Source organism: Salmo salar, chromosome 12, assembly GCF_965601325.2.
Source record: "Salmo salar chromosome 12, fSalSal1, whole genome shotgun sequence".
NCBI lineage: Eukaryota > Metazoa > Chordata > Actinopteri > Salmoniformes > Salmonidae > Salmo > Salmo salar.
In genome coordinates, this window is record NC_138302.1 from 92,156,066 (window position 1) to 92,296,348 (window position 140,283).

Sequence of the window (140,283 nt, forward strand, 5' to 3'; positions counted from 1 at the left end):
AAGGAGAAAGCCAACATGGCATTTGGACATTGGGACAGACAAGAAGACTTGGTATAATATTAAAGATTTCAGATGAAAATAAGCCTGATAGAACAGGAAGACTTGACATCTGAAAACTACCCACTGGGCACACGTCAATTCAACTTCTACTCACTTAGAACCCTTTGGAACATTTTTTTCTTTGGCTGTCCCCATAGGAGAACTCTTTTTGGTTCCAGGTAGAACCATTCTGGGTTCCATGTAGAACCCTCTGTGAAAAGGGTTCTACCTTGAACCAAAAGAGTTCTACCTGGAAACAAAAAGGGTTCTCCAAAGGGTTCTCCTCTGGAGACAGACGAATAACCCTTTTAAGTTCTAGATAGTGTCGTTGTGATTTACATTTGGTTGAGTTGTCAACTAATGTGAATTCAATGTGAAATCAACCAAAAATGTCACCCTGTCATTGGATTTAGTTTAAAGGTTGGTTGAAAAAAAGACAAAATTCATAGTTTTCCACATTGATTTGGTCGAAATGAGGTGGAAACAACGTTGATTCAACCAGTTTTTGCCAAGTGGGTACTTCTGACTACAAGATTTACTTTAATCAGTCATGACTAGGTGTTCAGATTAAGTAAGGAACTGAACATTCATTGGCTTTGAGCCTATTGCTGAGGAACACTGAACAATTTGTTCCATTTATTGTTTAATTGCCACTAGTCTTATAGTGTTTCAATTTGTTGAATGTCATGTTGCCTTGGTGCTCCCAGTCAGGCTGTGATAGCTCTACATGGTCTACATACACCATTCAAGCATCATGTAGACAAAGTAGGCACAAGTCAATACAGGATTTACAACACTGTTTACCAAAAAAGGCTCTGACTTTTCAGTTTCTACGTGGGCTGGCACCTGTGTCTTACTGGGACATGGCTCCAGCGGCAGTGTGGTGAAGGTTAGGTTTCAAATCAGATTTTATGACTTTGTGGGTGTACCAGCTAGTGACCACTCTGCAGAGCTTCCTCCAGAACAAGATTCATTATGAAAACCTGCTAAATTTGAGTCTATACCAGACTTCATAACATATCACAGTTCGTAGAACTTTATAAACTGAACGCTATAATTTTATCTCAACTCAGTAGGCCTACTAATCTTAGGCCAAAACGTATTGCACACGCTCAATAAACAGCTGAAGAAGCTGTTCGCTCCTGCACACATGGGCACGTTTTTTCAAGCAAGCGCAAGCACAATTTTTTTAAATGGGTTTTATAGTAAGTAATTTCAACCAAAATAAATAAATGTGATTACACTGAATCAACATGGAAAACTGATTGGATTTGCAAAAACTCTTCAACGTAAGGGAATTTCACCCAACTTTGAACCTAAATCCAATGTCATGGTGAAATGTTTTGTTGATTTCATGACAACTCAACCAAATGTAAATCAAAAATAGATGTTGAACTAACGTCTGTGGCTAGTGGGACATTGTATGTAAAAATGTATGACCTTTTAATGTGGCTGTGGCATGAACACAACCAGTCATGATGTTTTCATCTGATTGTCAAACAAATCCCCTTCAAAAAGTAGGTTACCTTCGCACATTCATCCAAAATAATTCCAGCATCCGATGTACAGTAGTGCAGGCCAGGCCCCCTAAAGCCATAATGCCGGCCCCACATGACGTATAGGAACATGTAGATCTGAAAGAATTGGATGTGTAAGCTTATGGTTGCATCTCCACTTTGCCCTCTAAAAGGTTTGGTGGAATTTTCAACTTAATGAAGACCCTATACTTAAGATCCTATTCCTAGGTCAGAATAACATTTACGGGCCTCCTGAGTGGCGCAACGGTCTAAGGCACTGCATCACAGTGCTAGAGGCATCACTACAGACCTGGGTTCGATCCCAGCCTGTGATCACAGGCTGGGATCGGATGTCCCATAGGGCGGTGCACAATTGGCCCAGCATCGTCCGGGTTAGGGGAGTGTTTGGCTCATCGTGCTCTAGCGACTCCTTGTAAAGGGCCGGGCACCTGTAGGCTGACCTTGGTCATCAATTGAATGGTCCTATTGCAGAGCCTATTGCAGCGTTGAGACAAGATTGACATTCTGGAGAAAAAGGGGGTATATAAAAAAAGAACATTGACAATTGAGTCATTTAGCAGACACTCTTACCTAGGAGTTGGGTTTGGAGTTGTTTCTGGACCGGGTCAATCGGACTTCACCACTTCGTTTTCTATTGTGCTAACCAGTGAGATTGCTACATACTGCAGTACAGGATGTGACTGCTAAAAACAAAAAGCTTATTATGAGGTTATTACAGGTTAACCCCTCACCCCACACATTACTGTGTGGAAGTTTGTAGTTACGGCGGGTGCCTATTATATAAATATTTTTTAAGTAGCCTTTCCCCCTTACCATCTCTGACTTTGCTGATATCTACTTATTTGAGGAAAAATTTACTTACTATGACTGTGATATGTGGTTGTCCCACCTAGCTATCTTAAGATGAATGCACTAACTGTAAGTTGCTCTGGATAAGAACGTCTGCTAAATGACTAAAATGTAATTGCAAATGTATTTATGTATGTCAACCTGATAATGGGCCTGGAGACTCCTGCTTTCACTCGGTCAGAGATGGGAGATAATGGTCCAGTAGGATCAAGGTGGATTAGAATGCCTGTATAAAGACCATCAGGCAGCATTATCAGGCCTGCAGGTGCCCAGCTCTACCAGGTGAGTGAGCAGAGCTGATCTGACAGGAACACTGGTTCAGCTTCTTTTGTCCAGCTATTGGTGCAGCCTTGCTGAAGGACCGACTTTTGTTTTATTTACATGGCTTATCATATGTACAAACATCCATTTTTTGGATAGATTTACTAACTACTATATATATATATATAGTTTCTGCTACTCAAGGGTAAGCAGGCTACAAGCTGAACCTGACATTCTAAGTTTTCAACAAGAAAAAATCTGTAAATTCACTCAGTTTAAAACGTTTATCCTCCCACAAAAACATGCTTTGTTTTCCCTTTATTTGATCAGCATAGTCTCATTGAGATTAAGCATATTCTTTTACAAGACAGACCTGGCCATAATTGCAGGACACTAGTAGTTACAGACAAGGTCAATTATACAACATACCATGTGTGAATTATATCCTGTCACATGTTGTGCATTGGAGAAGAGATTGTAAAATATATGTATTGAAACTTGAACTATGTAAAATTCCACTTGGCAGGCTGACCGTGAGGCATATTTGACCTACATCGCATGCATTTAATGTATATATGTTTAGCATGTGTCTGTGTGTGATAATCAGGACAGTAATATGAAGGAGCTGGCTGGACCACGATTCCTGGTCCAGAGAGGCTGTACCTATGACCAGGTGGAGTACCATACAGTGATACTGCCTGGTTCCCGCTCCATGCCAACCCTCTCTTCACCTACCCCGTAGCCCTCAGCTGCCACTGTGGCAGTTGCAACACAGACAGTGATGAGTGTGCCCACAAGGCCAGCAGTGGTGACAGCCCCAGGTCTACCAAACTACTCAGACACATCTACCCATAGCCTGGCCTGAACAACTACATCCACCCCAACTAAATTATCTCCCTTCCGTGGACTGATGTAGGATCTTAATTTGAGCCAGTTTTCTACAACAGGAAAATAATCCTTTAGCAACAGGAAATGCTCATTATTATATGGATTATAGTTCATGGTCATTTTTTGGAGGGTTGATACATTTTTCGTTAGGGTAAATCATGCCTGACATTTTAAAGTGGAAATTACAAACTTTAGAAGCCTTTTTGCTGAGCAGGAAAATTCTCAGCAACAAAGAGTGATCAAATTAAGACCCTGCATCTGTAGGATGGCTTTAATGACCATACTACCAACAGGGGAGGTAATGAGAATGATCAGTTCAAATAAAGTTTATGGTCAATAGCAAACTCATTATCAAAATAGAACATTGTGCTTAGCAATTGATACTCATTATCAAAATAGAACATCATTGTGCTTAGCGTTGTGTTTATGTGTTTGTGGTGGATACATACCTGTAGCTACAGGGTGGTGGACCCCATGTATTGTGACATGTATAGTGTCTGTTTTGTTTGGTATCTGGATATGCTTTTTAGTTTACTGCTATACTTACAATGGAGGCTGACCCTGGTATTTTTGTCTGCTTCCTGGGTTTGTCCTTCTCTGTCTGTCCTGCCCATTGACTCACTGAGCTATTTTGTTTACGTTGAACCAATACCATGAATGCAACTAGATTAAAGCTGAAGTCTGTAAATAGTTGTCAGTAATCTTAATTAATCACATCCTGTGTAGGAGCACAGCTTGCTGTCACACTCAAAACACAACACAAACACACTGACAGCAACAACATAGTGATTAACAAGACCTTGGCAATGACTCCCTGACTTTCCCTCCGTTGGCTTGATAATCTGATTGTAAATTATTTCTGTGTGAAATAATCACAGAGATATTAGCCTGTGCACTATTAAATAAAAAAACATTCTAAATTCTAAAAAGATTTAGTAGTAGTTTTGTCAAAAAATGAATACAAAATAGTATAATGAATTACTGTTTAATTTCACCAAGTGCACTCGATGAACAGACATTACTAATACACATCATTGAATGGGATTTCATACATTATCCTATCCTATCCATTCCTATCCAAAGTGCATCTGGTTATAACTTTAGTCTCATGGGAGTGTATCACAAGGGGCATGTGTGGTCAGAAATAAACAAAGGACGTTTGGGGAGACAGCTGGTGGTCTATATATACAAGTCACCAGCTCAGAGGGGGACATGTTATGCGCCTGTCATTTGGACTCCCTTCTACCCCAATCAATGCTTAATCTGATATTATGAATTTTCCATACATTATGTTGTAATCCAGTCTGTGTCAATGTGACAAGGGTCACGACATGATGATGACTCAAAGAGTGAAACCACAGGGCAGGGAGAGGTAAGGAGGCTTAGATGGAAATGCTGAGCGATTCGTGCTTTTGAGGTTGGTTCGGATTGATTATCAAAAAATGTATTGAGGTCTTCGATTTCTGTTTCGATAAAACATTTTTTACATTAAATGCATTGTGCATTATGTGGGTTGAATGCTAACACAGAATAAAACAATTACCGTAATTTCCAGACTATAAGCCGCAACTTTTTTCCCACGCTTTGAACCTCGCGGCTTAAACAATGACGCGGCTAATATATATTCAGGTATGTTTATCCTATGTTTTATTCCGTTTGCTTCCGTTTAAAAAAAAATGTTCAACAGAATTTTATTTTTGTTACAAGCCGTGTTTCGTTAGCCTGTGTAAAGTTCATTTGTTTCAATGTACCGGTAGGCACCTGCGGCTTATAGACATGTGCGGCTTATTTATGTTAAAAATAATAAATTCAGTGGGTGCGGCTTATATTCAGGTGCGCTCAATAGTCCGGAAATTACGATAATATAAATCCCATGATTTATTCACATTAGTACTTTAGTTGTGCATATTACATTTGTTTTATTTGATTACTTTACTATTTCATTCAGAGTCATCATCTCATCTCTATAGAGCTGCTGCCTATGCTGTCTGACAAAATCCCTATTTTGTAGTTCTTCAAAGTAAATAAGGAATACTTTTATGACTAGAGGTCGACCGGTTAATCGGAATGGCCGATTAATTAGGGCAGATTTCAAGTTTTCATAACAATCGTAATCGGCATCCACGAGGAGACTGCGTTCTGACCTGTAAAGGTGTTATTTGTTAGTGTTTAGTTTGGTCAGGACGTGGCAAGGGGTATTTGTTTTGTGGTTCAGGGTGGTTGTGTGTATGTGTCCATGTAGAGAGGGGTATTTGATTTATTAGTCCAGGGTTTTGGTTATTGTTCTATGTTAGTTTATTTCTATGTTCTGTCCCGTCATTTGTATTTCTGTTTAGTTAATTGGTGTTGGGGCCTTCAGTTGGAGGCAGCTGTCTATCGTTGCCTCTGATTGAAGGTCCTATAATTAGGGGTGTGTTTGTATTGTGGGTATTCTGTTGTGTGTTGTTCACCTGACAGAACTGTTAGTGTTGTTTTCGTAATTGTATACGTGGTTCATTTTGTTTCACCTTCTTCAATATTAAAAAGATGAGTATACACTTCCCTGTTGCGTCTTGGTCCTCCACACACAACACGCGTTACACAGGCTGACCACCTGTTACGTGAGTGCAGGCAGCAAGGAGCCATGGTAAGTTGCTAGCTAGCATTAAACTTATATTATAAAAAACTATTAATCTTAACATAATTACTAGTTAACTACACATGGTTGATATTACTAGTTTAACTAGCTTGTCCTGTGTTGCATATAATCAATGCGGTGCCTGAAATTGTCATTTCTCTTGCGTTTAGTGTAAGCAGAGTCAGGGTATATGCAGCAGTTTGGGTCGCCTGGCTCGTTGAGAACTGTGTGAAGAACATTTCTTCCTAACAAAGACCGTAATTAATTTGCCAGAATTGTACATAATTATGACATAACATTGAAGGTTGTGCAATGTAACAGCAATATTTAGACTTAGGGTTGCCACTGGTTTGATAAAATAGGGAACGGTTCCGTATTTCACTGAAAGAATAAATGTTTTGTTCTTGAAATGATAGTTTCCGGATTTGACCATATTAATGAGCTAAGGCTCATATTTATGTGTGTTTATTATAATATAATAAAGTCTATGATTTGATAGCGCAGTCTGACTGAGCGGTGGTAGGCAGCAGCATGCTCGTAAGCATTCATTCAAACCTCACTTTCCTCCATTTGCCAGCAGCTTTTCACAATGCTTGAAGCACAGCGCTGTTTATGACTTCCAGCCTATCAACTCCCGAGATTAGGCTGGCAATACTATAGTGCCTATAAGAACATCCAATAGTCAAAGGTCTAATACAAATGGTATAGAGAGAAATAGTCCTGTAATAACTACAACTTAAAACTTAACTGGGAATATTGAAGACTCATGTTAAAAGGAACCACCAGCTTTCATATGTTCTCATGTTCTGAGCAAGGAATTTAAAACGTTAGCTTTTTTACATGGCACATATTGCACTTTTACTTTCTTCTCCAACACTGTGTTTTTGCATTATTTAAACCAAATTGAACCTGTTTCATTATTTATTTGAGACTAAATTGATTTTATTGATGTATTATATTAAGTTAAAATCATTGTTCATTCAGTATTGTTGTAACTGTCGTTATTATAAATATATTTTTAAAAAGGCTGATTAATTGGTATCGCTTTTTTTGGTCCTCCAATAATCAGTATCGGTGTTGAAAAACCATAATCGGTCGACCTCTTAAGACTGCTGAATACCCAATATCAATAACTTAGATCATGTAATTTCAGGTAGAGAGATACATTGCAAAGCAACAGCTGGTCTCCATTTCAGGGCTTCTTACATTTTTTTAGCCTGGGACCCAAATTAGAAATGTTGTGTTTTAATGGGACCCAAGCTTATAAAAACATGCAACTATATGTAAATATGGTAAATATATGTACATTACATTGTCCTAATGCCTAAAACAAAGGCAATATAGACAAAAACAAATAATTAAATGAAATAACCATAAATAGCTATCCATGTGTATTGTTCCCCATTAAAAACACTATTACATATCTGTCTAGGTTGGAACTGTTGCTGTTAAAATACAATACATCACTTTCATTCTGAACTGTAATAAACAACAATAATTTATACAGTAAGATGTACAGTAGACTTGATTATTTTTCATCTGTACTGTTACTTAGGGTTGCAGTAGCTAGCTAGCTTGCTTTTCCTAACGTTTACGTTAGCTAGCTAGCTATTAGCTGTGTACGTTTGCTTTTTTTAAGAGAAACTCACATCGACTACTATGAGAGATAGTAATCCCTTATTTCTGCTTACAGTGTCATCATCAACTGTTATAAAATGACAATAATGCCTTGCAAGCAGATTTACTCTTCCACTGTCGAAGCACTGTTTCCTGAAGCATTCTGCCCTGTTCTGAAAAAAGTCCCTGGGTTTACCGTCATGCTGTGGATGTTTGGTCAGGACGTGTCGTTCTTTTGTTCGTTTTGAGACTCATTACTGAGCACTTCCTATCGCAAAACACATTGTGGGCGCTCCTCGTTATTTCTCAAAGTTTGCATGAAACCAAGAGAGAACTCATTGCTGTATTTGCATTTCATGACGATTGAGTTCAGTCAGAATTTGTGGCTAGCTTGAGTCAATTCGATAACAGCGGTGAGTGACGGCGAGTTGGAATAACAAGTCAGTGACTGACAGCGCTTCATCTGCTGCTAAAGGACAGTGCCGCAGCGTGTGTGTCGCGGAGTGACCTTCAAGAAAACTACCGGAAAAGATCAGGTATACCACGAGGCACACGCACGTCTTCCTCCCACTCGCGCATCTGCCAAGCTGAGCAGAGGCAACGCTGCTAAGCAGAGAGCGTACTGAACAGCGAGCGCAGTTGCACTTGGCCAAATCAATTCTAGTAATTCATGAAATAATGATATGATACATTTACTCTGACACGTCGCGACCCCACCATTAACTGGTCTGCGAAATGGAAAAAACGAAATGAAATTCAAATAATTGAACCGACGTCGACCAATTAGTTGTTTAAAAACCAAAAATAACCGAAATGATGGTTAATCGCCCAGTACTAATAGATGGAAAATTACCATAGATATTCAATGTCAGATAGCATTCATCAGAAATGATTTCAACATCACAAAATTGCGTATCGAGCACTCGGCACCCTAATATACATTATTGTTATATTGTCCCCCCACCTTGAAACTTCCTTGTCAACACTACATAACTAGAATTGACCTCATGAAAGAGTCATTGATTTAATCAGATTGGACAGTGATTATAAGTGTGTTTCTTTTCCATTTGTATTAAATGCAATTGGTTTAAAATTAATAAAATACTGTTGGCCTGAATTTACTCTGAAACAATCAGACTAATCACATGACAATGGTGTGAATTGTCCAGCTGACATACCACATCAAGCTGTGTTTTGAAGAGAAAAGCCCTGATACTCTGATGAATAAAGCAATCATCCAAACAGAATTTGACTCCTCAGCATTCTTTTAGACAGAATTGAATTAGCTACTGTATGTAGGGCACATGCCATTCACAGTTCCATTCAAACAAATCTGTGTAGTTTTGTTTTTGTTGTGTTCCCCTTTTTCGAGTGGTAGGAAACCAATCACAACAGAGGATTACTTGTCTGAACATGAGGGGCCATATCACCAACATTAAGTTCAATGAATGTGGTGGAAATTATTTTTCCAACTAACCATTTGTGCAACGAACCATGGCAGAGTTAGTGCCTACAAAAGGACACCATTACTATTTCTCTCTATTGGGCTCCTTGATAAAAATGGAGCAATGTTTGAATGCTCCAGGATATCTGAACATCATTGCCAATCAGGTGCATCCCTTCATGGCAACAAATCAAATCACATTTTATTGGTCACATACACATGGTTAGAAGATGTTATTGCGAGTGTAGCGAAATGCTTGTGCTTCTAGTTCAGACAGTGCAGTAATATCTAATAAGTATTCTAACAATTCCACAACAACTACCTGATGATACACACTCATCTAAGTAAGGGGATGGAATAAGAATATATACATATAAATATATGGATGAGCAATGACAGAGCGGCATAGGCAAGATGCAACAGATGGTATAAAATACAGTTTATACATATGAGATGAGTAATGCAAGATATGTAAACATTATTAAAGTGGCATTATTAAAGTGACTAGTGATCCATTTATTAACTTGGCCAATGATGTCAAGTCTGTAAGTAGGCAGCAGCCTCTGTGTTAGTGATGGCTGTTTAAGAGTCTGATGGCCTTGAGATAGAAGCTATTTTTCAGTCTCTCGGTCCCAGCTTTCCTGAGGTTGAAGCGGTGCTATTGCGCCTTCTTCACCACACTGTCTGTGTGGGTGGACCATTTCAGTTTGTCCGTGATGTGTATGCCGAGGAACTTTAAACTTTCCACCTTCTTCACTGCTGTCCCGTCGATGTGGATAGGGGGATGCTCCCTCTGCTGTTTCCTGAAGTCCACGATCATCTCCTTTGTTTTGTCGACGTTCAGTGAGAGGTTGTTTTCCTGACACCACACTCCGAGTGTCCTCACCTCCTCCCTATAGGCTGTCTTGTTGTTGTTGGAAATCAAGCCTACTACTGTTGTGTCGTCTGCAAACTTGATGATTGAGTTGGAGGCGTGTGTGGCTACGCAGTCATGGGTGAACAGGGAGTACAGGAGGGGGTTGAGCACGCACCCTTGTGGGACACCCAGTGTTGAGGATCAGCAAAGTGGAGATGTTGTTTCCTATCTTCACTACCTGGGGGCGGCCCATCAGGAAGTCCAGGACCCAATTGCACAGGGCAGGGTTGAGACCCAGTACCTCAAACTTTATGATGAGCTTGGAGGGTACTATGGTGTTGAATGCTGAGCTGTAGTCAATGAACAGCATTCTTACATAGGTATTGCTTTTGTCTAGGTGGCAGTGTGATGGCGATCACATCATCTGTGCGCCTATTGGGGCGGTACGCAAATTGAAGTGCGTCTAGGATGACAGGTAAAGCACTTCAGGATGGCAGAAGTGAGTGCTGCGATAGTCATTTAGTTCAGTTACCTTTGCCTTCTTGGGTACAGGAACAATGGTGGCCATCTTGAAGCATGTGGGGATAGCAGACTGGGACAGGGAGAGATTTAATATGTCCGTAAACACACCAGCCAGCTGGTCTGCGCATGCTCTGAGGATGCGGCTAGGGATGTCGTTTGGGCTGGCAGCCTTGCGAGGATTAACACGTTTAAATGTCTGACTCACGTCGGCCACGGAGAAGGAGAGCCCACAGTCCTTGGTAGCGGGCCACGTCGGTGGCACTGTATTATCCTCAAAGCAGGCAAAGAATGTGTTTAGTTTGTCTGGAAGCAAGACATTGCTGTCCGTGACGTGGCTGGTTTTCTTTTTGTAGTCCGTGATTGTCTGGAGAACCTGACACACATGTCTCATGTCTGAGCCGTTGAATTGTGACTCCAATATCTCTCTATACTGACATTTTGCTTGTTTGATTGCCTTGCAGAGGGAATAACTACACTGTTTGTATTCGGCCATATTGCCAGTCAACTGTTCATGGTTAAATGCAGTGGTTCACGCTTTCAGTTTTGCGCAAATGCTGCCATCTATCCACGGTTTCTGGTTAGGGTAGGTTTTAATAGTCACAGTGGGTACAACATCTCCTTCACACTTCCTTATAAACTCACTCATCGAATCAGCGTATAAATCAATATTATTCTCTGAGGCTACCCGGAACATATCCCAGTCCGCGTGTTCAAAACAATCTTGAAGTGTGGATTCCGATTGGTCAGACCAGAGTTGAATAGTCCTTGTCACGGGTACGTCCTGATTGAGTTCATGCCTATAGGAAGGGAGGAGCAAAATGGAGTCGTGGTCAGATTTTCCGAAGGGAGGGTGGGGGAGGGCCTTGTAAGCATCCCGGAAGTTAGAGTAGCAGTGTTCCAGTTTTGCCAGCATGAGTGCTACAATTAATATGCTGATAGAATTTAGGTAGCCTTCTTCTCAAATTTGCTTTGTTAAAATCTCCAGCTACAATAAATGCAGCCTCAGGATATACAGTGGGGAGAACAAGTATTTGATACACTGCCGATTTTGCAGGTTTTCCTACTTACAAAGCATGTAGAGGTCTGTAATTTTTAGCATTGGTACACTTCAACTGTGAGAGACGGAATCTAAAACAAAAATCCAGAAAATCACATTGTATGATCTTTAAGTAATTAATTTGCATTTTATTGCATGACATAAGTATTTGATCACCTACCAACCAGTAAGAATTCCGGCTCTCACAGACCTGTTAGTTTTTCTTTAAGGAGCCCTCCTGTTCTCCACTCATTACCTGTATTAACTGCACCTGTTTGAACTCGTTACCTGTATAAAAGACACCTGTCCACACACTCAATCAAACAGACTCCAACCTCTCCACAATGGCCAAGACCAGAGAGCTGTGTAAGGACATCAGGGATAAAAATGTAGACCTGCATAAGGCTGGGATGGGCTACAGGACAGTAGGCAAGCAGCTTGGTGAGAAGGCAACAACTGTTGGCGCAATTATTAGAAAATGGAAGAAGTTCAAGATGACGGTCAATCACCCTCAGTCTGGGGCTCCATGCAAGATCTCACCTTGTGGGCATTTAAATTATTATTATTTTTTTTACATTTTAGTCATTTTTAGCAGACACTCTTATCCAGAGCAACTGCATACATTTCATACATTTTTTTTTTTTTTTTCATAATGGTCCCCCGTGGGAATCAAACCCACAACCCTGGCATTGCAAACACCATGCTCTGCCAACTGAGCCACACATCAATGATCTTGAGGAAGGCGAGGGATCAGCCCAGAACTACACGGCAGGACCTGGTCAATGACCTGAAGAGAGCTGGGACCACAGTCTCAAAGAAAACCATTAGTAACACACTATGCCGTCATGGATTAAAATCCTGCAGCGCACGCAAGGTCCCCCTGCTCAAGCCAGCGCATGTCAAGGCCCGTCTGAAGTTTGCCAATGCCCATCTGGATGATCCAGAGAAGGAATGGGAGAAGGTCATGTGGTCTGATGAAACAAAAATAGAGCTTTTTGGTCTAAACTCCACTCGCCGTGTTTGGAGGAAGAAGAAGGATGAGTACAACCCCAAGAACACCATCCCAACCGTGAAGCATGGAGGTGGAAACATCATTCTTTGGGGATGCTTTTCTGCAAAGGGGACAGGACGACTGCACCGTATTGAGGGGAGGATGGATGGGGCCATGTATCGCGAAATCTTGGCCAACAACCTCCTTCCCTCAGTAAGAGCATTGAAGATGGGTCATGGCTGGGTCTTCCAGCATGACAACGACCCGAAACACACAGCCAGGGCAACTAAGGAGTGGCTCCGTAAGAAGAATCTCAAGGTCCTGGAGTGGCCTAGCCAGTCTCCAGACCTGAACCCAATAGAAAATCTTTGGAGGGAGCTGAAAGTCCGTATTGCCCAGTGACAGCCCACGAAACCTGAAGGATCTGGAGGTCTGTATGGAGGAGTGGGCCAAAATCCCTGCTGCAGTGTGTGCAAACCTGGTTAAGAACTACAGGAAACGTATGATCTCTGTAATTGCAAACAAAGGTTTCTGTACCAAATTTTAAGTTCTGCTTTTCTGATGTATCAAATACTTATGTCATGCAATAAAATGCAAATTAATTACTTAAAAATCATACAAAGTGATTTTCTGGATTTTTGTTTTAGATTCCGTCTCTCACAGATGAAGTGTACCTATGATAAAAATTACAGACCTCTACATGCTTTGTAAGTAGGAAAACCTACAAAATCGGCAGTGTATCAAATACTTGTTCTCCCCACTGTATGGTTTCCAGTTTACATAAAGTCCAGTGAAGTTCCTTGAGGGCCGTCGTGGTATCGGCTTGACGGGGGATATACACGGCTGTGACAATAACCAACGAGAATTCTCTTGGGAGATAATACGGTTGGCATTTGATTGTGAGGAATTCTACGTAAGGTGAACAAAAGGACTTGAGTTACTGTATGTTATTACAATTACACCATGAGTCGTTAATCATGAAACATACACCCCAGCCCTTCTTCTTCCCAGAGAGATGTTTATTTCTGTCGGCGCAATGCACAAAGAATCCTCTGTATCCATCTGCAAATTGATTTTTTTTTCAGCAGGATAATGCTCCATGCTACAAGGCTAGGATTGTCCAGGAATGGTTTCACAAACATGACAGTGATTTCAGCTTACTGCAGTGGCCTGCCCAGTCATTAGATCTTAATCCAATTGAGCATCTTTGGGATGAGATGGAACGAGTTATTTGGAGTAGAGATCCACCACCAGCCAACTTGACAACTGTGGGAAGCACTGGAGTGAACATGGGCCAGCAGCCCTGTGGAGCGCTTTCGACACCATGTAGAGTCCATGCCCAGACGAAGTGAGGCTGTTCTGAGGGCAAAAATAAGTACAACTCAATATTAGGACGGTGTTCTTAATGTTTTGTACACTCAGTGTATACGCCATTTAGCAGCCATGTTTGTCCAAAGCGAGTCATGACTTACAGTAGTGTGTGAATTCATATGACATAACATCATGTTTTTATTGTGGCGAAAGAAACAATAAATCATTTTCAAACTTGTTTGACATCTCTTTGGTTTAAAGCAACATATTTTATTTACCTTTATTTAACTAGGCATGTCAGTTAAGAACAAATTGTTATTTACAATGACGGCCTACCCCGGCCAAACCCTAACCAGGACGACACTGTGTCAATTGTGCGCCGCCCTATGGGACTCCCAATCACAGCCGGTTGTGATACCGCCCAGGATTGAACCAGGGTCTGTAATGACAGCTCTGGCACTGAGATGCAGTGCCTTAGACTGCTGCGCCACTCTGAGCCTCCAAATATGGCTGAAACTCATGACTGATTGTTTAGATATGATAATAATGTAGACACCTGTAACCTTGATGGGATGTTCTTGTGACTTGCCTGAGATTCATTCCATATATGGATTTCAGAGAACATGCAATGAATCTCACTTACAGCAGTGATGCTAAATAAAAGATTTGATTCCATATTTATGTTTTAAAGATTGTGATGTTGTTTTATGACTTAAGGACTGTGCTATGACTTGTTTTAAAAAGATCATTAGTAATTGAACAACACCTATCTATTATAACAGCCCTTACGTACCCAGCTCATCTTTGACCCTTGACCCTTGACCCTGTGTGTTGGCTCCTGTATTGTGGTGGATAATGATTGGAATATAAATTAATGAACAGTTAAGCATGATTGTCTGTGTTTGCTTTCCCATGTTAAGGATTATACATTGACATTATGTTTGGGATTATAGCACTGCAAACATCCAACTCTTTGTAATTGTTTTATTTGACACAAGGACTTTTGGATAATTCAAGTCTCATTCACTCTCATTCACTCAGTTATGGTTAGCATTATTTTGGATAGCTTGATTACCATTTTATGTAATCCCCCTTTCATGCTTTTGTAAAAAAAAAAAAATCCCCACATGCAGTGCAGTTCAATTTCAATGATCCTGTCCTAGTTTGTGTGTAGGCCTATTGAAAAGCAGTTGAAGAGTCTACCCATAGTAATGAATAAGATAAGGATCTCTGTGATCCTACCCATCTGATATATTTGACTCCTCATGCCATGTAGGATTTGGTCAGATGGCCTTTGTCTATACTAATAACACTACTATACCAATAACACACTAAGTTTAAAGTTGTATTAGTCCTATCTTATGTGGAGAAAGTTTGTGCTATGTCCAATCATAGGCCTATACCCAGTGGTGTAAAGTACTTAAGTAAAAATACTCAGTATTTTGAGGGGTATCTGTACTTTACTATTTATATTTTCGACAACTTTTACATTTACTCCTCTACATTCCTCAAGAAAATAATGTCGTTTTTACTCCATACATTTTCCCTGACACCAATAAGTATTATTTACATTTTGAATGCTTAGCATGACAGGAAAATGGCCCAATTCATACATTTACAAGAGAATATCCCTGGTCATCCCTACTCCCTCACAGACTCACGAAACATACACGCTTCATTTGTAAATTATGTCTGAGTGTTGGAGTGTGCCTCTGGTTATCGCTGAATAAAAAAATAAAAAAAAAAAAGGTATCTTTTGGTTTGCTTAATTTGAAATAATTAATACTTTTACTTTTGATACTTAAGTATATTTTAGCAATTACATTTACTTTTGATACATAATTTATATATGAAACCAAATACCTTTAGACTTTTACTCAAGTAGTTTTCTTTCTGGGTGACTTTCACTTTTACTTGAGTCCTTTTCTATTAAGGTATCTTTACATTTACTCAAGTATGACAATTGGGTAGTTTTTTCACCACTATACCAAAGATACTTATAGCTAACCCTCTGTGTATATTCTCACTGGCTCTGGGAAGATGTAAGTAGGAACTGATCTTGGATGAAGAATCTTGTTGATGTTACCATCCGCAAATCTTCACGAAAATTCCAAACTGACCTTAGATCAGCACCCAGGGGCCACTTCAGCCTTTAATCCCCGCCAATACAATTTCAATTTAAGGGGATTTATTGGAATGGTAAACATATGTTTACATTGCCAAAGCAAGTGCAATAGATAATAAACAAAAGTGAAATAAACAATAACAAATGTACAGTAAACATTACACTCACAAAAGTTCCAGAAGAATAAAGACATTTCAAAAGTCATATTAGGTCGATATAAAGTGTTGTAACGATGTTCAAATAGTTAAAGTACAAAATGGAAGATAAATAAACATAGGTTGTATTTATAGCTAACGAAATAAAAGGACAAATGAACCGTCAATATGTACATTTGAAAACCACGATTGGATAAATTTGAACTCTCGTTTCGAATAGTTGGCCCCGCCTTCATATTTAATGAAGTAGTGGAATTTTCCACTATGTCATTCAGTAGGTTTCACAACTAATGACAAGACAGACGATACTTTTACGTACTAGAACGACATTTCTCATCTGACATTTATTTCAGGTGAGTGTCTTTCGCGTTATCAAATATAACTATTAGCTAATGTATCACTGGATTGACACTTTCTATGTCATCGTTGCTCAATTTCTTATAATGCATTATTGAAAGAGGAACTGCCGCAGCTAGCTAGTTAAAGTTAGGTAGCAAGTTAACACTAGCTTACTCTGAGTGCAATTCAACTACATATTCGAATTTTAAGTATAATTTTTTTTATATATAGAGGAACTTGATTAATAATCTTACAGCAACGTTATATATCTACGGAAGATACTGAATTAACGTTAGTTAGCTAACGCCATTTCCGGATAAATAACAGCTAACTAGCTAGCGTTGGTAACTTATTTAGCTGAGTAAATAAGGCGCAATCGTAATGAAACATATTGTTGCTATTATTGAATAAGATTACTTAGGGAAAAATTATAATATAATAGTAGCTAGTTAGTTAAGTTAATGGATGGGGCTGGCAAAAATGTAGCTAACTAACGTTAATCACTAATTTTACATTTTATGCATTTAGCAGACACTCTTATCCAGAGCTATTTACAGTAGTGAGCTATTTCACTTTAATTTAAAGCTAGAATCCTTATTTGCTACATACATTTTTGGATACATACATGCATATATATACTATATATGTGTGTGTCAAAAAATTTATGCAGCAAATAAGGATTCTAGCTTTAAATTAAAGTGAAATAGCTAACTAACGTTAATTATTAAACTGGTTTGGGGTGTAGTAAAGTTACAAGTTAGACTCAAGTTGAATCTTGTTCACGTCCTGACCTGGAATGTCTTTTACCCTAGCAACTGCCAAAGATACTGGAGTTGATGCCTCAGGGCCATGCAAACTGATGCCCAAATATAGACTTCCTGTTACTGAGCGTGTATTGAGATTCACTTTTCACTTCCAGTAGGAGGCAGGTTGTAAACCCTCGTGATCCTTTGAGGTGTGAGTGGGTGGAGATTATCCAAGGGGCATGTTGCTGTATGTGTGTGGGATAGGCTTTGTGTGTATTAGGTTTAATTTTGCATGTGTGTACTCACGCTCAGGACTCTGACAGGCTTGTCTATATATAAATAATCTCCCTGGCTCTTCCTCTCCAGAACTCTAGCAGCAGCTCATCAGCACTTGATCTACTGACCGCTTAGATCGACTTACGACTGACTAGCTAAGATATCACAGCTCCGTTCTACATCCGCTACCTATCTGAAAGTTACCATGTCTCACCAGCAGCAGATCAGGTACTGTAACTGTGGCTTTCTCTCATCTGTATTGAGCGTCTTTCACTTTTTTTTACTCAATATGTGCAATATCTAGAGAGTTGCTTTGTTTTTTCCCGTGTTAGTAACCCAGGAAAATGTTTTCATAAAGGTATCCTTCCTTTATGTTTTATCTATTTCAAGTGCCTTGAAGGTGTGTGTAATGCCAATCTGAACCTAATCTCAAATGGTTTTATTTTATCCAGCCTTCCTGCTAAACTGATCAATGGTGGTATTGCTGGCATTGTTGGGGTCACCTGTGTGTTTCCCATCGACCTTGTAAAGACCAGGTTACAGAACCAGAGGCAAGGTCAGCAGATCTACAAGAACATGTGAGTCCGTCCTCCCTTTTCATGTCATGCTGTGTGGCTGCATAGCTAAATCTTGATAGGTCAATTTATTTGACCGTTTTTAAAAACACCACAAAGGACATGGAATAACACTAATATAGGATGGGATATCTTGAGGTGTACTTCAGATAATGCGGCTGCTGTTGTGAGAGCATAGACTTGTTCCCGGCTTTGAGTCCCATGTCTGTGACGACCGACTGCCGTCATTGGCTCATTCTTCCTGTTGAGTAATCCTGAGGAATGTGTGAGGGGAGTGGAAATTTCCCTTTGCTCTGTGCACCCATTCAGTTTGCATCTCCACCCTAAACCCCTTGATGTTACTTAGTTCTGACTGTCTGTTTTACCTATAGGTAGGCCTGGTGCAGTAATAGTATAATTGTGTAACTGCCGATTATGGATTGTCCATCATGAAAAATAGTTGACAATTTACCTGATAGCAGCAAATGGAAGTAAGCCTGGTTTACATCAAACAGCTTATATAAGCAGAGACGAGGGGAGGCAAAACTAGCCAGTTCTAGAATTTTGTGGAACAGACATCTGACTGAAGATGGGACAGCTAGGCATTAAAAAAGATTGACACTTGCGGTCGAGTCCGCTTCCGCCATAACATGGACTCTTTACAACGTGATGAGACTTGTTGCTATTGTAACGGTTCTAAACGGTTTACTGCAGTCATTTGGCTGACAAATAACCTTACCAAAAATTCCACTACCGTCACAGCCCGACCAACACGAGTAGGTAGGGCTGCTCCTTCGGGAGCCCAAAGGAAGAAGTTGTGGTAAATTTCCCTCATCCTGACATGTTGTGTTTTCTCTTAGGCTGGACTGCCTCATTAAGACTGTTCGATCAGAAGGATACTTTGGCATGTATAGAGGTAAGAGTCATTACATTTTTTGTCCTAGTTTTATAGTACTGGTTCTATATCTAGTCAACAAGGGGGTTATTAGTGAAATTGTGACCAATTGCAAGAAAATTATTTTAAGCTATAACTGATCTGTATTTAATTATTTGCTTAAAGTGAAAGCAGTCAAGTTGCTGTTCAATCACAATCAATGCAGTAGTTTCTCATTATTGATAGAAGTAATTATGTTCGGATGTGATCTCAAAAGTTGATTGATTGTCACTGCATTGTACTTATGTAGTGATGTTTAAATGCATCATTAGAAATTGGCTTGTTTCTTTGTACTTATTTATTTAGATTTGAATGAATGACAAATGGTAGAATATTCTCCAATCCTTTTAAAAGCGAATGGCCTAATTTTCAATTGATGACATGATTGATGCAATGTTCACAGTGAAATGCATTACTTTAGCTGTACTGAAACTAAATACTGTATGAAACACATTGACACGTTTGTGATGGGCAACATCATGTACATAGCCTAGTGTCTTTTATGGAGATAAGGTTGGAGTTAATTTTATGGGACTGAGGAATACTTGCTTTTTTTTTGCATCTGTTTTTTTTCCCATGTTACAGACCTGGGTCCCCCTGGGATATTGAACGGCTAGCCGATATGGCACAGCCACACTGAAGGCAAATCATTTAATGGTTCTTACAATAATGCTTTATTTCAACTAGGCAACCATTTCCCATTTGTTCAATATTTTTCTCCTTACTGTCTTCATATCAGTGAACCTGTTCTTTCTGCTTTTGACTCCTTTCGCTTACTGACTTTTCACCAACACTTGTAACCATTGCCAAACAATGCTCTTGTGAAAATGTATGTGGTAGTAGTGGCTAAGGTGACTTTCATTCTCGTCTATCCATTTCCCACTGGCATGTAGGCTAGCCTATGTCTTAATGTAAAGTCTTCTTCCCACATTTGTTTTCTAAAGAAAAGTTGGTCTTCCAGTAGATTAGCCTAAGCATTTTTCATTTTCTCCTGGAATTTACTGTCTTTTCTGCATCCCCTTCTCTAGTGTTGTCTGATCTCTGTTCGCATTCCTGTTCCGCTTGCTTCTCATCATGTTTCTCATGTTTAAATGTAACTCATTAGGTTGACTTATGCTTGAAATAATCTCCCTCTGTGATCATGCCAGAGCAGCCATCCTCTGCGCTTCTTGTCTATTTCATTTAGAAACGTGTGTATTAGATTGATAGCTAGTACCGTACAGTCAGTGGCATTGCATACTTAAATGGACCGATGGTGGTGGGGAATGTTTTTGTTTGTAACATTTCCTTGTAAACACATTTTGATGTATGATTTTTAAGGTTTGACTAATGTTCAATTGTTTTGTCTTCAGGTGCTGCTGTGAATCTGACCTTGGTCACTCCTGAGAAGGCCATCAAACTAGCCGCAAATGACTTCTTCCGCCAGCATCTTAGCAAAAATGGGTAAATTACTGTTTACATTTCGGCCAGTGAAGACGGTAGATTAAGAGTACAGATGGGTGTTGATAATAGATATATAATGGGGTGTCCAACTAGTCATTGAAGAGACCAATCCTATCCCATGCATGCTTTCTGACCTCTCTGACTCCTTGTTGCAGGAAAGGCTTGACTGTGTTTAAGGAGATGTTGGCAGGTTGTGGTGCAGGCATATGCCAGGTTGTCATTACTACTCCTATGGAAATGCTTAAGATTCAACTTCAGGACGCAGGGAGGCTAGGTAAGCAAGTACACCGTATTGATTGATGGAAGTTATATTACATGTGATTCCTACAGCGGCAAATACATCTTGTGCAAGTATATTAATGTATTTTTGTTCCTCCCAGCGGCTCAGCAGAGAATGCCAGCCATGATGTCTCCCACTAAGCTGGCTGCCACTAACACAGTGCTGAGCAGGTCCTACAACGTGGGGCCCAGTCCTGCAGCCAGGGCAGTGTCTGCTACCCAGATCGCCCGGGATCTTCTGCACACACAAGGCATCCAGGGCCTCTACAAAGGCCTCGGGGCCACCCTCATGAGGTAAGGGCTTCTTATACATTCATGTAAAGTCAAAGGCCGGAAGTAATTGTTATTGGGGCTGCTAGGCTAGAAAAACTGGAATAGCTTTAGAAAACAGATTTACAAACCAGTAAAATACTTGTCTTCTATTTCAGAGATGTTCCCTTCTCCATGGTCTACTTCCCACTGTTCGCCCACCTTAACCGGCTGGGCCAGCCCTCTCGAGATGAATCAGCACCCTTCTACTGGGCATTTTTGTCTGGCTGTCTGGCTGGCTCCACTGCAGCTGTGGCAGTCAATCCTTGTGATGGTGAGTCTGGAATCTGTCTCCATTTGTGACCCACTTTTATTAAGCTAGCAGATTTTTTTGATTATTTTTTTTTTTGATTATTTTTTTTAAATTATTATATATATTTTTTTTTACTTCTATACTTCCTGGTCTAACAAGTTCCCACTCTTTATTTCAGTTGTAAAAACGAGATTGCAGTCTCTGAGCAAAGGGGCCAACGAGGAGAGCTACAATGGTGTGGTTGACTGCGTCAGGTAGACAGTCACTCTTTAATCATGCAATTTCCTGACTTTGAACTCGTTGCAACTTTACAACCAGTGTGCTCTATAAAAATTGATTTACACACATTCCTGAAATACAAGCAGTGATTTATTTCCTCTCTCTCTCCCTGCAGTAAGATCATGCGTAAGGAGGGTCCCTTTGCCTTTCTGAAGGGAGCAGGATGCAGGGCGCTGGTCATCGCTCCTCTCTTCGGCATTGCACAGGTCATGTATTTTATTGGCATCGGAGAGTTCATCCTGGACCAGTCACCTTTCAACTACTTGTCTGCATGAGACAAGACCAACACTACCTGGCTGTGCATGGGACTTTCTCACACGTCGCATGAAGAAGTATCTCAGCAAAATACTGGCAGCTATATTCCATCAGTATTTGGTACAGAAAAAATAAACTACGTAAGACTGAGGTGTCTGTCAGAGCTTTGGAGCCTAGAAAAGAGAGAAAATAAAAAAACATTCTATAGTTCTTGACTTCCTGTATGGTCTAACAGCTGTACTGCACTTCCTCCAAATATTTTCCTGGCTAATTTAATGGGCTGTGAACAACGATTGCACTTGAAGGTGTCTGTTTGTTGAACTGCAGACCGTGAAGTGCAGCAGTGGCACTGGTTGGGGAGTCTCCCTGGTTCCTCTCCCTCTGTGAGGGGCCATTTCAACACAACCAACAACTGAAAGCTTTTTCATTGTTTTTTGTTTTCTTTATCCATTGTTTATCTAAAAAATATTTGATGATTTATGATTCTACTTTTGTGCTGTTGGTTGAATGCCATAGTGTGGTGTAAAGATTTGTATAGATCACAGGAGGTTGGTGGCACCTTAATTGGGGAGGACGGGCTCGTGGTAATGGCTGGAGTGGAATAGGTGTAATGGTATCAAATACACACATGGTTTCCATGTGTTTAATGCCATTCCATTTGTTCCATTCCAGACATTATGAGCCATCCTCCCCTCAGCCTCCATTTGTGAAGGTATTTCATAGCGTCTGTCATGTTTTGCAGTCATGTGATTTCAAGCTATCAATTAATCTGATTTACACATTTGAATTAATTTAACTGTGGTCGATTGAGAAGGCTAAAGAAACACGTTAGAATGACCTTTTTACATTTTTTTTTTTCAACAGATACCTCTTCAACTCACATTTCACTGAGGTTTAGTTTGAGACAGAGGGACCAAGCACCTAGGGGTTATTCCAAAGCTACACCTCATGGTTCGCTGCCACAGACACTCACATCTTAGTTTATTTTTTACATTCTAAATACTTGATTAATTCATATTATGCATATTTATACATATATATACACAGTAAGGTTGTGAAGTGTTCTGTTATGGTCTATGTTACTTCAGGGCTATAGACTTTTAGTTTATGGCCATCATTTTGTTTATTTTATTCATGACATGCCCCTAAATGTAATGCATATGGTTTTGTATTTGCCTTCGCTGAGTGGATTGGCATTTTTCACTATAAGGAAGTTATACTGTATCGAGACTGAATGAGCCTGCCAAATAGCATCACCGACGCTATCTGCACCAGGTCATCTAACAAAGGAAATGACTGTTACATCACTTTATGTTGTATGTCTAATTTTGTTTTGTATGTATTTAAGTGATGCCCGGGTTGACTCATAACCTGCAGTCCTGACTGTTATATCCACGGGACGGGCAGGTTTAGGTTCATGCAATGTGTGGATGAAGGGCGGGTTGAATAAAGTATTTATTTAAAAAAAAAAAATCCATACATGTATACTTCTTGTGCAGGTCATGTAGTTTACATTGAGGTTTATCGCACTTGACTTAGCACGCGGCGCCATAACGTTATGACACTATCATAACCATGTCATAATATACATATGCACAAATGTATGTGGACACCCCTTCAAATTAGTGGATTTGGCTATTTTGGCCACAGCTGTTGCTGACCGGTGTATAAAATCGAGCACACAGCCATGCAATCTCCATAGACAAACATTGGCAGTAGAATGGCCTCACTGAAGAGCTCAGTGACTTTCATCGTGGCACCGTCATAGGATGCCTCCTTTCCAACAAGTCAGTTGGTCAAATGTCTGCCCTGCTAGAGCTGCACCGGTCAACTGTAAGTGCTGTTAGTGTGAAGTGGAAATGCCTAGGAGCAACAACGGCTCAGCCGTGAAGTGGTAAGCCACACACGCGCACAGAACAGGACCGCAGAGGGCTGAAGCACAAAAATGTATCTGTCCTCAGTTGCGACACTCACTACCAAGTTCCAAACCGCCTCCGGAGCAACGTCAGCACAAGAACTGTTCGTTGGGAGCTTCATGAAATGGGTTTCCATGGCCGAGCAGCCACACACATGCCTAAGATCACCATGCGCTATGCCAAGCATCGGCTGGAGTGGTGTAAAGCTTGCCACCATTGGACTCTGGAGCAGTGGAAATCCGTTCTCTGGATTGATGAGTCACACTTCACCATCTGGCAGTCCGACGGACTAATCTGGGTTTGGCGGATGCCAGGAGAATGCTACCTGCCCCCATGCAGTGCCAACTGTAAAGTTTGGTGTAGGAGGAATAATGGTCTGGGGCTGTTTTTCATAGTTCGGGCTGGGCCCCTTATTTCCAGTGAAGGGAAACCTTAATGCTACTGCATACAATTACATTCTAGACGATTCTCTGCTTCCAACTTTGTGGCAACATTTTGGGGAAGGCCCTTTCCTGTTTCAGCATGACAAGGCCCCGTGCACAATGCAAGATCCATACAGAAATGGTTTGTCGAGATCGGTGTGGAAGAACTTGACTGGCCTGCACAGAGCCCTGACCTCAACCCCATCGAACACCATTGGGATGAATTGGAACGCCGACTGCAAGCCAGGCCTAATCTCCCAACATCAGTGCCCGACCACACTAATGCTCTTGTTACTGAATGGAAGCAAGTCCCTGCAGCAATGTTCCAACATCTAGTGGAAAGCCTTCCCAGAAGAGTGGAGGCTGTTATAGCAGCAAAGGGGGACCAACTCCATATTAATGCCCATGATTTTGGAATGAGATGTTCGACGAGCAGGTGTCCACATACTTTTGGTTTTGGTCATGTAGTTTATGTCATAACAGCTGACATAATATGGTCATAACACCTGTTGTGACATATATTGTATTATTTTATGGCTGTTTATGACACCTACATAAGTGTCAAAACCCATATTTATTCAAATGTGTTTTTTTCCCTGCCAAGAAGTTTCCTTTTGTTTGAAAGTTTGTTTCTTAAGTCCTTTGTGGTTGTAATTAATTATTTACAGTCATGTTTTTTTTCATCATATTTTAACTAACTTGTAAAAAAGATACTTAATGACAATGTCAAGAAGCATTATGACCATCATAATCAGATAAGCCAGATAGGCCTGTCATGTGCATGCCCTTATGTCAGTCATCAGTCAAAAAGAGGGTGTCTTGTCCTGCTCCTGAAATCTGTTCCTGCATTCATCCCAGTCATCAGAAAGAGGGCATTGGGGTAGGTGCAAGTCTGACAGCAATGTGTGCCCAATTACAACAATATTTTAATATGGTCAATTTCAGAAAATATGATATAACATAAACATGCTGTTGACGAGTAGGCTATGGTGTAATGGAATGTTTTGCATTGCGTGGTAGGTTTTGTGGGTTTTGTAGGTGTCATAACCAACCATAAAATAACTACCGTTGTAGGTTTTGACACTCTTATGTAGGTGTCATAACCAGCCATAAAATAACTACCGTGGTAGGTTTTGACACTCTTATGTAGGTGTCATAACCAGCCATAAAATAACTACCGTGGTAGGTTTTGACACTCTTATGTAGGTGTCATAACCAGCCATAAAATAAGTACCGTTGTAGGTTTTGACACTCTTATGTAGGTGTCATAACCAGCCATAAAATAACTACCGTGGTAGGTTTTGACACTCTTATGTAGGTGTCATAACCAACCATAAAATAACTACCGTGGTAGGTTTTGACACTCTTATGTAGGTGTCATAACCAACCATAAAATAACTACCGTTGTAGGTTGTGACACTCCTATGTAGGTGTCATAACCAGCCATTAAACTAACTACCGTGGTAGGTTTTGACACTTATGTAGGTGTCATAACCAACCATAAAATAACTACCGTGGTAGGTTTTGACACTCTTATGTAGGTGTCATAACCAGCCATAAAATAACTACCGTGGTAGGTTTTGACACTCTTATGTAGGTGTCATAACCAGCCATAAAATAACTACCGTTGTAGGTTTTGACACTCTTATGTAGGTGTCATAACCAGCCATAAAATAACTACTGTGGTAGGTTTTGACACTCTTATGTAGGTGTCATAACCAGCCATAAAATAACGTAATATATGTCACAACATGTTCAAATATATGTGTCATGACAAGTTATGTCAGCTGTTATGACATATTATGACATGGTTATTGTGACTGTTTCATAATGTGTTATGATGCTGGGTGTCAGGTAGTGTTACCGGTTTTTCATTATTTTTATCTGGCATTAATGCGTAAACCTAAGCTTTAGGGCTTACCTGTATGTTAAAACTTAATTTTTCAATAAATAAATGTTCAAGCGAAAAATGGGAACTGTACAGCGCATTGTCTATATTTGCTGGTTAGGGTCAGGCATCATATTTTACCATTATCACATATAGTCAGGTGGTTGCGGATAGGTTATTATCAATTGCGGGTGAACAAACAACTGACCCCAGATCCCTAATGTTTGTCAAATACAACTAAAAGCTTTCTGCCATTAACAAGGTTACATAGTCTAATTTCTTTTAGCTTTCTCACGGGAGATCCAAAAACATTTAAATAGGATAGAAACAGAACTCATTTTACCAAATGGACATGCTGATAAAATAAAAGCATTCAATGTCTTCTTTTTGTTTGACATTATTAGCATACATAACCTGGATCTACAACAGTGTGGGCCAACAATATTAACACCCACTAGAATTCATTCAAAATATACACCAACTCACTGGAACAGTTCACACGTGTTCTGAGACCTCACACAGGACAATGCAAAAAAGCTTGAACATCCAGACTTGAGGTTGGACATTAAAAGAATGACAGTACAGTGCTTCATAAAATGTAGCTGCCTCCTGACAGAATATTAATGACAAAAGTTCTTCAGAATGTTGGTCAAGTTGAAATCAGGTCTTTTCCAACAAAAGGTGCAGGGTATGCTTGTAGCAGAGCAACACTATGCTGATGGGCCAAGTAAAGGAACACAACATACAGTTTGCTAAAGTAGAATATCCAGCTGTGGTAGGAATAGGTTGCTTGGGCTTGTCTATACAAAGATACACATTTGAGACATTTAGTGAGTAATGAAATGTATGATGCATACAGTAGGTGCAAGTCCCAACAACAGTTATGTAAAACTCAATGACTGAAGTTACGATTACTGACCTAAATACAACTTTACAAGCAGATAACGTACGACTACAGTAGCTCTGTACACAAAATTAACCCTTAAACTGAGGTTACAAGACATTGAATAAATAATGTTAAAAACAGCACACATAGGAGTTTGTATACAGCAATGCTCCTCAGCCATCACAGTCCTGCTTCAAAGAGGAAGATGTTACATGGACATGGAACGCTAGCAGTGTTAGAGGATGTGAAAAATGGGGAATGTCTCAAAGTAGTGCCAAATGCTGAGCCACGTTGTGCTTGGAGAGGAGGAGTGCAGTGAGAGGCCAGTTATTCAGGTCACAGAGATGCCAGAGGAGAGAGAGGGGGTCTGGTCTAACTGCCTCTGTCCAGGGGATGGGGAAATCCCTGTGAACATTTGAGTGTGTGATATCACACCCGCACCACTAAATTGACCCCTGGACTTGAATGTTTGTGTTATAAAAGGCTCCCCTGTCCTCCATCCCAGATGTGATGTACCCTCCTTGTTCAGGCATTGTGATTATGAAGAGCTGGTGAGTCGGTATAAAGCCTACAGGGTGGGAGGGGTAAGGCTGGAGCTACTGGGTCTCTCTAGATCACCTCCCTGTTGTTCCGAATTGCACAGCAGAGGACCATACTGAAGATCATACCAATGACCTGAGGAGAGAACAGAAAACTATATTAGTAGACTATAAGCTTGTAATACAGTTTTATGCAGATTTCCTGTAATATTTTGTAAATAATTATATAACGAGTTACCATATGTAACATAATGTAATTTGTGCCCGAGTGTCAGTAAGAGTCTTACCATTACTCCTGCAACACCAATCCCCACATATCCGATAATGTAGAGCTTTTCATTGAAAAAGTCCATTATTGCATTCAGACAGTTCTGGAAACACACATAGCATAATGTCACTTACAATACCTTTATTCACTTTTTCTTAATAAGAGAACATTAGGGTATATATATATATATATATATATATATATATATATATATATATAGAGCACACATTATCTCTGAAACCCATGATCTAAGCACAGCTATAGGTACTACTGTACTATAACTAGACTATACACCTAGATATTAATAATCTAATTTGAAATTAGGTAAAATAGATAACAGCGGCTTAAAGTAATGGCTATCAGACAGTACAGGAGACAAGAAGTGGAACTACGGTAAAACAATGTTGTTTTCAAAGATGTTATACTGCCACCTAGAGGAATGTATGATACTGCAGCAGGAGAGCAAAGAGTTGTTTTTACCTTTAGGTCTTCATCCCCATGAAGACACAGAGACGGGTTAGTCACGGAGTCACCACAGCAATTCAGCTACAAATGATAATAAAACAGAATATAACAAATAAATATAGCATATCAAAACGTAGAAATGGACAACATTGACAATGTGACATGATCAAGAAGTACTTAATGAGAGCATAAAGAAAACTGTAGTTTAACTCACAACAGTGTGGTAAATTGCTGCTATTGCCGTCCGGTTGGAATTTTCAGAACCTTCTGAAATAGATTCACTGTATAACTTTTGAACATCTTCAATGATCTAAAACATAGATTAAGGATGAATTAAAATTAGTCAGAGATTGCAGTATCAATAATTTGTCTTTCATTCAAGTTTAATATCAGAACATTGATTGGAGTGGATATACCTTGTCTTTGCTCATGAATCCAAACACACCTGCAGCAACCTCTGCACCGACGATTACAATAAGGCAGGCAAAGAACTGCAAAACAGAGAGGGCAGTGACATATTAAACCAATAAGGCCTGAGGGGGTGTGGTATATCACCAATATACCACGACTAAGGGCTGTTCTAACGCACAATGCAACGCGGAGTGCCTGGATACAGCCCTTAGCCGTGGTATATTGGCCATATACCACAAACCCCAGAGGTGCCTTATTGCCATTATAAACTGGTTACCAACATAACTAAAGCAGTAGAAAGAAATGTTGTCATACCATCTGATATTTTTATTTTACCTTTATTTAACTAGGCAAGTCAGTTAAGAACAAATTCAAATTTTCAATGACGGCCTAGGAACAGTGGGTTAACTGCCTTGTTCAGGGGCAGAACGACAGATTTGTACCTTGTCAGCTCGGGGATTTGAACTTGCAACCTTTCGGTTATGGGCCCAACGCTCTAATATATCACGGCTGTCAGCCAATCAGCATTCAGGGCTCGAACCACTCAGTTCATTTTTAAGTATAGCCTACCATACAGTATCCTGTACACATGGCCAGGAGTTTTCCCAGATCAGGACATACGGTTAGTAAAAACTCTGGGCCTGCTGACAGTATACTCATAAGAGAAGCCCACTGGGCACACACTGGTGGAATCAATGTTGTTTTCACGTCAGTTCAATGCAATTATGTTGAACCAACGTGGAATAGACATTGAATTGACGTCTGTGCCCAGTGGGAGGCTTGTGTTGACTCAAAATGCTTGGGTAGAGCTACGTTAAAATTGCATTCCACTAAACAGAGACAGGTGCCTAAGGTAAAACTCCCACCAATTACCCACCGACGCAAGGAGACACTGTGACTCCTTCACAGCTCCACAGCAACCAAAGAATCCCACCAGCGTCATGCCCCCACCTGCACCAATCAGTATGTACACGGCTGAGGAGAGATAGACACAGAGTGAGCTGGGGGTTCAGTGAATCAACAGATGGTGACAGCATTAAGAAAGATTGTTGCACATGGACCAAATCATGCAGCAACACAATCTAGATAACTGCAAACTGAAGTGTAGGAATATCCCATATATAATACAGCTAACATGTTAACATTCTGAAGTGTCAGATGTGGAAAATACAGGAGCTGAAAGGAGATGCAAAACCCTGACAGTTGTGAAAAGTGTCATTAAAACAAGGTACTTTTCTACTTCAAAGTGCCTCTCGGTTGATTTGAATATATTTTGCATACCCTGAATATCTTGGTGTACTAAGGTAATCCAACACACATCTTTGCTGAACTTGCAGCAGTACATTTCTCTACAATGTCTCTCATCAACACAACACTCATTTTCAGAGGCATGTGGATGTCGTTAGCTGCTCCACCCCTGCTTGAGCAACATTATCCCTCTCAACACAAGGAGTAGGAAAGATAATCATCTCCCCTCACTACCAGCCCTGTGATGCCCCCCTCCCTCACTACCAGCCCTGTGATGCCCCCCATACCCCTCACTATCAGCCCTGTGTTACCCTCCTACACCTCTCACTACCAGCCCTTTGATAGGGTAGTAATGGTAAACCAGGGCAGTCCCCATGCTTCGTGTTCAGGGCTTAATCAACGACACAGGCAGGACCTGCTATGGCTGCCTAATTAAATCACATTGGGGCCGTTGTGCACCAAGGTTGTTTTCGTTGCTTAAGAACAATAGACAGGAGGTGTGGCGAAGCGGTCCGCTGTGGCTGCGCTGTGGTTGGGGGAGGAAACTGGGAACAAGAGGGCTGACTGAGCTCAAAGCTGATCTCCTGCTTAGCAATGGAAAACACCATAAGACAAGACAGGTGCCTTGCTTTACACAAACAAAGCTAGCGACGTTGATAGGAGAGACCTTCCCAACACATGTACAGCACTCATCCTTATCAATATCTGCCATATCTAAGCATTTGCACTTTGTGTTGGCCCAGCATTGGTGGAGGTTAGCAATGGGCAATGCAAATCTTTGAGAGTTCAGTGTGCAAATCCACTGTGGCTGCTCCCCATAGGCTTGTCTCAGCTTAGACAGACACAGAAGTGACAGAATGGAAAGTGAATCATCCGTAGAGAATGCTGCCATCTTGCCACTCTATGGTATCTCTGTCTGTTCAGTCTGGTCCTGTCTCGTCGGGACAGCTGCAATAAGGCCTTTCGCTCTCCTATGGTTCTTATGCAGCCCAAGATAATATGCGTCTTGTGTTGCCAAGGCAATATGATAAAAGCATGATCAATCGTAGTGATTTTTTGTTGTTGTTGCAACGTCTCCACATTAAATGTGAAATTAAATGGATAAGAACACAAGGTTATGCATGTATTGTTGGCTACAACCAATACACTCTTAGAATAAAATAAAGTGCTATCTAGAACCTAAAAGGGTTCTTCGGCTGTCTCCCTAAGAAAACTGTTTTTTTTTGTTGGTTCCAGGTAGAAGCCAAAAGGGTTCTGTTCTACCTGGAACCAAAAAGGGTGTTCCTATGGGGATAGCTAAGAACCCTTTTGGAATCCTTTTTTCTAAGAGTGTATTACCAAACTCAGAAGTCACTATGTTGGGTAAGAAGGTCTCTTTGTGCCACATGGTTTGGATGCCCAGGCAAGCGCTGGTATGACATTTGCATTGAAAGCCAAAATGAACTTGATAGTGTTATCATAAGCAGATACACTGCATACATCATCCCAAAGCTTGGGCATCTATCCAGATCTTCTTTTACTGCATTTAACTGGGATTGAATCAAGAAGCTGACACCAGATGTCAATATCACAATGTGCAATGAATGACGCAATGTTTGATGATATCATGACTTTCTGGCTGATGGGAGTGGCGGTCGCTAGGAGACTGTAGCTTCAGAGCACCCTGAGGGCAGCAGCCAACTGGGCGAAGGCATGGTGAAGAGCTGATGAAGTGAAGTCACCATTTTAGGTCATGCTCTAAATGGGAGTAACAAGAATAGACTGCATTCTACTCATTTCCATGGTGGAGACCCATTGAGAGAGATGCTATTGTATGGAACACTGAACTGAAGTGTACTTAATACTGAATGTTGAGAGGCATGGTGTGAATGTTATTGTTATCGTTTTCATATAATTGGACGCTCAGGAAAATGCCCCTCCAAGCACTTTCTCTTCAAAGAGCTCATGTGGGAAATATGTTTGTTGTTGCAAGAATAAACCTGTGATTATGCCTTAAAAGGGGATGATGACCCACAGGCAATTGAGTGCTGACTCTCTAATAGAATAAGCCATCAAAAAGGTAAGGTTCCTGTCATAGCATATACGCTGAGTGACATAGACTGACCAGGTGAATCCAGTCACTTGTTAAATCCACTTCAATCAGTGTAGATGAAGGGGAGAAGACAGGTTAAAGAAGGATTTTTAAACATTGAGAAAATTGAAACATGGATTGTGTACACTAACGTTCAAAAGTTTGGAGTCACTTAGAAATGTCCTTGTTTTTTAAAGAAAAGCTAATTTTTTGTCCTTTAAAATAACATCACATTGATCAGAAATACAGTGTAGACATTGTTAATGTTGTAAATGACTATCGTAGCTGGAAGTGGGATGCTGGCCTTCTAGGCAGAGTTCCTCTGTCCAGTGTCTGTGTTCTTTTGCCCATCTTAATCTTTTATTTTTATTGGCCAGTCTGAGATATGACCTTTTCTTTGTAACTCTGCCTAGAAGGCAAGCATCCCGGAGTTGCCTCTTCACTGTTGACTTTGAGACTGGTGTTTTGAGCCTGTAATCGAACCCACAAATGTTGACGCTCCAGATACTCAACTAGTCTAAAGAAGGCCCGTTTTATTGCTTCTTTAATCAGCAAAACAGTTTTCAGCTGTGCTAATGTAATTGCAAAAGGGTTTTCTAATGATCAATTAGCCTTTTAAAATTATAAACTTAGATTAGCTAACACAACGTGCCATTGGAACACAGGAGTGATGGTTGCTGATTATGGGCCTCTGTACGCCTATGTAGATATTCCATACATAATCTGCCGTTTCCAACTACAATAGTCATTTACAACATGAACAATGTCTACACTGTATTTCTGATCAATTTTATGTTATTTTAATGGACAAAAATTTATTTTCTTTAAAAACAAGGACATTTCTAAGTGACCCCAAACTTTTGAACGGTAGTATGTGTGCCATTCAGAGGGTGAATGGGCAAGACAAACGATTTAAGTGCCTTTGAACAGGGTACGTTAGTAGCTGCCAGGCGTACTGATTTGAGTGTGTCAAGAATCACAACACTGCTGGATTTTTCACACAACAGTTTCCCATGTGTATCAAGAATGGTCCACCACCCAAAGGACATCCAGCCAACTTGACAACTGTGGGAAGCATTGGAGTCAACATGGGCCAGCATCCCTGTGAAACACTTTCGACACCTTGTAGAGTCCATGCCCGACGAACTGAGGCTGTTCTGAGGGCAAAAGGGGGTGCAACTTTATAACAGGAAGGTGTTCTTAATGTTTTGTACACTCTGTGCATGTTCCTATGAGAGGAACAGGTTGATGGGAAATGCTTCAACAAACACAAAGATAGCCACCCATTAAATACTGTACTTCAAACATATTCCTACCCTAGTGAACATTGTAGGTAGCTGGGCTGTGTTCCGTACAAGGAAACGTGAGGACATGTTCTGAAAACCTTTTTTGAAACAGAGGAGATGTTAGCATTTTGCTATGGTTATGTTGTGCCATACTAAACACGAGACTGGTAACTAATTCCAATAGAACAGTTTGGAGGGTGTTCAGCTGGTCTGGGCTCCTGGTCTCACTGGGAACTGGACTCACCTATGAAGAAGGTCTTAGGGGCTTCCTCTACAGTCAGGAGCTGGACTGTCTCTGGGTCAAATCTCAGCCATAACCCCACTGCCAACACAAATGAGCCACACAGCTGGGGTGCAGAAAAGGAGAGGTCAAGCATAAACATACCCCAATATTCACTGTATAACATTAATGGAAATAAATAAATACATGTATTCATTAATCATCAACATTGTTATACAGAGATTCACTGTCTAACAGTGCAACACATTGACAATCAATTAACCCATTCTGCACAATATTGTATACATTCTTTGTTTTTATCCTTAACCCTTATTAAAGCATGATGTTGCATACTATAGATGAGATACAGACTGGCTGGTGTCTATTAATAATAACATTGTCTAGAGTTGACCTTGAGAACAGATCAGGACACTGCACAGCACTGATCCCCATGACAGCCTTACCAGATACAAGGTGCTATTCCATCCATGTGCTGCCTGGCCTTACATAGAGGCTGAGCAGATACTCTTGAGCAGACTCTTCAATAAAACATTTTACTCAGAAAAAAAACGACTTTCAAAATGGCGAAAATGTACAAAAATAATTGACTTCACAACCAAACATAGCCCTTGTGTGTCCTCTGTGTCCTATTAAAAATCCATACACCATAAACAGTTGTTTTCAACCATTACTGCACATAGTAGAAATCTAATGGTATTATGTTGTAATAAAAAAAGTAACACATGCTAACTAGTCCGCTTTTAACCTCTGGGGCCTTTGGCCTTCCGAGCACCATGTAGAGGGGCAGCCAAAGTAGACACGGCCCCAAGACGCTGACCTAAGGTCAGTGTTACATTTTAAACCCCTAATGTGGATGGATAAGCAGAGAGATAGGCAGAGGGTAAACTAATCCTAAATCTGTGCCTACAGCTAAAACCTAGACAGGGCAGAGCAGCCAGTGGTGTCTCAGCCTCAAGCACTACCACCCTGCCCTCTTTGGCTTTCTCCTCACTACTACGACCCTGCCCTCATTGGCTCAGCTCACAACGCTGCTGCTTTTGTCTCATAACTGGGCACAAAGGGCTGCTGTCGGACGAAGTGACACCACTCTGGGGACGACCAATTGTCTTAGAGTGCAGAGAGCTCTAGATCGCAAAGTCGGGAACAGAGATACTCTAATATCCATTATATTACGTATACCATCAAGAACAATGTATTTGTATTTCAGTTTCAGAAATGTGACACATTGGTCAAAAAAGGTACTTTTAGAAAACAATATGAAAACAGGTTAAAAACTTCATATATGAAGATATCTCTTAGCAATGTGACAATTGTTAGATAATATCTGACAGCATTGTTCCCTTATTCTTCGGGTAAAAGGCCTAAAAGTCTATTAGCAAATTGGCCTGGAAACCCGACGTTTCGGGCAGAAATTAGCATTTGAATCAGGCAAGTTTCCTCTCATAACCTCTACAAGCCAGAATGTTGAATAAAATAATATTTTAACGTACTTTACAGGTTGTCGATACAGTTGGTCCTTTTGGCCAGTAAGAATGTGAGACAATATATCCTACGTTTTTTAAAGCGCTGGCAATGCGTTCAGATTTCTATCACCTGCAGCATGCACAGAACCATGTAAACGCGTGCATGAGCTCGTCAAGTATGCATGCGTCTTGTTCATGTATTTGTATCTTGTGTGCCCACTTCAGGTGGTATAAATCTGAACACACTATCAGCGCTTTGAAATGTCAATGTAATTATACTTTCCTGTGGATATACTCTCACATTCCCACCGCCAAAAGGACCAACCGCACGGACAACCAGTAAAGTATGTTAAAATATAATTGTATTCAACATTCTGTCTTGTAGAGGTTGTGAGAGAACATTTGCCTGATTCAAACCCTAATTTCTTCCCTAGAATTCAATGCAATTCAACGTCGGGTTTCCAGGCAATAAGCAAATGTAAACTTGATATTCCAAGAATGAGCAGAATCTATTCTAAAATAACAACAACCTTCTTTAAGATGTGACCAAAACAGACAAGACCCCCCCCCCCAGACAAAACTCATCACAATGCCACATTTTTCATGGGAGGGGGATCGGAAATGTGGTGAGGCATCATAGCCATAGAATTAGGAATTAGAAAACTAGAATGGAGATTAACCTTCTTATGATGGCCTAAATGTCAGACATTTTAGTCAGGGAGTTGGTCAACCATGGTTTGCCAGTGTTGAGATAAAAGAATGTAAAATTTGATTTTAGATTTTTCTGTTATATTATTGACTGTATGTTTGTTTATGTGTAACAACTCTGTGTTGTTGTTTTTGTCACACTGCTTTACTTTATCTTGGCCAGGTTGCAGTTGTAAATGAGAACTTGTTCTCAACTACCCGTTTAAATAAAGATGAAATAAAAAATATACAAAATAATGCATTTTAAGAATTTATCTGCACTGTGTGTTTGATAGCTAGCTAGCCAGCTTTAAAGGAATGATTCAATAAATGTTTCAAATTCACTGCTAATAGTCTGATTCGATATTCACCCACGCACACAAATTGAGGAAAACAAACATTTTTTTGCCATTGACCCCCAGTGTAAAAGAGCCAACTTCGTAGCTAATTTTGTGTTATACAGAAATAGCAAAATGTGCCGAAAAGCTGCTGTTCAACCAGGTCCAAAATCCCAACCTGCGGTTCACAATACCCCTACATAGGGAAATAGGGCCTGCAAGAAGAACCCTGTGGCTTCAGGCTATTCAGAGTGGGATAGTGGGAAATGTGGTGACCTGGTGTCCAAGTAGGATACACGTAGCTATGAGTGTGGGAAACATTTCATCACAGGTAAGACATTTAACTTGTTTAGTATTGTCCATTTGTAAATCCACTCACTACTTGTAGCTGAATAGTCCATTTGCTTGTGTTGATGGTCTTGGCTAGCTTAATGATCTGGTCGGTAGCTGGCTAACACTCACTCACGTGGCTGCTAGCACCGTCATGAAAGGGGGCATGAGGGAAGCCCTATCATATTACGTTTAAGTAGTGAGAATACCTGAAAGCAGGCAATGTTGAAAAGTTATCTTTAGACATGTTGGACTTTTCTTGAATGTAGTTTTGTAATTTACTAAAACAAGCAGACAACAAGAAAATTGTGTATGAAAAAGGTCATGTTTTTGGTGTGAGCCAATGGGGTAACCTAGGTAAGCGCTGGTTGTTTCCCCACTGGCGGGTAGGGCCGCGACGTTCTATCTAATACCGACTGGGAGTACAGTGGTTGTTCCTTTAAAAGTTGCGTCGTACTGCAGCACAGCTTGCCGGCTGCCGCAGAATTCTATGGCACGTTATTTTAGTGTCAGCCATTGTTGCCATTAATGCTAGTTTGACCACCAGAGGGCATCTTTGAGAAGCATTAGACTTTTTTAATATTGCTGAACTAGAGAATTTAAAACCTTTTTTTTGTAAGAACATAGTATATGGGATTGATTAAGAAGTTTATGCCAACATTCCATTCAATCAATGCAGTCCATCCACAGCCAGACACTGGAGGAAATCAGTTGATGATAGGACTTAGACAAGTTGTAAATGCAACAAGTACTGATATTGTATTATATAATAGCACTCACAGCTTTCCAATGAAACAAAACATGGAGACATGTATGGTCTGTTTACATATTTTAGGCTATTTATCTGAAAATTGGTACAAAACCCGTGGAAACTATATTTTAATTAATATTTTAGGTTGACAATAATTTATTACACAATTTCTGATATCACATGCCTTACTTTATTTTCCTACATAAAAAAAAAAATCAAGATTATGCATCTTCTGCCATTCATTCCAATTAGACAGGTTTTGATGTCACCCTGACCAACATGGATGCCATTTCCACCCCATTCTGGAACGGTTAGGTTTTATGACATACCCCATCTAGTTATTTAATAGGATCTCTTATCATAGACAGCTATGTTGGAAATGTAGAAACAAACTGCAGTTCTGCAACAAATTCATAGGCCTATGCTATGTTTGACTCACATCAGGGAATAACAGTGTCTACAGCAACATAGTGAGACTGTATAAAGCCTCGTTATTGTTGTCATTTTCTTGTCACTTTTTGAGATTAAAAAAAATAAAAAATAAATATATATATATATATATAAATAACTTTAGTTTATTTACAAAATATTTTCTCAACTCCATTTCTTGAACTTCATTGTTGGTTAATGGCTTGTTAAGTAAACATTTCACGGTAAAGTCTACACCTGTTGTATTCGGCGCATGTGACAAATACGATTTGATTTGAACACTTAATTTGAACATACTTTTTGCAGACATATAATAGTTGTTAACATAGTTAATTCACGCATTTTGTTGACATTATACATGAAATTCAGATGGTACAATGTGCCACATCATGGTTAAAGAAGGATAAGACTCCTATTAGTAACAACATACGTGGAAAAAAAGAAACGAGTTATATTGATAACTCTGATAAAAATCAGATAACATTGCAGAGACAGACCTAAAACGAAATGAAGTTTCCCTCCAGACCTACATAAGAATAGAACTGAATCGTCTTCAACCAGCGCGAGCGATTCACTTGTTGCAAAATGCATCCGCAATTTATAAGGAGTCACTATACATCACGATCAATTATGCACACATGCAACTTAAGTTATGATTGAATAACTGTATATTAAATTGACCGATAGTAGGACCAACACTTACCCATAATATGAAGTTGAAAACGAAAAGGAGATATTTCACGCATTTCATCCCACCTTGCACTTTACTCATGATTCCAGAGTTGGAAAAAAAATCCTAGATCCTAATAAAAGATCAAGAAAACAGTGAGACTTTGTTCAAAATGTGGGTTGGAAATAACTGGACATCAACCATACAACCCGCGCTGCAATCTCAAAATGATTGCAGGAGCCAAAGATTTTTAAGGAAACGAAGATAGGATATCGCTAGCGTGGTCTATTGGCGCGTTCTGGTTTACACCTGCATATTTCCGTTAGGGAACGCCTACTCGGGGAAGTGCGCGTGTGCATTAACTCAATTCGCCCTTGCACTCCTAAACAGCGCGATTTTTACAAAACTTTTGCAAAGGGTGAAGTCTACAAAACTTAGTCCGTTCCGTTCATAACAGATTCTAGTTTTGGGAACAGTAATTGTATTGAGATCAAATGTTTAATTGATGAGAAGATTTACAAAATGTCGTCCAAAATCCATGTCGTTCCATCTTCTCCCACAGCCCGCCAGTGGGCTTCCCCTCACTACCGTAGTGATGGAACTGCACACCGGATGCTTCACATTTATACATCCAGTGAAATATCTGTCTCATTGTTACAGCTGTAGAGGAATTTTACACTAGTTGTCGGACCGCCCATTTTCTGTCATTGGCTCGTGAGTGTAGAGATTAATCAAGTAGCTGGGTTAGCTGACAACGTCACGAAAACGATATGAACACTTTAATGGGGTAAAAATCTCTTGTGATTATAGATGACCAGATAGCTAGCTGTCAACAATGACACGAAACTGCCATGTGGGGAATCGTAAGTGACTCGTCTCAGCTAGTTTCATCTTGTTCTTTATACAATGTCTTGTTTTGAGGTGTTTTGACTGATTTTATGTCAATGCTAATATGGCAAAAATTCTGTAGCTAGCTACCAACAACTGCAAGCTGTATTTGAGCGACAACAAGTGCTTATTGTGTAAATGTATATATGTTTTCAATTAACATTGGAGAAAAAATATAGTTTATATTTTGTCAACAATCTAAACCGGTTTTGTTGCTAAACAACCAATCCCACTACTTCACCACAGTGGACGTGTCATAATACCCATAAAACCTAGCGGCAAACACAGAAATGGTTCCAATCGTTTTTTTTTTCACCATTCATTTTTTCAATTAGGGATTTTAGAACCACTTCAAACAAGGCATGTGTTTCATGTAGGCTTTCCCTGGCGTAACGTTTTGATAGCCAGGTAAATCTCTCTTGGACAAGGTGACTTTTATCAATATATTCGGCTCTATTTACTCTGATTCGAAAATGCTAATTAGCATAAATGTAGACATGCAAGGTCCCTGCATGCTTCTTTCTGCACGTCATAGCTAGCTGCCACCTTTGTTTTACCAGATCCTCTTCTCCTTCAGCCGGTGGAGGTCTATATTTAATCCCTTAGAATTTCTGCCAACTATATGAACAAGGTGAAATATATTTCAATTCATGGTGTCAGAATGCACTGCTTTATTAAAGAAATTCAGAACTAACTTGTTGACATGTTCTGTTGCAGATTCAAAGCCAGATTAACTCATTGCAGAATGTATCCATAATCATGCATTAATAAGCATACTTATCTGACAAGAATGCACCTAGTCACCCATCAATCACGTCAAACACTTGAACTCCAACAATTACATTGTTTTAAAGAAATCACAACAGTAAACAATGCATACATACTGTCTCTCTTTTATACATAAAATATAAACATCTAATTTGAAGTAAACAATAAATGATTTATTCATCAATGCCACAAACATGGGACATTGAAGAGCACCATATTAACTATTATTACTATCTGAGAGCGCAGAGATTTGTCTACTTTTCCTTTTTAGGAATTAGACAGGCAGAAATGACACAAAATGTAAATCAGCATATTGTGATTTTTGGTGGGTGAGATACAAATGGAGAAAATACTGGATGCGTAAAGTAGATTTAATATAAAATGCTAGGTCAACTCCTGCTGAATGAGAAACACACTTAACAGACTCAAAACAAGGAAGCCATGCCTAAACACAGCTATATCAACACCCTTCTGGTCAATGTAACAGGTCCATGTAGCCATGCCTAAACACAGCTATATCAACAGCCTTCTGGTCAATGTAACAGGTCCATGTAGCCATGCCTAAACACAGCTATATCAACAGCCTTCTGGTCAATGTAACAGGTCCATGTAGCCATGCCTAAACGTAGCTATATCAACAGCCTTCTGGTCAATGTAACAGGTCCATGTAGCCATGCCTAAACACAGCTATATCAACACCCTTCTGGTCAATGTAACAGGTCCATGTAGCCATGCCTAAACACAGCTATATCAACAGCCTTCTGGTCAATGTAACAGGTCCATGTAGCCATGCCTAAACACAGCTATATCAACAGCCTTCTGGTCAATGTAACAGGTCCATGTAGCCATGTCTAAACACAGCTATATCAACAGCCTTCTGGTCAATGTAACAGGTCCATGTAGCCATGCCTAAACACAGCTATATCAACAGCCTTCTGGTCAATGTAACAGGTCCATGTAGCCATGCCTAAACGTAGCTATATCAACAGCCTTCTGGTCAATGTAACAGGTCCATGTAGCCATGCCTAAACACAGCTATATCAACACCCTTCTGGTCAATGTAACAGGTCCATGTAGCCATGCCTAAACACAGCTATATCAACAGCCTTCTGGTCAATGTAACAGGTCCATGTAGCCATGCCTAAACACAGCTATATCAACAGCCTTCTGGTCAATGTAACAGGTCCATGTAGCCATGCCTAAACACAGCTATATCAACACCCTTCTGGTCAATGTAACAGGTCCATGTAGCCATGCCTAAACATAGCTATATCAACAGCCTTCTGGTCAATGTAACAGGTCCATGTAGCCATGCCTAAACACAGCTATATCAACACCCTTCTGGTCAATGTAACAGGTCCATGTAGCCATGCCTAAACATAGCTATATCAACAGCCTTCTGGTCAATGTAACAGGTCCATGTAGCTTTGCCTAAACATAGCTATATCAACAGCCTTCTGGTCAATGTAACAGGTCCATGTAGCCATGCCTAAACACAGCTATATCAACAGCCTTCTGGTCAATGTAACAGGTCCATGTAGCCATGTCTAAACACAGCTATATCAACAGCCTTCTGGTCAATGTAACAGGTCCATGTAGCCATGCCTAAACACAGCTATATCAACAGCCTTCTGGTCAATGTAACAGGTCCATGTAGCCATGCCTAAACACAGCTATATCAACACCCTTCTGGTCAATGTAACAGGTCCATGTAGCCATGCCTAAACACAGCTATATCAACAGCCTTCTGGTCAATGTAACAGGTCCATGTTGCTGATGTCAATTGTGAGCAGTGCCTTTACCACTGCATTCAGTCTGAACCCCAGAATAAGAGGAGTACAGCATTACACAGGTGAAAAGAAGGTAGCAAAAACAGTACACCACAACACTTTTAAACGTGTTACTAGATGTTATCATATCAGGAGAAGAACAAGGAAGCTGGATTTGGAAAATGGGTGAAGGTAGGGTAGGTTTATAGCAAGAAGATGGAGTTCCAAAGTGTCAAGTTGAGGGTCCATGGAGCATAAAAGGCAAAGTGTGGAATAAGGGGTAACTAGAGGGATGGTTGGCCATGGAATGAACATTAAAAGGTGTGCTGGTGTGCTTCTGCATCCCTTTTTAGGTCATTACAAATACCCTAGCCCATGTCCAGTCATACTCAGGGTCTCAGCGTGTGTCCCTCGATGTCATTCCATCTCGGTTGCAGCGTTGAAATTGTGGTCATCATGTGTCTGTGAATCACAACATTAGAAGGAGGACAGCTCATTGTTAGTAATGGCGGTCGGAAGGCAGGGTGGTGCGGCAGGTGCCGCTTCTCATACGAATGCTGTTATTTTATCTAAAACATCAGGTGTACGCCGACCCCAGCTCAGTAACTCATGCAAAGAGTTAAAGCGCAATTATGTGTTTTATCTCCAGTACTTTGCCATGATTGTCAGTTATGTAGCTGCTCTACTGATAATCTCAGTGCGTCCTTGCTGGGATGACACAATCAATCTACTGCCGGAGAATATCAACACCAAACACATTGGTTCACCGTTCCACGGGAGCGGACAGTACACAGCATACCATAATGTTCTGAATAATGGTCAAGTCTACCTCGCTCCCTATTCCACTGAACCGCTTAGGCGTAACGAACACAAGTCCAACATTTATCGGAAACTGTTAACCTACCTGTTCACTACCCTCCTGCTCTCTGGGGATGTGCAACCCATCCTGGGCCTAACATCACGAGCCAGCAATACTCACCGGACTGGAAGCAGTGGATGGCCTCGTCCACTGATCGTCGCCGCTGTGGAAGTGGGTGAGTGCTATGGTCCCATGGTTTCTCTCGACTCACCTCGCTCCAGGATAGATGTTGACTCTTCAAACATACCCAAGCCGCTATATGCGATCCCTGACTTTGCTTCTGGTATGCAAGCTGTTTTAATTAGTTCTCCGTATCCAGTGCAAGCGGGAGGGATTGTTAATTGCGCTACCGAACTGCCCCTAAACAAAACAAAACGGCCTAAACCCAGCCATCAGAAAACACAGAAAATTTTACTTTTTTCAATGTGTCAATCACTCTCGAGTCATCTGGGACCCACAAGCTAAGCCCAAGGGACTACTAGGGGGGCACTTGAACATTCGTCGTGTCATTCCAAAAAGTGATCAAATTCAACATCTACTCACAGACTCCAACCTTGACTTCCTCTGCCTCTCAGAGACATGGCTCCATAAAAACTCTCCATGTGCTGCTTTGATTGTGCCTGGCTACAATGTTTTCAGGAGAGACAGGATTGAAGGAAGAGGAGGGGGTCTGATGATTTACATTAAAGAACATATCCTATGTAAACAAACTGAGTGGTCATGTGATAATGAACTAGAATGTATTGGCCTGAACGTTATACTTTCTCCCCAAATGTATTTTACCCTTATTGGAATGTATAGACCACCTTCCACCAAAAGTGTGTTTTTTGATCAGTTTAACATGCTTAGGGAATGTGATTTTGGGAAAGAGGTCATCTTAATGGGAGATTTTAATATTATTTATGAAGACAAGTCTTGTAGGAAAACCCTCAAACGGATCACTAATACCTCTGACCTTACACAGCTAGTTAAAGGGCCAACCATGGTGACTTGTTGCTCTAAAACACAGATTGATTTGGTGTTCAGTAATTAACCAGAGAGAGTGACTAAATCATTCAATATGGTTACTGAGCTATCTGATCATAATCTGACACGTATAGCCAGAAAGCGGTCTAAGAGCAGGTTTAACCTCTCTACTGTTAGAAAGCCGGATCAACTAAGAATACCTAAGAGTGAATTAAACTATTTTGAAAACGCAATTAATGGAATTAACTGGAATGATCTTTTGTCCTATACAGACGTGGAAGCTGATAGAAAAACCTGACTATCTACAATCTAGACTACAATAAATGGTTTCCTAAAGAAAATCAAATCCAAACCTAGCCAAAAGAGCACTCTTCCTTGGCTAAATGGAGAAATCTGGAAATTGATGAAAGAACGAGATTATGCTCTAAAAACAGCCCTAAAATCCAAATTAGAGCATGACAGACGTAGGTTTACCATGTTGAGAAATAAGGTGATGAAAGAAATCAGACAGGCCAAGGCAAACTTTTTAATTAACGTAATTGGTGAGGCAAAGGGAAATTCTAAATTGATCTGGGAGAATCTAAAACAGTTAACAGGGAAAGACCATAGTAACACTGCAAAAAGACTAGAAATCATGGTGAATAACAATCTAACACAGGATGCAGTCAAAATAGCAATAGCCTTCAATTCCTACTTTATTGACTCTGTCGGGGTACTGACACAGAACCCCTCCACTTGTTTCTTGGGCTCAGTGCTAGTGAATGACGCTCAACCTGTCTTCATCATAAGGGAGATTTCTGAGTCAAAGGTGAACAAGGTGATTAGTTCACTAAAGAACTCTAAATCCAAAGATGTGTTTGGGCTGGACTCTACCTTTCTTAAAAACTACCAAGAGTCACTCATTGGCCCCATTACTAAGGCCACCAACATATCTATTGGTCTGGGGGTGTTTCCAAGGGTATGGAAGTCAGCCATAATAACGGTCATCTTTAAATCGGGCGACCCTGCTGACGTGAGTAACTACAGGCCCATTAGTATACTACCTGTGGTGTTGAAGGTTGTTGAAAAGTGTGTAGCAGAACAACTAATTGCCCACCTCAACAACAGCCCCTTCACATTACACTCCATGCAGTTTGGCTTCAGAGCGAAATACTCCACAGTAACGGCCAACTGCTTTCTTCTGGAAAATGTGAAGTCCAAGATTGACAAAGGGGGCATTGTTGGGCTCCTCCTGTTCAGCCTGTACATTAATGATCTGCCCTCTGTCTGTTCTGGGTCTGAAGTTCAAATGTATGCAGATGTTACAGTGATATGTGTGCATGCAAAGAGCAAACAACAAGCTGCACAAGAACTCACTACTGTAATGGTCCAGGTTACAAAGTGGCTGAGTGACTCGTGTTTGCATCTCAATGTGAAAAAAACAGTTTGCATGTTCTTCACAAAGAGGGCAACAGATGCTACTGAGCCAGATGTCTATGTGTCAGGGGAGAAGCTCCAGGTGGTATCTGATTTTAAGTACCTTGGCATCATACTTGATTCTGACCTCTCTTTTAAAAAGCATGTGAAAAAGGTAATTCAAATAACCAAATTCAACCTAGCTAATTTCCGATTTATACGAAATTGTTTGACTACAGAGGTAGCAAAACTGTACTTCAAATCTATGATACTCCCCCACTTAACATACTGCTTGACTAGTTGGGCCCAAGCTTGCTGTACAACATTAAAACCTATTCAGTCTGTCTACAAACAGGCTTTCAAAGTGCTTGATAGGAAGCCCAATAGCCATCATCACTGTTACATCTTCAGAAAGCATGAGCTCCTGAGTTGGGAAAATCTTGTGCAATACACTGTCTTGTATTCAAGATCCTAAATGGCCTGGCTACCCCACCACACAGTATTTTTGTTATACATAAAACCCAAACATATGGCAGCAGATCCACAAGGTCTGCCATGAGAGGTGACTATAGTTCATTAAGGAAAAGCACCTTTAGTAGATCCGCTTTCTCTGTGAGAGCTTTCCATGTCTGGAATACACTGCCATCAGACACGCATAACTACACCACATATCACACTTTCACAAAATGCTTGAAGACATGGCTAAAGGTCAATCAGATTTGTGAACATAATCCCTAGCTGTGTATTGCCGCTTTCCATGTTGTCTGTTGTCTTGCTTGTGAGGTGTGGAAACACTTTGTTGCTTTTATGGATTTTGTCTTGTTGCTTTTTGTCCTATGTTGCTCTGTTTGTATGCTGCTCTGTTTGTATGCTATGTCTTGCTTGTCCTATGTCGCTCTGCGTGTGCTCACTGCTCAATGATTGTCTATATTGTAATTGTTTTTAATAACCTGCCCAGGGACTGCGGTTGAAAATTAGCCGGCTGGCTAAAACCGGCACAACTGAAACGTTGATTAATGTGCACTGTCCCTGTAAAAATAAACTCAAACTCAAAGATGACTGATCACAGTATTTCCACAAATTGAGCCATAGACAATACAACTTAAGCAATGAGGACAGCATTTGGTTGACAACATGGTGGTTTAAACTGTGTCTAATGTGTTTGAATGATGGAAGAATCTTACCCCAGCTGTAGGTCCATTTGAGTGTGTGTGGTCACTTAGGCCTGCACATAAACAAGTACTGGGACAATTGGAGACTTGGTTTGTCTTCGGGTCTGCATCTGTAAAGGTCAAGTACAAAATGGAGGAAGTTAACAATCTATGGCTTAGATTGAATTCAAAGTTGACACAAATGCTAAACTAAGCAATACAATGCAACAAACCACAACACATATGAACCACACAGGCCAAAACAATAGCCTACAGTACCAGTCAAAAGTTTGAACACACCTACTCATTCAAGGTTTTTTGGAATGGAATAATTCTGTAACCAAAAAAGTGTTAAATCCAAATATATTTTATATTTGAGATTCTTCAAAGTAGCCACCCTTTGCCTTGATGACAGATTTGCACACTCTTGGCATTCTCTCAACCAGCTTCATGAGGTAGTTACCTGGAATGCATTTCATTTAACCTGTCAAGGTATAGGGGGCAGTATTTTCGATTTTGGATGAAAAGCGTGCCCAAAGTAAATGGCCTAATACTCGAGCCCAGAGTCAAATATTTGCAAATTATTAGTAGATTTGGATAGAAAACACTAAAGTTTCCAAAACTGTTTGAATGACGTCTGTGAGTTTGGCAGAACTCATTTGGCTGTCAAAAACCTGAGAAAAATACAAGCAGGAAATGAAAATCTGGTTCCTGTAGTTCTTTCAAGTCCCTGCCTATCGAACACACAGTGAGTTAGGGTTCATTTTGCACTTCCTGGGGCTTCCACTAGATGTCAACAGTCTTTAGAAAGTTGTTTGAGGCTTCTATGGTGAACAGAGCGCCAACAAAGGAAGTTGGAAGTTGGTGACCCAGGGAAGGGGCATCAGTTAATTTGTGCGCATTCACGCGAGAGTTAGCTGTGTTCCAAAACGTTTTTCAAGACACTGGAATTGTGCGGTTGGAATATTACTGAAGTTCTGATTGAAAAAGGCCCTAAAGATTGATGCTATACAATGTTTGAACGAACGTAAATCTAACTTTTTGACTTTTCGTCGTGACATTTTCCTCACGCGTCCTACATTTTGAGTAGCTTACTGAACGTGCAAACAACATGGAGTTATTTGGACATATATTATGAACTTTATCGAACAAAACAACATTTATTGTGGACCTGGGATTCCTGAAAGTGCCTTCTGATGAAGATTATTAATGGTAAGTGAATATTTATAATGCTATTTATGCATTTAGAAGATTCCAAAATGGCGGCTACCTGTAATTGCCTGATGTATTTTTTTGAGCGCAGTACTCAGATTATTGCAAAGTGTTCTTTCCCAGTAAAGTTATTTTGAAATCTGTCAATGCGGTTGCATTCAGATGTTAATCTATAATTCTTTGAATAACAGTTTAATATTTTATCAACGTTTATGACGGGTATTTTTTGGATATAAATATGAACTTGATAGAACAAAAAATGCATGTATTGTCTAACATAATGTCCTAGGAGTGTCATCTGATGGAGATTGTCAAAGGTTAGTGCATAATTTTAGCTGGTTTTCTGCTTTTGGTGACGCTTGTCCTTGCATTGAAAATGGCTGTGTGTAATGTTTTTTGTCTATGTACTGTCCTAACATAATCTAACTTTATGCTTTCGCCGTAAAGCCTTTTTGAAATTGGACAACGTGGTTGGATTAAGGAGATGTTTATCTATAAAATGGTGTAAAATAGTTGTATGTTTGAGAAATTTGAATTATGACATTTTGTTGTTTTCGAATTTGGCGCTCTGATTTTTCACTGGCTGCACGGTGGGTGGGACGCAAGCGTCCCACTAGCCTCAAAAAGTTAACAGGTCTTGTAAAGGGGTGCGTAACTGGTGGCAGTGAAGTCAGACGCAGGAGAGCAGAACTAGGTAATAGCCAGAGCAGTTTAATTTCAAAACCAACGGCATAAAGAAATAACCAACATGGGTACAAAACCCGAAGCGCACCAGTAAACATGTGCACAAGCACTTACAACAAACAATTCCACACAAAGACATGGGGGAGAACACTGGGTTAAATATACAACACTTAATGAGGGAAATGAGAACCAGGTGTGTTGGAAAACAAGACAAAACAAATGGAAAATGAAAAGTGGAGCAACGATGGCTAGAAGACCGGTGACACCGACTGCCGAACACCGCCCGAACAAGGAGAGGAACCGACCTTGGTGGAAGTCGTGACAGTACCCCCCCCCCTTGACGCGTGGCTCCAGCAGCACGCCGACACCGGCCTCGAGGACGACCCGGAGGGCGAGGTGCAGGGCGATCCGGACGGAGACGGTGGAACTCCCGCAGCATTGAAGGGTCCAACATGTCCTCCACCGGAACCCAGCATCTCTCCTCTGGACCATACCCCTCCCAGTCCACGAGGTACTGAAGGCGCCCTCGCCCGACGCCTCGAATCCAGTATGGATCCAAAGGAGTACGCCGGGGCCCCCTCGATGTCCAGAGGGGGCGGAGGAACCTCCCACACCTCAGACTCCTGGAGCGGGCCAGCCACCACCGGCCTGAGGAGAGACCCATGGAACGAGGGGTTAATACGGTAATCGGGGGGAAGCTGTAACCTGTAACTCACCTCGTTCAGTCTCCTCAGACTTTAAATGGCCCCACAAACCACGGACCCAGCTTCTGGCAGGGCAGATGGAGGGGCAGGTTTTGGATCGAGAGCCATACCCAGTCCCCCGGTGCGAACACCGGGGCCTCACTGCGGTGACGGTCTGCGCTGGCTTTCTGGCGCAGCACGTCGCACTGAAGGTGAACATGAGCGGCGTCCCATGTCTCCTCCATGTGCCGGAACCAGTCGTCCACCGCAGGAGCCTCGGTCTGACTCTGATGCCAAGGAGCCAGAACCGGCTGATACCCCAGTACGCACTGGAAGGGGGAGAGGTTTGTGGAGGAGTGGCGGAGTGAGTTCTGGGCCATCACTGCCCAGGGCACAAACGCCGCCCACTCCCCCGGCCGGTCCTGGCAATAAGACCTCAGAAACCTACCCACATCCTGGTTAACCTGTTGGGGATAGGGGGCAGTATTTGCACGGCCGGATAAAAAACGTACCCGATTTAATCTGGTTACTACTCCTGCCCAGTAACTAGAATATGCATATAATTAGTAGATTTGGATAGAAAACACTCTAAAGTTTCTAAAACTGTTTGAATGGTGTCTGTGAGTATAACAGAACTCATATGGCAGTCAAAACCCTGAGACAAATCCTAACAGGAAATGGAAATCTGATGTGTGGAATCACTTCAAACCTTTGCCATTGAAACACACAGGGACTTATTAATCATTTAGCACTTCCTAAGGCTTCCACTAGATGTCAACATTCTTTACAAAGTGGTTTGAGTCTTCTATGGTAGAAACTGACCCAAAGAGAGGCTTGGGAAGTTGGTCACAGGAGGAGGGCCATTACTACTATGATGCGGGCGCCCATGGGAACCCTTTTGTTCCGAAACGTTTAGTAAGACAATGCAATCGTCCGCCTTGAATATTATTGAAGCTCTGGTTGAAAAAGGCCCTAAAGATTTATGTTATACAACGTTTGACATGTTTGAACGAACGTAAATATATATTTTTTTGCACATTCGTGACGACAAGTCCCGCGCGCTTCAGTACATTATGAGTAGCCTTCGGAACGCGCTAACAAGAAGGAACTATTGGGACATAAATTATTAACTTTTTCGAACAAAACAACATTTGTTGTGGACCTGGGATTCCTGGAAGTGCCTTCTGATGAAGATAATCAAAGGGAAGGGAATATTTACAATAGTATATTTGATTTTAGATGGTTCCAAGATGGCGCTAACATGTATCGCCTAGCCTATTTTTCTGAGCATACCACGTCGTTTGTTGCAAAGTGTGATTTCCCAGTAAAGTTATTTTTAAATCTGGCAATGCGGTTGCATTCACGAGATGTTAATCTATAATTCTTTGAATGACAATATTACATTTTAACAATGTTTTCGAATAGTAATTTTGTAAGTTGTAGCGCTGATCACCGGAAGCATTTGAGGGAAAATATTTTCTGAACGTCACGCGCCGATGTAAAATGCTGTTTTTATATATAAATATGAACTTAATATGAACTTTATCGAACAAAAAATGCATGTATTGTGTAACATAATGTCCTAGGAGTGTCATCTGATGAAGATTGTCAAAGGTTAGTGCTGCATTTAGCTGTGTTTTGGGTATTTGTGATGCATACTAGTTGCTTTGAAAATGGCAGTGTGATTTTTTTTTTTGGCAGGGTACTCTCCTAACATAATCTAATGTTTTGCTTTTGCTGTAAAGTCTTTTTGAAATCGGACAACGTGGTTCGATTCAGGAGAGGTGTATCTATAAAATGGTGTAAAATAGTCATATGTTTGAGAAATTGAAGTTATAGCATTTATAAGGTTTTGTATTTTGCGCGACGCGATTCCACTGGCTGTTGACTAGGGTCCCACGTTCCCAGACAGGTTAACTCTCTCCACCTGCCCATTACTCTCGGGATGAAAACCTGAGGTAAGGCTGATCGAGACCCCCAGACGTTCCATGAACGCCCTCCAGACCCTCGAGGTGAACTGGGGACCCCGATCAGACACTAAATCCTCAGGCACCCCATAGTGCCGGAAGACATGCGTAAACAAGGCCTCCACAGTCTGTAGGGTCGTAGGGATACCGGGCAGAGGAAGGAGACGGAAGGACTTAGAGAAATGATCTACAACAACCAGGATCGTGGTGTTTCCCTGTGATGGGGGGAGATCGGTCAGGAAATAGATCGACAGGTGCAACCATGGCCGTTGTGGAACGGGTAAGAGGTGTAACTTACCTCTGGGCAGGTGCCTAGGAGCCTTACACTGAGCGCACACCGAGCAAGAGGAAACATAAACCCTCACGTCCTTGGCCAAAGTGGGCCACTAGTACTACCCATTCAGACAGCGCACCGTCCGACTGATGCCTGGATGACCAGAGGAAGGTGACGTGTGGTCCCAATAGATCAGCCGATCACGGACAGCAGACGGAACGTACAGACGCCTAGCGGGACACTGGAGGGGAGCGTGCTCTGCACGTAACGCCTGCTCAATGTCCGCGTCCAGCTCCCACACTACTGGTGCCACCAGGCAGGAGGCCGGGAGTATGGGAGTGGGATCCATGGGCCGCTCCTCTGTGTCATACAGCCGGGACAGTGCGTCTGCCTTCACGTTCTGGGAACCTGGTCTGTATGAAAGGGTGAAAACAAAACGGGTGAAAAACATGGCCCACCTTGCCTGGCGAGGGTTCAGTCTCCTCGCTGCCCGGATGTACTCCAGATTGCGGTGGTCAGTCCAGATGAGAAAAGGGTGTTTAGCCCCCTCAAGCCAATGTCTCCACGCCTTCAGAGCCTTGATGACAGCCAACAGGGTGAATGTTCCATTAGCGGGAAAACACCATTATCCAAAGTGACTGCAAATGCGATTATGCATGTAATGCTTTTTATTATAAAGGTGAATTTATTTTTGTGAAAATTGTCTTTCCCAAACTCTGCCTCTAACCAGAATAGAAATAGTGGGAGGCCCTGGTGCACAACTGAGCAAGAGGACAAGCACATTTACTGTCTAGTCTGAGGAACAGATGCCTCACAAGTCCTTGACTGACAACTTCGGGATGCTGGCCTTCTAGGCAGAGTTGCAAAGAAAAAGCCATATCTCAGACTGGCCAATAAAAAGAAAAGATTAAGATGGGCAAAAGGACACTGGACAGAGGAACTCCATAATACTTTTTTCCAATCTTCCTTTGTCCTGTGTCTATGTTCTTTTGCCCGTCTTAAACTTTTATTTTTAATGGCCAGTCTGAGATATGGCTTTTTCTTTGCAACTCTGCCTAGAAGGCCAGCATCCCAGAGTCGCCTCTTCACTGTTGACGTTGAGACTAGTGTTTTGCAGGTTTTGAGCCTGTAATCGAACCCACAAATGTTGACGCTCCAGATACTCAACTAGTCTAAATGTAATGTAATGTAATGTAGTCTAAAGAAGGACAGTTTTATTGCTTCTTTAATCAGAACAGTTTTCAGCTGTGCTAACATAATTGCAAAAGGGTTTTCTAATGATCATTTAGCCTTTTTAAAATGATAAACTTGGATTAGCTAACACAATGTGCCATTGGGACACAGGAGTGATGGTTGCTGATAATGGGCCTCTGTACGGCTATGTAGATATTCAATGCAAAATCTGCCGTTTCCAGCTACAACTGTCATTTACAACATTAACAATGTCTACACAGTATTTCCGATCAATTTGTTGTTATTTTAATGGACAAAAAATTTGCATTTTCTTTCAAAAACAAGGACATTTCTAAGTGACCCCAAACTTTTGAACGGTACTGTAAGCTGAGCACTTGTTGGCTATATATAATAATATGTTTATTATGGAAATAGTCCTGTGGGATCTTTGTTTTGCCCAAAACACCATCATGACCACGCCTTGTAAGTCACTCAGGATTCCACTATGACGTTGCTCATCAATCATTTCATGAAAAAAATAGTTGTACACAAGTCTGTTGAAAAAGTTCTGATACATCAGATAGCATTATATTGGTGGTTTTGAATTTCCAGCAAATATATGGTTGTGAAATACAGTATGCTAGCACATACTGATTCAGAATATCATTGTTTCATTGAGCCAAATGAAAGGAATATTATTATGATTCATTTTTACAGTTATCTTTGGTTTTCTTTTCATTGTTAGAGTAGCAGAGCACCTTTTTTTAAACTCGTATTACTCTTGTCCATTGGCAGGGAAGGAGGTAGGGCATTAGTTGTGGCAGTGAAGGTCACAGCGATCTTTGCTCATTTTGTTTTGACTCAATGGGGCGGCAGGGTAGCCTAGTGGTTAGAGCGTTGGACTAGTAATCGAAAGGTTGCAAGTTCAAATCCCAGAGCTGACAAGGTACAATTCTGTCGTTCTGAACATGCAGTTAACCTACTGTTCCTAGGCCGTCATTGAAAATAAGAATTTGTTCTTAACTGACTTGCCTAGTTAAATAAAGATTAATAAAATTGGCTGTTTTTTGGCTGAGGAGAGAAACAACGACCTCTCGGTCTGAATGGCTTATCTATCCAAATACATCCTGTGGATCAAACAACTTAAGCATTTTATTTCTCTCTGGTTAAGGATATGACCAATAACTGAAGCATTTATATTGGGTCATCAGCCTACATCTGGGTAAAATCACTGTTTTACCAAGTGTTTTTGTTTTGTTTTCCAACTAGGAATAGTAAATCACTGGCAAGGAACTCATGGCATAGATTGTTGGTTTAACATTACTACTCTGAGAGGAGTTTGTTGTTGTCTTTTACATGTACTTTCTCCATGACCAGAATGGTACCGCTGTTTAAGTATAGGCACTGTACCCCAAATGGACTGTTTTCTCCTGTCCTCTACCACCCGCCCTCTTTGGCTTGTCTCACAACACCACTGCTTTTTGTCTCTTAACTAGGCACAAAGGGCTGCTGTCTGACAAAGTGACACCACTCTGGGGATGACCAATTGTCTTAGAGGGCAGAGAGAGAGAGTTCTACACTCGGGAACAGAGCTGAAGTACTGTAATACCCATCATATTTATATATATATTTTTGTTGTTTTATTTTATAATCAAGAACAATGTGTTTCAGAAATGTTAAAAATTGTTAGAAAACAATATGAAAACAGGTAAAATAACATTTCATATGAACACATTTCTTAGCAATGTGACAACAATTGTTAGTTAACCGCTGACAGCCTTGTGCCCTTATTCTTGTGTAAAAGGCCTAAATGTGTGCTGAGTCTGACAACATGTCTATAAGCAAAAACCTTGATATAAGCAAAAAAGCAAAAAAAGCAAAAAAAATAAGCAAAAAGCAAAAACCTTGATATTCCCGAGAATGAGCAGAGCCTGTTCCCATCCTTTCTAAAACAACAATAAACAGCTTTAAGATGTGGCCAAAACAGATCCCCCCCCCCCCCCCCCCGACAAAACTCAAGACACATTTCCAGAAAAAAAGTCACATCGCATCACAATTCCAAATAGTTTGAGGGAGGGAAATGTAGTGGGACATCATAGCTACAGTACATGACCAAAAGTATGTGGACTGCTAGTCGAACATCTCATTCCAAAATCATGGGCATTTAATATTGAGTTGGTCCCCCCACCCTTTATGCTATAACAGCCTCCACTCTTCTGCTAATGCTTTCCACTAGATGTTGGAACGTTGCTTTGTCACTTGCTTCCATTTAGCCACGAGCATTAGTGAGGTCGGGCACTGAGGTTTGGCGTTTAGGCCTGGCTTACAGTCGGCTTTCCAATTCATCCCAATAGGGGTTCGATGGGGTTGATGTCAGGGCTCTGTGCAGGCCAGTCCAAGTTCTTCCACACCGATCTCGCAAACCATTTCTGTATGGACCTGTATGCACAGGGGCATTGTCATGCTGAAACAGGAAAGGGCCTTTCCCAAACTGTTGCCACAAAGTTGGAAGCACAGAATTGTTTAGAATGTCATTGTATGCTGTAGCGTTAAGATTTCCCTTCACTGGAACTAAGGGGCCCAGGCCGAACCATGAAAAACCGCCCCAGACCATTATTCCTCCTTCACCAAACTTTAGAGTTGGCACTATGCATTGGGGCAGGTAGCATTGTCCTGGCATCCGCCAAACCCAGATTAGTCCGTCAGACTGCCAGATGGTGAAGCGTGATTCATCACTCCAGAGAACGTGTTTCCACTGCTCCAGAATCCAATGGCGGTGAGCTTTACACCACTCCAGCTGACGCTTGGTATGTTGATCTTAGGCTTGTGTGTGGCTGCTCGCCCATGGAATAATCTGTTTATTATGGAAATAGTCCTGTGGGATCTTTGTTATGACCAAAACACCATCATAACCACGCCTTGTAAGTCACTCAGGATTCCACTATGTTGTACACAAGTTTGTTGAACAAGTTCTGATACATCGGACAGCATTATATTGGTGGTATTGAATTTCCACTAAATATATGATTTTAAAATACAGTAGCCTATGCTAGCACTTGATTTAGAGAAAATAAGTCAAAATGCCATATTGTTTCACTCATCCAAATGAAGGTATTAACTTATTTTATTTATTTTTTTACCTTTGATTTTCATTTCATTGTTAGAATTGCAGAGGACCTTTTTAATCTCGTATTACTCTTGTCCATTGGCAGGGAAAGAGGTAGGGCATTAGTTGTGGCAGCGAAGGTCACAGCGATCTCTACTAATTTTTTATTTTATTGGCTGAGGAAAGGTAACAGCGACCTCTGCTGTCTCTCTTTCAGAATGGCTTTTCTATCCAAATACAGCCTGTGGATCAAACAACTTCAACATTGTATTTCTCTCTGGTTAAGGACATGACCAAGAACTGAAGCATTTATATTGGGTCATCAGTCTACATCAGGGTAAAATCACAGATTTACATATGATTTTGTTTTCCAGCTTGGAATAGTAAATGGTTATCAAGTGTAACTAGCTGGCAAAGAAATCATGGCATAGAGATTGTTGGTTTAACATTACTACTCTGAGAGGAGTTTAGAGTTGTCTTTACCTGTCCTTTCTCCATGACCTGAATGGTACCCTGTCTATGGCAGTATGAATGTGATTGGCGATGGTCAATGTAGTGATGTCTTTGAGCTGTAGAGAGATTGTTGATCATCATGAAGAACACTAGAGGGCAGTATTGATCTGTGGTTTACGCTCCACTATTGAATGTTGGCAAACCTTGTTTCAGGGGTTGACTCTTCTTCAGCTTTAAAACATCCCTTAAAAGATCAGCCTTCTAAATATCAGAGTGAAATGGAAATGCATTTGAGTGTGTATTTGAAATTAACCACTGTAAATCTGAATTTACACAAAGTGGATTGAATAGAGCCCAATTTGTCTGTATTCTTCACCAGCATGTCACTTATGTTAGGTCAACAAAAACGCCACCTATATTTCCTCTGGAAATAACAGAACAAGCGCTCACTGAAAATGACAGAGAAACTGTTGTGTAACGGTAATGGGACAAAAATGCTGGCCTGCTCTTACATTTCTGCCTTTAGGACTGAAAGTATTCTGTTTAATGTTACTGTGACTTCTGTAAACTCTCAGACTGTAGATCAGCGTTATTCTGTCCTGGTCCCAGAGACCCACATGGTATGCATGTGTTTGTTTCAGCCAAGAATTACACTTGATTCAACGAATCAAGGGCTTCATTATAAGTTGAATACATTGAACCAGTTGTTCTAGCACATGGGCTGGAACAAAAGTGCAATTTCAAGTTTAATTTTCCAACAGGAAGATTTGAAAATACATACAGATGTAGGATCTTAATCTGATCAGTCTTTTGTTGCTGAGAATTTTCCTGCACAGCAGGAAATGCAAACTTGTAGTTTATTTGAGGGTTAAAAAGGCTTCTAACATTTGGAATTTCCACTTGATTTGCCCTAATGAAAAATGTATCAACACCTGCAAAAATGTTCATTGTTTATAATCCACATAACAATTCACATTTCCTGTTGCTGCAGGATTATTTTCCGTCTGTAGCAAACTTGCTCAAATTAAGATCCTACATCTGTATACACGCTGAAGTATCTATTTTAAACTTTAATTTATAATACATACATTACAAGTCACACCATGTGGGTCTTTTTAGGTTTAGGGTTGAAGACAAGTGGTGTAGCTCCACAGATGTGACCTCATTACCCTGTGGTTAACCTGACCTGCTCATCCCTGGGGTCATAGCCAGGAGGTGGATGCATTGCTGGCCGTCCAGCTCAGTGTTTGGGTTGTGGAGATGATCCATGCAGCCAGGAGGATATTCCAATCCCTTGATTTATCCCAGATGTAGCCAGGACTGCTGGGCCACGTTAAAGGTGTCTGAGGGACAGTAGAGTTGTTTGGGTTGAGTTTCCCGAACGCATCGGTCTGTTTCAGTTATGGGTGAAATAAGATAAATAGATTGTCATGGCCATGGGAGAAATAAAAGTGCTATGGAGCTTTCGAGAAACCTTTCAATGATCATGAACATGGCACATCTTCTAAAATGAAATAGACCAAAAAGTGGAAAAACTGTGTTCTGGAGTAAATTCCCAGAAAGCCTCGTAGCCAACATGGCACTTTAGGTATTCTCTTCAAGTTATTTCTCTCCATGACGCAAACGGACTGAGGCTTTCGGGAAAGTCAGCCCATGGAGAGAAATAAAGCATCACGTTAGCTACGAAGCTTTCGGGAAACCTACCCTAGGACACATTTTTTCCACAGGGACTTTTTATTTTAGATATGCCTGGGTCATCCAAGTTGAAATGGAGATTCTTTAGGAAAAAATAGATTTTTTTTTTCTTCCTGAAATAACAAAGTGAAATCTCAGAGGCATGAGCCAAAGGCTGACCAAAGCACATCAAAATAATGCCATATGTTTCTATTCATCCACATTCTCATGGAACAGGATTTTGTGTCGTTTAGAAAACCTCTAAGTATAGTGACTTGTTTTGACATTACAGTACTGTCTCCTAGCCTACCTGTTATTTGTCCTTCTGTCAGTCTGACTGTTGTTCATTAGTCCCTGTGACGGACACCAGACCCATCACCCAGACAATAACGCCACACAAGATGCAGTGCATGTACTGAGGTGTTTAATAAATAACAACAACAACAACAACAACTAATAAACAAACGGTTGGTTTATATACATGCAGTCCTCAATCAATAATTAACTGTGAGCTGAGGGCTGGGGTGGGGCAGAGAGTGTCTGAGTACTCCAGTTGGGTGGGGGGGTGGAACTGCAGTACTCCAGTGAGGTGGGGGGTGGTACTGCAGTACTCCAGTGGGGTGGGGGTGTGGAACTGCAGTACTCCAGTGGGGTGGGGGTGTGGAACTGCAGTACTCCAGTGGGGTGGGGGGGTGGAACTGCAGTACTCCAGTGGGGTGGGGGGGTGGAACTGCAGTACTCCAGTGGGGTGGGGGGTGGAACTGCAGTACTCCAGTGGGGTGGGGGGTGGAACTGCAGTACTCCAGTGGGGTGGGGGGGGTGGAACTGCAGTACTCCAGTGGGGTGGGGGGGTGGAACTGCAGACTCCAGTGGGGGGGGGGGGGGGGGGTGGAACTGCAGTACTCCAGTGGGGTGGGGGTGTGGAACTGCAGTACTCCAGTGGGGTGGGGGGGTGGAACTGCAGTACTCCAGTGGGGTGGGGGGGTGGAACTGCAGTACTCCAGTGGGGTGGGGGGTGGAACTGCACTACTCCAGTGGGGTGGGGGGTGGAACTGCAGTACTCCAGTGGGGTGGGGGGTGGAACTGCAGTACTCCAGTGGGGTGGGGGGGGTGGAACTGCAGTACTCCAGTGGGGGGGGGGGTGGAACTGCAGTACTCCAGTGGGGTGGGGGTGTGGAACTGCAGTACTCCAGTGGGGTGGGGGTGTGGAACTGCAGTACTCCAGTGGGGTGGGGGTGTGGAACTGCAGTACTCCAGTGGGGTGGGGGGTGGAACTGCAGTACTCCAGTGGGGGGGGGGTGGAACTGCAGTACTCCAGTGGGGTGGGGGGGTGGAACTGCAGTACTCCAGTGGGGTGGGACTGCAGTACTCCAGTGGGGTGGGGGGGTGGAACTGCAGTACTCCAGTGGGGTGGGGGGGGGGGGGGGGTGGAACTGCAGTACTCCAGTGGGGTGGGGGGGTGGAACTGCAGTACTCCAGTGGGGTGGGGGGGGGTGGAACTGCAGTACTCCAGTGGGGTGGGGGGGTGGAACTGCAGTACTCCAGTGGGGTGGAACTGCAGTACTCCAGTGGGGTGGGGGTGGGGGGGTGGAACTGCAGTACTCCAGTGACTTCATAACAGTACCATGTGGTCCTGTCGGCCAGTACTGCAGCGACTACAGGACCAGTGATTACAGTACGGTCACTGTCGCCAAGACTTTCGGCTGAGCACACACACACAGGCCACATCGATGCGGATCAGTCTCCAGGCCACCAGGTCCTTAAAGGAAGTCAACGCCCGCACGAAGGTGTGCGAGTTGGTGCAGTAGGAGTTCCAGTGTCGCCCGTCGATGCCCAGGCAGCCAGAGCTACCCGCCCGGGCGCCACGGCACGTGGTCTCAAAGAAGTACTGCTTTTTCTTGACGTTGTTAATGTTGACGTCCGGGAGCACCTCCACCTCATTGCCAGATATATCTGTGGCCTTGGTCTTGTTGCCTACCCAGTTGCTGACACTCTCACACACAGAGTACACCCCTCGGTGCTGTGGCTGACCTACCATGCGCCTCGCCCTGCTGGCCCCTGACCCCTGACGTCCTGTGGGCTCCGTGTCGGGTGGCTGCGCACTGAAGAGAACGCGGGGCGAGCGGTACCGTCGCTTGGTGAAGAGTTTGGGGTCCACGGTGGGGGCAGAGTTAGGGGTCCTGTTAGGGGCAGGGCCCTGCTGCTGAGTGGAGGCCGGGGGGCAGAAGTCCCCTCCCATGGTGCACACGGCCTGGGCACTGACCACGAGGATCAAGACCAACATGGACGACCTCATGGACACACACACCTGGCGGGATCAAACACACACACCAACATTAGGGATCAAACACACACACCAACATCAAGGATCTCACACACACACACACACACACACACACACACACACACACACACACACACACACACACACACACACATGCACAGATGTCAACATTAGGGATCAAAAACACACACACACACACACACACACACACACACACACACACACATGCACAGATGTCAACATTAGGGATCAAAACACACACACACACACACACACACACACACACACACACACACACACACACACACACACACACACACACATAGATGTCAACATTAGGGATAAAAAACACACACACATACACACACACACAGAGAGACGCACACGGACACAGACATTAACCTGTTAGGGCTAGGGGGCAGTATTGACACGGCTGGATAAAAAACATACCCGATTTAATCTGGTTACCACTCCTACCCAGTAACTAGAATATGCATATACTTATTACATATGGATAGAAAACACCCTAAAGTTTCTAAAACTGTTTGAATGGTGTCTGTGAGTATAACAGAACTCAAATGGCAGGTCAAAACCTGAGAGATTCCTTTACAGGAAGTGGCCTGTCTGACCATTTCTTGAACTTCTTTTCCATCTCTATCATTTACTAAGGATCTCTGCTCTAACGTGACACTTCCCACGTCTTCCATAGGCTCTCAGAGCCCGGGAAAAAACAGAATGTCGTCATTCCAGCCCCAGGCTGAAACACATTATCGCCTTTCTCAAGTGGCCGATCAAGGGACTCTGGGCTTATGCGCGTGACCCGACCGCCCCCGCCTTTGTGATTTTTTCCTCTGTTTGCCGAAAAGGAGATTCCCTGTCGGAATATTATCGCTTTTCTACGAGAAAAATGGCGTAAAAATTGATTTTAAATAGCGGTTGACATGCTTCGAAGTACGGTAATGGAATATTTAGAATTTTATTGTCACGAATTGCGCCATGCGCGCGACACTTCTTTACCATTTCGGATAGTGTCTGGAACGCACGAACAAAACGCCGCTATTCGGATATAACGATGGATTATTTTGGACCAAACCAACATTTGTTATTGAAGTAGACGTCCTGGGAGTGCATTCTGACGAAGACAACAAAAGGTAATCAAACTTTTATAATAGTAAATATGATTATGGTGAGTGCTAAACTTGCCGGGTGTCTAAATAGCGAGCCCGTGATGCCTGGGCTATGTACTTAGAATATTGCAAAATGTGCTTTCACCAAAAAGCTATTTTAAAATCGGACATATCGAGTGCATAGAGGAGGTCTGTATCTATAATTCTTAAAATAATTGTTATGCTTTTTGTGAATGTTTATCGTGAGTAATTTAGTAAAATGTTAGCGAATTCCCCGGAAGTTTGCGGGGGGTATGCTAGTTCTGAACGTCACATGCTAATGTAAAAAGCTGGTTTTTGATATAAATATGAACTTGATTGAACAAAACATGCATGTATTGTATAACATAATGTCCTAGGGTTGTCATCTGATGAAGATCATCAAAGGTGAATGCTGCATTTAGCTGTCTTCTGGGTTTTGGTGACATTATATGCTGGCTTGAAAAATGGGTGTCTGATTATTTCTGGCTTGGTACTCTGCTGACATAATCTAATGTTTTGCTTTCGTTGTAAAGCCTTTTTGAAATCGTACAGTGTGGTTAGATTAACGAGAGTCTTGTCTTTAAATAGCTGTAAAATAGTCATATGTTTGAGAAATTGAAGTAATAGGATTTTTAAGGTTTTGAAAATCGCGCCACAGGCTGCAAGTGGCTGTTACGTAGGTGGGACGAATTCGTCCCGCCTAGCCCAGAGAGGTGGATCAAATACACACATACACACACACACACATACGTCAACATTAGGGATCAAATGCATGCACACACACACAGACAGACGTCAACATTAGTGATCAAATACACACACAGAGACGTCAACATTATGGATCACACGCACAAACATTAGGGATCACACACACACACACAGCCGTCAACATTATGGATCACACGCACAAACATTAGGGATCACACACACACACACGTCAACATGAGGGATCAAATATGCACACACACACACACACACACACACACCCAGACGTCAACAATATGGATCAAGTACGCACACACACACACAAGTCAACATGAGGGATCAAATATACACACACACACAGACGTCAACATTAGAGATCAAATACACACACAAACACCACAGACACACACACACAGACGTCAACATTAAGGATCAAATACACACACATACACACACAGACGTCAGCATTAGCGATCAAATTCACACACATGCACACACACAAACGCACAGCCATCAACATTAGGGATCAAAAACGCACACACACATACACAGAGACTTCAACATTATGGATCACACACACACACACACACACGACAACATGAGGAATCAAGTATGCACACACACACACACACAGACGTCAACATTAGGGATCACACACACATACATATACACACGCACACACACATCAACGTTAGGGATCAAATACGCACACACACACACACAAGGAGACGTCATCATAATGATCACATACACACACACACACACACACACACACACACACACACACACAGAGACGTCAACATTAGTGACCAAATTCTCAGACACACACACACACGTCAACAATATGGATCAAATTCACACACACACACACAAACGTCAACATTAGGGATCAAATTCACACACACACACGTCAACAATATGGATCAAATACACACACACACACACGCCAACATAAGGGATCAAATACACACACACGTCAACATGAGGGATCAAATACACACACACGTCAACATGAGGGATCAAATACACACACACGCCAACATAAGGGATCAAATATGCACACACGCCAACATAAGGGATCAAATATGCACACACACACACGCCAACATAAGGGATCAAATATGCACACACACACACACACACGCCAACATAAGGGATCAAATACACACACACGTCAACATGAGGGATCAAATATGCACACACACACACACACTCGTCAACATTAGGTATCAAATACACACACGTCAACATGAGGGATCAAATATGCACACACACACACACACGTCAACATTAGGGATCAAATACACACACACACACACACACGTCAACATTAGGGATCAAACACACACACACAAACACACACACGTCAACATGAGGGATCAAATACACACACACACTTCAACATGAGGGATCAAATATGCACAAACACACACACACACACACACACATTGACATTAGTGACCTAATTCTCACACACACACACACACACACACACACACACACACACACACAGGTCAACATTAGGGAACAAACACACACACACAACAACATTAGGTATCAAATACACACCCACACGTCAACATGAGGGATCAAATATTCACACACACACACAGACGTCAACAATATCGATCAAGTACGTACACACACACACCAACATTAGGGATCAAATACACACACACACACACACACACACACACACAGAGAGACGTCAACATTAGGGATCAAATACACACCCACACACACACACACACACACACACAGACAGAGACGTCAACATTAGGGATCAAATACACACCCACACACACACACACACACACACACACAGACAGAGACGTCAACATTAGGGATCAAATACACACCCACACACACACACAGACATCAACATTAGAGATCAAACACACACACAGATGTCAACATTAGAGATCAAAAACAAACACACACACAACATTAGGTATCAAATACACACACGTCAACATTAGGGATCAAATACACACACACACACACACGTCAACATTAGGGATCAAATACACACACACACACACACACACGTCAACATTAGGGATCAAATACACACACACACACGTCAACATTAGGGATCAAATACACACACACACACACACACACGTCAACATTAGGGATCAAATACACACACACACACACACACACACACGTCAACATTAGGGATCAAATACACACACACAGACGTCAACATTAGGGATCAAACACACAACCACACACACACAACAACATTAGGTATCAAATACACACACGTCAACATGAGGGATCAAATATTCACACACACACACACACACACACGTCAACATTAGGGATCAAATACACACACACACACACACACACACACACACACACACACACACACACACGTCAACATTAGGGATCAAACACACACACACAAATCAACTTGAGGGATCAAATATGCACACACACACTCACACGCACACACATAGGTCAACATTAGGGAACAAATACACACATGCACACACACGCACACACAGAGCCGTCAACATTATGGCTCTCACACACACACACACACACACACACACACACACACACACACAGGTCAACATTAGGGAACAAATACACACACACACACACACACACACACACACACGACGACATTAGGGATCAAATACACCTACACACACATCAACATGAGGGATCAAATATGCATGCACACACACACACACACATACATAAACACACACAAATGTCAACAATATGGATCAACTACACACACACACACACACACACACACACACACACACACCAACATTAGGGATCAAATACACACACACACACAAACACACACACACAAACATACACACACAGACGTCAACATTAAGGATCAGATACACACACATACACACACGTCAACATTAGAGATCAAATACACTCACACAGACACACACACACACACACAGACAGACAGACGTCAACATTTGTTGTCAAATACACACACACACACAGACGTCAACATTAGGTATCAAACACACACACTCACACACACAGAGACGTCAACATGAGGGATCAAATATGCACACACACACACACACACACAGAGAGACGTCAACATTAGTGACCAAATTCACACACACGTCAACAATATGGATGAAGTTGGATCAATATGGATCAAGTTCACACATCCCAGGTATTCCTTAAAGAGGTGGGGTTTCAGGTGTCTCCGGAAGGTGGTGATTGACTCCGCTGTCCTGGCGTCGTGAGGGAGCTTGTTCCACCATCGGGGTGCCAGAGCAGCGAACAGTTTTGACTGGGCTGAGAGGTGGATGAACGCAGTGCCCTTCTTTGGGTGTAGGGACTGATCAGAGCCTGAAGGTACGGAGGTGCCGTTCCCCTCACAGCTCCGTAGGCAAGCACCATGGTCTTGTAGCAGATGCGAGCTTCAACTGGAAGCCAGTGGAGTGTGCGGAGGAGCGGGGTGACGTGAGAGAACTTGGGAAGGTTGAACACCAGACGGGCTGTGGCGTTCTGGATGAGTTGTAGGGGTTTAATGGCACAGGCAGGGAGCCCCGCAACAGGGAGTTGCAGTAATCCAGACGGGAGATGACAAGTGCCTGGATTAGGACCTGCGCCGCTTCCTGTGTGAGGCAGGGTCGTACTCTGCGAATGTTGTAGAGCATGAACCTACAGGATCGGGTCACCGCCTTGATGTTAGCGGAGAACGACAGGGTGTTGTCCAGAGTCACGCCACGGCTCTTAGCACACACATTAGGGATCAAATTCACACACACACAGCGACGTAAACATTAGGGATCACACACACACACACACACACACACACACAAACGTCAGCATTATTGATCAAATAAACACACAAACACACACAAGGAGACGTCAACCTCAAATTCACACACACATTCACAGACACACACACACACACACACACACAGATGTCAACATTAGGGATCACACACACACACACGACAACATTAAGTATCAAACACACACACACAATTCAACATGAGGGATCAAATATGCACACACACACACACACACACACACGTCGACATTAGTGACCAAATTCTCACACACACACACACACACACACACACACACACACACACACACACACACACACACACAGGTCAACATTAGGGAACAGATACACACACACTGTCACGGCCCCTCCTCTGCAGTGCAGGGGCGGTTCCTCCTGCAGGCAGAGGAGGGTCGTTCTTGATTGGAGCCACCTGGGCTCAGGGTATTTAAACTGCTTCACTAACCTCTCTCTCTCTCTCCCTGCTCCTCCAGGTATGATCCTGTTTTGTTTGTTCCTTTGTAGTTTTACGTAGTTTCCACTCAGTCATTTTCACACACACAGATTCATGCATCCCAGCACTTTACATACACCCTACATTATGACATTTCCACACCTCATTCCTTTTTCTTTGTTTACAGTTAATAGTTTTTGGTTTATAATAAAGAACATTTTTGATTGGCCTATACCTGTTGTTCGTGTCCCCTCATTTTTGCCACAGGCTATGAGCCGGCCTGTGACACACACACACACACACAGAGCCGTCAACATTACGGATCACACACACGACAACATTAGGTATCAAATACACCTACACACACGTCAACGTTAGGGAACAAATACGCACACACATTCACAGACACACACACACGCCAACATTAAGGATGAAATACACACACACAAACCAACATTAGGGTTCAAATACACACACAAACACACACACACACACACACACACACACACAGACAGACGTCAACATTAGTGATCAAATACACACAAACACACACACACACGTCAACATGAGGGATCAAATACACACACACACAGACGTCAACATTAGGGAACAAATACACACACACACACACACACACACACAGACGTCAACATTAGGGAACAAATACACACACACACACACACACACACACACACACACAGAGACGTCAACATTAGGGATCAAATATACACACACACACACACACAGGTCAACATTAGGGAACAAATACACAAACACAGACACACACACAAACGTCAGCATTATTGATCAAATAAACACACACACACACAGACATCAACATCAGCGATCAAATACGCACACACATTCACAGACACACACACACACAGCCGTCAACATTATGGATCAAATGCAAACACCCACAGACGTCAACAATATGAATCAAATACACACACACACACACACACACACACACAGACACAGACGTCAAATTTAGGTATCAAATACACACACATACACACACACACATACACACACACTCACACACACACAGATGTCAACATTAGGGATCAAACACACACACACACACATCAACATTAGGGATCAAATACACATACACACACACACACGCACACATGTCAACATTAGGGACCAAATACACACACACACACACACGTCATCATTAGGGATCAAATGCACACACACACACACACGTCATCATTAGGGATCAAATGCACACACACACAGACGTCAACATTATGGATCAAATACACACACACACACACACACACACACACACACACACACACACACACACAAGGGATCAAACACAAACATGTCAACATTTGGGATCAAACACACACACACACACACACACACACACACACACACACACACACACACACACACACACACACACACACACACACACAGACATTAGGGATCAAATTCACACACACACACACACACATATCCAGATGTCAACATTAGGGATCAAATACGCACACACACAAACACACACGTCAACATTTGGGATCAAATCCTGTTGAAGTCCTCTTGATACTGACTGACATCTGAGAAACTAAAGGCTGGAAACTTGGATTCTACTTCCTTTTAGCTTAGAATATAACAGACTTGTTTCAAAATAGGTGAGAAACTCTGTCCTATTCATCCATGGAGAAAGGTAGCTTGAGGAATATAATGTGGGCTCAGTGTGATGGCTCTGTGTGATGGCTCAGTGTGATGGCTGAGTGTGATGGCTGTATCATACAGTGATTCAAAGATACGACAGCTGTGAGGTTGTCTGCTTACTGGTAATCACAGCTCACTCCCTGTGTTTTCCACATGCTGTGCAGATAGAAAACATATTTACTCTTGCGGCGGCATTGAACGTGTTATTAGTGTGTTGTACTTTATCTCTAACTCTACACCAAGAGGTTTTATAGTGACCACCTGACCAGGGAAAATACTCTGACCCGGGAAAATACTCTGACCAGGGAAAATACTCTGACCCGGGAAAATACTCTGACCAGGGAAAATACTCTGACCCGGGAAAATACTCTGACCCGGGAAAATACTCTGACCCGGGAAAATACTCTGACCAGGGAAAATACTCTGACCAGGGAAAATACTCTGACCCGGGAACATACTCTGACCAGGGAAAATACTCTGACCCGGGAAAATACTCTGACCAGGGAAAATACTCTGACCAGGGAAAATACTCTGATCAGGGAAAATACTCTGACCAGGGAAAATACTCTGACCGGGGAACATACTCTGATCGGGGAAAATACTCTGATCAGGGAAAATACTCTGACCAGGTTAACCTTTTTTGAGATTGTGACTCGCACAGAGATCTTAATTGAGTTTGCATGTCACTTCTCTCATGAGACGTTTTATGAAAATAAAGTTATTCAAATTTGAATTGGTTTGAAGATATGAGAACACCCCTCTTGCTCTGCTCACCTGTGCCGTGTTTCTTCCCCGTGAATTGTGGCCCCAGGCGGGGCGGGCTCCTAGAGCACGTGTTCAGAGCGGACTGCCTTCCAGGCTCCTGCCATCAGGCCTGTCTTTCTGGCTCTCTGTGGCCCCCAGCTCGGCCCTGGCCCCTGCCGAGGGAGAGAGAAGGCATGCGACCAAAGCACATTGCTTTTTAATAATAGCACATCATTTGACAAGCTCACTTCGATAATCTGACCAAAACTTGGTGAATTTTAGTTTTAATCTTCAGCTTGATCTTTCACTGTTCATGCACCTTGGTTGGAAAGCGAGGTAGCGATTTAGTAGTATTTTCCTTCTGCACTGTGGTGTCATACACAGGGTTTGTAAAGCATTCCAGCAAGCCACTCTAAACACAGGAAGGGCCAGTGTGTTATACTCACACCGTTACATACATACACCTGATACACAGGATAGGCTAAGTGTTGGGTTTTATTGTACAGTGTTGGACCTGTGGGTTTTATTGTACAGAACACACATACTCATCCCTTTAGAACACAGAACACACATACTCATCCCTATAGAACACAGAACACACATACGCATCCCTATAGAACACAGAACACACATACTCATCCCTTTAGAACACAGAACACACATACTCATCCCTTTAGAACACAGAACACACATACTCATCCCTATAGAACACAGAACACACATACTCATCCCTTTAGAACACAGAACACACATACTCATCCCTATAGAACACAGAACACACATACTCATCCCTATAGAACACAGAACACACACACTCATCCCTATAGAACACAGAACACACATACTCATCCCTTTAGAACACAGAACACACATACTCATCCCTATAGAACACAGAACACACATACTCATCCCTTTAGAACACAACACACACATACTCATCCCTATAGAACACAGAACACACATACTCATCCCTTTAGAACACAGAACACACATACTCATCCCTATAGAACACAGAACACACATACTCATCCCTATAGAACACAGAACACACATACTCATCCCTTTAGAACACAGAACACACATACTCATCCCTTTAGAACACAGAACACACATACTCATCCCTATAGAACACAGAACACACATACTCATCCCTATAGAACACAGAACACACATACTCATCCCTATAGAACACAGAACACACATACTCATCCCTTTAGAACACAGAACACACATACTCATCCCTATAGAACACAGAACACACATACTCATCCCTATAGAACACAGAACACACATACTCATCCCTATAGAACACAGAACACACAGGCACACAACAGCTATAGTAGATACACCACACCAGACAGTAGTTCTCCTGAGGTTAGACAAATGTACTGTATGTATGGATGAAGAGGCAAAGAATTTAGCAGAGCTGGTTGTAATATCTTCCCAGAGAATATCTACAGAATACAGCTTTGTGCTGCAAGTTCTTCAGCATAGTCATGGTCAGAAAGGAGACATAAGTAATGCAGATTGTCAGTGCAGCATCAGCTCAAATGCCTTGAACCTTGAACGATTTCTATCCTACTTTACTGTATACACTGAGTGGACAAAACATTAAGAACACCTTCCTGATATAAAGTTGCACCACCTTTTGCCCTCAGAACAGCCTCAGTTTGTCGGGGTCTTTGTTGACTCCAATGCCTCCCACAGTTGTCAAGTTGGCTGGATGTCCTTTGGGTGATGGACCATTCTTGATACACATGGGAAACTGTTGAGCCTGAAAAACCCAGCAGCGTTGTGATTCTTTCCACTAACCGGTGCGCATGGCAGCTACTAACATACCCCGTTCAAAGGCACTTAAATATGTTGTCTTACCCATTTACCCTCTGAATGGCACACATACACAATCCTTTCTCAATTGTCTTGAGGCTTAAAAATCCTTCTTTATCCTGTCTTCTCCCCTTCATCTACATTATTTGAAGTGAATTTAACAAGTGACATCAATAAGGAATCATAGCTTTCACCTGGATTCACCTGGTCAGTCTGTCATGGAAAGAGCAGCTGTTCTTAATGTTTTGTACACTCAGTGTATAATAGCCATGTTTGTCTTTCTCACAGGGAAAGACACATTTTGCCAAACAAATATGGAAATCGTAATGAAAGATTCTGCTACACCCTTCTTGTTTTCAGTTGCATAACATTCCCTGAATCTTTGAGACCATGTAGTAAAGTTGCACCATGACCAGAATACTGTTTAAGACTCTGTGGAAGGCACCATGGTTTTTAATCTGTATGCTGAATATGCATGCATGCATAGATAAACATACCTTTTTTGCTGTGTCACTGTAGAGGAATTACACCCAGTCATTGATGTGGTCTGTTAGTTCAGAATAGCGCGGCCCACCCACAACCACTGACCTACCAGTCATTAGCTCTAATGGAGTCAGTCCATTTAATGAATTCTGTCTGGCATGACTGACAACCAGATCCTGGCGACAAAGACAATCCACCATCTGCAGCTCGGGAAACAACCCCCCCCTCCCCCTTCCCTGAAAACGTTTGCTTCATTCATATGGTAAAAGTCACACAGTGCCTCTGGTAACCTGAGCCTGTCTGCCTGGCTCCCATTCAAAGCCGTCGGGAGTAGAGTGAGCTGTGGCCCCGATGTCTTTATCTGAGGGCCACCTCTGGGCTTTGAATGATGTGCTGCTCAGTGCGTTGCTGTGGGCATTCTTGCGGAACTGCTCACAGCAGGTATGAAGCATCGCATTGTGCTGGCCTAGAGCCTGACATACGTACACTCTTAGAAAAAAGGTAATATCTAGAATCTAAAAGGGTTCTTCGTCTGTCCCCATAGGAGAATCCTTTGAAGAACCCTTTTTGGTTCCAGGTAGAACCCCTTAAAAAAGCTTTTACCTCCTATGGGGACAGCCGACGAATCCTTTTTTCTAACATTTTAGTCATTTAGCAGAAGCTCTTAACCAGAGCGACTTACAGAAGTGAATGCATACATTTCATAAAACATTTTTTTTTCTTCCATACTGGTCCCCCGTGGGAATTGAACTCACAGCCCTGGCGTTTCAAACACCATGCTCTACCAACTGAGCCACACGGGACCTAAGATTGTAGCAGGGCTGTTTGGGGACGAGCAAGAAGAACCATATGGATACTGGGTAGAGTTTGGTCTTTACCCTGATGACCCAGAGTAAGTTTCATGTTTTAAAGTAAGTAAGCATAATATATTGAGGGTCAGTCAGTTCTTGTACCATATTTTCAATGTGCAGGGATACTGGCTCGATTGAGGCAGATACTGTATGTATAGGAGGGGTAAGGTGACTAGTATCAGGATATATGATAAAAATGAGTAGCAGCAGCGTATATGATGATTGTATATGAGTGGGTCAAAATCAAATCAAATCAAATGTATTTGTGACAAACACATGGCGTGTGTAGGGCCCTGTGAGTGAGTGTGTAGGGCCCTGTGAGTGCGTGTGTAGGGCCCCGTGAGTGCGTGTGTAGGGCCCCGTGAGTGCGTGTGTAGGGCCCCGTGAGTGCGTGTGTAGGGCCCCGTGAGTGCGTGTGTAGGGCCCCGTGAGTGCGTGTGTAGGGCCCCGTGAGTGCGTGTGTAGGGCCCCGTGAGTGCGTGGGTAGGGCCCCGTGAGTGTGTGTGTAGGGCCCCGTGAGTGTGTGTGTAGGCCCTGTGAGTGAGTGTGTAGGGCCCTGTGAGTGAGTGTGTAGGGCCCTGTGAGTGCGTGTATAGGGCCCTGTGAGTGAGCACAGAGAGTGTAAAAATAAAATACAAGGGTAACTCAGATAGTCCATGGAGCCATTCTGTTAGCTATTTACTGTAGTTATCATAGTTAGGGGCTCCAGCGTGGCACCATGGTCTAAGGCACTGCATCTGAGTGTTAGAGTTGTTATTACAGACCCTGGTTTGATTCCAGGCTGTATCACAACTGGCCGTGGTTGGGAGTCCCATAGTGTGGCGCACAATTGGCCAAGCATCATCCGGATTTGGCTGGGGTAGGCAGGCCATCATTGTAAATAAGAATTTGTTCCTAACTGACTTGCCTAGTTAAATAAAGGTGAAATTGTTTCATGCTGTTTGAGACTGATGACTTTTATCTGATTTTATTCAAAGTGACTGACCAAGAGATACTGTATATTGCAATGCTTCATGAAGGTTTGGCAGATGCTAGACAAAATATGTTTTATCCTAATCAGTGAATTAGTCTGTGATAATGGTTTCAACACAACATTCCTGGGGTGTGATCATTCATTTCTGATTTCTCCCCTCCTGATTCTCCCATTGGGGAAACTAGACTTTCCTGGAAAACTGAACCTACTGTAAAGTGTGTTACACTCTGCTTGAAATATGTCTGTTTCAGTGTCAACAAAGCCAGTGTCAGATGAAATACACGCACGCACGCACGCACGCACGCACACACACCCACACACACACACACACACACACACACACACACACACACACACACACACACACACACACACACACACACACACACACACACACACACACACACACACACACACACACACACACACACACAGGGCTGGCTCTCGCCTTTTGGGGGCCCTAGGTGAGGATTGCACCAAGAGTTATTAAAGTACATTTACTGCAATTCTACACATTTTACCATGGCTTATGCCATGTGAAGGATTGAGTGAGAATGACTAACTAAATCAATGCCCTGCGTGCCTGGTCGGTATTCGGCCATGATTACTACATGTTTAGATAGCTGGCAAGACTAATTTACCAATCCAAAAAATTGTTAGGTGACATGGCTAATTGAGTGACTGACATAACAAGAGAAAAACTGCTGATTCACAACAAAATTTCAAACATGCATCTTGTGTATTATATTATAACTCTCAACTAGCAGCCTGGGGCCCTAAGCAATCGCTTAGGCCTGGAGCTGGCACTACACACACACACACACACCACACACACACACACACACACACACACACACACACACACACACACACACACACACACACACACACACACACACACACACACACACGTCACACATACAAAACACCAGGTGACACTGTAGGAGGGGAGATTATGAATTACCAATTACCAATTTGTAAGTCACTCTGGATAAGAGCGTCTGCTAAATTACGCAAATGTAAATGTAATGAATTGGTGTGAGAGAATGATCGCTGTAACCTCATCAGTCTTCACTGGTGGGTCAAATGTTCCATTGGTCAATGCCACTTTATGCAATAACTGTGTCAGGTCTTTTCTCACCACACTACCTGACCAGGAATGAAGCTGGGTCATAGTAATACACTACAACTAGGATTCTAACAAAATGCCTGGCCCTAGTCGAGAGATTCAATTGTCTACTCATAGGCTTAATCAGCTGGTGTATGAGACTGACCATGCTCAGACACCACTGCCAGGTTCAAAACAGGACTGGAGAAGAAATAACCATGTTAAACCAGGTCAAACGCTTCCGCACATGCTCTGAATGGATCAACTCTACTGTGGTAGCACTCATTCATTTGAATATAAATCTCAATTTGGTGAAAATCTCAATTAGACCACGTGAAATTTCAGCCTGTTTTGATGGGATGGTTTTGGCCTGCCTGGTGACCTCACCAGGTAAATTAGTTAATAAACCAATAATAGAGTTCCAAACCTCTGCCAATAACAGCTACTTTTCATTTTTTTGTTTTTGACAATTTGAATTGAAAACCATCACAGTAAGGTATTTAATTGTTACCCAGAAATGATTTGATATTGAGATAGAAACGGCTACATTGGACCTTTTTTAAGAAGGTCTGCCGGGCTTGGCTTTAGACGCAGACAGGGACTTCTGAGTGATTGTCATTACATCATTAAAATAAGTTTTGGCACATTACTTTAATAACTTGACCCTGATTATAAAAGGAGAAGTAAACAATAACTTTTACTGAATCGGAGAAAGGAATAATGAGGAATTACCATTGGCACAACCAAACCCAAAACTAAAGCTGTTTTGAAATTGTAGGATGACGAATCGAGACCCCTACCTGTGTATTTCTCATTGTGTGTAAAAGTCATAATTATTTCAGCCCTACAGATTTAGGAGATTAATTTAAGACAGTTTGCTACAGCAGGAAATGTATCCTACAGCAACAGGAAATGTGAATACTTTTTTGTAGGGGTTGATACGTTTTAAAGTGAGAATTACAAACTTTAGAAGCCTTTTTTAACCTTGAAGACATTACAAGTTCGAATTTCAAGTTAGGAAAATTCTCAGCAAAAAAAGAGTGCTCAAATTAAGATCGTACATCTGTATGACTAAACGGGATTCCGTTTTCTCCATTGTGAAGCCAAACCCTGGACAAGAACGCAGGAGAACTGACTGCATCAGGCAGGAGAACAAAATGAAAGTCCTAGGGAGAATCTCAATTGGATTTTCTTGATTCCTCGCATCCTCCCCTCTGTCCTATCCTTGCCTCCTTTCGAAAAGGTCAAAGGTAATTGAGGAGAGGAAACGTGGGAACAAATGCTCTTGTATGAAATGAAACTCTCCTTCTCTAGTGCGTCATATGACAACCGCAAATGACGTTTACAGAGGTGGAATCCCAAAATACATGTGCTTAATGGTAAAAATAAATGTAGCTAGTTGTGCAAGACATTTTCCAGAGAAAAGTAGCATATGGTTTTTAAATGTTTGCATGCTTTTCTCATCCAAGAAAACAACAGTCGTTTCAAAGGGAGTGTGGGAGATTTTAAAACTCTTCCAAGATCGGATACACCTGAGCAATCGGGGATAGGAGCAAACTCCTCCGTTCACCTATTTAACGAATTGACACTCCAGTTGGTGACCAGTTATCGGTTTCCGCGTCACGGAGGAGACTAAGACAGGACAGACTTTTGCCCTATTGAGAATTTCCCCAGATTTCACCAACAAGAAGAACATGCTCCTTGATCATTATTCTTTTGTTGTCTGTGGCTCAACAATCCATCAACCATTCAGACAATAGTTTATCATGTGACATCAACATCCTGGACTTCCTGACAGGCTGCCCCCAGGTGGTGAGGGTAGGCAACAACACATCTGCCACATTGGGGTGGCAGGTAGCCTAGTGGTCAAAGTGTTGGACTAGTAACCAAAAGGTTGCAAGATCAAATCCTTGAGCTGACAAGGTAATAATCTGTTGTTCTACCCCTGAACAAGGCAGTTAACCCGCTGTTCCTAGGCCGTCATTGAAAATAAGAATTTGTTCTTAAAACTTCTTTGGGATAGGGGGCGGTATTTTGACGTCCGGATGAAAAGCATGCCCAAAGTAAACTGCCTGCTACTCAGGCCCAGAAGCCAGGATATGCATATAATTGGTAGATTTGGATAGAAAACACCCTAACGTTTCTAAAACTGTTAAAGTAATGTCTGTGAGTATAACGGAACTGAAATGGCAGGCAAAACCCCGAGGACAAACCATCCAAAAAAATCTAAAGTTCAGCATACCACTGATTTCAATGGCTGGCACTTTTATAATAGGGCGAAATCGTCCCCGATTGCAGTTCCTAGGGCTTCCACTAGATGTCAACAGTCTTTAGAAAGAGTTTCAGGCTGGTTTTTGGAAAAATGAGGGAGAAGTTGTTTTTCTAAGTGGCTCCCATTTTGGCTGTAGTGTTTACAAGCGCATGGCCGAGAGAGCGCGTTCTTTTTGTTTATCTCCGGTAAAGACAATAACGATTCTCCATCTTAAATTGTATCATTTATTTGCGTATTAGGGTACCTAACGTTTGATTATAAACGTTGATTGACTTGTTTGGATAAGTGTATTGGTAACGTTTGGGATTCATTTTGTATGCATTTTGAAGAAGGGAAACCGAGTGGATTATTGACTGAAGCGCGCCAGCTAAACTGAGTTTTTATGGATATAAAGAAGGACTTTATCGAACAAAAGGGCCATTTGTAATGTAATTGGGACCTTTTGGAGTGCCAACAGAAGAAGATCTTCAAAGGTAAGGCATATATTATATCGCTATTTCTGACTTTCGTGTCGCAACTCCCTGGTTGAAAATGATTTTATATGCATTTGTGTGCTTGTCACGCCCTGACCTTAGAGAGACGTTTTATTTCCTCTAGTTTGGTTAGGTCAGGGTGTGATGTGGGGTGGGCAATCTAGTTTTTGTATTTCTTTGTTTTGGCCGAGTATGGTTTCCAATCAGAGGCAGCTGTCTATTGTTGTCTCTGATTGGGAATCATACTTAGGCAGCCCTTTTCCCCACCTTCTGTTGTGGGATCTTGTTTTTGTACAGCTCAGTGAAAGCCTGCAGAACGTGACGTTCGTTTTCCTTTGTTTGTTATTTTTGTTTAGTGTTCTGAGTATAAATACAATTTTATCATGAGCACTTACCACGCTGCACCTTGGTCTTCTCCTTAAAACGATCATTACAGAAGATCCCACCACAAAAGGACCAAGCAGCGTGGTCAGGAGACATGGACCTGGGAAGACATCCTGGACGGCAAGGGATCCTGGACGTGGGAGGAGATCCAGGCTGGATGGGATCGTCTCCCATGGGAACAGGTGGAGGCAGCGAGAGCAGAGCGGCGACGAGATGAGGAACTAGCATGGCAACGAGGCAAGCACGAGAGGCAGCCCCCAATTTTGTTTTGGGGGGCCACACGGGGAGATTGGCTAAGTCAGGGTTCAGACCTGAGCCAACTCCCTGTGCTTACCGTAGGGAGCATGTGACCAGTCAGGCACCGAGTTATGCTGTGATGCGCACTATATCGCCAGTGCGCATTCATAGCCCGGTGCGATCTGTGCCTGCGCCCCGCATTTGCCGTGCTAGAGTGAGCATTCAGCCAGGATGGATTGTGCCGGCTCAGCGCTCCTGGTCTCCAGTGCGCCTCCTCGGTCCAGGATATCCTGCGCCAGCTTTACGCACTGTGTCGCCAGTATGCCTTCACAGCCCAGTTCGTCCTGTGCCAGCTCCCCACACTTGCCGGGCTAAACTGAGCATCCAGCCAGGACGGGTTGTGCTAGCCATATACTCCAGATCTCCAGTGCGCCTCCACGGCCCAGTATATCCTGCGCCAGTTCTACGCACTGTGTCGCCAGCGCGCCTTCACAGCCCAGTTCATCCTGTGCCAGCGCCCCGCACTTGCCGGGCTAAAGTAAGCATCCAGCCAGGACGGGTTGTGCCAACCCTAAGCTCCAGACCTACAGTGCGCCTCCACGGCCCAGTATACCCTGTACCTGCTCTGCGCACCCGGTCTCCAGTGTGTCTCCCCAGTCCGGTGAGACCGGTTCCAGCTCCATGTAAGAAGCCTCCAGTGATGATCCATGGTCTGAAGCCTCCAGTGATGATCCATGGCACGAAGCCTCCAGTGATGATCCATGGCCCGGAGCCTGTAGTGATCATCCATGGCACGAAGCCTCCAGTGATAATCCATGGTCCAGAGCCTCTAGTGATCATCCATGGCCCGGAGCCTGTAGGGATGATCCATGGCATGAAGCCTCCAGTGATGATACATGGCCCAGAGCCTGTAGGGATGATCCATGGCACGAAGCCTCCAGTGATGATCCATGGCCCGGAGCCTGTAGTGATAATCCATGACCTGGAGCCTCCAGTGATAATCCATGGCACAAAGCCTCCAGTGATGATCCATGGCAAGAAGCCTCCAGCGACGGTCCCCAGTCCTGGAGCCTCCAGCGATGGTCCCCAGTCCGAAGCCTCCAGCGACGGTCCCCACCTTGGTCTTCTCCTTACGACGATCATTACAGTGCTGGGCGCTGTCCTCAGATAATCGCATGGTTTGCTTTCGCCGAAAAGCCTTTTTGAAATCTGACACAGCGGCTGGATAAACAACAAGTTATGCTTTATTTTTATGTATTTCACTTGTGATTTCATGAAAGTGAAATATTTATAGTAATTTAATTTCAATTTCGCACTCTGCAATTTCACCGGATGCTGGCCAGATGGGACGTTAGGGTCCAAATGATCTGCAAGAAGTTAACTGACTTGCCAAGTTAAATTAAGGTATAAAATAAAAATTGACCCTCAACACGGGGGCGCATCAGGGGACCGTGCTTAGTCCCCCCTGTACTCTCTGTATACCCACAAATGCGTGGCCATGCAGGACTCCAACACCATCATTCAGTTTGCTGACGACATGACTGTAGTAGGCCTGATCACCAACTATCAGAGACCTGTCAGTGCCAGGACGACAACCTCTCCCTCAATGTAAGCAAGACAATGGAGCTGATTGTGGACTGCAGGAAACGTAGGGGCGAGCACCCTCAATTTACATTGACGGGGCTGTGGTCGAGCAGGTTGAGAGCTACAAGTTCCTCAGTGTCCACATCACTAAGGATCTATCATGGTCCACACACACCAACACAGTTGTGAAGAGAGCACAGCAATGCCTCTTTCTTCTGAAAAGATTTGGCATGGGCCCTCAGATCCTCAAAGTTCTACAGCTGCACCATTGAGAGCATCTTGACTGGCTGCATCCCTACTTGATATGGTAACTGCTTAGCATCCGGCCGCAAGGTGCTACAGATGGTAGTGCAGTACAAGAGTGCAACACTTGGTCCGAGCTCCCTGTTATCCAGGACCTCTATACCAGGAGATGTCAGAGGCCCTAAACATTTTCAAAGACTCCAGCCACCCTAGTCATAGACTGTTCTCTCTGCTACCGCACGGCAAGCGGTACTGATGCACCAAGTCTGGAACCAACAGGACCCTGAACAGCTTCTAACCCCAAGCCATAAGACTGCTAAATAGTTAGCACAGGTAGTTATTTGGTTAACTATTTAACTATCTGCATTGACCCAACTTTTTTGTCTCATCACATATGTTGCTGCTACTGTTTATTATCTGTCACTTTATTCCTAGTCATATGTACATATCTACCTCAATTTCCTCGTACCCCTGCACATCGACTTGGTTCTGGTACCCTGTATATATAGCCAAGTTATCGTTACTCATTGTGTATTTATTATTACTTTTATTATTACGTGTTTTACTTTTCTATAATTTCTCTATTTTATTTTTCTCTGCATTGTTGGGAAGGGCCCTTAAGTAAGCATTTCACTGTTAGTCTACACCTGTTGTTTACAAAGCATGTGATGAATACAATTTGATTTGACCTGTGGAAGAGAATTCCTATTGTTGTGGGTGTGCTGCTGCTCCTACTGTGATGCTTTTAAAACAGGTAAGGTAATATATTTTGTTTACATCTTTATTTATCCTACCGTAACTCACACAAGTAATAAGACAGAAACGTAAGTACGACGTACAATTTAAATACAATGATGTTTGCTTGGCGTTTATTCTAGACAAAATGCATTTACAAGAGCAATGATAAGGATGAATTTCAACCAAGAATGGTATGTTATCATAAACGGCTTCACCTTTTAACAAGGACTGAAGCAAAACAGCTAATCTCAACTGAAGCCCTGATTTGGAAAACTGTATTTAAACCCGCTCCAGCTTGTCCAGGAGTTGGGAAATTGAATTGACTTTCCTTTGCCCTCTGGTGATTTATTGAGTCTGAACATTCTAAGGACGATAATAGCATGCAATTGAAGCATACCGTTCACCATTTTCTTGACAACCGTCTTGTTTTATCTAGTTGGGGTGAAAGGCATGATAACTCTGTGGGAAATCATCTTAAATATGACAATTCCAGAGAGTGAAATTGGCAGGATGTTTTGATTCAGTGCAGATGTGTGAGAGTGGAGGAAGGAGAATGGCGTCTGGGCCTGCTGCAGGCCATCGAGGACCTGTAGTAATCAGCTGCAGGACAGCTCTGTGTTCCAGCACACTGGCTCTGGCTGTTGTGTTGTGGAAGTGGGCTATAGTCCAATGCATCTGCTGATCTCACAGATTGAGCCATTATTTACTATTCCATTCATAATACCAAGAAACCTAAATCAACAAATGGGATTGTGAAGACCTGAAGATGATGTGCAGAGTGTGTGTTTAGAAATGTCTCTGCAAAGAGCAAGTTTAGAAATGTCTCAGACAGTAAAACAGGCCTGCATTTTGCTGTCTACTGCAAGACAGTTGTGATGTCTGAAATAAACTAAAAGTTTGATGAAATCTATAATTTGGTAGACCTATGAAAACAGGCATCAGAATAAACACCTGTATCTTTCTGTCTGCCATTTGTCCTTAAATGTTTTAGTGTTGAAAACATAATTCAGCAATAAAGAAAAATGAAAGCAGGAGTGTACCAGAAACTTGTACGGAGCTGGAGTTTGACTAGGACAGTTTCATTAGTCACTGATGGCTGTGTTTGGTCTCTGTGCCAGGACGGAACACAGCTGACCCCTGTCACCGTACACACTGTCACTTTATACACATTACCCTCCCTGGAACACATCTGTCAACAAGAGGACAACCAATAACTACAACCATAATAATACTGAGCAAAACACATGCAAGGCTTTGTTTTTCTGCTGGAAGTTATATGTTTACATCAATAACTAGATGGTTAAGATTTAAAGATTAGTACAGATTTTTCCATCCCCCACCCCCCTGGCATAATCATGTCTTCCTCTCCTGTCCCTATGCCTAGGTAGGAAAGGCATCAGTATGAAGAAGTGTAGCAACTCTCTAGCACGTTGCTCTGCTCAACTAAAACAAATGATAACAAATATTTTGTCAACATGTATTTAGTTGGTAGCTGTGCTCCAGTTTAACCTAATGGAAATAGTCTTCGCATAAATAAAATGTCTCTCATATCATTCCACTGAATGATGTCAATAAAGTAAAAAAGGCAGAGAGCATCCTGTATCTCACAGCCAATACTGTAGTGTATTTTAAAGTGTATATCTTGGACCAATGGCAGCCATGAGGCCACTTTAGGCCCATTCAAGTCCAGCTAGGTCACAATGTTTTGCTTTGAAATAATGGAGGTTCCATCTGTTTACACCTTTGTTTCCTCTGTGTGTCTCTGTGGCTTGAATTGGCAGTCAGTCGGCAGCTTCAAAGAGTCTGTCCCAGATTGCATGTTGCTTTATTACTGCGAGCCGTGTCGGGAGGAAAGCATTGTTTGTTATGGTCTCCCTCTCGCTCCCAGAGTTGCAGAATGTGTTAAATGTTATTGCTCTAGTTTAAAGGTAAGTCATGAGTGGCTAAAAATCCAGTGTGACCTTCAGTACCTACATGCTGCCTCCAAGTGGCCTTCACACGTTTCCGGTTCTCGGGAAAAGATGACTTTAGTGAGGTGCAATGGACCGAGCAATCGTGGCCCTGTTGTTTCTTTCAGATCATCTGAGCAGATGTTCAGATTTACATTATGTCCCACTGTATACAACTGTCTGCGGTTCCTCTAAATATTGAAATTAGATCCAACGTTTAGATGGCATACATAAATCTAGTTGCGCGGAACATCAGAGATGATTGCCCCTCTGCAAGTCAAATAAATGTAAAGCTTGTGATATAAAACATTTTGACTGGTCTGTGCTATTTTACATGCACTGATGCTGTTGTTCTCAAGCCTGGGCTCATGGTTCCACGTAAAGGCGTTACCGGCAGTTTCTGTTTTTACTAAAGTGTAAAGCGTATCCATGAGTCTGACTAGTATGGGAAAAGCTGCTGACAGACTATAAGAAACTTCTTTCCCTCCAACTGCCATGATATTGGCCGTGTCAGAAATCTGTCGTGCCTACTACTTACAAAAACTGCATACTGTGTACTAATCGTACTACATACTATTTAGAACTTACTGTTTACTAAAAATGTATGTACTAAGCAACACATAACATACCAGGCTCACTGATACTGAGAATGCATGATCTAATGTGCGATTGCCTTGTTCCCGCCATTCATTCATATGGCAAGATGCTTCCCCTTATCTGATTGTCAGCTGTCAAACATACACGGACCTGAAAAGACAATGCTCTTCCTCAATAGCATGCAGCAAATTTGTAATATTATGAAATTGCACATACAATAAAACACTCTATTTTTGCATACTCAAACGTCCTACTAAAGATCCACGGATATTCGGACATGGACAATAATCTTGGCATGTTCAACCAAAAATGCACAAATTTGTCATAAGAAATGTTTGCCTTGGGACAGAGCAACAAAATACTGACTACCTGAGACATTAAATATACATTTAGAGTGTAAGTAGAGAAGCATGTAATTGTGGTAGAATCAGCTGTGAATTAATGTGCAGCAGTGAGGGTTCAACAAATCAATGCTTTCCCATCTACCCTTTGTTGATCGTTATTAAATGAGCTATTCCATCAAGTGTGTCTTATCGCCTATAAAAACACTAGATTTTCAATTTTACAGGTCATAGCCAGTCCAGGAGAGAGTGTAGAGGTTAGGTACATAGTCTAAGCCCCAAATCACTCTGCACAACCTCAAGAGGCATAACCGTTTAGAGTGATATTATCCAATGAGTTATATCATCGGTCCACTTCCATTTGAAGTGGAAAGTTGGACTGTGTTTATCCCCTGGCTGACCTCCATTTTGCCTATTAACTTGTCCAATGTTATTGTACTGTTACAATCCAATGTTATTTCTTCCATGAGGATTTCAAAAACGTGGTCTACACAAATTGCATAGTAGACCTACTGGTAACTGCCAAAATAAAGGAAAACCCAAGATAAAATGTATTTTAATAGGGCGTGCTACCACGAGTAACCAAAACAGCTTCAATACGCCTTGGCATAGATTCTACAATTGTCTGGAACTCTATTGGAGGGATGCGACACCATTGTTCCATGATAAATTCCATAATTTTTTTGTTTTGTTGACAGTGGTGGAAAACGCTGTCTCAGGCGCAGCTCCAGAATCTCCCATAAGTGTTAATTGGATTGAGATCTGGTGACTGAGCACACACACACACACACACACACACACACACACACACACACACACACACACACACACACACACACACACACACACACACACCCTTTAAACCCCTTATGCTCATTTGAGACCCCTCTTTCAAAGTCACTGAGATCTCTACTTCTAGACATGGTACCCAAAATAACGGTCCACTGAGCGTTTTTATACATGACGCTAAGTATGATGCGATGTTAATTACTTAACTCGGTAACCACACCTGTGTGGAAGTACCTGCTTTCGATATACTTTGTATCGCTCATTTACTCGTGTTTCCTTTATTTTGGTTGTTACCTGTATATGTATGACTATATGTGTTTATGTGTAAGTATATTCATTTGTAGCTCTATCTTACCTGTTAATGTGGGATTGAGGCCTATAGCAGTAAGCAGGACATGGCTTGACTTTTGAGGTATGAAAATATCTGAAAACATGATTTATTTTTGTGAACTAACAGGTTATTTCTAGGGTATCCTGCCTTGTTTGAACTATCTGTTAAGTTGGAATGGGCTAAACTGCTCTGGCACATAATATGTGAAAGCAAACTAATGCAGACAGTATGTGTTTATGGCTCTCATCAACCCAAATGCAACACATATTGGGTCCTGCTACAAACCTCTTTCCTGTCTTGTTCTTGACTTAGAGTGTCTTTCTCTTTTTTATTTCCATAATTGCAAATGTCAGTGCTCCTATAACTGCATGTAGTGGCTTGATACAGGGTCATTACACAAGTTATTCCAGTGATTTACTCTGGTAGAACATCTGTGTAAAGTAGGCTATAGTGTGTCCAGGCATTCCAGTGCTATAGATATTTTTCTTCGAAGGTGGTCTTTGAGGGGTGAAATTAAATGTGTTTTTCATAATATGGTTTAATCAGTTCATTCTTGTTAGGCAGCAATGACTATTCTACGGAAGTTATTAAACATCCAATTGAATCACCTTTCCATAAGGGGTGGATTATGCTATATAAATACGATCTTATTTTCACTTTTGATTGAAAACGCCTAATGTTCTGAAACATATGAGTGGGGAGATGTAGTGTCTGGGAGTCCAGGCCCACCAGCCACCTGTGGGACAGATTGTTTGGCAGATGAACCAGGGCCGTGAGGTCAAACAGCTGGGTGTGAGAAAAACCCTCCCTGGACCATAGCTCTGTATAGCTCTGTATACATATGTAGTTCTGTATAGATGTGTAGCTCTGTATAGATGTGTAGCTCTGTGTAGATATGTAGCTCTGTGTAGCTCTGTATACATATGTAGCTCAGTGTAGCTCTGTATAGATATGTAGCTCTGTGTAGCTCTGTATAGATATGTAGCTTTGTGTAGCTCTGTATAGATATGTAGCTCTGTATAGCTCTGTGTAGATACGTAGCTCCGTATTGATGTGTAGCTCTGTATCGATATGTAGCTCTGTATAGCTCTGTGTAGATACGTAGCTCCGTATTGATGTGTAGCTCTGTATCGATATGTAGCTCTGTATAGCTCTGTGTAGATATGTAGCTCCGTATCGATGTGTAGCTCTGTATCGATATGTAGCTCTGTGTAGATATGTAGCTCTGCTTCCCTGTGGCTCAGTTGCAACGCCAGCATGGTGTGTGCAACGCCAGGGTTGTGGGTTCGATTCCCCCCCAAAATAATTTAAAAAAATAATAAATGCATGAAATGAAATGTATGTATTCACTACTGTAAGTCGCTCTGGATAAGAGCGTCTGCTAAATGACAAAAATGTTAAATGTAGCTCTGTATAGATGTGTAGTGCTGTATAGATATGTAGCTCTGTGTCAATGTGCAGCTCTGTATAGATGCATAGCTCTTTAGCTCTGCATAGCAGATAATGAATGACAGAAGAGGAGTACAGATATCAGGCTAGCATTAAGGCCATCTTCAGCAAAATAAATTGCTTATGTTTCAATTTGTAGATAACACCTCCAAATACATCTCAGGCAAATCATAACAGGATAGACTTACAATATCACCAAACTGAAATAGAACACACGTCACCTCATTGCAGATATGTATCTGGATGTAAATATTGTGAGAAGAATTTTCCAGGTATAATATAACACAATACAGTTTTCACTATAACACATTTTGTCATCTAGGATTTTTACTTCCTGGTTTCATTCTATTTTCTAGGATTTTCACTTCCTGGTTCCATTGTGTTTTCTAGGAATAAGGATCACAGAGCATTTAGACACCACTGTACCTGTTTGTATGCGTTAGGTAAAGGTGTTTCCTTAAGAGTTACAACTCAAGGAAATCATTAGGATGTCTTAAATCCAGTCGTTAATTTATATTTATTATTGGTTAGAAAAATCAATGCTCAGTCCCAGGAATGCATATTTAATTTTTGTTGGGCTGCTCTAAGGCCACATATTTCTCCCCTGTGCACTCTCCTGTCTGTCCTTCTACTAGTAATCCTGGGGATCAACCAGAGGAAAGCTTGGGGGCTTTGGTCCGAACCATGAAACCCCTCCAGCAGGCAGGGAAGGATTATCTGTCCCTAAGGACCTGTTTTCAAGCCCTTCAAACTGCCAACTCTGAGAGACGTCAGGTGGAGTTAAGCACTGTAAAACAACTTCCCTAAGACCAAACCACACACAATACCTCAGGATCAGAGACTCAAAAAGGAGTGGCTGAATGTCGATTGGGCTGGAAAACTGTTGTGCTTAAGCCACGTAAGAACTTGTTTGTGCAGGTAAGATTTGGGAGTAAGATTTGTGCAGACCCTAGGAGCAGAATTTTAGGGAGTCTTTTTCCATTATTAGCACATGTTCTGTGTTAGCAGAGATAATGATGAGTATGATACGAAGTAAAGCATCTCTGGTGTGATGCACTGCATACAGTTCTTCTAGCTCTGGTAAAATGAAGTGTGTTGCGTGCTGTATAGTTGAGGCCCACCCATTACAAATATCCAGAAATGTATCTATGTTTATTTGGAATGCAGTAAACACCAGGTGGAAAGAGGTCAAAAACATTAGCAAAACATTTATACTGCTTGGTATCCTAAAGCCATTAGCCGAAGCCCCAAGTGTTTCCCAGGAAGTTTGAGTACTGTGGAGATCAACATTTTAGTGCAGCTGCTCTCTTGCTTTCTCCAGCCTCACAGGTTGAAAGCCCCTCACAATTATCTCAAACTGTGTTTTTAATTCACAATGAAATTAAACACAGACTGCCTCTTGCTAATCAGGAGACTCTGAGGTATGTTGTGGTGAACTGTCATTACAATTGAATTGTGGGAACCTGCTCTAATTAAGTATGTAGTGGGTCTATCCACTGGATGGCTCTGAATGCACTGTCATGCAGTCAAAGCTAATAACCACTTTTGGATATTTTTATTTTTATCTAACCTTTATTTTATCAGGGAGACATAAGTGTATATTTTATCAGGAAACTAACAAGTCGTTGGCTGTTCAGTATTTCATGTATCACCCCTGGTGTTCTGTTAAATTATTTTGCTATTTGAACAATTTATTTTTGGATAGAAACTCTGAAACATGAGCTTGTCTGACGTGTCGGACTTGACAATAGTTGCTATCCATCGGAGTGCTGCGATTGGTTGGCCACAATTCTGGGGCGTGGCTTAGCGAAGGGTAAATTCCATTTGTAGTTTGGCTCCCTCTCAGTCATAAACGACTAACTTTCTGTGACCTCTATGTGAGTAACATTTGCGTGACAGCTCTTTGAAGGGGAGCGAACATGGGCCTTGGGGACATACCTCAGTGTATCCGGAGAGGAAGAGGCGAAGCAAGAGTGTTTACTCCGCCCAAAATCTGTCCAAGAAAATAAGACCAGAGAGGTCAATGAGAGTCAAAAAAGGGAATTGCTAATTTGCTACGTGAGGCTTATTTGATCAAATAGAAGTTTCGTAATGGTTAGGTTGTTACGAATGCGCTGATTGTATGTGGATTCACGTGGCATTTCTTTTTTTTTTTTACTTAATATCGGAGTTATGACTGTTGTTCAAGCAGGTTGATGTTTATTGTCATGGAGGCAGAACTGAGCGGTTTCTGCTAGATGGGCCAGCTGCAAAGTCAAAATTGGCTATATTGTCAAAGTTATGGAAACAAAAATGTAATTTTTGCTCTTTAATTAAGGTTAGGGTTAGGCATTAGGGTTAGCAGCGTGGTTAGGGTTAGGCATTAGGGTTAGCAGCGTGGTTAGGGTTAGGCATTAGGGTTAGCAGCGTGGCTGGGTTAGGCATTAGGGTTAGCAGCGTGGTTAGGGTTAGGCATTAGGGTTAGCAGCGTGGCTGGGTTAGGCATTAGGGTTAGCAGCGTGGTTAGGGTTAGGCATTAGGGTTAGCAGCGTGGTTAGGGTTAGGCATTAGGGTTAGCAGCGTGGTTAGGGTTAGGCATTAGGGTTAGCAACGTGGTTAGGGTTAGGCATTAGGGTTAGCAGCGTGGTTAGGGTTAGGCATTAGGGTTAGCAGCGTGGTTAGGGTTAGGCATTAGGGTTAGCAGCGTGGTTAGGGTTAGGCATTAGGGTTAGCAGCGTGGTTAGGGTTAGGCATTAGGGTTAGCAGCGTGGTTAAGGTTAGGCATTAGGGTTAGCAGCATGGTTAGGGTTAGGCATTAGGGTTAGCAGCGTGGTTAGGGTTAGGCATTAGGGTTAGCAGCGTGGTTAGGGTTAGGCATTAGGGTTAGCAGCGTGGTTAGGGTTAGGCATTAGGGTTAGCAGCGTGGTTAAGGTTAGGCATTAGGGTTAGCAGCATGGTTAGGGTTAGGCATTAGGGTTAGCAGCGTGGTTAGGGTTAGGCATTAGGGTTAGCAGCGTGGTTAGGGTTAGGCATTAGGGTTAGCAGCGTGGTTAGGGTTAGGCATTAGGGTTAGCAGCGTGGTTAAGGTTAGGTTTAAAATCTGATTTTATGACTGCGGCTGTGCCAGCTAGTGACCATTCTGCAGAGCTGTCTCCAGGGCAATAGATGCCAACTTAGATTGTTCACACACGTAACTGCCCTCTCATTAAATGGTCACACCTGATCTCTCCTCCTGCTTGCCTTCCATCTTTGAGGACATGTATTTGCATTGTTAGAGCGGTTACTCGACTATTGTGTGCATATACAGTGCATTTGGAAAGTATTCAGACCCCTTGACTTTTTCCACATTTTGTTATGTTACAGCCTTGGATTACATTTTTTCCCCCACATCAATCTACACACAATACCCCATAATAAGAAAGCAAAAGCAGGTTTTTAGACATTTTTGCAAATGTATAAAACATTTTTTTTTGAAATACCACATTTACATAAGTATTCGGACTCTTTACTCAGTACTTTGTTGAAGCACCTTTGGCAGCGATTACAGCCTTGAGTCTTCTTGGGTATGATGCTGCAAGCTCGGCACACCTGTATTTGAGGAGTTTCTCCCATTCTTCTCTGCAGATCCTGAGCGCTATGGAGCAGGTTTCATCAAGGATCTCTCTGTACTTTGCTCCATTAATCTTGCCCTCGATATTGACTAGTCTCCCAGTCCCTGCCGCTGAAAAACATCCCCACAGCATGATGCTGCCACCACCATGCTTCACCATAAGGATGGTGCCAGGTTTCCTCCAGACGTGAAGCTTGGCATTCAGGCCAAAGAGTTCAATCTTGGTTTCATCAGACCAGATCAGATCTTGTTTCTCATGGTCAGAGTCCTTTAGGTGCCTTTTGGCAAACTCCGAGTGGGCTGTCATGTGCCTTTTACTGAGGAGTGGCTTCCGTGTGGCCACTCTACCATAAAGACCTGATTTGTGGAGTTAGGCAGAGATTGTTGTCTTTCTGGAAGGTTCTCCCATCTCCACAGAGGAGCTCTGGAGCGCTGTCAGAGTGACCATTGGGTTCATGGTCACCTCCCTGACCAAGGCCCTTCTCCCCAGATTGCTTAGTTTGGCCAGGTGGCCAGCTCTAGGAAGAGTCGTGGTGGTTCCAAACTTCTTCAATTTAAGAATGAATGAGGCCACTGTGTTCTTGGGGACCTTCAATGCTGCAAAAATGTTTTGGTTCCCTTCCCCAAATTACGGACAATTCCTTCAACCTCATGGCTTGGTTTTCTGCTCTGACATGCACTGTCAACTGTGGGACCTTCTATAGACAGGTGTGTGCCTTTCTAAATCATGTCTAATCAATTGAATTTACCACAGGTGGACTCCAAGTTGCAGAAACATCTCAAGGATGATCAATGGAAACAGGATGCACCTGAGCTCTATTTTGCGTCTCATAGTAAAGGGTCTGTATACTTACGTAAATAAGGTATTTCTGTTTTTTTATTTGTTATAAATGTGAAATGACTACCGCCCGGTAGCACTCACTTCCGTCATCATGAAGTGCTTTGAGAGACTAGTCAAGGACCATATCACCTCCACCCTACCTGACACCCTAGACCCACTCCAATTTGCTTACCGCCACAATAGGTCCACAGACGACGCAATCGCCATCACACTGCACACTGCCCTAACCCATCTGGACAAGAGGAATACCTATGTAAGAATGCTGTTCATCGATTACAGCTCAGCATTTAACACCATAGTACCCTCCAAACTCGTCATGAAGCTTGAGACCCTGGGTCTCGACCCCGTCCTGTGCTACTGGGTCCTGGACTTCCTAACGGGCCGCCCCCAGGTGGTGAGGGTAGGAAACAACATCTCCACCCCGCTGATCCTCAACACTGGGTCCCCCCAAGGGTGCGTTCTCAGCCCTCTACTGTACTCCCTGTTCACCCATGACTGCGTGGCCATGCACGCCTCCAACTCAATCAAGTTTGCAGACGACACTACAGTGGTAGGCTTGATTACCAACAACGACGAGACGGCCTACAGGGAGGAGGTGAGGGCCCTCGGAGTGTGGTGTCAGGAAAGTAACCTCACACTCAATGTCAACAAAACAAAAGAGATGATCGTGGATTTCAGGAAACAGCAGAGGGAGCAGCCCCCTATCTACATTGAGGGTACAGTAGTGGAGAGGGTGGAGAGTTTTATGTTCCTCGGCGTACACATCACGGACAAACTGAAATGGTCCACCCACAAAGACAGCGTGGTGAAGAAGGCGCAGCAGCGCCTCTTCAACCTTAGGAGGCTGAAGAAATTCGGCTTGTCACCAAAAACACTCACAAACTTTTACAGCTGCACAATCGAGAGCATCCTGTCGGGCTGTATCACCGCCTGGTACGGCAGCTGCTCTGCCCATAACCGTAAGGCTCTCCAGAGTGTAGTGAGGTCTGCACAACGCATCACTGGGTGCAAACTACCTGCCCTCCAGGACACCTACACCACCCGATGTCACAGGAAGGCCAAAAAGATCATCAAGGACAACAACCACCCGAGCCACTGCCTGTTCACCCCGCTATCATCCAGAAGGCGAGGTCAGTACAGGAGCATGAAAGCGGGGACCGAGAGACTGAAAAACAGCTTCTATCTCAAGGCCATAAGACTGTTATACTGACTCAACTCCACCCACTTTAATAATGGAATAATTGATGTAATCAATTTATCACTAGCCACTTTATATTATATAATGTTTACTTACCCTACATTAATCATCTCTTATGTATATACTGTACGCTATACCATATACTGCATCTTGCCATCTGATGTAATTAAATGTATCACTAGCTTCTTTAAACAATGGCACTTTATATAATGTTCTCATACCCTACATTGCTCATCTCATATGTATATACTGTACGCTATACCATCTACTGCATCTTTCCATCTTGATGTAATGTATCACTAGCCACTTTAAACAATGTCACTTCATATAATGTTTTCATACCCTGCATTACTCATCTCATATGTATATACTGTACTCTATACCATCTACTGCATCTTGCCTATGCCGTTCGGCCATCACTCATTATATATTTTTATGTACATATTCGTATTCATTCCTTTACACTTGTGTGTATAAGGTAGTTGTTGTGAAATTGTTAGGTTATATTACTTTTTAGATATTACTGCATGGTCGGAACTAGAAGCACAAGCATTTCGCTACACTTGCATTAACACCTGCTAACCATGTGTATGTGACAAATACATTTGATTTGAAAAAATTAAAAACCTGTTTTTTTCTTTGATATTATGGAGTATTGTGTGTAGATTGATGAGGAAAAACTTGTATTTAATCCATTTTAGAATAAGGCTGTAATGTAACAAAATGTGGAAAAAGTACTTGTATAAAAAATACTTGTATAATATATCATATTTGGTGTATCTCAATAGGTATTCCTTTTTTCAGGGCATATGAAGTGAATGTCTAAATGACAAAATGCAAACATAAAAACTATTCTAATTGCTAATCCAAGAAGTGTCATTTAATGAGTCAATTTAAAAGAAACAAAACAGAAAATGGCTTGCTGAGAGAGAGAGAGAGAGAGAGAGAGAGGGAGAGAGAGAGGGAGAGAGAGAGAGAGAGAGAGAGAGAGAGAGAGAGAGAGAGAGAGAGAGAGAGAGAGAGAGAGAGAGAGAGAGAGAGAGAGAGAGAGAGAGAGAGAGAGAGATAGATAGATAGATAGATAGATAGATAGATAGATAGATAGATAGATAGATAGATAGATAGATAGATAGATAGATCTGGGTACTGCTGTAACCTGAGGAGCCTGAGGCTAGGCTATGAGCTAATATTCTTCCTGAGGAAACAGATCAGATGGAAGCTGCCCATTCAACCATGGGCTTCCATCTCTACCTCCTGTCTGCTGAGCCCTCAACCAGGCACCCTGGTCAAAGCCAGTTTGGGATTGAAATGCCTAAGTGGCTAGGTTTAAAACATCTATTTAAACATAATATATCAAGAGTGCCTTGGCATTTTTTAAATGGTATCCTCAACCAGACCACTGAGATGGAATGTTTAAACATGCAAGCAAGTACCATAATAAATGTCATAAATTGATATGGAATGAATTTAGAGCCTTTAGGTCACAGTTGACGAAGAAGGTATTTGACTAATTACAAGAACTATATTAATATTTTAAAGAGTTCAACAGTATACTCTTCTGTTCAGCAATGTTGTTTTTCTATACAGTAATTAAAGCTTAGTCATAAAATTTCCTACCCTTTCTTTTGACACAAGGGATGAGTAAGTATGTTTCCCAATGTGGCTTCACAAAACAGCAGCAGAGTGGGTGAACTTAAGACTGTAAAGTCTCCTACCTCTTCAACGGCTCCTCTCCCCTCTTCACAAATGGATGTCCCAACCAATACTAAGCTATATTCCAGTGTGTGTTATTCCACAGGTTTATCTTCATAAGTCAGGTCTCCTTCTCATTGAGGGAAGACAATCCACTCAGGCTCTTGCACTTGTTTGGAAATCGATTGTTCGGAAAAGTCAGCGGAGTCCCAGTGCCTGGAGCTCCTTTCAGCTGGGGAGAGTGCTGCAGGTCCTAGTGCCTGGAGCTCCTTTCAGCTGGGGAGAGTGGTGCAGGTCCTAGTGCCTGGAGCTCCTTCCAGCTGGGGAGAGTGCTACAGGTCCTAGTGCCTGGGGCTCCTTTCAGCTGGGGAGAGTGCTGCAGGTCCTAGTGCCTGGAGCTCCTTTCAGCTGGGGAGAGTGCTGCAGGTCCTAGTGCCTGGGGCTCCTTTCAGCTGGGGAGAGTGCTGCAGGTCCTAGTGCCTGGAGCTCCTTTCAGCTGGGGAGAGTGCTACAGGTCCTAGTGCCTGGGGCTCCTTTCAGCTGGGGAGAGTGCTGCAGGTCCTAGTGCCTGGAGCTCCTTTCAGCTGGGGAGAGTGCTGCAGGTCCTAGTGCCTGGAGCTCCTTTCAGCTGGGGAGAGTGGTGCAGGTCCTAGTGCCTGGAGCTCCTTTCAGCTGGGGAGAGTGGTGCAGGTCCTAGTGCCTGGGGCTCCTTTCAGCTGGGGAGAGTGCTACAGGTCCTAGTGCCTGGGGCTCCTTTCAGCTGGGGAGAGTGCTGCAGGTCCTAGTGCCTGGGGCTCCTTTCAGCTGGGGAGAGTGCTGCAGGTCCTAGTGCCTGGAGCTCCTTTCAGCTGGGGAGAGTGCTGCAGGTCCTAGTGCCTGGGGCTCCTTTCAGCTGGGGAGAGTGCTGCAGGTCCTAGTGCCTGGAGCTCCTTTCAGCTGGGGAGAGTGCTGCAGGTCCTAGTGCCTGGGGCTCCTTTCAGCTGGGGAGAGTGGTGCAGGTCCTAGTGCCTGGGGCTCCTTTCAGCTGGGGAGAGTGCTGCAGGTCCTAGTGCCTGGGGCTCCTTTCGGCTGGGGAGAGTGCTGCAGGTCCTAGTGCCTGGAGCTCCTTTCAGCTGGGGAGAGTGCTGCAGGTCCTAGTGCCTGGGGCTCCTTTCAGCTGGGGAGAGTGGTGCAGGTCCTAGTGCCTGGGGCTCCTTTCAGCTGGGGAGAGTGCTGCAGGTCCTAGTGCCTGGGGCTCCTTTCGGCTGGGGAGAGTGCTGCAGGTCCTAGTGCCTGGAGCTCCTTTCAGCTGGGGAGAGTGCTGCAGGTCCTAGTGCCTGGGGCTCCTTTCAGCTGGGGAGAGTGCTGCAGGTCCTAGTGCCTGCTCTAGTCTTGTCACTGTATCTCTTTTATGATCAATGCTGTGTAGGCAATCACCTGTAATCTGTAGTTTTACAATAGCGGATTTTAAAAGACACACTTTTATGTGATACAGTATGTCAAAATATTATCTTACTGGACAAAAGAGTAACAACTTCCTTACAACACAGCATTCACTGAACAGAACGATGCCATGTTTTGCAAGGAATAGTAATATCAGTGTGTACATGCTAATCTTCAGTACCTTGCTTAGCTCCCTGTACCTTCCTAGAGGTTAAAGAGGCTGGAATTGAAAGGGGACCATTTGACAATAGTCAAGTCATTGGGTTAAGATTTGATGAATCGCTATTACGCCCGGTCACCTTTAGGAACCAGCAGCCTCTCTGGCTCTTTGTCTGTTTTTATTTTCATCCAATGGGTTTTAAGAAGGCGGTGAGGACGCGAGGATTCCAAGGAATTGATTGCAATTGAGATTCTCCCATTTTGAAAGGTTTAGAAATAACCATGGAAGTTAATTGGACAAAGACAGGGACAACAGCAATTACTGGCATTCCACACGTGCCTCCACTAGCCAGCCACAAAGCCTATGCAGCAGAAGGCTTATCACTCTTTCCCATTCCAATATGGTAGTCATATTAATAATGAATATCATGGGTTGGCAAGTTGTGTAATTAGGTATTTTCTTCCTAATTGTGTAATTAGGTTTAGGAATGTATCCTCTTTTCATGTTTGTCAGTGGTAAGCAATTAGCAGCAAGCCAGAAAATGTGTCAAACTATTTACATTGGATGGCCTCTAAATGTAACTGTAATTCAGTGGAGGCTGCTGAGGGGAGGATGGCTCATAATAATGGCTTGAACGGAGCAAATAGAATGGCATCAAACACCTGGAAACCATGTGTTTGATGTATTTGATACCATTCCACTAATTCCGCTCCAGCCGTTACCATGAGCCGGTCCTCCCCATTTAAGGTGCCACCAACCTCTTGGAAAAGGTATACATATGATTGTTTTCAGTCAATGTTGAAGAAAGCATCAAAGATCATCTTTTGACCTGCACTCACGCACAAGAACCAGCCAAGTTCAGACTGTACATTTCGATGTCAAACTTCATAAACTGTTATTTGGGTTTCTGTGCCATTTCATGGTCATCATACATCACAGTATTCTATTTCCACAACAGATTATTTATTAGATCATCTTTACAGAGTTCTTTGTATAATCCATCTTGTTTCCAAGGGTTATGGGTAACTTGAACACTTTCCTGTTGAACAACTAGTACCTATAGGGCAAACTGAATGCTGTAACTGTCAGACATTCAATGTCTCTGCCTTATCCAGTTACCCCAGTGGCCACAATACTTTCTATCGTTCCATGGCTTTGGATTGGTGGTCGAGGAGGAGCGACCTGTTTTTAATCACTGTCAAACAACCTGTAGAGAATGTATTATGTACATTTGCAACAGGTTTCCTCAAAATTATGCAGGTGTGTGTATTTTCACCCTAACGTAATGACTAGTTCCCAAGGCCTGAAATTGCTTTGCGGTGACATAGTTGTCAGCAGTCCTACTTATCGAGGGATATTGTTACCGTGGTGAAGTAGTGGGATAAGCACTTCAATATGAGGTTGGCAAGTCAACGTGGTGTTAATGGCAATTTAATAGATTACAAATGTAGTTTGGAGGAGAAGAGGAGTGAGTACTTAAAACTGTCCAGGTGGTGGAAAAAGATTTCTCTCTCTCTCTCTCTCTCTCTCTCTCTCTCTCTCTCTCCGTGTGTTTCTACATGTTTTGGACATTTTCTTTCTCCTGACCCTTGATAATGTAATAATCACAGAGGGTTCTCCCGTAATTCTAACTTTTGCAATTGAATTAGCTCAAAAATGTCCGGAATCAAACGATGCGGTTACTAGAGTGTCTAAAAACCCTTTCATCCTTTTGTGGTTACCATTCTGAACTTTTTATTCTGACATTGACAGCTGTTTCTTCTCTTGCCATCTCTGCCCAGCTTAAACGAGCTGAATCTATGTCAACTACAGTAGTAATAATCAGAATCACATGACAGGAAAATAAGTTACAGTATGTTTACATGTTACCATCCAAATACTGCATTGTGGCTTGGATTGAACGGAGCCCCTATAAGCCAGTGTAAACTGCAGTCCTGAGGCTGAGGCCAGTCTCCATGGCACCAGTGGTGTCTGCCACTCCAGAACTCTATATGTGAGGGATCTGACCCCCTTTTCTCTACAGGCAGCAGACACTACTTCCTGCTTTAACACTGGGGGGCTTTGGACCTCCTGCTGTTCTCCTGTAAAACACATTTAGAGGACCTCAGCCATGCAGCTTACATTCTCATGCTGTTCATCACATGGACCTTGAATGTCTTTAGACACGGTAAGGGGATGACAGTAACCGGAAAGGAAACTCACGCTACAGCGGATTCTGAGGACAGCCTGGTTTTCATCAACGTCAGATCAGTCCAAGTGGGACGAATGTATCCTGCCTACTACAGTACAGCTAAGGGTACTTTCCTGACTGTTGTAACATATTATGGAGCGGCAGGGTATTAGAGCGTTGGACTAGTAACCGAAAGGTTGCAAGTTCAAATCCCTCAGCTGACAAGGTACAAATCTGTTGTTCTGTCCCTGAACTGGCAGTTAACCCACTGTTCCTAGGCCTTCATTGAAAATAAGAATTTGTTCTTAACTGACTTGCCAAGTTAAATAAAAAATGATCTTATACTAGACACAATAAGTTTGAAGTTACTATTGGAGTTGGCATTAATTAAGAGTCACTGTTTGCCATGTGGGGTGTCTCTCTGTATACTTCTGTACATGTAATAAGATACCACTCCGCTTACACCGTAATGACTTCCTTGATTTGCTTGCCTGGCAAGAATAAGTACTACCAGACCAAGGGTATGATGGAATGGAATAGATCTGTTTACATTCTGTTAAGGAGTCTAACGGACTATCATACCTAAAAAAATGATGTGCTCATTTCAGGGACTAGAGGATAAGAACCTATTTATATATATGGTTATTATACGACATAACATATGATTTATATACTGTGAGAGTTGAATGATCTGTTCTTGGAAGAAAATGTGTCATGTCAGTTTAACTACTTGTATACTTGAAATACAGTAAGTTGTACAGCCATAACCCAAGTGTAATAGTGAAATGTGAACTAAAGGAAGAGAGAAATAGATCACAGCCTCTGTGGTATTTATTATACAGTAGCTTCCAGTGGGGATGTGTGTAGGGGAGTTAGGGGAGGATGTGTGGTGGAGTTAGGGGAGGATGTGTGGTGGAGTTAGGGGAGGATGTGTAGGGGAGTTAGGGGAGGATGTGTGGTGGAGTTAGGGGAGGATGTGTGGTGGAGTTAGGGGAGGATGTGTGGGGGAGTTAGGGGAGGATGTGTGGGGGAGTTAGGGGAGGATGTGTGGGGGAGTTAGGGGAGGATGTGAGGGGGAGTTAGGGGAGGATGTGTGGGGGAGTTAGGGGAAGCTGTGTGGGGGAGTTAGGGGAGGATGTGTGGGGGAGTTAGGGGAGGCTGTGTGGGGGAGTTAGGGGAGGATGTGGGGTGGAGTTAGGGGAGGATGTGTGGGGGAGTTAGGGGAGGATATGTGGGGGAGTTAGGGGAAGCTGTGTGGGGGAGTTAGGGGAGGATGTGTGGTGGAGTTAGAGGAGGATGTGTGGTGGAGTTAGGGGAGGATGTGTGGTGGAGTTAGGGGAGGATGTGTGGGGGAGTTAGGGGAGGATGTGTGGGGGAGTTAGGGGAGGATGTGTGGGGGAGTTAGGGGAGGATGTGTGGGGGAGTTAGGGGAAGCTGTGTGGGGGAGTTAGGGGAGGATGTGTGGTGGAGTTAGGGGAAGCTGTGTGGGGGAGTTAGGGGAGGCTGTGTGGGGGAGATAGGGGAGGCTGTGTGGGGGAGTTAGGGGAGGATGTGTAGGGGAGTTAGGGGAGGATGTGTGGTGGAGTTAGGGGAGGATGTGTGGTGGAGTTAGGGGAGGATGTGTGGGGGAGTTAGGGGAGGATGTGTGGGGGAGTTAGGGGAGGATGTGTGGGGGAGTTAGGGGAGGATGTGTGGGGGAGTTAGGGGAAGCTGTGTGGGGGAGTTAGGGGAGGCTGTGTGGGGGAGATAGGGGAGGCTGTGTGGGGGAGTTAGGGGAGGATGTGTAGGGGAGTTAGGGGAGGATGTGTGGTGGAGTTAGGGGAGGCTGTGTGGGGGAGATAGGGGAGGCTGTGTGGGGGAGTTAGGGGAGGATGTGTAGGGGAGTTAGGGGAGGATGTGTGGTGGAGTTAGGGGAAGCTGTGTGGGGGAGTTAGGGGAAGCTGTGTGGGGGAGTTAGGGGAGGCTGTGTAGGGGAGTTAGGGGAAGCTGTGTGGGGGAGTTAGGGGAGGATGTGTGGTGGAGTTAGGGGAGGATGTGTGGTGGAGTTAGGGGAGGCTGTGTGGGGGAGTTAGGGGAGGCTGTGTAGGGGAGTTAGGGGAGGATGTGTAGGGGAGTTAGGGGAGGATGTGTGGTGGAGTTAGGGGAAGCTGTGTGGGGGAGTTAGGGGAGGCTGTGTAGGGGAGTTAGGGGAAGCTGTGTGGTGGAGTTAGGGGAGGCTGTGTGGGGGAGTTAGGGGAAGATGTGTGGGGGAGTTAGGGGAGGATGTGTGGTGGAGTTAGGGGAGGATGTGTGGGGGAGTTAGGGGAGGATGTGTGGTGGAGTTAGGGGAGGATGTGTGGGGGAGTTAGGGGAGGATGTGTGGGGGAGTTAGGGGAGGATGTGTGGTGGAGTTAGGGGAGGCTGTGTGGGGGAGTTAGGGGAGGCTGTGTAGGGGAGTTAGGGGAGGATGTGTAGGGGAGTTAGGGGAGGATGTGTGGTGGAGTTAGGGGAAGCTGTGTGGGGGAGTTAGGGGAGGCTGTGTAGGGGAGTTAGGGGAGGCTGTGTGGTGGAGTTAGGGGAGGATGTGTGGTGGAGTTAGGGGAAGCTGTGTGGGGGAGTTAGGGGAGGATGTGTGGTGGAGTTAGGGGAGGATGTGTGGTGGAGATAGGGGAGGCTGTGTAGGGGAGTTAGGGGAGGATGTGTAGGGGAGTTAGGGGAGGATGTGTAGGGGAGTTAGGGGAGGATGTGTGGTGGAGTTAGGGGAGGCTGTGTGGGGGAGTTAGGGGAAGATGTGTGGTGGAGTTAGGGGAGGCTGTGTGGGGGAGTTAGGGGAAGCTGTGTGGGGGAGGCTGTGTGGGGGGAGATAGGGGAGCCTGCGTGGGGGAGGCTGTGTGGGGAGAGAAAGGGGAGGCTGCGTGGGGGAGGCTGTGTGGGGGGAGATAGGGGAGGCTGCCTAGGGGAGTTCAGGGAAGCTGTGTGGGGGAGATAGGGGAGGCTGTGTGGGGGAGTTCGGGGAAGCTGTGTGGGGGAGGCTGTGTGGGGGGAGATAGGGGAGGCTGCGTGGGGGAGGCTGTGTGGGGGGAGATAGGGGAGGCTGCGTGGGGGAGGCTGTGTGGGGGGAGATAGGGGAGGCTGCGTGGGGAAGGCTGTGTGGGGGAGTCTGGAAGAAGAGGAAACGATCTTTCACCGTTTGCAGCCACCAGTCAGATAGTAAGAAGGGGGAGTCTTAGGGAGCAGAAAGCAGAGACATCCAGGATGTTTTTTTTTTAAATACTACACTTTATATACTTTTCTATACTTTTTTTTATATACATGCTTCCTGGTGATTTCAATTCCTCTGTGGGGAGTTAGGGTTAGGGTTGGACCCTCCAGGCCTCCTCTCCTCTGGCTGTGGGGTGTTAGGCTTGTAACCTCCAGGCCTCCTCTCCTCTGGCTGTGGGGAGTCAGGCTTGTAACCTCCAGGCCTCCTCTCCTCTAGCTGTCGGGAGTCAGGCTTGAACCCTCCAACCTTCCTCTCCTCTGGCTTTAAGAAGATATGGGTAGAGTTTTACCCTCAAGGCCTCCTCTCCTCTGGCTGTGGGGAGTCAGGCTTGGACCCTCCAACCTTCCTCTCCTCTGGCTTTAAGAAGATATGGGTAGAGTTTTACCCTCCAGGCCTCCTCTCCTCTGGCTGTGGGGAGTCAGGCTTGGACCCTCCAACCCTCCTCTCCTCTGGCTTTAAGAAGATATGGGTAGAGTTTTACCCTCCAGGCCTCCTCTCCTCTGGCTGTGGGGAGTCAGGCTTGGACCCTCCAGTTCTCCTCTACTCTGGTATTGTGAAGTTAGGGGTTCACACTCGAGGCCTCCTCTCGTCCTGCTGTGGGGAGTCAGGCTTGAACCCTCTACAGCTCCTCTCCTCTGGCTTTGGCAAGTTACGGGTAGGCTTGTACCCTCCAGGCCTTCTCTCCTCTAGCTGTGGGGAGTCAGGCTTTGACCCTTAAGACCTCCTCTCCTCTGGCTGTGTGGAGTTAGGCTTGCACCCTCCAGGCCTCCTATTCCTCTAGCTGCGGGGAGTCAGGCTTGGACCCTCCAGGCCGCCTCTCCTCTGACATTTGGGAGTCAGGCTTGGACCCTACAGACCTCCTCTCCTCTGGTTGTGGAGAGTCAGGCTTGGACCATCCAGGCCTCCTCTCCTCTGGCTGTGGGGAGTCAGGCTTTGACCCTCAATGTCTCCTTCCTTCTGGCTTTGGGAAGAGGGGTAGGGTTTTACCCTCCAGGCCTCCTCTCCTCTGGCTGTGGGGAGTCAGGCTTAGACCCTCAGGCCTCCTCTCCTCTGGTTGCGGGGAGTCAGGCTTAGACCCTCAGGCCTCCTCTCCTCTGGTTGCGGGGAGTTAGGCTTGTACCGTCCAGGCCTCCTCTCCTCTGGCTGTGGGGAGTCAGGCTTGGACCCTCCAGTTCTTCTCTCCTCTGGCTGTGGGGAGTCAGGCTTGAACCCTCCAGTTCTTCTCTCCTCTGGTTGCGGGGAGTTAGGCTTGGACCCTCCAGGCCTTCTCTCCTCTGGCTGTGGGGAGTCAGGCTGTGGCAAGTTAGGCATATCCAACACCAAGGAGGGCTTGTCATGGTGCCTTGTCATGGTACCACTGCTTTTAATCAGGGCAAGGCGACCGGAAACATGACCGAATACAAACAGTTTAGCTATTCACTCCGCAAGGCAATCAAACAAGCTATGAGTCAGTTTAGAGACAAAGTAGAGTCGCAATTCAAGGACTCAGACACGAGAGGTATGTGGCAGGGTCTACAGTCAATCACAGACTACAAAATGAAAACTAGCCCCGTCGCGGACCATGTTGTCTTGCTCCCAGACAAACTAAATAACTTCTTTGCTTGCTTTGTGGACAATACAGTGCCACCGACAAGGCCCACTACCAAAACCTACGTGCTCTCCTTCACTGCAGCCAACGTGAGTTAAACATTTAAACGTGTTAACCCTCGCAAGGCTGCCGGCCCAGATGTCATCCCTAGCCACGTCCTCAGAGCATGCGCAGACCAGCTGGCTGGTGTGTTTACAGACATATTCAATCAATCCTTATCCCAGTCTGCTGTCCCCACATGCTTCAAGAGGGCCACCATTGTTCCTGTTCCCAAGAAAGCTAAGGTAACTGAGCTAAACAACTATCGCCCTGTCGCACTCACTTCCGTCATCATGAAGTGCTTTGAATGACTAGTCAAGGACCATATCACCTCCACCCTACCTGACACCCTAGACCCACTCCAATTTGCTTACCGCCCCAATAGCTCCACAGACGACGCAATTGCAATCACACTGCACACTGCCCTAACCCATCTGGACAAGAGGAATACCTATGTAAGAATGCTGTTCATCGACTACAGCTCAGCATTTAACACCATAGTACCCTCCAAAATCGTCATTAAGCTCGAGTCCTGGGTCTCGACCCCGCCCTGTGCAACTGGTTCCTGGACTTCCTGACGGGCCGCCCCCAGGTGGTGAGGGTTGGAAACAGCATCTCCACCCCGCTGATCCTCAACACTGTACTTTTTCCCCCGGGATCAAAACATCAAATCAAATCAAATTTTATTTGTCACATACACATGGTTAGCAGATGTTAATGTGAGTGTAGCGAAATGCTTGTGCTTCTAGTTCCGACCATGTAGTAATATCTAACAAGTAATCTAACAATTTCACAACAACTTCCTTAAACACACAAGTTAGGGTATAAGGTAGTTGTTGTTCTGAAATTGTTAGATTACTTGTTAGATATTACTGCATGGTCGGAACTAGAAGCACAAGCATTTCACTACACTCACATTAACATCTGCTAACCATGTGTATGTGACAAATACAATTTCATTTGATTTGTTGATCCGGAAAATCAAGACCCTCCAGGCCTCCTCTCCTCTGGCTGTAGGGAGTCAGGCTGTAGGGAGTCAGGCTTGGACCATCCAGGCCTCCTCTCCTCTGGCTGTAGGGAGTCAGGCTGTAGGGAGTCAGGCTTGGACCATCCAGGCCTCCTCTCCTCTGGCTGTAGGGAGTCAGGCTGTAGGGAGTCAGGCTTGGACCATCCAGGCCTCCTCTCCTCTGGCTGTAGGGAGTCAGGCTGTAGGGAGTCAGGCTTGGACCATCCAGGCCTCCTCTCCTCTGGCTGTAGGGAGTCAGGCTGTAGGGAGTCAGGCTTGCACCCTCCAGGCTTCCTCTCCTCTGGCTGTAGGGAGTCTGGCTGTATGGAGTCAGGCTTGTACCCTCCAGGCGTCTTCTCCTCTGGCTGTGGGGAGTTAGGCTTGGACCCTCCAGGCCTCCTCTCCTCTAGCTGTAGGGAGTCAGGCTTGGCCCCTCCAGGCGTCTTCTCCTCTGGCTGTGGGGAGTTACTGTGGTGAGTCAGGACTTTAGACACTCCAGGCCTCCTCTCCTCTGGCTTTGGGAAGTTAGGGGTAGAGTTTTACCCTCCAGGCCTCCTCTCCTCTGGCTTTGGGAAGTTAGGGGTAGAGTTTTACCCTCAAGGCCCCCTCTCCTCTAGCAGTGGGGAGTTTGGCCAGGCATGCCCACATCTGGGCCCCATTAGCCACATCAGATCAGAACTGGTGCTGGAAAAGACACCTGACTGGAACTGAACAGGAAATTTGAGTTTACATTAATTCATTAAAACATTACACTTTATTTACCCCAGAAATAAAGATGAAAAAGAAATGAATGCAGTGAGATGAAGACTCCCCACAGCCAGAGGAGAGGAGGCCTGGAGGTTCTTGATTTTCCTGATCAACAACTGGCACCATGACAACCCTTCCTTGGTGTTGGATATGAGGGTTCTGGAATTGATCCCCTATGAGTTGAACCCTGACCCCACACTTACGTCAACTCACTCAGCAGCCAGTCCTATAAAACCAGGGATGGAGATAAAGGGATTGGTGGATGCTGAGTGGAACATGTTCAGGCCTAGTCTATAGAGCATTGCACAGACGCAAGCACCCACCCTCGGGGATTCGATCTTGTAACCTTTCGGTTACTAGTCCAATGCTCTAACCACCTGTCGCCCCTTTTAAAGAGTTGAATTTCCAAAATCTCACCACTTTACGTACATTTTTATTACACAACCACCTGGTTTAAATTTTGGACTTCAAGCAGGTTTCACAGAGCTTCAATTCAATTAGTCTGAGCACCAGATAATTGGCCAATAATTATGGTCTATTGACCCCACTGGTCGTCGTCCAATCTATGAAGATAAATGTTGGATAATTGTTTGGAGATTGCTTCAACTGATTATTACTGCTCACTAGTAATTATTTTGTCCAAACCTTCTATTATGTTTTGATGAGTATTCAGTGCAGTGTGGTGAAAGAGTAATGTATGTTCAGTCAACATCATTCAAAACAACATCCTGTTCAACGTCCACCTTCACTGTACATTTAATATATCTGAGTACATACTGCAGCTAAGTGTATCTGACGATTGAAAGATCCATTGTGTCTTCTTCTAGAGGGTTGTTTGTAAAAGATCTTGTTCCTGTTTGGTCTATGGAAGGTTATGTTCCTTTCTCTTTGGAGCCTGCAGTGTGTTGACAGATGAGGTCACATGAAGCACGATTGTCAAAAGACTAGACTGTGCTAATTATGATGACTACTGTTATCCAGACAAATGTATCCGCTTTGTAAATATTCATCATAATTCTTCCCTTATGTAAGCAGTGGTTGAAAACATAGGATCTTATCTTGTTGGAAACCGTATTCCTTATATTGATATCACAATATATAATGTTGATGGAATTTATTTACAGTAATAAAAGCCAATGCATTAAGTATGATCCCATAGTCAAATGACGGAAATGCTCAACCATTCTTCGAAACACTTAGTGATATGCCCACCAAGGATTCACTGCTACAATACGGTATTGTAAGACGAAGTGACACACACTATGTCACTGGGGGTTTGGCTGGACTCCCACTACCTCTTCCCTGAGGGGCTGAGTCTTTGCCAGAGTACTTCTCCAAGTGCTCGTGTGTGTTGAAGGAGTGATATTGAACCAATGGACAACACATCTTACTGTAAATGCACAGTGAAGTGCTCAGGGACTTTTCTCTGTCATTGAGTTGGAATGCTCTTTTGCATTAAACGCCCCTCTCTCTGAACATTGACTCAATGGAGTTCCCTGTTCTCATTGACGTGAGTAAGGACATTTCCCTGTGGCACCCCAATAAATGTTATTACGTGCACAGCTTGGTATTTTATGTAACACTGATGTTCACTGGCTATGAGCTATGACCACGTGGACAGTAAAAAGGTGGCTCCACGACCACAGCCAAAGATCCCTGTAATGTTGCCTGATGCCACTTTGTTCACGTAAACAAATGTTATTTTTAAGGGCAGATGAATACTCAATCGAGCTGGTTGAGTCCTTGAGTGATCCAACTGTAACAGCTACTCAGAAGTCACATCCACTTTGCCCCAGCCTGACAAGACAGTATCAGTGTATTACAAACCAACATACCGCACCCATATCCATTTCAAACATCTCTCATCTACCAAATAAAGTAAGCAGACATGGTATGTAGACGGATACGGTGTCAACCACACAATTCATAACCATTTGAAGACTGCATAATACGCCTAATGATCGGGTTCAGTCAACACTGAACACATGGACGTAATGGGTCTCACTAAGGTGTAATGACCACAACGTATACTAAAACATGTATTACCGTATACTACTGAAACACCATACAGTATACTAATACATTCATTACTGAAATACCATACAGTACACTAATGCATTCATTACTTTAGACTACTTAAGTACCATACACTATAGACCTACAAATTCATTCATTACTGTATACTACTGAAATACCATTCAGAATACAAATTCATTCACTACTGTATATAACTGAAATACCAAATGTGTATACAAATAAATTAGTTAACGTATATTCCTAAAGTACCATACGGTATACGAATGCATTAATAACTGTATACTACTGAAATACTATACAGTATACTATTACACTCACTTCTGTATACTACTTAAGCACCATACACTATAGACCTACAAAGTCATTCATTACTGTGTACTACTGAAATACCATACCTGTATACTAATAAGTTAATTACTCTATACTACTGAAGTAACATATCATATACTAATACATTCATTACTGTATACTACTGAACTACTACACAGTATACTAATACATTCACTTCTGTGTACTACTGAAATACTGTACAGTATATTAATACATTCACTGCTCTATACTAATGAAATACCACACAGTATAGGCCTAATACATTAATTACTGTATACTACTTAAAATACCATACAGTATACTAATACATGCATTACTGTATACTACTGAAATACCATACAGTATTCTAATACATTCATTGCTGTATACTACTGAAATACCATACAGTATATTAATACATTCACTTCTGTGTACTACTGAAATACCATAAAGTATATTAATTAATCCGCTGTTCTATACTACTGAAATACCACATAGTATAGGCCTGATACAGTAATTAATGTATACAACTTAGAATACCATACAGTATACTAATACATGCATTACTGTATTCTACTGAAATAGTATACAGTATAATATTACATTCACTACTGTATACAGCTGAAATACCATACAGCATACATACCATACATTCATTTACATTTGAGTCATTTTTTAGCAGACACCCTTATCAATTAACACATTAATCTTAAGATAACTAGGTGGGACAACCACATTTCACAGTCATAGGAAGTACATTTTTCCTCAATGAAGTAGCTATCAGCAAAGTCCAAGCTGGTAAGGTGGAAAAATGTCAAGTGCGAGTTAATTCACAAAGGCCTTTTTGCTAGGGGAGGCCGGGCGTGAGGAGGGGGTGCAGGGGGTACTGTGGGATTATGTAACATACTCTTTGAAGAGTTAGGGTTTCAGATGTTTTCAGAAGATGGGCAAGGACTCTGCTTTCCTAGTTTCAGGGGGAAGCTGGTTGCACCATTGGAGTGTCAGGGCAGGGGAGAGCTTGAATTGGGCTGATTAAGAACTACCCTCCCGAAGGAGTGGGAAGGCCAACTGACCAGAGGTGGCAGAATGGCGTGTTCAGGTTGGAGTGTGGGGTTTGAGCATAGTCTGAAGGTAGGGAGAGGCAGTTCCTCTTGCTGCTCCATAGGCAAGCACCATGGTCTTATAGTGGAGGCGAGCTTCGAGCCAGTGGAGTGTGCAGAGAGAGGAAGTTTGAAGAGCAGGTGGCCTGCAGCAATCTGGATGAATTGCATAAATTATTCTGGATAAATTGGATAAGTTATTCTGGATAAGTCTTTACTCTATACTTCTGACGTACCATACATTATACAAATACATTCATTACTGTACACTACTGAAATACTATACAGTATACTAATACATTAATTACTGTATACTACTGAAATACCATACAGTATACTAATACATTCATTACTGTATACTACTGAAATACTATACATTATACTAATACATTCATTACTGTATACTACTGAAATACTATATATTATAGTAATACATGCATTACTGTATACTACTGAAATACCATAAAGTATACTAATACATTCATTTCTGTATACTACTGAAATAGCATACAGTAGACTAATACATTCACTACTGTATATTACTGAAATACACACCCCTCAAAGCTCACTTATGCCTAAACTAGCTTACCTCAGCTCTCTTATCCTATCACATCCAAGCTGGAAACCATTCTAAACGTGCTTACTACAGCTCTCTTATCCTATCCCAACCAAGCTGAAAACCATTCTAAACTAGCTTAACTCAGCTGTATTATCCTATCACAACCAAGCTGGAAACCATTCTAAACTAGCTTACCTCAGCTGTATTATCCTATCACAACCAAGCTGAAAACCATTCTTTACACGGAGGAGAGAGTTTGGGTGTAAGAGAAAGGGAAAGAGGCAGTCTAAAGAACACAGCCCAAAGTCTTCTCTCTTCAAAGGGCTAAACTCCCTATCCTGCACCCATCAATCGATAAATTGGGCCTTGAAATGAGATCTGTGTGAAAGGCGAGACGGGCCACCCTGTCTAGGGGCCTGAGAGGGCTGGCCCCTGGGGTGGGTACCTATTGTACCCCCGGCATGGGGCATTGAGGCTCACGCAGCCCCCATCCTCCCCTACCAAGAGGATCAGGTGACCCTCCAGCACCTTTGAAATCGGGTACGTGATCAAACACCCCGCCATCACAAACTCCACCACAGCCCCCTCCAGTGAAATCCAGGCCAGTTTACTGACATTGATGTGTTGGTTGCTTGGATCATTGGAGGGAATTTCCATTCTTATCCAAAATTACTGGCTTTAGGACAAGCATACTAAGTTTGAGTCCATTTGAAGAATTTAAAAAAGTTTTACTTGTAAATGAATGAAAGTATTCAGGTAACTGTGTTTTCTTGAAGTGGTTTAACTCCCATTACATAAAGAACAAAGTGTCATGGGATGGTGGGAAAGAGATGAGTGTTTTCTCCCAACCATATGGATGGTATAGGTCCCTGATATCTCTAGAGTACCGTCCTTTCTCTCTTTCTCTCTCTCTCTCTTGCTATCTGTCTTCTTACACACCCACTAGTTTTCCGCTCCTCTTCTTGTTCATTGTTCTGTCATGCCTGTTGGGAGATTGGAAGGAAAAATTCTTCATTCCTCTGTAATTAGTCCTTTTCTTCCAATACTGCCAGGGGTCAGCAAGCTCCAAGCACAGGGACATAACTTTGTTTAGATATCTGAGCCAAAATATGGTCCATCTCTCTCTCTCATCCAATCAGCCAGTGGGTGCTAAGAAGACATTCTTGTAACATGCTTCATTGAGCACTTCAGATTCACAGACAAGCCATTGCTTTTCCATTACCCATTTACATTCCAACACTGTTTTCATCTTTATGCTCTGAGTGACAAATTGCGCAATTTATAAATCCAACAGTACTGAACATCTCAGTGTCTATGGACTGCCCTGGGATACATACTGTATATGGTATCTAACTTCTAAGGAATGGCCCCAGCTCAACCTGATCTTTGAAAGAGAACTCTGTTAAAACCAAAATTGCTTACTTTGCTTTCACTAATCCTGTTCATGTCAATGCCTTGCCAGGGCCCGTTCCTACGACCGTCATTGTATTTTGTGTTTCTAGGTTTCTAGGTGTTTTCTAATGAACACATTCCACAGATTATCATTATTTTGAAAGGTTTTGTGCTAGTTTGTGTAATTGTAGGTTATGGTGACACAATCTAAGACAATAAAATGCATGATAATTATGTATGGAGTTATCTTTCCATAGCTTATTTACACGTATCAAATGATTAGAGGTTTCCTGCAGAGGAATTTGGAATTATAATATAATTTCAAGCTCTGTAAATCAGAAATAATTAAATAAAAACAAACAAGTGCAGTATGTCTTTTCTTTACAGTAACTATGTATGAACAAACTAACACCATGGTCCTTATACAACATCTCCAACTGTGTGACATATAACTAAAATATATAACTCAACTTTAGTTTAATCTGTCCATACAATATTTTGCCAGTAGCGTTGTGGAACATCCAGGTGCTCTTTTGCAAATTTCTGACTTGCAGAAATGTTTTTTGTTGTTGTTGACAGTATTGGCTTCTTCCGTGGTGTCCTCCCTCCTCTTGTTTAGTGTTTTATGTATCGTAGACTCGTCAACAGAGATGTTATCGTGTTCCAGAGATTTCTGTAAGTCTTTAGCTGACACTCCAGGATTCTTCATAACCTCATTGAGCATTCTGCGCTGTATTCTTGCAGTAATCTTTGCAGGACGGCCACTCCTAGGAAGAGTAGCAACAGTGCTGAACCTTCTCCATTTATAGACAATTTGTCTAACCATGGACTGATGAACATCAATGCTTTTAGAGATACTTTTGTAACCCTTTCCAGCTTTATGCAAGTCAGCAATTCTTAATCGTCGGTCTTCTGAGATCTCTTTTGTTCGAGGCATGGTCCACATCAGGCAATGCTTCTTGTGAATAGTAAACTCAACTTTTCGGAGTGTTTTTTATAGGGCAGGAAAGCTCTAACCAACATCTCCAATCTCGTCTCATTGATTGGACTCCAGGTTAGCTGACTCCTGACTCCAATTAGCTTTAGGAGAAGTCATTACTCTAGGGGTTCAGATACTTTTCCCAACCAACACTGTGAATGTTTCAATGATGTATTCAATATAGACAAGAAAAATACACTAATTTGTGTGTTATTAGTTTAATAAATCTTCTTCAGGATCGGTGTCCCTTCCACGGGACGGTCGAGCTAACGTAGGCTAATGCGATTAGCATAAGGTTGTAAGTAGCAAGAAAATGTCCCAGGACATAGACATATCTGATATTGGCAGAAAGCTTAAATTTTTGTTAATCTAACTGCACTGTCCAATTTACAGTAGCTATTACAGTGAAAGAATACCATCCTATTGTTTGAGGAGAGTGCACACTTTTGAACATGAAAAGTTATTAATAAACAAATTAGGCACATTTGGGCAGTCTAGATACAACATTTTGAACAGAAATGAAATGGTTCATTGGATCAGTCTAACACTTTGCACATACACTGATGCCATCTAGTGGCCAAAATCTAAATTTCACTTGGGCTGGAATAATACATTATGGCCTTTCTCTTGCATTTCAAAGATGATGGTACAAAAAAATACAAAAGAACGGTTGGTTTTTTCTTTGTATTATCTTTTACCAGATCTATTGTGTTATATTCTACTACATTCCTTTCACATTTACATAAACTTCAAAGTGTTTCCTTTCAAATGGTACCAAGAATATGCATATCCTTGCTTCAGGGCCTGAGCTACAGGCAGTTAGATTTGGGTATGTCATTTTAGGCGAAAATTGAAAAAAAGGACTAATCCTTAATTAAGCACAGTTTGTGTGTCTATTGTTAGATGAAGATCTGATTAAATTTTATGACCAATTTATGCAGAAATCCAGGTCATTCCAAAGGGTTCACATACTTTGTCTTGCCACTGTACATATAACTGTGTGACATAGATATAACTGTGTAACATACATTTCCCTCTGAATGGGTAAAAGTAGACCCTCATAGATCACCCCTAACCTCACCTTTAGTTTAAACTGTTACATGTGTCCTGTCGCCCAAGGCTAACTCCTCTGGCTGCTCAGTTCTAAGGTTACAGTGTTGACGTCCGTAATCTACGCACTAGTTGTTAGGGCAGCCTGAAAAAAACTGTCAAATAAGCAATGATAACAAATCCAATATTAGCATGCTCTTAGTTGTCATATTCAATAAATCTCAATTTAAATATCTATTTCAGTCAAGCAGTGCTGCAATTTAATGTTTTTTTGAATTGCCACAAGATGGTTTATTGTCAAGTTGTTCTTGGATTTGGATGACCCTTGATGGATGAGTTTGGTAACATGTTGGCCCTGGATGGGTGAGTAACCCTTGGCAGAATACTTCCCTTTGCTGCCTCTTTGTGGTGTCCACTGGAATAGACTTTGGAATAAGCCAAGTCAAGTACAGGGAGGTTGCCATAATTTTTATAATCTTCTCTAAACAGACTTTCCGTCAGATTTGGTCATGGGTTATCAAGTCATAATTTACGTAAAACATGTCTGCCAAGAGCCACCCCTCTTCTAAAGTACCATGCATGTAAACTTTGATATCTACCATAACAAATGAAATGGAAAAGATCGGTACGTCATTGATTTGGAATAAATCATTTGTAGCCTAATGGTGAGTTTAAACTTGACACACGGGGGCCGTAAAAGCACTATTAGATCATTTCCCTCTGGCACAGCACATCATAAATACTGAACCCTAATGATTTCAGTTGAAGCGAAAAAGACCACTGCTACTTCCTGACACTGTATTTCGTTTAGGTTATTATGTGTTTGCTTACATACAGTAGAGTATACTATCAAGTCATGTTGCATCGCATCACAAGGATTAGGGAAGCAAAGCTACTGGTAATTTACTAAAGTTATCGGAATCTACGGCAATCTATGGCAATTTATGGTAACGTCAGTAACTTATACTTATATTTTCATAGTATACATTTTTTATATCTGTGTCCAAATTTTCCATGAGTTTCTAGTGATAGACAATATGGTTCATGAGAAAATAGCCTAATTAATGAAAAAACGGCATCTAATTAACAATGGCATTATTTTCAATTAACTATGCAAATCTTATCCAATTATTTACTTTTTTTGCAACTGCCACCGATTTGGCGCAAAAACATTTACAACAAAGACATTGACATAGTAAAATAAATTAAAAAGTGTGATTTTTTTAAATAAAATATATTTATGGTATTCACTAAATTGATGGTTTATATTTAGGATCATGTTTACAGATTTGTAATTCTATTTTAAATCATGTTATTTGATTATTCTATATATTTGATTATTTTATATATTTCACATGTGATATGGCCAAACAGATGAACAGAGACAATTACAGGCACCTGTGATAATCTGAAGTACTCCAAAAGGCCACTAGATGTCATCTGATTACAAAAAATAGAACTTGAAAGTTACCAAAATGTTAGCTTGTTTGTAAAATTCATAACTATCCAGTAATATACCCTCTGCACCTAAAGAGGATCGAGGGAATGTTAATGAAATATCTCGGACAAAAAGTGCTCATTGTTTTTTATTTATAGAAAAATAAAAACATTGTTTCATAAACAATATCAACAGTGTATTCTCATTTAATGTGCTTCTTATAAGGGGATTTGGATAAAAACATCTGGTTTTTGCTAAATATTCTCTAAGGGCAGTGAAATGGCAGGTTGCCTTTCTGAAGGCTTGTTAAAGGGATACTTTGGGATTTTGACAATGAGGCCCTTTATCTACTTCCCCAGAGTCAGATGAACTCATGGATATCATTTTTATGTGTCTGTGTCCAGTATGAAGGAAGTTAGAGGTAATTTTGCGAGCCAATGCTAACTAGCGTTCACACAATAACTGGAAGTCTATGGGTATCTGCTAGAGTGCCAAACATTCTACATTACTGGGGGAATATGTTGGGATTAACAGTATGAATCTATATTTCACGGGGCATTGATAAACATTGACAAACAACTGACACAATGAAACAAATAGTGTGCACGAATTGGCGGGAGTCAGTGGTGCAAAATAGTTTACAAAATAGCCTCCAATACTCTACTCAATAAATTGGATGCAGTCTATCACAGTGCCATCTGTTTTGTCACCAAAGCCCCATATACTACCTACCACTGCGACCTGTACGCTCTCGTTGGCTGGCCCTCGCTTCATACTCGTCGCCAATCCCACTGGCTCCAGGTCATCTACAAGACCCTGCTAGGTAAAGTTCCCCCTTATCTCAGCTCGCTGGTCACCATAGCAGCACCCACCTGTAGCACGCGCTCCAGCAGGTATATCTCTCTGGTCACCCCCAAAGCCAATTCCTCCTTCGGCTGCCTCTCCTTCCAGTTCTCTGCTGCCAATGACTGGAACTAACTACAAAAATCTCTAAAACTGGAAACACTTATCTCCCTCACTAGCTTTAAGCACCAGCTGTCAGAGCAGCTCCCAGATTACTGCACCTGTACATAGCCCATCTATAATTTAGCCCAAACAACTACCCTCTTCCCCTACTGTATTTATTTATTTTGCTCCTTTGCACCCCATTATTTCTATTTCTACTTTGCACTTTCTTCCACTGCAAATCTACCATTCCAGTGTTTTACTTGCTATATTGTATGTACTTCACCACCATGGCCTTTTTTTGCCTTTACCTCCCTTATCTCACCTCATTGGCTCACATTGTATATAGACTTATTTTTCTACTGTATTATTGACTGTACGTTTGCTTTACTCCACGTGTAACACTGTGTTGTTGTATGTGTCAAACTGCTTTGCTTTACCTTGGCCAGGTCGCAATTGTAAATGAGAACTTGTTCTCAACTTGCCTACCTGGTTAAATAAATGTAAAATAAATAAAATAAAATAAAAATAGTGGAGAGAGACTTTCTTATAGCATGTCTTCACCACACACCTGGCCCCTTATTAATCTATTCTCTACATTTTAAATTATGCTCGAGACACATTTCCTCACACATAAACAGTAACCTCAAACATTGTCAGGAAGTTGCAGTGGTCATTTTCCCTTCAACTGAAATCGTTACGGTTCAGTATTTCTAACCACCCCCTTTAAACGCACACACTACCCAAACTAAAGGACATGTGACAGCAAGGCATAATAGCACTTGCTCCGAGGCAGATGAACACTTTGCCGAGGTATGTTTATCCCCGTTTTGTTCCGTTTGCTTCTGTTTAAGAAACGTTTTCAACAGAATCGGTGGAATGAGTACACCCCAGATCACACGCAAACACAACTCACTTTCATAGCATCCATATACAAACAGCATGATCCTTTTGATCGTTGGATAATTCCTTCTCGCATCTGAACGCTCTCCTCCGCTCAATTTTCCCTTCGCTTGTGGACTTCAGTGCACAACACATCAGCTGTCTATGACCAGGCGAATAAACTCTATCCAAGCTAAACCTTCATATCATAACCGCTAAATGCTACACACAGCCTACATCATTGCCACCATATTAGCTAATGTCAAGTCAACATAGCTACTAGAACTAACGCATTAGTAAACCCATTACAATCATGCAGTACAGTGTACAGTTAGCAAGCATTTTAGCAGTTACACCAGCAGGGCAATAAATGTATAAAACCAAAAGCTTACCTTGACTTGGAAGAGTTCCAGTGTTAGATAGCCATAGCCAGCTAGCTAACATAGCATCCATCTCTGTTTGAGCTGGGTGTTTGAGTAGGCTAAATTAGCTAGCTGCATTCGCTAGCTAAGTAAGTGAAAGTTAAAAAAAAAGAAATATAGCCATCTCTCTCTATCGTGCTTCTTAATCATTTTTGAAGAAATTCATTTGTTCAAAACAGTTCAACTGTTGTCTTTGTCTCTCTTTGAGTCAACTACTCACCACATTTTTGCACTGCAGCGCCAGCTAGCTGTATCTTATGCGTTCAGTAGTAGATTAATTCTCTGATCTTTTGATTGGGTGGACAACATGTAAGTTCATGCTGCAAGAGCTCTGATAGGTTGGAGGACGTCCTCCGGAAGTTGTCATAATTACTGTGTAAGTCTATGGAAGGGGGTGAGAACCCTGATTCTCCTAGGTTTTGTATTGAAGTCAGTGTACCCAGAGGAGGACAGAAACTAGCTTTCTTCCGGCTTCACCATGGTGCTACCCTACAGAGTGCTGTTTAGTTTAGTTTATTTGCACAAATAGAAAGACAGTTTGTAACAGTAAAAAAACTATATGTGCAGGAGGGGAAAAACAAACTATGTGCAGGAGGGGAAAAAAGCCCCAAAAGTCATAAATGGTCATACATAAAGGAATAGAACATCTAATCAGAAAGTCTGCTGTAGAACTGTGATGGACAGTACGTGCCTCTCAAAAACTAAAATCAACAATGACGGGGATGGCTTCGCAAAACCAGGTGGGAATGATTTCCAGATCATAGGGCCTCTATAGGTCATGGAGAATTGAGAATAGGTTGTTCTTGAGTATGGGTGACGAAGCTGTTTTCTGTTTCTTGTTGAGTTGTTATGGAATTTATATGTGGCTGTAAAATAGTTTTTGAAGAAAGAGGGTAATAACTGATTTAAAGTGCGGTAAACAAATTGAGCAACTTGAAAATAATGTGTTTGATAAATATTCAGGAGTCCTACTTTTGTGAAAAGTGGTGCTGAATGGTCTCTAAAAACAGCAGATGATATTGTTCTTACAGAGTGTTTCCGCAGATAGATATAATAGTAGTTTGGTATGGTGTGTGCTGGTCCATATAATGTTACAGTAACGGATGAATGGGAAGATCATTGTGTAATAGAGACAGAGAAAAGTACTTTGTTTAAGGGATATCTAATTTTGTATCCCCGTATTTTTGGTGATCTTAGAGGTTTTCTTTATGTGTGCTTTCCATGACAATGCATAATCAATCAGAACACCAAGAAAGCGGGTTGTACAGGCATGATCAACAGGAACAGTGCATTCAGAAAGTATTCAGACCCCTTCACTTTTTCCACATTTGTTACATTACAGCCATCTTCAAAAATGTATTAAATATATATTTTTTCATCAATCTACAAACAATAGCCCATAATGACAAAGTGAAAACAGGTTTTTAGAAATTAAAAATAAAGAACAGAAATACTTTTTTAACGTAATTATTAGACCCTTTACTATGAGACTCGAAAAGTTAGCCTCTTGTGCATCCTGTTTCCATTGATCATACTTGAGATGTTTCTTCAACTTGATTGGAGTCCACCTGTGGTAAATTAAATTGCTTGGACATGATTTGGAAAGGCACACATCTGTCTATATAAGGTCTCGCAGTTGACAGTGCATGTCAGAGCAAAAACCAAGCCATGTGTCCGTAATTGGAAATTTGCTAGATTTGGACAGATTTATGAATTAGAGTGGACTTTCATCAGCCACAGGAATTTTGTCTGCTAAGGTAGGCACTATTTCTGTGAAAACTTGTCCGCAATCTTTTTTGAATCAGAAGTACGTGATCCGTCAACTAGGAATTCATTGGAGAGCGATTTGGGTTTCATTCTTTTATTGAGGATTTTATTGATCGTGCCCCATAGAGCTCTCATATTGTTCTTATGCTTTGAGAGTTCACTGTCATAGTATACTTTTTGGGTTGTTTTAATAATTTGATTGAGTTTGTTTTTATATGTTTTGAATCTTACATGGTTCTACGAAATGAATGAAATGAAATCATTTTTGTATAATTAGTTGGATTCAATAACACCATTGGTCAGCCAGGGTTTTCCGATTTTAGTATGTACTTTAGTAAAAAAAAAAAAAGATTGTAAGATGTGGATATTTCATTCAAAAACTTGGTATAGGCATGTGAGGATCATCATCCTCTAAAACATCATTCTTAGAAGGTTTCTGTATCAGATTGTTAAAATGATTGATTATATGCTGGTTGATTATCCAAAAACTTTGTTGATTGATGCGATTAACCTGTCTCCTCACTGACGTTGATGACATTAGGAGTATGGGGAAAATGATCAGAAATATCCATGCAAAGGATACCAGAAAATAATTCCTTATCAAAAACATTTGTAGATATGTTATCAATCAAGGTTGCTGATTTTTCTGTAATTATAATTGGTTTGAAAAATTACAGGATAAAAACGATGTGAATAAATGATATCCAAAAATACTTTAGTAAGATCATGATTGGCAGAGTTTATAATATTAATTTTGAAGTCTCCCATAATACACCTGTAGACATGATTATAGTTTTCAGTATGGTAAAGCTCTGCATTCTCTATGCAACCATGTCTCTGTAACTCCAAGAAAGTCTACTATAGACTTAAAACAGTGTGTTTTAATCAGTTATTTGGTGACGTGAATATATTTAGTATAGTTTTATTCAAAAAAGTTAAACTTTTTAAATGTTTCAATATTTTTATGAAATTCACTGAGGGGGGTGGTCCTTCTCTTCCTCCTCTGAGGAGCCTCCACTGATAAAAATGACATCCACAAGTTGGCTCTGGGGAAGTAGATAAAGCCTCATTGCAAAAATCCCGAAGTATCCCTTTAATGGGGAAGCTAGCTAACAAATCATCCCATGATCTTTACACTACTGGATGCCAACAACAACAACAGATGCACACACCGGCTGCTGGAAGCTCACATTCATTTGTTAACTATGATGAACTTTGTGATGGGGTGCTTGACCAAGAAAGGCATGATATGGCAGACTCCCACAATGCAGACAATGAATATATGGTCTGTGTGCCAGTCTATTTCTGCTAGCTCTGAGTTGCACCACCTTTTCCCCTCAGAATTTGCCTCAATTCGTGGACTCTACAATGTGTCGAAAGCGTTCCACAGGGATGCTGGCCAATGTTGACTCCAATGCTTCTCACAGTTGTGTCAAGTTGGCTGGATGTCCTTTGGGTGGTGGGACAATTCTTTATACACACGGGAAACTGTTGAGCGTGAAAACCCCAGCAGCCATTCAGTTCTTGACACAAACAGGTGCGCTTTGCACCTACTACCATACCCAGTTCAAAGGCACTTTTATCTTTTGTCTTGCCCATTTACCCTCTGAATGCCACACATACACAATCCATGTCTCAATTGTCTAAAGGCTTAAAAATCCTCCATGCCTTAATTTCATTTATGTATAGTTACTTTACTCATGCTGCCATCTTTTTTAACCACTTCATCAATTAAACAATCGCTCCATTCATCTTTATAGGACATTGCAGGTAGGTACTGAACTGATCTCTGTTTTTCTTAATGAGCGTGAGAAAAAAGGTGTTTGAAGGCATCTGCACTAATGGAAGTGTTTTCTCTGTCATGTGTCACGGAAGGTTTACTTTGGTCCTCCTGAGACACAGCTAAGTATCTGGGGTGTTTTCGCTAGGAACCAAACTGAACCAAATGGCCGAACCAGGGAGGGACTAACCTGAATTTGTCCAATAAGACACGCTTGTTTTTATAGCAAAATATTTTCAGATGCAAAAATGTTTCGCTATGGTGTTCACCAATGAATACACCCTATGGCTGCACCCATGTGCTGCATTCAGCTTAAAAATATTAATCCAGAGTAACCACACGTGTTGCTCTAGTCAAGTCTAAATTCGTATTTAATGCTTTCACCTTCTAATTTAGTGACATTATTTGGAGATTGTGCCATTCTATACTATGAAATGATGAACGATGAACAGTCAGGTATACTTCTTCACCATTTATTTAATTTACCCTTTTCTATGAACATCACTATTACATTATGGTAGAATTCAAACAGTGTCAGGGTATTCATCTCCTTTGATTCTTTGAGTGTTTGGACATGGGATGCTAGCATCCTGTAATCTGCTCAGATGCTCTGATGTCCCTGTTCTGCCATATATCACTGCACATTCTGCAGCCCAGGAGCAAAATAATCATTTCCCAGTGATGGCCCAGAATATTTCTCCCCTATCCCCATCTGGGCTGAGATTGTTCTCCTTTTCATAAATCATTGAGCTAAGGCAATTGCACACAGGCATACTGACCTGAATGAGATCTCTTCTCTTCATTGTGTTAGGTGCACTGACTGTGGACCAATCGCCTAGTATTTGTTTGTGTTTAGGGGGTTGGCACAGAGGGGGGAATTATGACCTGAGTTAAACATGGTAAATGGAACATAATTCCACTTTTTATGCACTTGTATCTCGATGCATATTCTGACCTTAAACTTAATCATGAGAATAGCATGCTATTCACCCATTATTCGTTTAGGGTGGAGATCAAATAAATTAAGGTGTGTCAACAGATACACTGTATTCTGACCTTGACTTAATTCCCTAATAATTTCCCCACTTTCATGTGCTTCCTCTGTAAATGCTGTAATGTGGTTGTTGCTGAGGATCATAAGTAAATGTTGATAATATAAAAAAATATTTTTAAAAAGACATGTAGACATATTAAATCGTTATGAAGCGGAGCACAGACCAAGCCATAACAATTTGAACCAAAGGCATGGCACAATACTTGGCCATGTCATCACACAGTTCCATGGTTAGTGCAGGCAATAGATGAGGGTATAGCCTACTATTGTACACTATTCTCCCTGTTATAATCCTATGTACACTAATCATCCAACATTACCATGGGATGAAGAACTGAATGTGGCAATTTTCAGAATGAATTAAACCACCCTTTTCTCTCTTTCGTGCATAATGGCTCTCCAAACCTGTTTTTTTATGATTTATAAATACAGTTGAAGTTGGAAGTTTACATAGACCTAGTCATTAAAACTTGTTTTCAACCACTCCACAAATTTCTTGATAACAAACTATAGTTTTGGCAAGTCGGTTAGGACATCTACTTTGTGCATGACACAAGTCATTTTTCCAACAATTGTTTACAGACAGATTATTTCACTTATAATTCACTATATCACAATTCCAGTGGGTCAGAAGTTTACATACACTAAGTTGACTGTGTCTTAAACATCTTGGAAAATTCCAGAAAATGATGTTACGGCTTTAGAAGCGTCTGATAGACTAATTGACATAATTTGTGTCAATTTGAGGTGTATCTGTGGATGTATTTCAAGGCCTACCTTTTTGCTTGACATCATGGGAAAATCAAAAGAAATCAGCCAAGACCTCAGAAAAAAATGTAGACCTTCACAAGTCGGGTTCATCCCTGGGAGCAATTTCCAAATACCTGAAGGTATCACGTTACCTTGTACAAACAATAGTATGCAAGTATACACACCATGGGACCATGCAGCCGTCATACCGCTCAGGAAGGAGACACATTCTGTCTCCTAGAGATGAACGTACTTTGGTGCGAAAAGTGCAAATCAATCCCAGAACAACAGCAAAGGACCTTGTGAAGATTCTGGAGAGCACAGGTACAAAAGTATCCATATCCACAGTAAAACAAGTCCTATATCAACTTAACCTGAAAGGCCTCTCAGCAAGGAAGAAGCCACTGCTCCAAAACTGCCATAAAAAAGCCAGACTACAGTTTGCAACTGCACATGGGGACAAAGGTCATACTTTTTGGATAAATGTCCTCTGGTCTGATGAAAGAAAAATAGAACTGTTTGGCCATAATGACCATCGTCATGTTTGGAGGAAAAAGTGGGAGGCTTGCAACCGTGAAGCACGGGGGTGGCAGCATCATGTTGTGGGGGTGCTTTGCTGCAGGACGGACTGATGCACTTCACAAAATAGATGGCATCATGAGGGAAGAAAATTATGTGGGTATACAGTGAGGGAAAAAAGTATTTGATCCCCTGCTGATTTTGTACGTTTGCCCACTGACAAAGAAATTATCAGTCTATAATTTTAATGGTAGGTTTATTTGAACAGTGAGAGACAGAATAACAACAAAAAAATCCAGAAAAACGCATGTCAAAAATGTTATAAATTGATTTGCATTTTAATGAGGGAAATAAGTACTTGACCCCTCTCAATCAGAAAGATTTCTGGCTCCCAGGTGTCTTTTATACAGGTAACGAGCTGAGATTAGGAGCACACTCTTAAAGGGATCAAATAGCTTATCAACCAGCTAATTATTAGAATCGGTGCAGTAGATTAGGGTTGGAGCGAAAACCTACAGGATGGTAGCTCTCCAGGAACAGGGTTGGAGAGTCCTGTTCTAGTACTGTAAGTCTGCCGACACAATTCAAACTAAAAGGTACGATGTATTTAAGGGGATGGCTTAAGATAAATGTACTGAAAACGCAACTAAATGAAAACCCCACAAGAAACTCTGTTGGCCAGCAAGTGGGAGGGTTTTTATGAAATATATTCAGTGTGCAAGGTAGCCACATCTGCAGAGCACGTTACACGACTGAATAAGGTAAGTCTGAATACCAAATAATGAGAAGTGAGTAGGAAGTCTAAATCGGCCCCATAGAGAACAATTTTGAAAATGACTTGTGTCATATTTTACCTGGTTAGCTAACGGCTGGAATATATGTCAGCGTTTGTGACTGTGACTGTGAATTAGAGTTTATGTTTGTTTATATTTTAGTTCCATTTCTCCCTAAAATAAGCCAAGAAAGACCATGTGAGGCAAGATCATGTGAGGCATGACTGAGGTCTAGGGCGCAGAGTGTTTCCTAATCAGGCCACCAGCAGTTACCCATGAGGCGATGACTCTGCATGTTTAATCTCACAGGCGTTGGTTGAATGACGTGGCCAGTCCCCATACAGGAAAGCCAGGATTCCCCCATCACTGTCAACAAAATCTGCCTCCCTACCGCCGTCTGAAGGGCTTATCCGCTCCTCGTCCCAAATCAGAGCACTAAGTATCTTTTTTTGACAACATGGAGTCTCCTCCAGTCATCAACATCTGCCAGTGACGCTGAAGTTCACGCCCACGCAAGTGTTCCCGCACTGCCAAAAGCTGAAAGCAGTTCCCACTTCCCAGTCACAAACAGCTGGTCAACTGTACTCATTCTGCCATGGAAAATATCCTGTTTACCAATGAGTGTTTTATGTTATAGTGCTTTCAGATGTATTCCTTATCTTATAAAACAATGACATGATTTAATGAAATACTTTGTTTAGCCAGTTTAGGTATTGAGAATATGATGGATAGCCATGATCTAAATCAATTCTCTATGTTTTTAGACTCTTGCCATGATATCTATCTTTCATCCTCATTTCTGTGTCCTAATGACATTTAACATGACATTTAACAGGGAGGCAAATTACATGTACACACATTATGGCTAATGGTTTGGTTTAAGACATCTCCTTTTTTATTAAACTGATGCTGTTCAAGAACCTTTGCAGAGTTCCTGGGTGGCGGTGACGGAAAGAACGATGTGTTCTCTGCTGGGAAACTGATGCTAAGTCTAAAATGGCACTCTATTCCCTTTCACTGACTGATGAGATAGATGTTCTTCTTCTATGTTTTTGTTTTATTATTTCACTGCCATACTGTGTTCGATCTTGCATAGCCATCTTGTCTCAAGAGGACCACAATGGAAATAAGTCCCAGACTTTATTGTGTGTTGTCCTCGATGATTTTATTCATGTGCATGTATGGATTTTAAGTTTTATGTGTGCTTGTTTTTAAAATGGTCGAATTAATAAACTAAACTAAACATAGTGCACTTCTTTTGACTAGGGCTCTTATCCTAAGTTGTGCACTATATAGGGAATATGGTTCCATAAGCCTCTGAATCTAACATTCTCTCACTGTAAATATGAAGGGGTTAAAGTATAAATAATGAATGTCCTCACTTCACTGAATCCCCTAATATTATTATTAGATTCAGATCATATAATATCCCTGTTAAATATACAGTAGTATGTTATTGGGTGTAATTTTTACAACCAGAATGCAGCCATGATTTGAAATTATTTATTTAGTGCACTATTTATTTCCTCATTTCGCACAGTAATCGTAAGTGTATGTGGAGTTGTCCTAGATTCCTCTAAAATGGAGCCCTACCGTCAGTCAAAATAATAATAATGGATCTTAATGGTTCTTCAAAGGCTCTCAAAAAATGAGTCCGGCCTCCACATCTGAAATAATCCCAACTGGAAAGAGTTCAACAAGATTTGAAAAATGTAGTGCTATATCTACTTAAAATGAACACTTGATTACGTCAATCAGTTATACTCATATCATACACATTAGCCGATGCCAATAGCAACAGCAAGTCTTACTGTAGTCCGACACATAACAAAAATGACATTACAAGACAAAATACTTTACAATTTACATACATTTAAAAACATTAACATGTAGTGTGTGTGCATCTATCAGTTATGCATATCTGTCAGTACTTACAGTACACACATTGGCAAGATTAGCAAATTTAGGCATAACATGTCAGCAACAAACGCTGACACTACACATCCAAGTATATCTGACCAAATAATGAAAGACAAGTATTGTAATTTTGAATTCCATAAAGTGTGGAAGAGGTGAAAAATTACTATTGCCTATCAACAATGACAAGCAACCAGGTTCTGGCAACTTGGATGGAAAATTACTGAGGATAATAACGGACGATATTGTCACTCCTATTTGCCATCTGTTCAATTTAAGCCTACTAGAAGTGTGTGCCCTCAGGCCTGGAGGGAAGCAAAAGTTATTCCCCTACCTAAGAATAGTAAAGCCCCCTTTACTGGCTCAAATAGCCGATCAGTCAGCTTGTTACCAACCCTTAGTAAACTTTTGGAAAAAATTGTGTTTGACCAGATACAATGTTATTTTACAGTAAACAAACAGACGTCCAGCACACCTATAGGGAAGGACATTCAACAAGCACAGCACTTACACAAATTACTGATGATGATTGGCTGAGAGAAATGTATGATCAAAATATTGTGGGGGCTCTTTTGTTAGACTTCCGTGCGGCTTTTGACATTATTGATCATAGTATGTTGCTGGAAAAACGTATATGTTATGGCTTTACACCCCCTGCTATATTGTGGATAAAGAGTTACCTGTCTAACAGAACACAGAGGGTGTTCTTTAATGGAAGCCTATCCAACAAAGTAGAATCAGGAATTCCCCCGGGCAGCTGTCTAGGCCCCTTACTTTTTTCAATCTTTACTAACGACATGCCACAGGCTTTGAGTAAAGCCACATTAGCTACCACAGCGACTGATATGACAACAACACTTGACAAAGAGCAACACTTAAACAGCAACACTTAAAAATACACCTTATACAACAGCGGGTGACTGTGAAGCAACACAAACATAGACACACGAATACAAACACACGACAACCTACGCACTATACACACACGTACACATGTATTTTGTGTTATAGATATTCAGTAGTAGAGTAGAGGCCTGAAGGCACACAGTTAATATGTTGTGAAATCTGTTCTGAATGTATTGTAATGTTTTTAAAATGTATAACTGCCTTAATTTTGCTGGACCCCAGGAAGAGTAGCTGCTGCCTTGGCAGGAACTAATGGGGATCCCTAATAAACCCCCAGGAAGAGTAGCTGCTGCCTTGGCAGCAGTAGCGGATTTAGGTATAGGTGACATGGGCAGCCGCCCAGGGCGGCATCTTGCTGGGGCAGCACGGGGCATCCGATCAGTTTTCTATCGCTCATTTGAACGTCATGTCAATGATATCATGTCACTGTGTGGGACTGTGGGTCAATTAACCTTGTCGGAGTGGGCGCCCTGATTCTAGTTTGTGAACTAGGCAGGCTACTGTCTGGGAAGGTGTCCCACTCAGAAGTACGAGATGGGGAGGGGGGCGGGGATAGGTTGACCTCAGGTCACCCCACTGGAAGCCCGAGGTAGGGGAAGCAGAGGAATCTATCAAATAGCGCACCTCTAACTTTGTACAGTACTAATGCAATTAGTAAAATCAGTCACACTATGAAATGCTACCAAATAAACCCCAATTAACTCATAACAGTTTGAATATATAGTTTCACAGACATATTGTTGTATTTTTTTCTGGTTTGTGTGAAATCGTTAAGAATAATATAAAACCGGTCTGCACACCACCAAGGTGAATTGGTTGACTCTTGACTCTTGTTTGAGGGGATGGGTAATGTATTGACGCTCGAGTGCCAAATCAGCACAAATTTGTTTTTATTTGTGTTTGTTACTTCTTTTTGTTATTTATGAGTCTTATTTTTGTATATAGTTTTATATTTATATAGTTTTAAATGTTATGATAATTGATTTGTGTTGTTCCAAATGTATGAATAAAAATGACAGTTAGTGCAAAATTGTGCTTTTTTTTGTTTTTTGGGGTGGGGGAGCTGAAGGGGGGGTTCGCCCAGGGAGCCATACAAGCTAGAACCGCCAGTGCTTGGCAGGAACTGATGGGGATCCCTAATAAACCCCAGGAAGAGTAGCTGCTGCCTTGACAGGAACTAATGGGGATCCTTAATAAACCCAAGGAAGAGTAGCTGCTGCCTTGGCATATAAATACAAATACAAAATAGAACAAGTAGGTCACATGGGGTAGAGGCATTGTGCCGTGAGGTGTTATTTTATTTGTTATTTTAAATCAGGTTTGTCTTTCTCTTGAGCTATAGAACATCAAATCAAATCAAATTATTTTGGTCACATACACATGGTTAGCAGATGTTAATGCGAGTGTAGCGAAATGCTGGTGCTTCTAGTTCCGACCGTGCAGTCATATCTAACAAATCTAACAATTTCACAACAACTACCTTATACACACAAGTGTAAAGGAATGAATAAGAATCAGTAGATATAAATATATGGATGAGTGATGGCCGTGCAGCATCGGCAAGATGCAGTAGATGGTATAGAGTACAGTATATACATATGAGATGAGTAATGTAGGGTGTGTAAACATTATATAAAGTGGCATTGTTTAAAGTGACTAGTGATACATTTATTACATCCAATTTGTAATTATTAAAGTGGCTAGAGATTTGAGTCAGTATGTTGGCAGCAGCCACTCAATGTTAGTGATGGCTGTTTAACAGTCTGATGGCCTTGAGATAGAAGCTGTTTTTCAGTGTCTCGGTCCCAGCTTTGATGCACCTGTACTGACCTTGCCTTCTGGATAATAGTGGGGTGAACAGGCAGTGGCTCGGGTGATTGTTGTCCTTGATGATCTTTTTGGCCTTCCTGTGACATCGGGTGGTGTAGGTGTCCTGGAGGGCAGGTAGTTTGCCCCCGGTGATGCGTTGTGCATACCTCACTACCCTCTGGAGAGCCTTATGGTTGTGGGCGGAGCAGTTGCCGTACCAGGCGGTGATACAGCCCGACAGGATGCTCTCGATTGTGCAGCTGTAAAAGTTTGTGAGTGTTTTCGGTGACAAGCCAAATGTCTTCAGCCTCCTGAGGTTGAAGAGGCGCTGTTGCGCCTTCTTCACCACACTGTCTGTGTGGGTGGACCATTTCAGTTTGTCCGTGATGTGTACGCCGAGGAACTTAAAGCTTTCCACCTTCTCCACTACTGTCCCGTCAATGTGGATTTGGGGGTGCTCCCTCTGCTGTTTCCTGAAGTCCACGATCATCTCCTTTGTTTTGTTGATGTTGAGTGTGAGGTTATTTTTCTGACACCACACTCCGAGGGCCCTCACCTCCTCCCTGTAGGCCGTCTCGTCATTGTTGGTAATCAAGCCTACCACTGTCGTCTGCAAACTTGATGATGAGGCGTGCATGGCCATGCAGTCATGGGTGAACAGGGAGTACAGGAGAGGGCTGAGAACGCACCCTTGTGGGGCCCCAGTGTTGAGGATCAGCGGGGTGGAGATGTTGTTTCCTACCCTCATCACCTGGGGGCAGCCCGTCAGAAAGTCCAGGACCCAGTTGAACAGGGCTGGGTCGAGACCAAGGGTCCCTCAGTTTGACTCAGTCAAGGTCTGGTGGAGATTCTGCAATTCCGCCCACAACCATGTTGTTTTGCCTTGATTGTCCTTCGATTGAATCTGATTTGTAATCATGGATTCACTATTATTTATTTATTTAGTAAATATGTTCTTAACTCTATTTCCTAACTGAATATTTTCTTAACTCTATTTTCTTAAACCTAAACTCAGCAAAAAAAGAAACGTCAACTGCGTCCTCTCACTGTCAACTGCGTTTATTTTCAGCGAACTTAACATGTGTAAATAGTGGTATGAATGTAACAAGATTCAACAACTGAGACATAAACTGAACAAGGTCCACAGACATGTGACTAACAGAAATGGAATAATGTGTCCCTGAACAAAGGGAGGGTCAAAATCAAAAGTAACAGTCAGTATCTGGTGTGGCCACCAGCTGCATTGAATACTGCAGTACATCTCTTTCTCATGGACTGCACCAGATTTGCCTGTACATGCTGTGAGATGTTATCCCACTCTTCCACCAAGGCAGCTGCAAGTTCCCAGACATTTCTGGGGGGAATGGCCCTAGCTCTCACCTTCCGATCCAACAGGTCCCAAACGTGCTCAATGGGATTGAGATCCGGGCTCTTCGATGGCCATGGCAGAAAATCACGCACAGAACGAGCAGTATGGCTGGTGGCATTGTCATGCTGGAGGGTCATGTCAGGATGAGCCTGCAGGAAGGGTACCACATGAGGGAGGAGGATGTTTCCCCTGTAACGCACAGCGTTGGGATAGCCTGCAATGACAACAAGCTCAGTCCAATTATGCTGTGACACAATGCCCCAGACCATGATGGACCCTCCACCTCCAAATCAATCCCGCTCCAGAGTACAGGCCTCGGTGTAACGCTCATTCCTTCGACGATAGATGCAAATCCATCACCCCTGGTGAGACAAAACCGCGACTCATCAGTGAAGAGCACTTTTTGCCAGTCCTGTCTGGTCCAGCGACTATCAAGGCACAAGGCAAGACCCAAATGCAGACACAGGAGGCAGATGGTTGGAGTCTTACAATGTTTATTAATCCAAAGGGGTAGGCAAGAGAATGGTCGTGGACAGGCAAAAAGGTCAAAACCAGATCAGAGTCCAGGAGGTACAAAGTGGCAGACAGGCTCGTAGTCAAGGCAGGCAGAATAGTCAGGCAGGCGGGTACAGGCAAGGGTCAGAAACAGGCAAGGGTCAAAACCAGCAAGACTAGAAAAAGGACAATGCAAAAAGCAGGAGAACGGGAAAACCGCTGGTTGACTTGGAAACATACAAGACGAACTGGCACAGAGAGACAGGAAACACAGGGATAAATACACCAGGGAAAATAAGCGACACATGGAGGGGGTGGAGACAATAACAGGAACAGGTGAAACAGATCAGGGCACGACAGCAACGGTGGCTTTGTGCCCATAGGTGATGTTGTTGCTGGGGATGTCTGGTGAGGACCTTCCTTACAACAGGCCTACAAGCCCTCAGTCCAGCCTCTCTCAGCCTATTGTGGACAGTCTTAGCACTGATGGAGGGATTGTGGTGTAACTGGGGTAACTCGGGCAGTTGTTGTTGCCATCCTGTACCTGTCCCGCAGGTGTGATGTTTGGATGTACCGATCCTGTGCAGGTGGTGTTACACGTGGTCTGCCACTGCGAGGACGATCAGCTGTCTGTCCTGTCTCCCTGTAGCGCTGTCTTAGGCGTCTCACAGTACAGACATTGCAATTTATTGCCCTGGCCACATCTGCAGTCTTCATGCCTCCTTGCAGCATGCCTAAGGCATGTTCACACAGATGAGCAGGAACCCTGAGCATCTTTCTTCTGGTGTTTTTCAGAGTCAGTAGAAAGGCCTCTTTAGTGTCCTAAGTTTTCATAACTGTGACCTTAATTGCCTACTGTCTGTAAGCTGTTAGTGTCTTAATGACCGTTCCACAGATGCATGTTCATTAATTGTTTATGGTTCATTGAAAAAGCATGGGAAACAGTGTTTAAACCCTTTACAATGAAGATGTGTGAAGTTATTTGGATTTTTACAAATTATCTTTGATTTGAACTGATGTCCTCTCTCAATTACTTACAGATTGCTGCCATCTTGCCATTATCCTGTTTGAACTCATCGAGCTGACCCTGGAAGAACTACAAACTGTTCTTCAGGTCCTGGATGGGTCGTCCATTCATTTATTAGTTGACTCCATTAGTATTTGAACACAACACTTGAAGCTATTTTCTTGTTGTTTAACTCTTTTTGTTTGTTTAAAAGATCCTTCACCTGTGATAGAGACACCACTGTCCTCAACGGTACTCCCACCGGCTTTGGTCTTTGTCATGGTAGCAATGTTGGTTTCGCTGTTACTCCTCTCAGTTCCAGACAGGGCAGGTTGCAGGGAAGATAGGAAACAACAACAACAAACGGCAGGGATCTAGACAGCCACAAGCCAGGGACAATCCGCGGTCCCATCCACAATTGCTAACTGCGTTGCGGGTTGCATTGAAGCCGTCAAGAAAACCCTGCTAGGCTAGCTGCTACGCCAAGCAGCTACTCTGACCCGGCCTTGGTCGGCAGGATAACTGGATAGGTAGTAGTGGTCCTTGCAACTGATGCCAGCGGAATCCAAACTCTAAAGGCAGTTAGCTAGTAACCAAACTTTTCAAATAGTCTTTTAAATCTTTCCAAAACAACAAAAATTCCAAAACACCAAATCAAGCTCTCCCTCGTTCCACGTTCAACAGGAAGTCACGTGTTTTTCAGACTGATAATATTCTTCCCAAACAATGTACTCACAGTTTGGCAGACTCCGAAACAGAATAGAATGAGCCAAGAACAATACATTTAGATAACATGTTGCTGTAATTGATGGGAATAGCGAAGTAACAAATACATTCTTGGAGAAATTGGTCATCAGTGGTGTTGCTCTGAGGAGCTGCGTGGTTCAGTATCTTCAACGATGAACAGATCAGAAGACTTAATGTGGAGTAGTACTTTGAAGTCTGTTCTAATCAGATGTTCAGCTTTGTTTGCTTTTGGGATTCTAAATAGGATTTCCTGCTCTGCCTGACACACAGTAAAATTCATAGTGAGACATTTGAGGGGAATGATGCTGGCTGGTGTTATACGGCCTGGTGGTAATGTAGGACAAAACTATCCTTTTTTTGTGTCAACGTACAAAACAGTTCCACAAAAATAGCAAAGGTGTGAAGATGTACAGTTCAAACAACTTTGATTTATGTTTGTACAAGCGTACATTTGAATAATTATGCAGACAATCTCTTACGTATATAATGATACCTTACATTGAATTAGTTGCATTCATTTACATTAATTTCCAGAGGACTTTCAGAAACCTTGTCCAGTTCTTCTGGTGGCTGCCTGATTATACAGCTCACATGATTTGCCAGTGGCAGGAAATGGGCTAGTTTACATTGTCATTGGCACGTCCTGCACATTGTCACACTGTCATCACACAATAACAAGTCAACAGATGTCGGGTCTGTATTTCTAGCTTGCATCATGAGTGTGGGCTCCTGAGTGACACAGCGGTCTAAGGCACTGCATCTCAGTGCTAGAGGTGTCACTACAGACCCTGGTCCGATTCCAGGCTGTATTACAACCGGCCGTGATAGGGAGTCCCAAAGGGTGGCGCACAATTGGCCCAGCATTGTCCGGGTTAGGGTTTGCCAGAGTAGGCGGTCAACGTAAATAAGAATTTGCTCTTAACTGACTTGCCTAGTTAAATAATGGTTAAAAAATTATGATAATAATACAAAAAAATGGTATGCTATCATTTTACTGTATGCGAGCCTCATCTTCAGCAGAGAATGGCATAAGGGCATTGATTGACCATGTTGGGAGGATTCTGGGATTAACGTCTAGCTCTGTTCTAGCTCACCTGATTCACTTAGTCAAGGTTTTCATGATTAGTTGTTGACAGGTTGAATCAGGTGTGCTAGCTGTTGAATAGATCAAACCCATGGAATTGTTGTGGGTCCCCAATAGAGGAATGAGAACCACTGGTCTAGTTAGTAGGTTAGTGTGACATCCACTTCAGTACCCACTCTGAGCAGAGACAATGTAGCAGAATCACCATGGATCATAATGGGGATAGATATATTCATAGTGTTGCAGTGACTCTCCCCAAATGTAGCTAAAACAGGATGAGCCAATGGGCTATGTAGAGTGACCCTTCCATTTCAATGGGCCATGTGCAGTGTCCCCTCCATTTCAATGGGCCATGTGCGGTGTCCCCTCCATTTCAATGGGCTATGTGTTGTGTCCCCTCCATTTCAATGGGCCATGTGTTGTGTCCCCTCCATTTCAATGGGCCATGTGTTGTGTCCCCTCCATTTCAATGGGCCATGTGCGGTGTCCCCTCCATTTCAATGGGCCATGTGCGGTGTCCCCTCCATTTCAATGGGCCATGTGCGGTGTCCCCTCCATTTCAATGGGCCATGTGCAGTGTCCCCTCCATTTCAATGGGCCATGTACGGTGTCCCCTCCATTTCAATGGGCCTTGTGTTGTGTCCCCTCCATTTCAATGGGCCATGTGAATTGTCCCCTCCATTTCAATGGGCCAGGCGCGGTGTCCCCTCCATTTCAATGGGCCATGTGCAGTGTCCCCTCCATTTCAATGGGCCATGTATGGTGTCCCCTCCATTTCAATGGGCCATGTGTTGTGTCCCCTCCATTTCAATGGGCCATGTGTTGTGTCCCCTCCATTTCAATGGGCCATGTGCATTGTCCCCTCCATTTCAATGGGCCAGGCGCGGTGTCCCCTCCATTTCAATGGGCCATGTGCGGTGTCCCCTCCATTTCAATGGGCCATGTGTTGTGTCCCCTCCATTTCAATGGGCCATGTGTTTGTCCCCTCCATTTCAATGGGCCATGTGCCGTGTCCCCTCCATTTCAATGGGCCATGTGCGGTGTCCCCTCCATTTCAATGGGCCATGTGCAGTGTCCCCTCCATTTCAATGGGCCATGTGCAGTGTCCCCTCCATTTCAATGGGCCATGTGCGGTGTCCCCTCCATTTCAATGGGACATGTGCGTTGTCCCCTCCATTTCAATGGGCCGTTTGCGGTGTCCCCTCCATTTCAATGGGCCATTTGCGATGTCCCCTCCATTTCAATGTTCCATGTGCAGTGTCCTCTCCATTTCAATGTTCCATGTGCAGTGTCCTCTCCATTTCAATGAGCCGTGTGCGGTGTCCTGTCCATTTCCATGGGCATGCATGCCTTTGCTGTTCAGGAAGGTATTTTCCCATAGACCCCTCTAGAGCAAGCTGTTTGATCATAATTTCAGTTGACCTCCATTGCTGTCTGCTCTATCGGTAAATATTCCAATGTCCCAATACCACTCTAAGTGGGGCGAGTAAACTCAGTATAAAGGCTGAGTCATCCTCGAAGGGTAGTGAAATCTAATTGTCAATAGCTTGTCCAAGAGGTCCATATACTGTATAGGTCGTTATCAATAAAACGTGTTCGATTTGTCTCCTGGGGGGCAAGGAGACTCTCAGCTCTGCAAAAACCACTAGAAACTACATGCTGTTTTCAAGGGATTGTTAAAGAAATGTTATAACTATTTGGTTTTAATATCATCACCTCTTGAATAGTGTATTCAGAACTACACGTTTCAGATTATTTCACATTTACAGTGCATTCAGAAAGTATTCACACCCTTGACTTTTTCCACATTTTGCTTAGTTACAAAGTGGGATTAAAATTGATTTCATTTTCATTTTTTGTCAACAATCTACACAAAATACTCTGTAATGTCAAAGTCTAAGAAAAATTATAACATTTGTAAAAAATGATCTGAAACATATAGCACTAATATATCTTGATTAGATAAGTAGTCAACCGCCTGAGTCAATGCATGTTAGAATCACCTTCGGCTGTGATTACAGCTGTGAGTTGCTAAGAGATTTCCATACCTGGATTGTGCAACATTTTCCCATTATTCTTTTCAAAATTCTTCAAGCTCTGTCAAATTAGTTGTTGGTTAATGCTAGACAACCAATTTCAGGTGTTGCCAATGATTTTCAAGCAGATTTAAGAAAAGCAGAACGAAGCAGGTTTTCCTCTAGGATTTTGGCTGTGCTCCATTTAGTTTCTTTTCTATCCTGAAAAACTCCCCAGTCCTTAACGATTACAAGCATACCAACATGATGCAGCCACCACTATGCTCGAAAATATGGAGAGTGGTACTCAGTCATGTGTTGTATTGGATTTGCCCTAAACATAATGCTTTTTATTCAGGACGAAAGGTGAATTTCTTCGCCACATTTTTTGCTGTATTACTTTAGTGCCTTATTGCAAACAGGATGCATGTTTGGAATATTTGTATTCTGTACAGGTTTCCTTCTTTTCACTCTATAAATTAGGTTAGTATTGTGGAGTAACTACAATGCTGTTGATCAATCCTTAGTCATTAAACTCGGTAACTTAGACATTAATAAACTCTGTAACAGTTTTAAAGTCACCATTAGCCTCATGGTGAAATACCTGAGGGGTTTCCTTTCTATCCAGCTAATGAGTTAGGAAGGACGCCTCTATCTTTGTAGTGAATGGGTGTATTGATGCACCATCCAAAGTGTAATTAATAACTTCACCATGCTCAAAGGGATATTCAATATGTGCATTTTTTTACCCATATACCAATAGGTGCCCTTCTTTTCAAGACATTGGAAAACCTCCCTGGTCTATGTTGTTGAATCTGTGTTTGAAATTCACTGCTCGACTGCGGGACCTTATGGATAATTGTATGTGTGGGGTACAGAGATGAGGTAGTCATTCAAAAATCATGTTAAACACTATTATTGCACACAGAGTCAGTCCATGCAACTTTTTGTGTGACTTGTAAAGCAAATGTTTACTACTGTACTTATTTAGGCTTACCATAACAAAGGGGTTGAATACTTATTGATTCTAGATATTTCATCTTTTTAATTTGTATTAATTAGTAAAAAAATGTAAAACATAAATCCACTTTGACATTATGTGGTATTGTTTGCATCAAACATCAATTGATCATGTCTTTTAGCTAGCAAATCAACCAACATGTCATTTAACTTGCTTCATCAGAGATGAGCAGGAGGCTTTTGGAAAGAGCTTGACATTGGCAAGTCCTCTTCCTGGTAAAGTTGTTAGTCAGACTACTATTATCACCACTATAGATGGAAAGAAAATCAAACAATATTTGTATGTAGCCATCTAGTTTATCCCCTGAAAGATAGCTTGTTAACTAGACATACTGACATGATCTGTTATTAGCTAGCTAGCCAATTTGAAGTGGTCCATAAATCAATGTAGCCTATCATGTCTGTCAGCAATCGTGATTAAACATTCTTTAAAAACAATGTTGAAAAGTGGATATTGTTAGCTAACTTTGCGAGGTAGGCCAACGTTGGTTAGAGAAAAAAGTACATTAGTAGGTCTTAACACTATGTTTAGGCAGCTGTACAACATTTCTACCGGTATCTTACAAAGTAAACATTATCAGCTAACAGTACATATGCAAATGTGCCATTCTGCTGCTTGACAGGTAGACCTAACTGTTATGTATGATACGACATGCTGTACGTCGTACTGTACGTTGTTATGGTTTACGACAGTGTGCTGCTTTACGGATGAATGGGTTGTCAGGATGAGTGGCACATGTCATTAAACGACAGAGTGATGTACAATGTGAAACTGTGCAGATGTGCATTCTTCTACAGCTAGGCTAGATATAACACTAACAAAGATGGGAAATGAACCTAAATCACTCACAATTGTTAGGTATAGTTTACTTTTATTTTATATCACTCAAATATCCAATTAATGGTGGCCAATATTGAGTGATACCCTTACACATCTGAAATTACATGATCAATTGAAATTTATTGATCATGAAAAGCATGCAGTTACTTGCTGTATAACTCTGATTTGAGATAAATGTGCACTATTGTTTTGCATGGAATAATCGGAAATGTGTAGTTCTAACTATGCCACCCACATGTACAGTATGTTTATTCTCATTTAAATGTATTCTCCAGGGGAAGCCAACCAAGTGAGGGAGATTCCTATTAGCCAGCCCATTTAATACATTTTGCATAGCATACTAAAGTGTGTGTGTGTGTGTGTGTGTGTGTGTGTGTGTGTGTGTGTGTGTGTGTGTGTGTGTGTGTGTGTGTGTGTGTGTGTGTGTGTGTGTGTGTGTGTGTGTGTTGCCTGGCCTGGGGCTTTACCAGGCTGTAAATAATGTGCTATAGAGATCATCTCCCATGCAGTAGCTAAGGCATTTAGCTCTTCTCTCTCTTTGCATGTTTTCTCTCCTTGGCCATGGTCACCAGTATACCATATGACTAACAGATGAGGATTTCTCATCACTGTGGTTAAATATACATGTACATTATATTGGACTGGGTCTTGGTTAGTGCTCTCTTTTTGGAAGGATCATTCCGTCAGAAATATCCTCTACCTGCTGTTGTTTTGATGCGTTTGTATTTCTAGCTAGCTAACAATCCTGCTACAAAAGAGGAGAACATCAATGGGTCACATGCTCCTCCAGTTTCACATCAGTATTCTGTTCAGTAGCTTTGAGACTCATTGTGTCAACCATAGGAACAACAAGATGAACAGAAGGACTTTTTTTATTATATCTAACTAGGCAAGTCAGTTAAGAACACATTTTTCTTTTCAATGACAGCCTAGGAACAGTGGGTTAACTGCCTTGTTCAGGTGCAGAACGACAGATTTGTACCTTTTCAGCTCGGGGATTCAAACATGCAACCTTTCGGTTACAGGGCTAACACTCTAACCACTAGGCTACCCTGCCGCCCCCGGATGAACAGAAGGATGAACAGCAAGATGAACAGAAGGATGAACAGTAGGATGAACAGTATGATGAACAACAAGATGAACAACAAGAAAATGAACAGTAGGATGAACAGTTGGATGAACAACAAGATGAACAACAAGAAAATGAACAGTAGGATGAACAGTTGGATGAACAACAAGATGAACAGCAAGATGAACAGTTGGATGAACAGTAGGATGAACAACAAGATGAACAGTTGGATGAACAACAAGGTGAACAGCAAGATGAACAGTTGGATGAACAGCGAGATGAACAACAAGATGAACAGCAAGATGAACAACAAGATGAACAACAAGATGAACAACAAGAAAATGAACAGTAGGATGAACAGTTGGATGAACAACAAGATGAACAACAAGAAAATGAACAGTAGGATGAACAGTTGGATGAACAACAAGATGAACAGCGAGATGAACAACAAGATGAACAGCAAGATGAACAACAAGATGAACAGTAGGATGAACAGTATGATGAACAACAAGATGAACAGTAAGATGAACAGCAAGATGAACAACAAGATGAACAGTAGGATGAATGGTAGGATGAACAGTAGGATGAAGAACAAGATGAACAGTAAGATGAACAGCAAGATGAACAACAAGATGAACAGTAGGATGAACAGAAGGATGAACAGCAAGATGAACAGCAAGATGAACAGTAGGATGAACAGTATGATGAACAACAAGATGAACAGTAAGATGAACAGCAAGATGAACAACAAGATGAACAGTAGGATGAACAGAAGGATGAACAGTAGGATGATCAGAAGGATGAACAGCAAGATGAACAGCAAGGTGAACAGCAAGATGAACAGTAGGATGAACAGAAGGATGAACAACAAGATGAACAGCAAGGTGAACAGCAAGATGAACAGTATGATGAACAACAAGATGAACAGCAAGATGAACAGCAAGATGAACAGCAAGATGAACAGCAAGATGAACAGTAGGATGAATGGTAGGATGAACAGTAGGATGAACAGTAGGATGATCAGAAGGATGAACAGCAAGATGAACAGTAGGATGAACAGCAAAATGAACAGTTGGATGAACATCAAGATGAACAACAAGATGAACAGTAGGATGAACAGAAGGATGAACAACAAGATGAACAGTAGGATGAATGGTAGGATGAACAGTAGGATGAACAGCAAGATGAACAGTGGGATGAACAGTGGGATGAACAGTAGGATGAAGAACAAGATGAACAGTATGATTAACAGTAGGATGAACAGTAGGATGAAGAACAGGATGAACAGAAGGATGAACAACAAGATGAACAGCAAGATGAAACACAAGATTAACAGTAGGATGAACAGTAGGATGAACGGAAGGATGAACAACAAGATGAACAGTAGGATGAACAACAAGATGAACAACAAGATGAACAGTAGGATTAACAGTAGGATGAACAGTAGGATGAAGAACAGGATGAACAGAAGGATGAACAGTGGGATGAACAGCAAGATGAACAGTAGGATAAACAGTAGGATGAACAACAAGATGAACAAAAGGATGAACAGCAATATGAACAACAAGATGAACAGTAGGATGAACAGTAGGATGAACAACAAGATGAACAACAAGATGAACAACAAGATGAACACTAGGATGAACAGCAAGATGAACAACAAGATGAACAACAAGATGAACAGTAGGATGAACAGTAGGATGAACAACAAGATGAACAACAAGATGAACAACAAGATGAACACTAGGATGAACAGAAGGATGAACAGCAAGATGAAACACAAGATTAACAGTAGGATGAACAGTAGGATGAACGGAAGGATGAACAACAAGATGAACAGTAGGATGAACAACAAGATGAACAACAAGATGAACAACAAGATGAACAACAAGATGAACAGTAGGATTAACAGTAGGATGAACAGTAGGATGAAGAACAGGATGAACAGAAGGATGAACAGTGGGATGAACAGCAAGATGAACAGTAGGATAAACAGTAGGATGAACAACAAGATGAACAAAAGGATGAACGGCAATATGAACAACAAGATGAACAGTAGGATGAACAGTAGGATGAACAACAAGATGAACAACAAGATGAACAACAAGATGAACAGTAGGATGAACAGTAGGATGAACAGTAGGATGAACAACAAGATGAACAGAAGGATGAACAGCAAGATGAACAGTAGGATGAACAACAAGATGAACAGTAGGATGAACAGCAAGATGAATAACAAGATGAACAGTAGGATGAACAGCAAGATGAATAACAAGATGAACAGTAGGATGAACAGCAAGATGAGCAGCAAGATGAACAGTAGGATGAACAGTATGATGAACAGTAGGATGAACAACAAGATGAACAGAAGGATGAACAACAAGATGATCAACAAGATGAACAGTAGGATTAACAGTAGGATGAACAGTAGGATGAACAACAAGATGAACAGAAGGATGAACAGTAGGATGAACAGCAAGATGAACAGTAGGATGAACAACAAGATGATCAACAAGATGAACAGTAGGATTAACAGTAGGATGAACAGTAGGATGAAGAACAAGATGAACAGAAGGATGAACAGTGGGATGAACAGCAAGATGAACAGTAGGATAAACAACAAGATGAACAAAAGGATGAACGGCAATATGAACAACAAGATGAACAGTAGGATGAACAGTAGCATGAACAACAAGATGAACAACAAAATGAAACACAAGATTAACAGTAGGATGAACAGCAAGATGAACAACAAGATGAACAACAAGATGAACAGTAGGATGAACAGCAAGATGAACAACAAGATGAACAGTAGGATGAACAGTATGATGAACACCAAGATGAACAGTAGGATGAACAGTAGGATGAACAACAAGATGAACAGAAGGATGAACAGTAGGATGAACAGCAAGATGAACAGTAGGATGAACAACAAGATGAACAACAAGATGAACAGTAGGATTAACAGTAGGATGAACAGTAGGATGAAGAACAAGATGAACAGAAGGATGAACAGTGGGATGAACAGCAAGATGAACAGTAGGATAAACAGTAGGATGAACAACAAGATGAACAAAGGGATGAACAGCAAGATGAACAACAAGATGAACAGTAGGATGAACAGTAGGATGAACAACAAGATGAACAACAAGATGAAACACAAGATTAACAGTAGGATGAACAGCAAGATGAACACCAAGATGAACAGAAGGATGAACAGTAGGATGAACAGCAAGATGAACAGTAGGATGAAGAACAAGATGAACAGAAGGATGAACAGTAGGATGAACAGCAAGATGAACAGTAGGATGAACAACAAGATGAACAGTAGGATGAACAGCAATATGAACAACAATATGAACAGTAGGATGAACAACAAGATGAACAGTAGGATGAACAGTAGGATGAACAGTAGGATGAACAACAAGATGAACAACAAGATGAAACACAAGATGAACAGTAGGATGAACAGTATGATGAACAACATGATGAACAGTAGGATGAACAGTAGGATGAACAACAAGATGAACAGTAGGATGAACAGTAGGATGAACAACAAGATGAACAACAAGATGAACAGTAGGATGAACAGCAAGATGAACACCAAGATGAACAGAAGGATGAACAGTAGGATGAACAGCAAGATGAACAGTAGGATGAACAACAAGATGAACAGTAGGATGAACAGCAAGATGAACAACAATATGAACAGTAGGATGAACAACAAGATGAACAGTAGGATGAACAGTAGGATGAACAACAAGATGAACAACAAGATGAAACACAAGATGAACACTAGGATGAACAGCAAGATGAACAGTAGGATGAACAGCAAGATGAACAGTAGGATGAACAGTATGATGAACAACATGATGAACAGTAGGATGAACAGTAGGATGAACAACAAGATGAACAGTAGGATGAACAACAAGATGAACAACAAGATGAACAGTAGGATTAACAGTAGGATGAACAGTAGGATGAAGAACAAGATGAACAGAAGGATGAACAGTGGGATGAACAGCAAGATGAACAGTAGGATAAACAGTAGGATGAACAACAAGATGAACAGTAGGATGAACAACAAGATGAACAGCAAGATGAACAGTAGGATAAACAGTAGGATGAACAACAAGATGAACAAAAGGATGAACAGCAATATGAACAACAAGATGAACAGTAGGATGAACAGTAGGATGAACAACAAGATGAACAACAAGATGAACAGTAGGATGAACAACAAGATAAACAACAAGATGAACAGTAGGATGAACAACAAGATGAACAACAAGATGAACAGTAGGATGAACAGTAGGATGAACAGCAAGATGAACAGTAGGATGAACAACAAGATGAACAACAAGATGAACAGTAGGATGAACAGTAGGATGAACAGCAAGATGAACAGTAGGATGAACAGTAGGATGAACAACAAGATGAACAACAAGATGAACAGTAGGATGAACAGTAGGATGAACAGCAAGATGAACAGTAGGATGAACAACAAGATGAACAACAAGATGAACAGTAGGATTAACAGTAGGATGAACAGCAAGATGAACAGTAGGATGAACAACAAGATGAACAACAAGATGAACAATTGGATGAACAGTAGGATGAACAACAAGTTGAACAACAAGATGAAGAGCAAGAGGAACAACAAGGTGAACAGTAGGTTGAACAATTGGATGAACAGTAGGATGAACATTAGGTTGAACAAGAAAATTAACAAGATGAACAATATCATCTGCTATTATCCTCAGTAATTTTCCATCCAAGTTGTCAGACCCCAGTGGCTTGTCATTGTTGATAATCATTTTTTCACCTCTTCCACACTAACTTTACAGAATGTAAAATTACAGTGCTTGTCTTTCATAATTTGGTCAGTTTTACTTGGTTGTGTAGTGTCAGCATTTGTTGCTGGCATGTTATGCCTAAGTTTGCTAATCTTGCCAATGAAAAAAAGATTAAAGTAGTTGGCACTATTAGTTGGTTTTGTGATGAATGAGCCATCTGATTCAATGAATGATGGAGCTGAGTTTGCCTTTTTTCCCAGAATTTCATTTAAGGTGCTCCAAAGCTTTTTACTATCATTCTTTATTTCATTTATCTTGCTTTCATAGTGTAGTTTATTCATTTATTTTTATTCAGTTTAGTCACATGATTTCTCAAGATGAACAGTAGTAACAGTACTTTTTCACACAAATTATTAAGCATTTCACAAATGTTATCCAGACACTGACTGTTAGCTCTTGGTGGTCTGAAGCAGCTTCCCACCAGAAAGGGCTTTAAGTGAGGCAGATGTACCTGCAGCCATATTACTTCATCAGTATTTGACATGAGATCCTCTCTAATCTTTACAGGAATGTGGTTCTGAATATAAACAGCAACACCACCATTGGCATTTCTATCTTTTCTATAAATGTTATGACCTTGTATTGCTACCACTGTATCGTCTAAGATACTATCTAAGTGAGTTTCAGAATATGTATGTCATCTGTTACTAGAAAATTATTGATTTCATGAACCTTGTTTCTTAAGCTACATATATTAACGTGGGCTATTTTGAGCACTTTTCTTCTGGGATGCTTACTTGCTTTCATTGCTTTACTGGGAAGCTTAGCAGCAGTAGATGTGCTCATGTTATTTATTTAACTCTGTGTCACAATGGTGGGGATTAGTTGAGCTGGGCTTGGGTCATTGATAAGTCATTGTCTCAATGCAGCCATATAGTGCTGTGAAAGGATCCAGGATGACAATGATTTGGGTGGATCCCATCCTCCTTATAAAATGTGTTTTGTTTCCAAAAGGTATCGAAACTGTCAACAAAAGTTACACCCATTGAGCTGCCATAATCAAG

General features: G+C 42.2%; 3 protein-coding genes and 1 non-coding gene across 10 annotated transcripts; 1 reads left to right on the forward strand and 3 right to left on the reverse strand.

Moving 5' to 3' along the window:
- Positions 1-16,466: 16,466 nt before the first annotated feature.
- Positions 16,467-23,374, forward strand: slc25a55a (solute carrier family 25 member 55a). 6 transcript variants are annotated; one of them, XM_014133848.3, is made up of 10 exons: positions 16,467-16,602; positions 17,701-17,838; positions 18,063-18,188; positions 19,025-19,080; positions 20,451-20,541; positions 20,697-20,815; positions 20,922-21,114; positions 21,249-21,403; positions 21,561-21,636; positions 21,777-23,374. In XM_014133848.3, the coding sequence occupies exons 2-10, from the start codon at positions 17,816-17,818 to the stop codon at positions 21,934-21,936; spliced, it is 999 nt and encodes a 332-aa protein (XP_013989323.1). In that variant the 5' UTR covers positions 16,467-16,602; positions 17,701-17,815; the 3' UTR covers positions 21,937-23,374. The 6 variants fall into 6 exon arrangements, with proteins under 6 accessions (XP_013989323.1, XP_082815548.1, XP_082815549.1 ...); XM_082959422.1 differs by lacking the exon at positions 16,467-16,602 and adding an exon at positions 19,684-19,740; XM_082959423.1 differs by lacking the exons at positions 16,467-16,602; positions 17,701-17,838 and adding an exon at positions 19,684-19,755 and having other exon boundaries at positions 18,057-18,188.
- Positions 23,375-26,228: 2,854 nt separating this feature from the next.
- On the reverse strand, positions 26,229-38,852 carry LOC106566039 (CD9 antigen). Of its 2 annotated transcripts, XM_014133847.3 has the most exons (9): positions 38,745-38,852; positions 38,259-38,358; positions 33,561-33,663; positions 29,589-29,686; positions 28,717-28,791; positions 28,515-28,610; positions 28,316-28,381; positions 27,855-27,938; positions 26,229-27,703 (listed from the first exon to the last, which is right to left on the reverse strand). In XM_014133847.3, exons 2-9 carry the CDS (start codon positions 38,325-38,327, stop codon positions 27,638-27,640), a joined length of 657 nt encoding a protein of 218 aa, XP_013989322.1. In that variant the 5' UTR covers positions 38,328-38,358; positions 38,745-38,852; the 3' UTR covers positions 26,229-27,637. The 2 variants fall into 2 exon arrangements, with proteins under 2 accessions (XP_013989322.1, XP_013989321.1); XM_014133846.3 differs by lacking the exon at positions 38,745-38,852 and having other exon boundaries at positions 38,259-38,734.
- A 19,892-nt stretch (positions 38,853-58,744) lies between these two features.
- LOC106566077 (nerve growth factor) lies at positions 58,745-92,259 on the reverse strand. Its single transcript, XM_014133898.3, has 3 exons — positions 92,040-92,259; positions 68,098-68,240; positions 58,745-59,555 (listed from the first exon to the last, which is right to left on the reverse strand). Exon 3 carries the CDS (start codon positions 59,541-59,543, stop codon positions 58,929-58,931), a length of 615 nt encoding a protein of 204 aa, XP_013989373.1. The 5' UTR covers positions 59,544-59,555; positions 68,098-68,240; positions 92,040-92,259; the 3' UTR covers positions 58,745-58,928.
- trnas-uga (transfer RNA serine (anticodon UGA)) lies at positions 71,107-71,182 on the reverse strand. The gene has a single exon. It is a non-coding gene; the product is annotated as a tRNA-Ser (tRNA).
- Positions 92,260-140,283: the final 48,024 nt, after the last annotated feature.

What these genes read in the sequence shown, in the direction of transcription:
- slc25a55a (XM_014133848.3), top strand. Translation starts at nt 17,816, where the DNA reads ATGTCTCACCAGCAGCAGATCAG. An exon ending in ATACTTTGGCATGTATAGAG is followed by an intron (nt 19,081 to 20,450) that starts GTAAGAGTCATT and finishes TTTTGTCTTCAG; the next exon opens with GTGCTGCTGTGAATCTGACC. An exon ending in GGCAGTCAATCCTTGTGATG is followed by an intron (nt 21,404 to 21,560) that starts GTGAGTCTGGAA and finishes TCTTTATTTCAG; the next exon opens with TTGTAAAAACGAGATTGCAG.
- LOC106566039 (XM_014133847.3), bottom strand. Translation starts at nt 38,327, where the DNA reads ATGAGTAAAGTGCAAGGTGGGATGAAATGCGTGAAATATCTCCTTTTC. An exon ending in CCCTAAGACCTTCTTCATAG is followed by an intron (nt 29,687 to 33,560) that starts GTGAGTCCAGTT and finishes ATCTCTCCTCAG; the next exon opens with CCGTGTACATACTGATTGGT. An exon ending in CACAGTGTCTCCTTGCGTCG is followed by an intron (nt 28,792 to 29,588) that starts GTGGGTAATTGG and finishes TCTGTTTTGCAG; the next exon opens with TTCTTTGCCTGCCTTATTGT.
- LOC106566077 (XM_014133898.3), bottom strand. Translation starts at nt 59,543, where the DNA reads ATGAGGTCGTCCATGTTGGTCTTGATCCTCGTGGTCAGTGCCCAGGCC.